Source organism: Ornithodoros turicata, unplaced genomic scaffold (genome assembly GCF_037126465.1).
Source record: "Ornithodoros turicata isolate Travis unplaced genomic scaffold, ASM3712646v1 ctg00001055.1, whole genome shotgun sequence".
Classification (NCBI taxonomy): Eukaryota; Metazoa; Arthropoda; class Arachnida; order Ixodida; family Argasidae; genus Ornithodoros; species Ornithodoros turicata.
The window spans coordinates 126,633-270,811 of record NW_026999451.1 but is presented as its reverse complement, the minus strand read 5'-3'; the positions used below and the strand labels follow the sequence as shown (position 1 = coordinate 270,811).

At 45.1% G+C, this 144,179-nt stretch overlaps 3 protein-coding genes and 3 long non-coding RNA genes across 11 annotated transcripts in view; 2 read left to right on the top strand and 4 right to left on the bottom strand.

Moving 5' to 3' along the window:
* LOC135376193 (uncharacterized) overlaps window positions 1-9,655 on the bottom strand; it is a 22,864-nt gene extending 13,209 nt beyond the window's left edge. The window contains exons 1-8 of one of the 2 annotated variants that reach the window (XM_064608791.1): window positions 8,896-9,655; window positions 8,685-8,778; window positions 7,805-7,906; window positions 5,745-5,882; window positions 5,218-5,319; window positions 2,377-2,514; window positions 1,732-1,833; window positions 806-943 (exon numbers count right to left, since the gene is read on the bottom strand). In XM_064608791.1, the coding sequence (XP_064464861.1) occupies window positions 806-943; window positions 1,732-1,833; window positions 2,377-2,514; window positions 5,218-5,319; window positions 5,745-5,882; window positions 7,805-7,901 (715 nt within the window). In that variant the 5' untranslated portion in view covers window positions 7,902-7,906; window positions 8,685-8,778; window positions 8,896-9,655. The remainder of the gene's footprint in view (window positions 1-805; window positions 944-1,731; window positions 1,834-2,376; window positions 2,515-5,217; window positions 5,320-5,744; window positions 5,883-7,804; window positions 7,907-8,684; window positions 8,779-8,895) is intronic. The other variant, XM_064608792.1, reaches the window with a different exon arrangement.
* A 13,993-nt stretch (window positions 9,656-23,648) lies between these two features.
* Window positions 23,649-24,620, bottom strand: LOC135376199 (uncharacterized). Its single transcript, XR_010417574.1, has 3 exons — window positions 24,545-24,620; window positions 23,757-23,804; window positions 23,649-23,687 (listed from the first exon to the last, which is right to left on the bottom strand). It is a non-coding gene; the product is annotated as an uncharacterized LOC135376199 (long non-coding RNA).
* A 20,015-nt stretch (window positions 24,621-44,635) lies between these two features.
* Window positions 44,636-45,938, top strand: LOC135376206 (uncharacterized). Its single transcript, XR_010417576.1, has 3 exons — window positions 44,636-44,742; window positions 45,483-45,530; window positions 45,600-45,938. It is a non-coding gene; the product is annotated as an uncharacterized LOC135376206 (long non-coding RNA).
* An 11,694-nt stretch (window positions 45,939-57,632) lies between these two features.
* On the top strand, window positions 57,633-80,243 carry LOC135376194 (uncharacterized). Of its 4 annotated transcripts, none has more exons than XM_064608794.1 (11): window positions 57,633-57,739; window positions 58,933-59,070; window positions 59,189-59,279; window positions 59,838-59,939; window positions 61,855-61,992; window positions 62,418-62,519; window positions 63,244-63,381; window positions 64,020-64,121; window positions 67,674-67,775; window positions 71,275-71,412; window positions 73,862-80,243. In XM_064608794.1, exons 4-11 carry the CDS (start codon window positions 59,843-59,845, stop codon window positions 78,508-78,510), a joined length of 5,466 nt encoding a protein of 1,821 aa, XP_064464864.1. In that variant the 5' UTR covers window positions 57,633-57,739; window positions 58,933-59,070; window positions 59,189-59,279; window positions 59,838-59,842; the 3' UTR covers window positions 78,511-80,243. The 4 variants fall into 4 exon arrangements, with proteins under 4 accessions (XP_064464864.1, XP_064464863.1, XP_064464865.1 ...); XM_064608793.1 differs by having other exon boundaries at window positions 59,186-59,279; XM_064608795.1 differs by having other exon boundaries at window positions 57,669-57,744; window positions 59,186-59,279.
* LOC135376197 (uncharacterized) lies at window positions 71,154-78,628 on the bottom strand. The gene is made up of 3 exons (XR_010417573.1): window positions 78,552-78,628; window positions 78,176-78,435; window positions 71,154-71,477 (listed from the first exon to the last, which is right to left on the bottom strand). It is a non-coding gene; the product is annotated as an uncharacterized LOC135376197 (long non-coding RNA).
* Window positions 80,244-113,793: 33,550 nt separating the features above from the next.
* On the bottom strand, window positions 113,794-138,496 carry LOC135376195 (uncharacterized). 2 transcript variants are annotated; one of them, XM_064608797.1, is made up of 10 exons: window positions 138,390-138,496; window positions 137,203-137,338; window positions 136,992-137,085; window positions 136,114-136,215; window positions 133,360-133,497; window positions 130,358-130,459; window positions 129,898-130,035; window positions 127,791-127,895; window positions 121,619-121,756; window positions 113,794-119,701 (listed from the first exon to the last, which is right to left on the bottom strand). In XM_064608797.1, exons 4-10 carry the CDS (start codon window positions 136,208-136,210, stop codon window positions 114,996-114,998), a joined length of 5,424 nt encoding a protein of 1,807 aa, XP_064464867.1. In that variant the 5' UTR covers window positions 136,211-136,215; window positions 136,992-137,085; window positions 137,203-137,338; window positions 138,390-138,496; the 3' UTR covers window positions 113,794-114,995. The 2 variants fall into 2 exon arrangements, with proteins under 2 accessions (XP_064464867.1, XP_064464868.1); XM_064608798.1 differs by lacking the exons at window positions 133,360-133,497; window positions 136,114-136,215; window positions 136,992-137,085; window positions 137,203-137,338; window positions 138,390-138,496 and adding an exon at window positions 131,804-133,353.
* Window positions 138,497-144,179: the final 5,683 nt, after the last annotated feature.

The window sequence follows — 144,179 nt, the reverse complement described above, 5'->3', positions numbered from 1 at the left end:
CAGGTTACATTACACCCTTTCATACAATTACACCCTTGATTTCTTGAGGGTGTTCCGTTACATCTTAAAAGGTGTGCTCCTTGCACATGTTCTTTCACACCCTTTAAGATGTAAAATTATTTAGAGTGTATGCACCCGTTTTGCCGTTCATCCGGGCGCTATCCCCTGCTCATAATAACTCCAAAGCAATACGCGCATAAGTTCCGAGGTATCTTATTGCTTCTCCCGAGTTTCTTGAGGCTGTATTGCACCTCGCGAGCGACCATACCGCTGGCACAGATGAGACACACGCATCTAGAAACTGTCATGACCTACCCTTGGTGCGTCGCTGGCAAGGGAGATGTCCTGTGAATGATACACTACACAAGTGACGACCGGAAGTGAATGCCGCGTGGCGTCCTTCCCCCATTTCAATTCCCAAATTTCCTGTCCCAAGTTCAGAATCCCTGTTGAGGCACATGCATTTAATAACCTGAACCTGTACGTGCTCCGAAGGGGCCGTAACATCTTTTGTGGATCGTGGAATTGTTCGTGAGAACGACTGGAATAATTAGAGGCATAACAGGCGGAGATTGAAGTAAGGGAAACGTAATGGCAAAATACAACTGATTTACAGTGCCAAGTAACACCTTGCAACTATGTATATACTCAGCCTATGACCTGGGAATCAAAAAACACCGCACGTATACAACCGAATTCCCCTTGGCCAATACGGACCGTCGTGTATGAATGCTACCATGGAGTGCGAGGAGCATGTACACGAAAAGTGAGTCGTTTTACCAGAACCCCAGATTTCTCCAATTACCTGAATGGCCTGACCACTGTTTGAGTGCGTTCTTCAATCTTTTCACGTGAAGGGGCTTTCTGGCCATGCCTACGTGCTCGGCGAGTGTCTGGAACTCTTCGTCGGTTGAGTCACACAGCCTCTGCACATTGTCTGCGCCTGAGAACGAATCCAATACCGAGGTTAAACATTTGTAACGTGTCCTCAGACACATTAGACACATCCCTAACGCAGAAGACCCTACCAGACCTGGGATACGAATTTTTGCCTTTGTCTCGCATTGAATAGTTTCATGATGACCTATACTATAGGCCTCGTTATCCTCTGCAATCACAAAGACCCCTTTTTCACTCCTCTTCGTCCTTTCTCTCCAGGGGATGCAGCAAGCATCTAAACCCATTCTAAAATAAGTATTCTTAAATTACTGCTTAGAATGGCAAGAGAAACCATGCAAGGGAGCACGAAACGAGAGGACTAAGCATTTCTTTTTGTGTTCCCTTCCATTGGCGATTTTAGAATTTCAACACAACCAGCCCATCAATCTAACATCTTCAGTCTTAGCGCAGCATGCCAAAATTATCAATCGGTCGAACAAGATTTATTTGTAGTAATAATTGTAACTGGGTATAGAAAGCTTGCCGTTTTGATGGCTAGTTGCATTCACACGGCTATGGTAAAAATATATGAAAAACATCCTGAGGCCCCATTTTGGCTGGCGCGCTCACACGGACCTACGAGTTGAAATTTAGCGCTCCTTCAGTGCAGGAAGAAGACCTAGCATTGGGGACAGCGTTAGATGACGGCTTAACTCTATCTTAACACTCCCCTCTATCTCCTATTTCGCCTTTCACCACCACCGGCCCACAGATACACACGCCTTTGCAAATGCAACAACCTGCCTGGATCCCGCTTGTATTCGATACACACAGACACACTTTTTAACTCACCCAGTTCGATGAACTTGTCGTGGTATGAGAGAAGATCCGCTCGTCGAAGTAATTCGTCAAGTTCCTCTTCTGATTCGTCGGCCGCAGTGGATGTTACCTTGACTGTAAAGCAATGTCGACTGTTGCACACTGATTCAATGGTTCGACAGGTTCACGACTGGTTCGCCATAATCGACCGACATTCACACAAAGTCATAGTTGAAATCTTCTTCATTGTAAGATAACGTGAAACTCCTATCACTATCTTCATTTAACGATACTCAGAGATAAGACTACAGAGTGATTGATGTGGCGACAGCGCGTGTGAGAATCGAGTCAGTTGTGGGTACGTTGTCGGTACCTCTATCTCTCAATTCTACAGTTCTATGCAACCATGCATGCGGAATTCCGGTACCCCCAAATGACCTATGTCACCATCTGCTTCAAGTTGAAATGTTCTTCCATGCAATTAGATCTTAGATCGATTAGGTATATTGCGGAGGTGGCAGAAAAAAGGTCGTCAACTGCTTGGCTTCTAATGCTGGATTTCTGAACCAACGAAGAAAGCCTTCGCGGCATTCAAGGTGCCATTATACACCGGTACTGGACGCTAATACGGGTTACACGAAGATGGAGTCCTTTCTCCCCGTTTGGTTCTTCATTTACCTGACTTTCCTGCCCACTGGCCCAGTGCTTTCTTCAGTCTCTTGACGTGAAATGGCTTTCTGGCCATATGAACGAGGTCAATCACTTCCTGGAAATTGTCCCCCATGGCGTCACAAAGCTGCTGAACATTGTCCCCGCCTAAAGACAATTCCAAAACGGAGGTTAAGGTTCCAAGACACGTGACTTCGTGCATTATAGAAGTAACACTAAAACAAACTGAAAGGGCGGCTACGGGTGGATAGTAGACGTTGAAAGGTGAGTGAACCCTAGAAATATCCGAAAGAGTAGCGCCGACTGCGATACATGGCGATGACCGCGCTATAAAATGGGACCCGCGTACAACGTTTTCTCGACAGAAAGACACCGAGTTCCGCGGTGGTGACGTCAGCCTGTCAGAAAACCGCTCAGCCCACCTGCACACGGTGATTTCTCGACGGTTCCTTGGCCAGCGTCGGCGATGCTTGGCCTTCGGTGCCGCTTACGGCGTTCTTTGTCGCGAGAGTAGAAGTACAGGCCCCGCAAAAGTTTACGGAAAACGCCACCGGTATATTTCCACCTCGGTGCGACACCCTAGCGGCAAGCGGAAGTGGGATTGTTCACTCGTTCAGAGGGGGAGAGGAGTGAGACGGCAGCGACACCAATTCAAACCATGTTTCGAGCAGGGGCGGATCTAGGATTTTCCCAAAGGGAGGGGGGTCCCTATGGGCAAGTGCCACGTGCATGCTGACCCAAGCAGCACAATGTACTGAAAGTCGAGTGCAATAGGGGTGGCCGGTATGTGTTTCATCAATGTTCTTTCGTTTCACAAGCCTGTTCAAGGCCTTCCACCTACCCGTCCACCCCTATTGCACCCGACTTTCAGTACATTGTGCTGCTTGGGGATATGGGCCCATTAACACTATGTTCAAGTCTGGAATTCAGGGCAGGTCTGAACGCGTGCCCCCCCCCCCCCAAAGATCTCCACCTGCTTTGGGCACATTAAAGCCATAACGAAACTCTCGCAGTGTGTCGCTACCAGGGAACTCACTCACATCTCTGAAAGAATAAACGGGCCAGTTTCCGCTCGCTGGTTAGCTGTCGCGCACAGGAGAAAATACACCTGCTGCGTGTTCCGTAAATATTTGTCGGGGCCTGTACATAGAAGATCAACAACTGAAACGTGGCAGTCTCCGAAAAAGAAAGAAAGACACCTGTTTTCATCTCAACTCCAAGGGAACGAAATATCCACAAGAACAGGAAGACAAACAGGGCTCAAAATCCGCTACGAATACTTTATCTGGCATCAATGGGGTCAGGTTCAGGTAAGGAGACTGTAAATATACAGAATGTTTGCTATAGAGTGCCTATGAACTATATAAAATAACCTAGACACTGTACAAGGATGCAGCTTATTGCATTGGTCTTTGCGGCACTTTTTTCACGAGGAAGACACCAGCTTTTTTTTTTCAGTTTTTTTTCACCAGTCAAATTTCAACAGCATTAAATTGAGTTTTTAAAGTTGATCTCGCAAATCTGCCGAGTCAACCTCACGTTTTTCCAATGCAAATGGAAAGCGTATGTTCGATTTACCCCGAAACATAGCTGAGGCATCCAGCACCACAGCGGGAACACATTAAAAAAATGCAAAAAGCACCGTTTTGGGACTCGGCAAGAAGAGATATGCGTGGAACGACAGGAAGCGTCAGGGGAAGCTGAAGGCGTGACGCACCAAATTTTGTGTGGCGAGTGACTGTGAAGGGGGCGGAGCAACGACGGCCCACATAGCGCTGAACTACTAGCGCCCAGCGACTTGGGAGTCCCAAAACAGCGCCTTTTTGCATGTCTTTTTTCTTTCTTTTTTTCATGTGTTCCCGCTGTGGTGCTGGACGCCTTCAGTGATGTTTCGTGGTAAATCGAACATGCGCATTCCATTTCCGTTGGAAAAACGTGGGGTTAACTCGGTAAATTAGCGAGATCAATTTTAAAAATTCAATTTATCGCAGTTGAAATACGACAAAATCAGTCTTCCCTGGCGAAAAAAGTGCCGCAAAGACGAATGCAGCGAGCGACATTCTCGTAATTTTTTTAAAAATATAATTTAGGGACACGTTGCAGCAAACATCCTGTATAACGAATTTCATGTATAGACATGTATAGACAGTAGTATGCAAAAGCAGTCCTCCCAATTTGTGGAACCGTACGGCTTTCAAAACTAGAGGGAAGTAACTGTTGCGACCATCGTGGTGTTCTGTAAGTAGGACGACCTTTCTGGTTCCTTCCATAAATGAAAATCTTCCTTTCTCAATTAAACATCTTAACTGCGTTGCTTATTTCGTCGGTACTCCAATTTGGTGGCTCTCTCCTGTAGCGCTAGCGCTTTGCGCACTGTGTTTGCATTACACCAATTCAAACGCTGACTTCCATATGAGAGCAATTTCTTTTTGAATTTTAGCGCCGATTTAGAGAAGCAATCGAGCGACATTTGACGTCGCTCGAAATCCTGCTTCGTCTGTCAAGCTGTCCACCAGGAGTCGCTATTCAGAATGCAAGTCGACCTTTACAGTGAGAACCTGACAATTGTGTTCTGTGTCGCCATTATTACACTGGACGCAACGCTAACAGTGACGGCATGTCGCGCGGCGTCTCCTACGAACCAGGTGGGAGTCAGAATACGTATTGCGTGCTAAGCGGATTTCCTTTTTCTTAAATTTATCCCGTATCTTTCTCTTCTCCAAACAGGCTTAATTGGTCGCGGGTACGCTCTGAATCATGCGGCCACCGTCCCTTGTCCGCACATGTACACGCACGACTAGCTTCCGTTAGTATTCCGCGTACGCATCGACACAGCCTATTCTGACTCACCTATCTCCATGAACTTGTCGTGGTAGGAGAGAAGATCTGCTCCTCGAAGTAGGTTGTGAAGCTCTCCTTCTGATCCATCCGCTGGAGTGGACGTTGCTGCAACTGTCGTTTTTATTCTTAGATTGAGACGCACTTTTTCATTGTCGGAAACGACTGAAGGGCTAATGTGGCGGTAACGTAACTGTCGTTTGAGTAAGCTCTTTAGAGAGGAATGCAGCCGCTTGCAATTCTACCTAACTATCCTACACTTCTGCGAAGTTATGCATATACGGAGAGCCAGGCGTTCCCACAATGGCCTACGCGATCGTTGCTTCCATATAGGAGATTCGTGCACGCAATTAGAATCATTAGAAAGACTTACGGTGATTGCAGAAAATAGCTCGTTAACTGATCTGCTTGTGAGGCCGGACTGAGGCCTAGTTCAACGAAACGCCATCTTTCTATACGGACATTATGTACTGCGCACGCGTGCCAACACACGGTACATGAAGAGACAGCCTTTTCTTCAAATTTAGTTTTCTATTTACCTGTGTCTGGTTTCCACTCTGCCAGTGCTTTCTTGAACCTCTTGACGTGAGGTGGCTTTCTGGCCATATCTACCATGTTGATCAACTCCTGGAAATCGTGTCCGCTGGAGTCACGAAGCTGCTGCACATTGTCCCCACCTAAGGGCAAATCCGTAAGTGAGGTTAGGGTGGACAGATGCCTTATCAAGACACGTGACCCCATGCGTTGTAGAGGTACCAGTGTCATTGTTTGCAGCCTTCATCTTCGATATCAAAGATTTATTTATCTGGACCGGTGTTTTCTTTTTTTCTTTTCTTTTTTTTTGTGGACGGAACAGTTGTCTTGTGTTTTGCCAATGCACTGACATGTGGATCCGTACTCCAAAGTGCATAGTATTGAGGTAATTGTGTATATATATTCCAACAGATTTTCCTCTGATTCCTAGTTTTTAGATCATGAGGCAACCATCGTTGTACTTGAGAATATGCAAAGAGTACTGGAAAGTAGCTGCTCTTAGTAATATAAAGTACTTGTTCTCAGGACTTGAGGCTTCTGTTGTAGGGTGTTTCACTTAACATGAAAAAAAAAAAATCGTACGAAAAATATATTTCCCCAAATGTTAAAAGGATCAACGCTATTTATATCTGGGGATATTTTTTTCGGTACTTCCGAGAGTATGCGAGTTTTTAAATCCCGTTTATTTAAAGGTACTGTAAAGCAGTAGACAAGCATGATATGCCGGTGATATGTCTAGAGATTTTGTTGCTTCTAAATACCATATGCATAACCACACGACCGACAACGCGCTATAAATAGTTTTAATTTGCCATGAAAGATGCGGCATAGTGGAGCGGTGCGACGCCTGGTGTCAAACAACCCCCTGTACAGCGGGACACACTGAAAATTGGTATTACACAATATGACATCGGAACTTTGTTATTTTAGTAACCATATTATTAGTTTTCCTGTTTACCTATGCATTGTGAAACCCCTGTTAACAGTTTAACCTGTTAACCCCTGTTTTTGCGAAGTAACCCAGTGCTGGTCGCTCTTCGATGGGGGCTCTCCCTACTTCTCTGCTGCGCCTGCGCGCTCCTTTTGTTCGTGGCCTCTTTCGAACGAACAAACTCTCTCTGTGAACCTCTGTGAACAAACAAGTCCCTTCTTGAACTTCTGACACATTTTTTCAACGGCTCAGCATTTCATTTCAATTCGCTTATCCGTTTATCCTCAGATGTGGATCGTTGTGTGGATTGCAGGGGCGGATTTTATGGTGGATTGTTATGCCGGGCCCAGTGTTATACGCATGTAATGTGGTTGCCGCCGTATGTGTCAGAAGTACGGATTCATTTCGAATACCGAGTACAGTGTTGCCCGTAATATTTAATTGTAATTTTCTAATTAATTGTACTGTCGATTGGAATGAAACGTGCACAGTTTTTTGTCCTATTGGCTTGGACTATCGAATAGCCACACTAAATGACATTTGATCGGTGCTGCTTTACAGTACCTTTAATATATAAGCTGTTTTCGGGAGGGGAAGGTCACCAAAGGAAGCTACAAAGCGGTGCAGAAAATTACACCATCGATCTTACGTACGCGCTTCCCGACCCAACAACCCATTTAAGCGGGTCTTCGGTTCCAAGGTGAAAGTTGTCTTTGCAACATATTTCTGCAAATGAATTACGTCAATATAAACACATCCCTCAGTGTAGACAACCTTGGCACGCGATAGTTTGTACTGGGACCTTTGCCTCTTCGCGGCCGTAGTAAGAAAATAGGCATTCTAGTAACATCGGGGTTTGCCTCGAAAGGGAACTCTGTTCAAGGAGTACTTTATCATTCGTCCTATACTGAGAGTTACTCAACTTAACTTAACTAAACCCCATCGCACGGGACAGCGTATTTGGCTACAGTCTCAGAGGAGGACGTGACCGACTCCTGCTCGCATGGTACAGGGTTTCGAACCCATGACCTCGGCAGCGGTCACTCCCGACCTGTTGGCTCTGCATGGTTGACGACGAAAGTGTCACGTCCCTGATTGACATGCCCGGTGATATGAAGTTCCGTTTTGGCTCACCTATCTCGATGAATTTGTCGTAGTAGGAGAGAAGGACTGCTCGTTCAAGGAGTTTGTGAAGCTCCAGCTCTGATTTATTTGTCGTAACGGTCGTCATCGTCTCTGCAAAGTAGGAGAATTTTTCAGAGTGTGGTTCACACACGGGAAACATAGCGATTCAAAAGATCGCATATCTGAGGTAAGATGAGCATTGCAAATGATGAAGCCGTCTGGAGTTAATCTATAGAAGAAAACGAGTCTTTGTACTGCCTATACTGCGTTATTTACGCACTAGTGTGTTACACTATATATTTACGTTTGTTATGTATCTCTTTTTCCATCAAGTTGTAAAAAATAATAACAATATGAAAGTAAAAGTAATTGCGCGTGGAAAATTCGCACTGAGAATACCGCAACTAAACCAGCCGTGACATCACTGAAGACACCTTCGAAGACGTGTTTGCATCTATTTCCGGTAAGGTCACGTGCTTGCGAAAACCAATCACCGTGGCCGAAGCTCTCACTTCCGAGATAGCAGGGATTGAAACAGTTTGCTGAAGATGACGCGAATAAACATATTCGAACATCTCTCAGAATATTATGTCAAACAACCAGTCACATAACCGAAGTAACTTGAAATAAACGATTTGCGAGTAACATATCCAACGAGTAAAATATTTTCCGCTTGGATTCGTAAAAAATAAAGAAAACTACTACATGAATGAGATCATCTGATGAGGCCCATTTACTTCACATCTGGAGTCTAGAAAGTCCCTTTAAGGAATCTGTTCTACGTTCAAAATGTTTATCTAGCCTGAAATTATACGGAACACATTCCAGCAAATGCGTTTGTTTGCGAATCGATCGTTTCTGGTAAGTGGGATACTCTGACGGGACTTACCTTATTGGGCGTTACAACCGTGTGCAAGAATGTGACCTTCCTGGGAGCCCTCGCTGTGATGGCACGTGTTGACGGGTGGTTGAACGAGTACTTGCTACGGTAAAAAAAGAAAACGTAAATCAATGCGGGCTATAGTCCCCGTCAACTATGTTGTCTTGCTGAATGCAATACCACACAATGGAGCGTATAATAGTATTCGAGTCTTACAAACCTTTTTCTTCAGTACTTCTTTCAAGCACCAGGTAGATCACGTGTCAGTCTTTGTACCCTGCGCTCATCGTGCCCTGGCTCCGCCGAACACTTCAGTTACGATCGTCGTCGATGTTCCCACGCCGGACCCATGGCCCACCTGCAATGTGCCATGTGACTTACGAGACATTCTCATGGTGATCTTGCATGGTGTGGTCACAAGTGTGGTGTAAACTGTGTTGTCTCACATTCCATACAGGGCTTGCTGCATGCTTTCTAACAACGATTGGCGTTCATAAATCCATGCTCGTCACTGCGTTGTGTTGAACATCGCCTCCACAACGTATTCATAAAGTGTCCGTAGTCTGACTTTTAAATGGCATGTCAGTAATGTCATTCAGGGTTAGTTTCACCTACAGCAGGGCCCTACCGGTTTAACATAACAAAAAAAAAATTATTTTCTGTCGAATAGAGGACCATCAAGGGGAGCTATAGGTTTCAAAACTGCACAAATATAAAAATGTGTATTATAATATGTATCAATTAAGCTAGAAGGGGAAAAAATTATATATTACAACGTCTATGTGCCCTATGTGAGCTAGTCACATCACGGTGACTAGGAAAGAGATAATTATCTCTTTCCTAGGCTCGAGAGGGTACTTCACGTGATGCCTTCATGGGTTCTTATCGTCTTATCAGTTGTTTTTCTGCCTGCGGACCACCCAAGGTGACCTTTCCTAGCGAGGACATCATTAAACTTACACTTTATATAACAAACTATGAGCAAAAGTCGCCAGCAATTGTTCAGAAAGACGCCACCAGACACGGGAAGGGATGGCGCAGGGAGATTGTTCCCCACTGCGGATGCAACAAATCGTGTTGAGACGACAAGGTGACAATGATGGGCGAAGTACGCAGTTATTTAGGGATGGTAGCATTAATGACGAGCGTTCCAATTAACCGCAGCACAACCACCGAGAAAGGAAAAAAAAAGCAGACGGGAATTCTGAGCGACCATCGATGAGAGTGACGCTTTATATTAATCGAAGGAGAAACAAGGGCACGCTTCGGTGATGCTTAGGCAATTTAACGAACCACCTTTCCGGATGCAGCGTACGTTATTTACTGTGACGATACAGAGGGAATAGAGTTACACCACTAAGTGCAAGAAGCACGTAAATCATAAATCGTCGCTTAACTGGTAGGGTAGTATAGTATAGAAGTACGACATAGTTTACTATATATGATAACATTTAAGCAAATGTTGTATGGCATGTAGTGAACTCACATTCATACTTTGTGCATTGGTTGCAAGAGCAGAGATGACGTCATCGCGTATGGTTGCTTCGGAGCAAGTACCCTACACTCGTAGAAATGAACTTCACCACATAGCACGCTCCTAGCCAACCATAATCCCAAATGACAACGTTCTCGACCCTGATTTGTCTAAAACCACAGGAGAGGCCGGCACAAACTAGGCTCCTCCTCCCGTTTTCAACAAATCTATGACGAGGACGTTGTCATTCGCGGTGATGGTTGGCTAGGAGCGTGCTATGTGGTGAAGTTCATTTCTAAGAGTGCAGTAAACGAAGAAAGTCACTTAAAAGGTTAGCCAGCTGTAGGACCCGAACTTACATCTTCTGAATTACCGGTCCAGGGCTCTACCAACTGAGCTACGCTAACACGCCTCCCCAGCGAGTTTCGGGCGTGAAGGCGCGCGGCACCCAAGGGGAGGCGGGGCCGGGAGAGGGGACGGAGTCAAGGGAGGGGGGCGTGGTCACGCTGGATGATCGGGATTGTGAAGCGCCTCAAAGAGAGCCCGGATCTGCAGTGCTAGAGAGCGCTCCGTGATAGCCGGCACAGTTAAACCGCCCCGATCACGCGTGAGATACAGCTGTGACCTCCTGACCCATTCAACTCAACCAGCCCTAACGTGTTGCGAGTTATGGCGACCCGAATGACTGTAGGTGGCAGACATACACTCTTAAAAATGAACTTCACCGCATAGCACGCTCCTATCCAACCATCATCTCAAATGATATCGTTATCTGCCCTGATTTGTTGAAAACAGGGGGCGGACGCCTTTTTTGTGACAATTATGAACAGCATAAGTGTTACAGAAAAGGCGTGCGCTCCCCGTTTTCAACAAATCAGGGCAGATAACGATATCATTTGAGATTATGGTTGGCTAGGAGCGTGCTATGCAGTGAAGTCCATTTTTAAGAGTGTACGGCGGCGAGGAACTCGTATTGCCAACTGCAGGATGGGACAAGCTTACACTCTTAAAAATGAACTTCACCTCATAGCGCGCTCCTGGCCAACCATTATCTCGAATGATATCGTTCTCTACCCTGATTTGTTGAAAACGGGAGGGTACGCCTTTTTGTGACACTTATGCTGTTCATAATTGTCACAAAAAAGGCGTACGCCTCCCGAGACTATCCTTGACTTTGCTGACCAAGAGCGAGGGAGGCTCCGCCCCCAAATGGCGCGCCAATAGGAGGACTCGGGAGGCGGAGCGCTGCGGCCTCTGCTCTTGCCTAATAGATGGCGCATCGGTAGCGCTCGGATCGGGGTATGTGAGCCGCTGTCGTCTGCTTCTTCCGGTAGAGCTACGCCCTTGAAGCCTCTGCTCTCGCGTAAGAGATGGCGCTACATTGGCGCTCGATAAGGGCACGTGTGGTCGTCCCAACTTTGAGCCTACACTTTGAAACTGGCCGGTAACCTAAATTCCGATGACGCGGCGATTGCAAACCATAGTGCGTAGATTTGACGATTATGCTTCATGGATGTATTATTTTGGCCAGTTCGACGTTTATGAAAACGGAAAGAAATGTTCCTGCTTTCTCGCACTGAAATAAATCATTTAAAATAATTGTACTGTGTGTTCTTTTTTTTTCTTTTTTTTTTGTAATAGTTACGCAAGTCTACTGCGTAGTTTTGACGATTATGCTTCATGGATGTGTCATTACATTACCAAATTTTTGGCCAGTTCGACGCTTCGCTCCGCTCTTATGCGTGAATAATGTCTCAACTCGTGAAAAAGGAAATAAATGTTGCTCTACACCTCGCACTTAAATAAATCATTTAAAATAATTGTACTGTGTGTTTCTTTTTTCTTTCTGTTTTTCTTCTGTTTTTTTTAAGTAGTTACGCAAGTATACTGCGTAGTTTTGACGATGATGCTTCATGGATGTGTCATTACATTACCAAATTTTTGGCCAGTTCGACGCTTCGCTCCGCTCTTATGCGTGAACATTGTCTCAACTCGTGAAAAAGGAAAGAAATGTTGCTGCTTTTGTTCTACACCTCGCACTTGAATAAATCATTTAAAATAATTGTACTGTGTGTTTCTTTTTTCTTTCTTTTTGTAAGTAGTTACGAAGTATGTAAAAAGGAAAGAAATGTATCTGCTTTTGTTCTACACCTCGCACTGAAATAAATCATTTAAAATAATTGTACGGTTTGTGTGTCTTTTTCTTTCTTTTTTTAAGTAGTTACGAAGTATGTAAAAAGGAAAGAAATGTTGCTGCTTGTTCTACTCCTCAAACTGAACTAAATCCTTTGAAATAATTATACTCTGTGTTTCTTCTCCTTTTTGTAAGTAGTTACGGAAGAAAATAATTGTGCTGTGTGTGTGTGTTTCCTTTTTGTAAGGGTTCCGGGACATTTGATCGAACGTCGTTTGGTCGAAAGCCGTTTGATCGAACGCGGGACATTTGGTCGAAAGGCATTTGATCAAACACCGTTTGATCGATTCTTTTATTCGTTCGCTTGGAGCGTTGATGTTTCACTCTGCGTAATCTGCTCGCCCATAAACACATTCGTCATCTTAATCCACTTTTTCGCATCCAGAAAGCGATCTGATGGTGTGCTTTTTTTTTTTTTTTTGTATTTATTTGCATTAAGTGCTGAAACTGCGTTTGCACGAGCTTTGAAAGTAAAGTTAGACGTTTAACTCCACTCTCCTCCTCGTGGCTGATACTGCCTGAGCGCATTGCTAAAAGTACGCCCAAACATTTCATTTTCCAAAATGCTCCGCAACCCGGGACAATTTATTCCTACGCCCACGCTAACGTTAGACATGTTGTTCGCTGCATTTTTCTAACCTATCTGCCGGAAATATGCAGAAGGTATCAGGGCCTTGGAGGATTGCTTCTTAATCTTGTCACGTTGTCTGTGTGTTCTCAGAACACACAGACAATCATACAGACTTTCCCCAAATTGGAGTTCTAATTTCTCTTCTCGCTTCCAAGACTTAAGCAACGGGGGTGGCGATGCCCTCATTCGCACATTGTGCTGTTTTCTAGACCTGCGGAAATCCCTGAACACACGGGATGAGCGACCTGTAGCCTCTAACCATGACACCCTTCACCGCTGGAGGCTACAATGTGGAACTCGAGAGAAGCCCACAAATATACAGGATGAGATATGTGTACTTAAGCGTATTTTAAATATAAATACGCAAAAAACGGTATTTAAAGTAACAACATTAAGACATGGATGAGCCCAAGCTGCTAGTCAATAAACGGACGTTTAACTACCTACTCTTTGTGGTTTCTTTCTTTTCGCTTCAATCATTATCTCCGAAGGGCAAGAGCAGCATTTTCATTACAACCGGGCGATGGACATTACGGTGCACGGACATTTCGGTGCATGTCGGTGCGCAACATGTCGGTGCAACATGACGGTGCGCGGACAACAGGGAAGAAAAAGAAAAAAAAGGCGTTGGTAACTTGGCGTACTTCCGTAACTACTTACAAAAAAGAAAGAAGAAAAAGAAACAGACACAGTACAATTATTTCAAATTATTTATTTCTGTACGAGGAGTAGAACAAGCAGCAACATTTCTTTACTTTTTACATACTTCCGTAACAACTTACGCAGGTTTAGCAGGTAATGCAAATAAATAGCAAAAAAGAAAGAGAGGCACACACAGTACAATTATTTTAAATGATTGATTTCAGTGCGAGGAGTAGAACAAAAGCAGCAACATTTCTTTCCTTTTTCATGAGCTGAGACAATGTTCACGCATAAGAGCGGAGCGAAGCGTCGAACTGGCCAAAAATTTGGTAATGTAATGACACATCCATGAGGCATAATCGTCAAAACTACGCAGTACACTTGCGTAACTATTACACACACAAAAAAAAAAGAAAAAGGAACACACAGTACAATTATTTTAAATGATTGATTTCAGTGCGAGGAGTAGAACAAAAGCAGCAACATTTCTTTCCTTTTTCATGAGCTGAGACAATGTTCACGCATAAGAGCGGAGCGAAGCGTCGAACTGGCCAAAAATTTGGTAATGTAATGACACATCCATGAGGCATAATCGTCAAAACTACGCAGTACACTTGCGTAACTATTACACACACAAAAAAAAAGAAAAAGGAACACACAGTACAATTATTTTAAATGATTGATTTCAGTGCGAGGAGTAGAACAAAAGCAGCAACATTTCTTTCCTTTTTCATGAGCTGAGACAATGTTCACGCATAAGAGCGGAGCGAAGCGTCGAACTGGCCAAAAATTTGGTAATGTAATGACACATCCATGAGGCATAATCGTCAAAACTACGCAGTACACTTGCGTAACTATTACACACACAAAAAAAAAGAAAAAGGAACACACAGTACAATTATTTTAAATGATTGATTTCAGTGCGAGGAGTAGAACAAAAGCAGCAACATTTCTTTCCTTTTTCATGAGCTGAGACAATGTTCACGCATAAGAGCGGAGCGAAGCGTCGAACTGGCCAAAAATTTGGTAATGTAATGACACATCCATGAGGCATAATCGTCAAAACTACGCAGTACACTTGCGTAACTATTACACACACAAAAAAAAAGAAAAAGGAACACACAGTACAATTATTTTAAATGATTGATTTCAGTGCGAGGAGTAGAACAAAAGCAGCAACATTTCTTTCCTTTTTCATGAGCTGAGACAATGTTCACGCATAAGAGCGGAGCGAAGCGTCGAACTGGCCAAAAATTTGGTAATGTAATGACACATCCATGAGGCATAATCGTCAAAACTACGCAGTACACTTGCGTAACTATTACACACACACAAAAAAAAAGAAAAAGGAACACACAGTACAATTATTTTAAATGATTGATTTCAGTGCGAGGAGTAGAACAAAAGCAGCAACATTTCTTTCCTTTTTCATGAGCTGAGACAATGTTCACGCATAAGAGCGGAGCGAAGCGTCGAACTGGCCAAAAATTTGGTAATGTAATGACACATCCATGAGGCATAATCGTCAAAACTACGCAGTACACTTGCGTAACTATTACACACACACAAAAAAAAAGAAAAAGGAACACACAGTACAATTATTTTAAATGATTGATTTCAGTGCGAGGAGTAGAACAAAAGCAGCAACATTTCTTTCCTTTTTCATGAGCTGAGACAATGTTCACGCATAAGAGCGGAGCGAAGCGTCGAACTGGCCAAAAATTTGGTAATGTAATGACACATCCATGAGGCATAATCGTCAAAACTACGCAGTACACTTGCGTAACTATTACACACACAAAAAAAAAAGAAAAAGGAACACACAGTACAATTATTTTAAATGATTGATTTCAGTGCGAGGAGTAGAACAAAAGCAGCAACATTTCTTTCCTTTTTCATGAGCTGAGACAATGTTCACGCATAAGAGCGGAGCGAAGCGTCGAACTGGCCAAAAATTTGGTAATGTAATGACACATCCATGAGGCGTAATCGTCAAAACTACGCAGTACACTTGCGTAACTATTACACACAAAAAAAAAAGAAAAAGGAACACACAGTACAATTATTTTAAATGATTGATTTCAGTGCGAGGAGTAGAACAAAAGCAGCAACATTTCTTTCCTTTTTCATGAGCTGAGACAATGTTCACGCATAAGAGCGGAGCGAAGCGTCGAACTGGCCAAAAATTTGGTAATGTAATGACACATCCATGAGGCATAATCGTCAAAACTACGCAGTACACTTGCGTAACTATTACACACACAAAAAAAAAGAAAAAGGAACACACAGTACAATTATTTTAAATGATTGATTTCAGTGCGAGGAGTAGAACAAAAGCAGCAACATTTCTTTCCTTTTTCATGAGCTGAGACAATGTTCACGCATAAGAGCGGAGCGAAGCGTCGAACTGGCCAAAAATTTGGTAATGTAATGACACATCCATGAGGCATAATCGTCAAAACTACGCAGTACACTTGCGTAACTATTACACACACAAAAAAAAAAAGAAAAAGGAACACACAGTACAATTATTTTAAATGATTGATTTCAGTGCGAGGAGTAGAACAAAAGCAGCAACATTTCTTTCCTTTTTCATGAGCTGAGACAATGTTCACGCATAAGAGCGGAGCGAAGCGTCGAACTGGCCAAAAATTTGGTAATGTAATGACACATCCATGAGGCATAATCGTCAAAACTACGCAGTACACTTGCGTAACTATTACACACACAAAAAAAAAAAGAAAAAGGAACACACAGTACAATTATTTTAAATGATTGATTTCAGTGCGAGGAGTAGAACAAAAGCAGCAACATTTCTTTCCTTTTTCATGAGCTGAGACAATGTTCACGCATAAGAGCGGAGCGAAGCGTCGAACTGGCCAAAAATTTGGTAATGTAATGACACATCCATGAGGCATAATCGTCAAAACTACGCAGTACACTTGCGTAACTATTACACACACAAAAAAAAAAGAAAAAGGAACACACAGTACAATTATTTTAAATGATTGATTTCAGTGCGAGGAGTAGAACAAAAGCAGCAACATTTCTTTCCTTTTTCATGAGCTGAGACAATGTTCACGCATAAGAGCGGAGCGAAGCGTCGAACTGGCCAAAAATTTGGTAATGTAATGACACATCCATGAGGCATAATCGTCAAAACTACGCAGTACACTTGCGTAACTATTACACACACAAAAAAAAAAAGAAAAAGGAACACACAGTACAATTATTTTAAATGATTGATTTCAGTGCGAGGAGTAGAACAAAAGCAGCAACATTTCTTTCCTTTTTCATGAGCTGAGACAATGTTCACGCATAAGAGCGGAGCGAAGCGTCGAACTGGCCAAAAATTTGGTAATGTAATGACACATCCATGAGGCATAATCGTCAAAACTACGCAGTACACTTGCGTAACTATTACACACACAAAAAAAAAAAGAAAAAGGAACACACAGTACAATTATTTTAAATGATTGATTTCAGTGCGAGGAGTAGAACAAAAGCAGCAACATTTCTTTCCTTTTTCATGAGCTGAGACAATGTTCACGCATAAGAGCGGAGCGAAGCGTCGAACTGGCCAAAAATTTGGTAATGTAATGACACATCCATGAGGCATAATCGTCAAAACTACGCAGTACACTTGCGTAACTATTACACACACAAAAAAAAAAAGAAAAAGGAACACACAGTACAATTATTTTAAATGATTGATTTCAGTGCGAGGAGTAGAACAAAAGCAGCAACATTTCTTTCCTTTTTCATGAGCTGAGACAATGTTCACGCATAAGAGCGGAGCGAAGCGTCGAACTGGCCAAAAATTTGGTAATGTAATGACACATCCATGAGGCATAATCGTCAAAACTACGCAGTACACTTGCGTAACTATTACACACACAAAAAAAAAAAGAAAAAGGAACACACAGTACAATTATTTTAAATGATTGATTTCAGTGCGAGGAGTAGAACAAAAGCAGCAACATTTCTTTCCTTTTTCATGAGCTGAGACAATGTTCACGCATAAGAGCGGAGCGAAGCGTCGAACTGGCCAAAAATTTGGTAATGTAATGACACATCCATGAGGCGTAATCGTCAAAACTACGCAGTACACTTGCGTAACTATTACACACACAAAAAAAAAGAAAAAGGAACACACAGTACAATTATTTTAAATGATTGATTTCAGTGCGAGGAGTAGAACAAAAGCAGCAACATTTCTTTCCTTTTTCATGAGCTGAGACAATGTTCACGCATAAGAGCGGAGCGAAGCGTCGAACTGGCCAAAAATTTGGTAATGTAATGACACATCCATGAGGCGTAATCGTCAAAACTACGCAGTACACTTGCGTAACTATTACACACACAAAAAAAAAGAAAAAGGAACACACAGTACAATTATTTTAAATGATTGATTTCAGTGCGAGGAGTAGAACAAAAGCAGCAACATTTCTTTCCTTTTTCATGAGCTGAGACAATGTTCACGCATAAGAGCGGAGCGAAGCGTCGAACTGGCCAAAAATTTGGTAATGTAATGACACATCCATGAGGCATAATCGTCAAAACTACGCAGTACACTTGCGTAACTATTACACACACAAAAAAAAAAGAAAAAGGAACACACAGTACAATTATTTTAAATGATTGATTTCAGTGCGAGGAGTAGAACAAAAGCAGCAACATTTCTTTCCTTTTTCATGAGCTGAGACAATGTTCACGCATAAGAGCGGAGCGAAGCGTCGAACTGGCCAAAAATTTGGTAATGTAATGACACATCCATGAGGCATAATCGTCAAAACTACGCAGTACACTTGCGTAACTATTACACACACAAAAAAAAAAAGAAAAAGGAACACACAGTACAATTATTTTAAATGATTGATTTCAGTGCGAGGAGTAGAACAAAAGCAGCAACATTGCTTTCCTTTTTCATGAGCTGAGACAATGTTCACGCATAAGAGCGGAGCGAAGCGTCGAACTGGCCAAAAATTTGGTAATGTAATGACACATCCATGAGGCATAATCGTCAAAACTACGCAGTACACTTGCGTAACTATTACACACACACAAAAAAAAGAAAAAGAAACACACAGTACAATTATTTTAAATGATTTATTTCAGTGCGAGGAGTAGAACAAAAGCAGCAACATTTATTTCCTTTTTCACGAGTTGAGACAATATTCACGCATTGCGCGTCATCGGAATTTAGGTTATTGGCCAGTCTCAAGGTTGAGGCTCAAAGTTGGGACGACCACACGTGCCCTTATCGAGCGCCAATGTAGCGCCATCTCTTACGCGAGAGCAGAGGCTTCAAGGGCGTAGCTCTACCGGAAGAAGCAGACGACAGCGGCTCACATACCCCGATCCGAGCGCTACCGATGCGCCATCTATTAGGCAAGAGCAGAGGCCGCAGCGCTCCGCCTCCCGAGTCCTCCTATTGGCGCGCCATTTGGGGGCGGAGCCTCCCTCGCTCTTGGTCAGCAAAGTCAAGGATAGTCGCGGATGCGTTTATATTAAAAATGTTCGTCACGGGTGCTCCCCTAGCTGAAGGCGATGACGACGACGCATGAAGTTAACTGGTGCCGGTGGCACAATTCTGTGAAATATTCTGCCTAGGATCATACCTAGGAAGGAACGCGACCATGTGAGGGCGACAACGGCAAGCCCTTTTACCACCACCACCACCATCTAGGAACGCGTGCCTTACGGTAGCAGTTTGAATCAGTGGTGTCGGCGTGACCACCACTCCTAGGAACCACAAGACACTGTAGTACCAGGCCACTACCAGGTAAGCGGGAAATTGATGGGAAAATCAATTAACTTAAAGGGACCATGATGATTCCCGTGAATAGCGAGCACTCTGCAGGACAACTTTCTCATGATCCTTCACTATCGAATAGACACATCGACCTCTAACTGTATTTAGTACAACTGGGATAGAGTTATCGGGCAAAAATAGCAGGGCGTGACTGCTGGATAATTGGCTTTGAAAAGGGCTTACGTCACAGCTATCCAATTCTCTGAGCCAACTGTGAACGACGAGGATGACCGCGGGACCATGTGGGTGCATGGTTTTGGTTTGGACAACAACGACGTGGTATATCTGCCGTCGAAATCACTCGAAATACGGCGAAAGGCAAATATCAGAAACGGAGGAAGAGATTATGCGACACACGCAGCGTCTATGAATCGTTCGGTACTATGGAGCGATCACTGTGAGGCAGTTGTGTGTTGTATGAGAGACTAAATGTGGTTGTGATGTTTGTTACATGAGACAGCGCTGGCTTAATTAATGAATAAATGTTCTCGTGACTGACGCTTCAGGTACAGTTGAGAAACGTTCGTTACGGCAGTTACAACTAGTCCCGCCTTGCGAGGAGAAGGGGTTTCTTGAGAAACGGTGCAATGATACAGCCGCCGATGGGGCTGTCCGACGTTCTATCGCTGGTGTCCTCAGTCTCGGGGAACGCTTTTTATGCGATGGAGTAACTGGACACCACAACTACTCCCCTCTTACTTGACGTTATTGGATTATCCTCAGATCTGTGCAGTGATTGGCCTTGCGTGTGTCGCGTAGTGAAGCTGTATCCGGATTGTCCTCAATAATCACTCATCAGTTGTATAATTCGTATTTTCTAATATTTTCAGCTCAACGTAATACATTTACTCGAAATAAATGGAAACCTGTTTAACTGCATCGCCTCTGTTAGGGATGCACTCGCAGATGACGACGCAGGAAGGAGTTGACACTATGTGTCGCAGGTAGTAGTCATCCATTTTGTCCCACGCCTTCGTCGAATGAGACTCGAAGGAGTCTGCAGTCAGGAGTACAACATGTCCGTGCTTATTATACTCCGCAGATAGAGTGATTGAGATGAGGACTTTTGGGGATCACTCCTCTGCCGAGATGAAATCACTGAGACTTCCTCTGCTCCAGCCGCGCACTATCGTTGCTTTGTAGCGCCGAGTGTCGTTGAAACACGTATGGTTCGTTACGGAAAATGGAAATTGATCCGAGGGACCAGATGCTTCTTCAGGATGTTGTTCATGTCATTGTCCTGGTGGATCTTCACTCCTGGACCCACGAGCTCTCCAGCACATCTGACGCTTCTATTCCATCATCGCCGATCAGGACTCGAGTTCCAGTTGAGTTTCAGGCGTCTACATCTCTTTAACGCTGGGGCAGTATTCATGGAGGAAGGAAAGGCAAGGAGCGGCTCTTCCTTCCAGACTGGCGTAGCCGCCCTCTAGCGGTCGCTCGGGTCAAAACCGCCATTACGTCCTGTCCACCACGTGATCCTCTCTAAAGTTTCGGTTTTGCGAGACTTTGCACTGCTCTCGCGCTGCTCACCGTGTGATTTCGCTTTTCGAAAGCCATTTATTGTGGAAATGTGAGCACCTTCGTAGAAACGACGTATGGTAATGTGTTTCTGTCCCCACTGCGGCTCTCGCCGAACAGAAAGCAGCTCTGTCGCACGGGAACACGTTTTACTCGTAAGTACACGATCAGTTATTTTAGTCTCCTGTGTGTGTTCGAGTCATGTTGAATCGTTTGTTTGGGACCTGGCACTGTGCCGCAGATTCATTTCATATCCTCTGTTGCATATCTTTGTGGCAAAAGTTTACGGAACACGATGAAAGATGAAAGTCACTGAAAAGGTTAGCCAGCTGTAGGACTCGAACCCACATCTTCTCGATTGCCGGTCTAGGGCTCTACCAATTGAGCTAAGCTAACACGCCTTCTCAGCGACTTCCAAAGGTGCATCATCTGAAGGGACAAACCAGCCACTCTCTCTCACTCATCCTCCTTTCACTCTTACATTTTTGCTCACTCATACACACATTCATACGACGGGATCGACGCAGGCGGCAATTGTTAAACATGAAATAAGCGATGTTCTGAGGCTGGAACAACATAGGGACAAATACATACGAAGCCTTGGGCTTTGTATGTGTTTGTCCCTTCTATGTTGTTCCAGCCTCAGAACATCAGTTATTTCATTTACGGAACACGGCGCCTGCCCATTTCTTCATAGGAGCGTCCCCATGTGGGCTATGACGAAGAGATCGAATAAGAAACGGGTGGCCGGCTATTCCTTCCTTCTCTCAGTATGTGTGCCCGCTCCTGCTTGCTGCTAGGTTTTCGCTCCATTGGAGAATTTCTGCACACCGGTGTTGCGTAAACTTTTGTCCCAAGCTGTAGGAATCTGATTAATGGTGTGCTGGGTCGTTAGTTACACGTGTGGTAGTGGGTCAGTTCGTTTAGAGCCTTTCAGAGCCTTTTGTGTATTTCAGACGTCGTGGAGATGGTCAGTTCACGTAGAATATGCACCCGTCTAGACTGGCCAAGGGTAAGTTAGGAGAGCCTTCTATATTTTTCATGCGTTGTAGAGTGGGTGACTTCACGTGGGATATGCACCCGTTGAGACTGACTACGGTCAGGTAAGGACTACGTATTATGAATTTTCACTCTTTGGGGAGTCGGTCAGTTCATGTATGCATATGAACACGTAGAGACTGACCAAGGTTAGGTCAGGTGAAGGCTCTCCTGACCTAACCTTTGTCACCTTTCACGGATGCATATTCTGATGAGCCGACCCACACGCCAACGTGTGAAATAGATAAAAGGCACTCCTTACATAACATTGTCAGTCTCGACCGGTGCGCCGCGTCGCCAAGTGAAAACTGGCCCTTAGTACGCTCAGGATCATCGCTGTTGAGAATACAGTAGAATCTCGATGATACGAATCTCACGGGGTCGCGGAAAAAATTCGTATCATCCGAAATTCGTATCAAACGAATTAAACCAAAATAAAGATTGAGGCAAGAAAATAGACAGTGACTGTTCATTTTCCGTTACTGTCAATGAAAGAGGTCGGTTGTAACGCTTTTGTGTCTCCATTTTTGGGCAATGCTGCGCAAACACGCGAGATGATTCAAAAGACGTAGCACGTGCTTTTCACCCACGAGTCGCACGACAGTGATCTAAAGCGAGCTTCTCCTAAAGCAAGCGGGCGTTAGGTGAAGCCGACTCTCGCAATGATGACCCGTAATGTTGCCACAAGTTGTCCTGATATGTTCCCTCCACGTGTTCTGGGGTTCTGGTCGCTGTTTTTCGCCAGAGCGATGTCACACAGCTTCGCGGTTTATTGTTGCGAGGGGGGTAAAAAGGTCAAAACAGAGATAAGGTGATAAGGTTTCGGGCCGTTCAATCGCTTTGATCTTATCTCCACCACCACCACCAAAAGGAAAGTCATTGCTTGCATTGCCCTACATGATGTAAGGGAGTTCGTGGTGAGGATCGCCCTCCCTTTTCGAAACACGCGGCAGCATGACTCGCGCACTCTCGCGTCACGGCGGAACGACCTCTGTCGCATCTTCGGCTCATTCGTATCATCCGTAAAGGGAAGATAACGCGTTAGTATCATCCAAACTCTAATACATGGGAAGAATAGGCATTCTGGCCGAGACCGGAAAAGAATTCGTATCATCCCGAAATTCGTATCATCCGTGATCGTATCATCGAGATTCTACTTATTATATTGCCCACTTTCCAGTAGACTTGTTCTTTTTCGAGATTTGCGCACGCCTTTGCGTGACAATGTGGATGTATACGTTAACTCCTAGAAATAAGGCTCCACTCTTCACCGATAAATGTATCGTTCGCCAAAATGGTTGATGGCGAGAGTGTTACGCAGTAAAGTTGGGTTTTCAAACTGCACGTGATGTTATGGCTGCACGGCGTGCAGTTGTGCAGGTGCGCGGGATACGATGTAAATGCAGTCGTACAGAAAATCGAGAGCGAAATAAAAGAACGCAACGTCTGCTGCTTAGTACAACTTATTGCCCTCAAAAGTTCCCGCCACCCATGATCATGTTGGTAAAAGAGAATATCAGGGTCTCTTATTTCATATACGTGCAATTGATCATTTCGTAGTTAAGGGTTGCCGGTCAGCCATGTTGTTCATCTTTCGATAATGGCGCATTCCTCACACGAGCTTTTCTTTGTGCATTCACCCTTAGGGCAAACAACACCCACAATACAACCGCAGAGGTCGACGTCAAGTTGACGACCTGCAATGGGAAACGTCCTCACAATGATGGCTATACGGTAACATCGTTAATAATTCCAAAGGTCCTTACGTTCAAGCTCGTGTCCTTCAGGTGCAGCTTCACTGGCGACAAATACACCTTAAAAAGAAAGGGGAATTTTGAGTTTCTCGCTCTCTCAAGTTCCCTCCGAACTTGGATCGCACCAGGTGAGCTGTTGCGTCACGCGCTTTCGACAGCTTGTTACGCGTCCTGAGCACATGCTCACGTGACTATCTCATCTTTCTAAAAGTGTTACCGAATAACGAAGAAAGCCTTCCTGCAGAAAACTTTCTGCTGTCTTAGGGCGAAGGACATGTGCAAGGAAAAAGGAAAGTATAAGGGGTGTGTATATCGCCGTTTTTCAGTCGGTTTACCATAAGCTCCAATCTAACTAAAGCTCAATTATCCTGGAGCGATCCATTAGGGGTAAAAGACGGGGACAAAAACCCTAGTTCGGAGCCCGCCAATGTTTCCAACACCGTGTGTTCTTCTCAGTGGTTTACCCAGAATTCTAAGCGTGGAGGGATGTTTGAAAAAATGGGGGTGCGTCATTATTATAGTCACGTTATCATAACATATTATCACTGTGATGTATCTAAACCAGAATCCTAAGGGCACCCCTGTAGGGGATACACAGGTCGAAAATGTAGGGGCTGTCACACAACATTTGGGGGGTGTTAGGGGGGTGTAGAGGGTCTGGATAAATTACTGGTTCTTGTAGTATCCTAGGACATCTCCTCCGGCGATAGTAGAATAATTGTCGGTTGAAAACTACCGCAGCTCTCAAAATGGAGCTTTTGGTTTGATCAAACTTTCACAACATCCCATATTAGTGTTACCAAAGAGGAGGACGAAGACAACAGCGAAACGTAGAGGCGTCATTGTGTCCACGAAGAGATAGTTGAAACTTTCCTGGAGAAAGAGAATAAAAGAGCTTGTTTGTTTGAAGTCCTCAGAAACAGTTTCGGTAGAAATCTCGCTTCCTCCGTGTGAAAGTGAAAAATGATAAAAGAAATGATAAACACGTTTGTGTTTATCCTTCTAGACATGTGTTCCAGCCTCAGAACATGAACTGTCTCGTGTGAAAAATGACAAGAGAGAAACTGATGTTCTGAGGCTGGAACAACATAGAAGGGACAGATACAAGATACAGATACAGATACTTTCATCGTGAAAAATGAGTTGCGAGTTTCGCATTTCAGGTTAGGCTTCTAAAACTTTGACGTTGACGCTGAAAATACGCTTTTCGGCTGTTGTGCTTTTCTGACGATAAATGGATACTATTACAGGAGTCTTTTTTTCCAACGCCCTCGTTTTTCAGAGTGACCTTTGAGTCGAGATATTTTGAGGGAGGAACAGACCGACGTCTTATCATATCACAAACGTGGTATAGTTAGAACTGTGCCAAAGGAGCCGTGGTTATGGAGTGATTAGATGTATTCAATTGCATTACACCACATAATAATCAACGCAAAGCAATGCAAACAGAAAACCATGCTAGTCCAGTACAGGAAGTAATAAAGAGCGGTTATTATCTCTCAAAGTGCTTACCTGTATAGAGATGATATTTCAGATGTGTGTAGACTATAGGAACTGCCTGGCTTTTATAGGACACTCCATACAGGCGTACGTGATTTCTTTTTTCTTCATAAATCTCTGTTTGTGAACCGTTCCAGTAAGTTTTTAATGAGATTTCTGAAAAGTCCTCGACGAGAATTGACTTTCCAGTAAGCACCTTCTACATGGCATTTCCTTTGTAACCACGCGTTCACAACCACATGTGCACGTGGGATATAAAAACTAAAACAAAATTCGACATCAACCGTAAATAAGATGACAAGGTTATGGCCATGAACGAGACAGGGATTCAGATTGTACAGAGCGTGGAAACTGTTGTGTGGTGCATGGATTCGCAGAATACGTAGTTAACACGTACAAGGGGATGCATTTATTAGAACACACACACACACACACACAAAAAGGAAGGATGACACACAGCCACGTGAACACAACATGTTACATTAGACAGAAAAAGAAAGAAAGAAAACGCGTGTTCCTTACCACGTATTCCAAGGAGAAGAAGAAGAAGTAGAAAGAAACAAGGATGGCAAAGTGTGAAATACGAAGCGACGCCGTGCACAACTATATGCGACAACCTCATAACTGAGGTTTCTCGTTTCCTGTTGTTGTACTTTCCGATGCATTCCCCATTCAAATCAGGGAGAAGAAAGAAAGAAGGGTTTGAAAAGGGGGTAACTTCTATAGTTGCAACCTAGGTCAAAATAGCATCTGATAAAGGGTGTAAAAAGTGGTGGTAAATGAAATCATCATTTATCCAAATCACTACAGAAACGCGTACGCCCCCGTGGCTGACCGAATCAGAAGCGGGAAAACCTGCTACGCGTGGAAGTTCTGTTTTGATAGTCATGTAGCAGACAGAACTTCGCAACCTTTTAGTCACAACATATAGTGACAACTATTACCTTCTAAAAGGTGTAACTGCTCCAGCCATTTTCCTAAAAGTGTAGGGAGAAAAGTTAAAGGTCTCCCTTGTGGTGCAACGAGAGATAACATGTCAACTTGGAAGAAAATGCTGGGATAATTTTAAATTCGGAGTTTATGGTTTTCAGGTTCGGGTCAAATGTAGGAGCATAACTGCAATGAGTTATGTAATGCTAGAGGAGAGGACAACGCGCTGTGGTGTTTGGCCTAAGAACAACTATTTTGGCGACACAATGCGTTTTGGTCAGATTATTTCCCTGAAATCAGACAACTTTCTCAAGGGACTGCACCGCTCGTACGGTGTATCGGCGCAGACAAAAGCTCACTGGACAAACGCTTACGCTCGTAACTTTCAAGGCGAACATAAGGTCACCGTTTTACTTTCTTCTTGTTTTCCAGCTGCTTTATTTATTACATTGGCCACTAATAAAAATATTTAAGACAGGTCAATCAAAGCCTCCTAGGTATTTGGGTAATTGCATTTTAAATTGACCAAGGTCCGCCGATGACATTTTTTGATTTCAGTGAAAAAAATATATGTTGTAAATGACCTTGAGTGAAGACGAAAGCAGTTTCCCGGAGCTTCCTACGACCAAGCAGTGCACAGACGGAGAGGGAAGTAAGGTGGCGCCGTCTTCGCGAAGTAATTTTTTCTCGCGACTTTCCAGCCTTACTGATGCCACTTCATTCGCATCACAGCCCTCATAGCTAGCACAGGTAAAGTCTGGGAACTCTAGTATACCTGTCCGGAGTGAAAACGGTGTCACTTTAAAGGCACGCTGAAGAAAAAATGTCGAAATCAGCAGATATGACAAAAATTTCACGTTACCCGCACGCAGTGCTTCCCAAATTTATATTTCATTAAAAAATTCACACCATGTGCAGCATTGGCAAAACTGTTTCAAAAGTTGTTGCTATACTCGGCTACATAACGTCAGTCAGTACTCAACTGTCAGTCACTGCAACGGCATATAAAAAGGGTTGCACGTAAATAAGAATGCCGACGTGGACATGTCCACAAATAAGTGTCATCGGCGGGAGATCGAAGGCCCTGTGAAATGGGAAACGCGCGATGGCGTGCCACTCGAGAGTGGAGTCGGAGTGTAAGGCCGCAACGGCGAGACCTTGGCACAGAGAAAAATTCGCTGCGTTCACCCTACTAAAATAGTGCAACATATTTTTGCAGCTGGATTTAGGGGATACGTTGGCCTTTCAGTAACCGCAAAATTATCGGAATAAGTATTGCAGGGGCTGAGGTATGCCATAGCAAACATCGGCAATTTTCTGCTCTCACCTAAATTTACTGACATTTCTTTCGGCAACAAAACGCGTTAGAATAGTTTTCTATATATTGAACGATGAAGGAAAGATTACAATTGAAAGCACACTTCATTTATGAATATGTGACTTGCCGTCGAGAGGCAATGAGCGCTAGAAAACGTGCAATTTTTGTCATATCTGCTGACTTTGGCATTTTTTCTTCAGCGTCCCTTTAAAGTGACACCGTTTTCACTCCGTACAGGTATACTAGAGTTCCCAGACTTTACGTGTGCTAGCTATGAGGGCTGTCATGCGAATGAAGTGGCATCAAGAAGGCTGGAAAGTCGCCAGAAAAAATTACGTCGCGAAGAAGGCGCCACCTTACTACCCTCTCCGTCTGTGCACTGCTTGATCGTAGGAAGCTCCGGGGACCTGCTTTCGTCTTCACTCAAGGTCATTTACAACATATATTTTTTTCACTGAAATGAAAAAATGTCATTGGCGGACCTTGGTTAATTTAAAATGGAATTACCCAAATATGTAAGAGGCTTTGATTGCCATGTCTGGTTGCAATACAGCTCTTCCGAAATGGGTTGAAAATCGTACATTTTTTTCTTAGAGTGTAGTCTCTAACTTGTTTTTATTAACAATGCTTTCGTTGATTTTTCGTGGTCGTGATTGTGTACATGTCCACAGCCGCAGGTTTCGTCCATTAAAAAAAAAACACAACTTATGGACGTATTTTTGAACGAGGCGGACATACGACAGCTGATTCTAAAACTAAATAGTCAAGAATTTCGCGCACGCCGCACAGCTGTGAGAATGCTACTGCGTGCCCAGTGCTACCAAGTACTGCGTGCCCAATGACTGTTTGTTGTGTGTCCATTGTAGGGTCGTTTACGTGGGGAAGCAGACGCTAGCAGACGTAGTGCTTTATTTAAAAAAGCATCCAGAATTAGTGCCTGCTTGCAGATATACTTGGTTGAACATCGATTTAAGAGCAGCAAAATGTCGGCAACATGTAGACGATGCAGCTCAACACCGTTGTCGTCAAAGAATTGAAGACCCGTTTGTAGTCCCAATTGAGCCATAGCAGATGTGGCCGCAGACTTGGCGTTGCTAAAGTCGTCGACACCCAGAGCCTGACAACTGCACCGCATCTGTTCTCACAAGCTGCTGAGAGCGACTGCACTACTAAAAGCAGACATGTACAAGATACTCAAAAATGTATTTAAGATAAGATAATAAATACTGACGTTAGAATGTAATTAAGATAAAGTATAAATACATGAAAATTAATGTAATTAAGATAGAGTACCAAATACTCCAAAAAGTATTTGAAATACAATTAAGACACTATTTATCCTTGATCGCAAAAAGTCACCGGCCACCATGTCAAATGCGGCAAGTCGCCGCCATGTGACATGAATCACCTAAACCCCGCGCACTACGCTAACCGCCGCAGTGTGATAGAAGTCATCTAAACACAACTCCCAAAAAGATGACAAAGAGATACCACATAACTCCACTAACTATATGTGACCCAGAACAAAGCAAACTTCTAGCATGTCCCTGCTCGCGGAGTTCAGAATTCGGCATCCCCATGTCAGGGCACACATAATAGAACCCTGACTGGCCAAGGATTAGTACACACGGGGCAAGATCTCCAAATGGGACTTCCAAGAAGAGCCAATGTCCGGGTCAAGTCCAAGCGACTCAAGAAATTTCCACTGAACAAGCAAGATAATGGAAAGACAAGACACAGAAAGTCTGAGAGGGGGATCCAAAATATGTAATTAGAGTATTGAGTAGAAAATACCATAAAATGTATTTTAAATAGAGTACAAATACACAAAACAAAAAGTATTGAATAGAGTACCAAAATACCGCAAATTGTATTTAAAATACAGTATTTGAAATACAATACTCCAAATACGTACAAGTCTGACTAAAAGCACAACTCCTTGCACGAGGGTCAATCACCCGTGGACGTCATGTCGGAACAGTCATGCCGTCATATGACATTTTCCGGGCCATTCGTGTCCACAAATAACCGCCTTTGCTCTTATAGTTCTCATGGACAGCTGTGAAAGAGATGGCATAACTCCCTTTGTACAACGAAACGTTCTACTTTCGACAGCTCTCCCGTAGAATGATGAGACGTTTGCCCTCCATATCGATACCGTACATAATAACGAGACAAAAATACGTGGACTACATATGGTTTCTACCTTGCTGGAACCATTCATTGTCCGGAAAGCGAGTTTACATATAAACGAGACCCAATTGCATTGGAAAAGTTTGATCTTCACAAAAGCCGTCCATAATTCGAGTTGTCCATATTAACCAACCACGATTGTATTCGGGTGCTGGGTCATAAAACAGTTTGCCATTTATTTTAGATGTCCCGTCATTACTGTTCACTCATCTCAACAAGAAAGGCTATATGCCAAACCACTGACCGATTTTCAGTTATGAGGGCAAACGCTTCGATAAATCCCTATTCAATTCTACACATGCGCCCCGCGAATTAATTTTCGCCGTGTTTGTGTTAAGCCAGATTTTTCGCATAATTAAATTTGTACTTTGGCAACCCAGTGCACCGGAGGAGCCACTAAATATTCCAGCGAACAGCTTCATTCGCGACACACGCGCAACAGGTACGTTATTATTCACTTCATTCCCCGCGTTCATTTTCTCTTTAACACCACGTAGCTGCTGTAAACATCCTGCTGCATATGGTACACGTGCTTCAGCAACTTTCTGGGAAATAATTTGTCAATCCTTTCGACTTCGTCGTAACCGTGCAACAGACGACACGTGGCAACGGCACACCAACTGAGCCACTGCTTAATGAGTGTCGTCTGCTAGGAAGCGGCTGTGTTTTCAAAATGTCAGCGCTGACACACAAGCTTTGTAGCGCCACCTGGCCTAGCGCAATAGGCCTTAGCACGTGTGTGCTGGGGTCCTCTCTGGAGCTTAGATACCGGGAAATGAATGTCACGTACGCGGTGCTTTCTGGCAAAGGCAATTCTCGTCGATGATTTTTCAGAAATCTCATTTAAAACTTCCCGAAGGCTTGAGGAACAGGATTTTACGAAGGACGAAAGAAGCACGTGCGCTTGGAGTGTCTTATAAAAGCCAGGACAGATCCTTACAAACGATCCTTACAAACAATTGAAATGTTTTTTCTTTTCTACTATAAAGTTACTTTCCGACCTTTCCTATAACTTGGTCTTCGTAGATATTATCCAACCGACACTTCCCAGTTGGCACCTGTCCACCATGAACTGGAACCAGGTAGTGCCCAGTGGCCACCAGCCCAGCTTAAACCCAAGTTCTTCAAGTTTACTTTCCTGTTGCCACCAGTTTGGTACCAGTTGGTTCAATGCAGTTGATCATCAGTTGGTGCAAACTGAGATGCAATTTGAGGTGTACCATAATGGGACGTAAAACATCCTGCAGCCACAGTGTCCCACAACGGGAGATAAGTCCTGTCCTCGGTACGCATTGAGACGCTGCTAGAGTCGATAAATAAGCTACGCTTTAGTGTATCGACACTGAGTTCCAAGAGGGAGCGTCCGCCATCTTGTTTCGGCGCCATGCTACCCACGCGCACTGCATACTTTTGCGCCCGATGCCATCAATCGTGCGCGGGTGACATGTTCCTTTCGTTTGCAAGGAGCAGTTAAGCTCACATTGATATCCTCGGGACGCTCTGGTTCACAAATCACAATACATGGATTATCGCGCAACAATCATACACGCTTCTCTATCCCACAGGGAGCATTATGTTAGCCGTCTTTGTTCCTCAACTGGGGATGGTACCGGGGTACCGGTGCGGTGGGAAAACAAGATGGCGCTCCTGCTCTCCCTTGAAGACATCAGTGTCGATACTCTGAAGCGAAGCTTATTTTGCGACTCTACACTCTTAAAAATGAACTTCACCGCATAGCACGCTCCTAGCCAACCATTATCTCGAATGATATCGTTATCTGCCCTGATTTGTTGAAAACAGGGGGCGTACGCCTTTTCTGTGACAATTATGAACAGCATAAGTGTCACAGAAATGGCGTACGCCCCCCGTTTTCAACAAATCAGGGCAGATAACGATATCATTCGAGATAATGGTTGGCTAGGAGCGTGCTATGTGGTGAAGTTCATTTTTAAGAGTGTAGACGCTCCCACCATATCTGGGAAGCGTGACGTAATTGCACGCCCACATCCCCCCCGGTGTTTTTAATCTCGCCCGTCACAGGTACTCCCGATCGCTCCCAGGTGCACATGGGGTCACGTGGTCTTTAGGGCGGGACAAGCGCCCGTGGTATAGCCACCTATCGGCACGACCCTGCACTCTTAAAAATGAACTTCACCGCATAGCACTCTCCTAGCTAACCATCATCGTGAGTGACAGCGTTCCCTCCCCTGATTTTTTTTTAAAAACGGGAGGCGTACGCCTTTTTATGACACTTATGCAGAAATGTTAATTGTCACAAAAAGGCGTACGCCTCGCGTTTTCCACGAATCAAGAGTGACAGAGGTATCACTCTGTGCAATGGTTGGCCTTCAGCGTGCTATGTGGTGAAGTTTATTTTTAAGAGTGTGTTGCAGCCGCCCTTCAGCACGCCGTTCGTTCTAGCTCACAATACCAGCTGATTGTACCCATTGAATGTTAAAGTGTGACTGCCAGATGTTGACTCTTTCGAACAACGTGTATCCTCTGCGGCAAGTTATTAGAGGTAACCACGTAGTGAGCAGGGCGTTCCACCTCCGTCACGTGCAGTGCTGCACTGTTAAAACAGATGGTGGGTGGTGGTGGGTGGTGAAAGGGCTTGCCGTTGTCGGCCTCACGTAGGTGGGCAACGTCACGACTGACGCCCTGGGGGAATGTGCGTCCTGGGCCGACTTCTAAGGGAACTGTGCCGACATATGTCTGAAAGCGTCTGAGGAAAACCCAGGAAAAACCCCAGACAGCACAGCCGGCACCGGGATTCGAACCCGGGTACCTCCCGGGTTCTGTTAAAACAGAACTTCACCGCATAGCACGCTCCTAGCCAACCAGCATTCCGAATGATATCATTCTGTGCATTGATTTGTTCAAAACAGGCAGGAGGCGCCTATCTGGGACAGATTAACTTGTCCCAGATAGGCGCCTCCCCCATGTTTTGAACAAATCAGGACACAGAATGATATCATTCGGAATGCTGGTTGGCTAGGAGCGTGCTATGCGGTGGGGTTCTGTTTTAACAGTGTGCTTGGTACAAGAACCAATACGGGCTCGTCCTATTTTTCGGCGTTTTCGGCCAATATACAGCCAATGCTCAGCCAATATGGGCCAAATATTTTTTGCTGCCAGGGCAGTGACATCCAGGAGGGATGTTAGGAGAAGAAATAAACGCCTCAGCGAAGAAACCTTCTTGCAAAAGTGTATTACCTCTGCGTTCCTGGAATAACGTATTGCTATTTAAATAATAATACTAATTGTGTCCCCTCGAAAGAAGACAGAAACTAGTTCTGAGTTGCTCGGCATCCTCATAATCCTGGTAACAACATGCATCTTCGTCTTTCTAATACCCATTGCAGCTGACACGGTGAAGAGCATCACGCAACCATGAAGATCCTTCTCCTGTTGCTCCTCGTTGTTGCATGTGAGTGTCCATGGCAACGTGTCTTAAACATATAGAAAGCATAGATTGTTGTTGCTTTAATAATGCCTATTTTGCAGTGTCTGTAGCGGATGCCAGATACGACGGGTTGAACGACCATACAGGAGCTAATCCGGGTAACACCATTGTACTCTCACAGAACGCATCCATCCTGGATGAGTAATACTGATATGCTATACATAACTTTTAATGAATATACCCCGGTGGTTGGTAAGAGGATTTCATTCCGGAACATCGTCCAGTTGTCTCCGGCATTATAGCTGAGAGTTACCATCATCACCAGTCAATATCACAGTTTGTGAATTGTTTTCTTTGGCCAATTACCAGGAGGTAATGTCTTAAAGAAAAATGAATGAAATCTAAAGAATAAAATAAAGAAAACATCGCCTGAGCCTGCAACTGCACCGCATCTGTTCTCACAAGCTGCTGAGAGCGACTGCACTACTAAAAGCACAACTCCTTGCACGAGGGTCAATCACCCGTGGACGTCATGTCGGAACAGTCATGCCGTCATATGACATTTTCCGGGCCATTCGTGTCCACAAATAACCGTCTTTGTTCTTATAGCTCTCATGGACAGCTGTGAAAGAGATGGCATAACTCCCTTTGTACAACGAAACGTTCTACTTTAGACAGCTCTCCCGTAGAATGATGAGACGTTTGCCCTCCATATCGATACCGTACATAATAACGAGACAAAAATACGTGGACTACATATGGTTTCTACCTTGCTGGAACCATTCATTGTCCGAAAAGCGAGTTTACATATAAACGAGACCCAAATGCATTGAAAAAGTTTGATCCTCACAAAAGTCGTCCATAATTCGAGTTGTCCATATTAACCAACCACGATTGTATTCGGGTGCTGGGTCATAAAACAGTTTGCCATTGATTTTAGATGTCCCGTCATTACTGTTCACTTATCTCAACAAGAAAGGCTATATGCCAAACCACTGACCGATTTTCAGTTATGAGGGCACACGCTTCGATAAATCCCTATTCAATTCTACACATGCGCCCTGCGAATTAATTTTCGCCGTGTTTGTGTTAAGCCAGATTTTTCGCATAATTAAATTTGTACTTTGGCAACCCAGTGCACCGGAGGAGCCACTAAATATTCCAGCGAACAGCTTGCGCCAGACGAGCATCAGGTACGTTATTATTCACTTCATTCCCCGCGTTCATTTTCCCTTTAACACCACTAGCTGCTGTAAACATCCTGCTGCATATCGTACACGTGCTTCAGCAACTTTCTGGGAAATAAGTTATCAATCCTTTCGACTTCGTCGTAACCGTACAACAGACGACACGTGGCAACGGCACACCAACTGGGCCACTGCTTAATGAGTGTCGTCTGCTAGGAAGCGGCTGTGTTTTCAAAAATGTCGGCGCTGACACACAAGCTTTGTAGCGCCACCTGGCCTAGCGCAACAGGCCTTAGCACGTGTGTGCTGGGGTCCTCTCTGGAGCTTAAATACCGGGAAATGAATGCCACGTACGCGGTGCTTTCTGGCAAAGGCAATTCTCGTTGACGATTTTTCAGAAATCTCATTTAAAGCTTCCCGAAGGCTTCAGGAACAGGATTTTACGAAGGACAAAAGAAGCACGTGCGCTTGGAGTGTCCTATAAAAGCCAGGACAGATCCTTACAAACAACTGGAATGTTTTTCTTTTCTACTATAAAGTTACTTTCCGACCTTTCCTATAACTTGGTCTTCGTAGATATTATCCAACCGACACTTCGCCATAGCCACCTATCGGCACGACCCTGCACTCTTAAAAATGAACTTCACCACATAGCACTCTCCTAGCCAACCATCATTGTGAGTGACAGGTGACAGCGTTCTCTCCCCTGATTTTTTTTAAAAACGGGTGGCCTACGCCTTTTTATGACACTTATGCAGAAATGTTAATTGTCACAAAAAGGCGTACGTCTCGCGTTTTCCACAAATCAAGAGTGGCATACTTATCACTCTGTGCAATGGTTGGCCTTCAGCGTGCTATGTGGTGAAGTTTATTCTTAAGAGTGTGTTGCAGCCGCCCTTCAGCACGCCGTGAAAAAACGGCCCCGGGGGTGTAGGACCTGCACCCCACGACGTCCTACACCCCCGGGGCCGTTTTTTCACTGATTACTCGAAAAATTACTCAAAAAAGTAACTGATTACAAGTAACGCAATTACTAGTAATGCGTTACGCACAAGTCTGGCTGTCACTCACGATGATGGCTGGCTAGGAGAGTGCTATGTGGTGAAGTTCATTTTTAAGAGTGCAGGGTCGTGCCGATAGGTGGCTATGGCGAAGTGTCGGTTGGATAATATCTACGAAGACCAAGTTATAGGAAAGGTCGGAAAGTAACTTTATAGTAGAAAAGAAAAACATTCCAGTTGTTTGTAAGGATCTGTCCTGGTTTTTATAGGACACTCCAAGCGCACGTGCTTCTTTTGTCCTTCGTAAAATCCTGTTCCTGAAGCCTTCGGGAAGCTTTAAATGACAGTTGTGAAAAATCATCGACGAGAATTGCCTTTGCCAGAAAGCACCGCGTACGTGGCATTCATTTCCCGGTATTTAAGCTCCAGAGAGGACCCCAGCACACACGTGCTAAGGCCTGTTGCGCTAGGCCAGGTGGCGCTACAAAGCTTGTGTGTCAGCGCTAACATTTTGAAAACACAGCCGCTTCCTAGCAGACGACACTCATTAAGCAGTGGCCCAGTTGGTGTGCCGTTGCCACGTGTCGTCTGTTGCACGGTTACGACGAAGTCGAAAGGATTGACAAATTATTTCCCAGAAAGTTGCTGAAGCACGTGTACGATATGCAGCAGGATGTTTACAGCAGCTACGTGGTGTTAAAGGGAAAATGAACGCGGGGAATGAAGTGAATAATAACGTACCTGTTGCGCGTGTGTCGCGAATGAAGCTGTTCGCTGGAATATTTAGTGGCTCCTCCGGTGCACTGGGTTGCCAAAGTACAAATTTAACTATGAGAAAAATCTGGCTTAACACAAACACGGCGAAAATTAATTCGCGGGGCGCATATATAGAACTGAATAGGGATTTATCGAAGCGTTTGCCCTCATAACTGAAAATCGGTCAGTGGTTTGGCATGTAGCCTTTCTTGTTGAGATGAGCGAACAGTAATAACGGGACATCTAAAATAAATGGCAAACTGTTTTATGACCCAGCACCCGAATACAATCGTGGTTGGTTAATATGGACAACTCGAATTATGGACGACTTTTGTGAGGATCAAACTTTTCCAATGCAATTGGGTCTCGTTTATATGTAAACTCGCTTTTCGGACAATGAATGGTTCCAGCAAGGTAGAAACCATATGTAGTCCACGTATTTTTGTCTCGTTATTATGTACGGTATCGATATGGAGGGCAAACGTCTCATCATTCTACGGGAGAGCTGTCGAAAGTAGAACGTTTCGTTGTACAAAGGGAGTTATGCCATCTCTTTCACAGCTGTCCATGAGAGCTATAAGAGCAAAGGCGGTTATTTGTGGACACGAATGGCCCGGAAAATGTCATATGACGGCATGACTGTTCCGACATGACGTCCACGGGTGATTGACCCTCGTGCAAGGAGTTGTGCGTGCTTTTAGTAGTTCAGTCGCTCTCAGCAGCTTGTGAGAACAGATGCGGTGCAGTTGTCAGGTTCAGGCGATGTTTCCTTTATTTTATTCTTTAGATTTCATTCATTTTTCTTTAAGAAATTACCTCCTGGTAATTGGCCAAAGAAAACAATTCACAAACTGTGATATTGACTGGTGATGATGGTAACTCTCAGCTGCAAGGCCGGAGACAACTGGACGATGTTCCGGAATGAAATCCTCTGACCAACCACCGGGGTATATTCATTAAAAGTTATCTATAGCATATGAGTATTACTCATCCAGGATGGATGCGTTCTGTGAGAGTACAATGGTGTTACCCGGATTAGCTCCTGTATGGTCGTTCAACCCGTCGTGTCTGGCATCCGCTACAGACACTGCAAAATAGGCATTACTAAAGCAACAACAATCTATGCTTTCTATATGTTTAAGACACGTTGCCATGGACACTCACATGCAACAACAAGGAGCAACAGGAGAAGGATCTTCATGGTTGCGTGATGCTCTTCACCGTGTCAACTGCAATGGGTATTAGAAAGATGAAGATGCATGTTGTTACCAGGATTATGAGGATGCCGAGCAACTCAGAACTAGTTTCTGTCTTCTTTCGAGGGGACACAATTAGTATTATTATTTAAATAGCAATACGTTATTCCAGGAACGCAGAGGTAATACACTTTTGGAAGAAGGTTTCTTCGCTGAGGCGTTTATTTCTTCTCCTAACATCCCTCCTGGATGTCACTGCCCTGGCAGCAAAAAATATTTGGCCCATATTGGCTGAGTATTGGCTGTATATTGGCCGAAAATGCCGAAAAATAGGACGAGCCCGTATTGGTTCTTGTACCAAGCACACTGTTAAAACAGAACCCCACCGCATAGCACGCTCCTAGCCAACCATCATTCCGAATGATATCATTCTGTGTCCTGATTTGTTCAAAACATGGGGGAGGCGCCTATCTGGGACAAGTTAATCTGTCCCAGATAGGCGCCTCCTGCCTGTTTTGAATAAATCAATGCACAGAATGATATCACTCGGAATGATGGTTGACTAGGAGCGTGCTATGCGGTGAAGTTCTGTTTTAACAGTGCAGCACTGCACGTGACGCAGGTGGAACGCCCTGCTCACTACGTGGTTATCTCTAATAACTTGCCGCAGAGGATACACGCTGTTCGAAAGAGTCAACATCTGGCAGTCACACTTTAGCATTCAATGGGTACAGTCAGCTGGTATTCTGAGCTAGAACGAACGGCGTGCTGAAGGGCGGCTGCAACGCACTCTTAAAAATAAACTTCACCACATAGCACGCTGAAGGCCAACCATTGCACAGAGTGATACCTCTGTCACTCTTGATTTGTGCAAAACGCGAGGCGTACGTCTTTTTGTGACAATTAACATTTCTGCATAAGTGTCATAAAAAGGCGTACGCCTCCCGTTTTTAAAAAAAATCAGGGGAGAGAACGCTGTCACTCACGATGATGGTTGGCTAGGAGGGTGCTATGTGGTGAAGTTCATTTTTAAGAGTGCAGGGTCGTGCCGATAGGTGGCTATACCACGGGCGCTTGTCCCGCCCTAAAGACCACGTGACCCCATGTGCACCTGGGAGCGATCGGGAGTACCTGTGACGGGCGAGATTAAAAACACCGGGGGGTGGGGATGTGGGCGTGCAATTACGTCACGCTTCCCAGATATGGTGGGAGCGTCTACACTCTTAAAAATGAACTTCACCACATAGCACGCTCCTAGCCAACCATTATCTCGAATGATATCGTTATCTGCCCTGATTTGTTGAAAACGGGGGGCGTACGCCATTTCTGTGACACTTATGCTGTTCATAATTGTCACAGAAAAGGCGTACGCCCCCTGTTTTCAACAAATCAGGGCAGATAACGATATCATTCGAGATAATGGTTGGCTAGGAGCATGCTATGCGGTGAAGTTCATTTTTAAGAGTGTAGAGTCGCAAAATAAGCTTCGCTTCAGAGTATCGACACTGATGTCTTCAAGGGAGAGCAGGAGCGCCATCTTGTTTTCCCACCGCACCGGTACCATCCCCAGTTGAGGAACAAAGACGGCTAACATAATGCTCCCTGTGGGATAGAGAAGCGTGTATGATTGTTGCGCGATAATCCATATATTGTGATTTGTGAACCAGAGCGTCCCGAGGATATCAAGGTGAGCTTAACTGCTCCTTGCAAACGAAAGGAACATGTCACCCGCACACTATAGATGGCATCGGGCGCAAAAGTATGCAGTGCGCGTGGGTAGCATGGCGCCGAAACAAGATGGCGCACGCTCCCTCTTGGAACTCAGTGTCGATACACTAAAGCGTAGCTTATTTATTGACTCTAGCAGCGTCTCAATGCGTACCGAGGACAGGACTTATCTCCCGTTGTGGGACACTGTGGCTGCAGGATGTTTTACGTCCCATTATGGTACACCTCAAATTGCATCTCAGTCTGCACCAACTGATGATCAACTGCATGGAACCAACTGGTACCAAACTGGTGGCAACAGGAAAGTAAACTTCCAGAACTTGGGTTTAAGCTGGGCTGGTAGCCACTGGGCATTACCTGGTACCAGTTCATGGTGGACAGGTGCCAACTGGGAAGTGTCGGTTGCATAATATCTACGAAGACCAAGTTATAGGAAAGGTCGGAAAGTAACTTTATAGTAGAAAAGAAAAAAACATTTCAATTGTTTGTAAGGATCTGTCCTGGCTTTTATAGGACTCTCCAAGCGCACGTGCTTCTTTTGTCCTTCGTAAAATCCTGTTCCTGAAGCCTTCGGGAAGCTTTAAATGAGATTTGTGAAAAATCATCGACGAGAATTGCCTTTGCCAGAAAGCACCGCGTACGTGGCATTCATTTCCCGGTATTTAAGCTCCAGAGAGGACCCCAGCACACACGTGCTAAGGCCTGTTGCGCTAGGCCAGGTGGCGCTACAAAGCTTGTGTGTCAGCGCTGACATTTTGAAAACACAGCCGCTTCCTAGCAGACGACACTCATTAAGCAGTGGCCCAGTTGGTGTGCCGTTGCCACGTGTCGTCTGTTGTACGGTTACGACGAAGTCGAAAGGGTTGACAAATTATTTCCCAGAAAGTTGCTGAAGCACGTGTACGATATGCAGCAGGATGTTTACAGCAGCTACGTGGTGTTAAAGGGAAAATGAACGCGGGGAATGAAGTGAATAATAACGTACCTGTTGCGCGTGCGTCGCGAATGAAGCTGTTCTCTGGAATATTTAGTGGCTCCTCCGGTGCACTGGGTTGCCAAAGTACAAATTTAATTATGCGAAAAATCTGGCTTAACACAAACACGGCGAAAATTAATTCCCAGGGCGCATGTGTAGAATTGAATAGGGATTTATCGAAGCGTTTGCCCTCATAACTGAAAATCGGTCAGTGGTTTGGCATATAGCCTTTCTTGTTGAGATGAGTGAACAGTAATAACGGGACATCTAAAATAAATGGCAAACTGTTTTATGACCCAGCACCCGAATACAATCGTGGTTGGTTAATATGGACAACTCGAATTATGGACGACTTTTGTGAGGATCAAACTTTTCCCAATGCAATTGGGTCTCGTTTATATGTAAACTCGCTTTTCGGACAATGAATGGTTCCAGCAAGGTAGAAACCATATGTAGTCCACGTATTTTTGTCTCGTTATTATGTACGGTATCGATATGGAGGGCAAACGTCTCATCATTCTACGGGAGAGCTGTAGAAAGTAGAACGTTTCGTTGTACAAAGGGAGTTATGCCATCTCTTTCACAGCTGTCCATGAGAATTATAAGAGCAAAGGCGGTTATTTGTGGACACGAATGGCCCGGAAAATGTCATATGACGGCATGACTGTTCCGACATGACGTCCACGGGTGATTGACCCTCGTGCAAGGAGTTGTGCTTTTAGTAGTGCAGTCGCTCTCAGCAGCTTGTGAGAACAGATGCGGTGCAGTTGTCAGGCTCTGGGTGTCGACGACTTTAGCAACGCCAAGTCTGCGGCCACATCTGCTATGGCTCAATTGGGACTACAAACGGGTCTTCAATTCTTTGACGACAATGGTGTTGAGCTGCATCGTCTACATGTTGCCGACATTTTGCTGCTCTTAAATCGATGTGCAACCAAGTATATCTGCAAGCAGGCACTAATTCTGGATGCGTTTTTTTTTAAATAAAGCACTATTTTTGTTATTTCCTCGGTATTCGATAATATGGACGATTCACTTTATGGATGATTTTGGTGGGGACGAAAGTGTCCATATTAACGAGGCACGACTGTAGTTGCTCATCAGTGAGACGTCTGCTTCCCCACGTAAACGACCCTACAATGGACACACAACAAACAGTCATTGGCCACGCAGTACTTGGTAGCACTGGGAACGCAGTAGCATTCTCACAGCTGTGCAGCGTGCGCGAAATTCTTGACTATTTAGTTTTAGAATCAGCTGTCGTATGTCCGCCTCGTTCAAAAAGACGTCCATAAGTTGTGTTTTTTTGTTTTTTTTAATGGACGAAACCTGCGGTTGTGGACATGTACACAATCACGACCACGAAAAATCAACGAAAGCATTGCTAATAAAAACAAGTTAGAGACTACACTCTAAGAAAAAAATGTACGATTTTCAACCCATTTCGGAACAGCTGTATTGCAACCAGACATGTCAATCAAAGCCTCTTACATATTTGGGTAATTCCATTTTAAATTAACCAAGGTCCGCCGATGACATTTTTTCATTTCAGTGAAAAAAATATATGTTGTAAATGACCTTGAGTGAAGACGAAAGCAGGTTCCCGGAGCTTCCTACGATCAAGCAGTGCACAGACGGAGAGGGGAGTAAGGTGGCGCCGTCTTCGCGACGTAATTTTTTCTGGCGACTTTCCAGCCTTAGTGATGCCACTTCATTCGCATCACAGCCCTCATAACTAGCACACGTAAAGTCTGGGCACTCTAGTATACATCTACGGAGTGAAAACGGTGTCACTTTAAAGGGACGCTGAAGAAAAAATGCCAAAGTCAGCAGATATGACGAAAATTGCACGTTTTCTAGCGCTCATTGCCTCTCGACGGCAAGTCACATATTCATAAATGAAGTGTGCTTTCAATTGCAATCTTTCCTCCATCGTTCAATATAGAGAAAACTATTCTAACGCGTTTTGTTGCCGAAAGAAATGTCCGTAAATTTAGGTGAGAGCAGAAAATTGCCGATGTTTTGTATGGCATACCTCAGCCCCTGTAATACTTATTCCGATAATTTTGCGGTTACTGAAAGGCCAACGTATCCCCTAAATCCAGCTGCAAAAATATGTTGCACTATTTTAGTAGGGTGAACGCAGCGAATTTTTCTCTGTGCCCAGGTCTCGCCGTTGCGGCCTTACACTCCGACTCCACTTACGAGTGGCACGCCATCGCGCGTTTCCCATTTCACAGGGCCTTCGATCTCCCGCCGATGACACTTATTTGTGGACATGTCCACGTCGGCATTCTTATTTACGTGCAACCCTTTTTATATGCCGTTGCAGTGACTGTGAGTTGAGTACTGACTGACGTTATGTAGCCGAGTATAGCAACAACTTTTGAAACAGTTTTGCCAATGCTGCACATGGTGTGAATTTTTTAATGAAATTTAAATTTGGGAAGCACTGCGTGCGGGTAACGTGAAATTTTTGTCATATCTGCTGATTTCGACATTTTTTCTTCAGCGTGCCTTTAAAGTGAAACCGTTTTCACTCCGGACAGGTATACTAGAGTTCCCAGACTTTACCTGTGCTAGCTATGAGGGCTGTGATGCAAATGAAGTGGCATGAGTAAGGCATGAAAGTCGCGAGAAAAAATTTACTTCGCGAAGACGGCGCCACCTTACCCCCTCTCCATCTGTGGACTGGTTGATCGTAGGAAGCTCCGGGAAACTGCTTTCGTCTTCACTTAAGGTCATTTACAACATATATTTTTTTCACTGAAATCAAAAAATGTCATCGGCGGACCTTGGTCAATTTAAAATGCAATTACCCAAATACCTAGGAGGCTTTGATTGACCTGTCTTAAATATTTTTATTAGTGGCCAATGTAATAAATAAAGCAGCTGGAAAACAAGAAGAAAGTAAAACGGTGACCTTATGTTCGCCTTGAAAGTTACGAGCGTAAGCGTTTGTCCAGTGAGCTTTTGTCTGCGCCCAGGGAGGTACACCGTACGAGCGCTGCAGTCCCTTGAGAAAGTTGCCTGATTTCAGGGAAAGAATCTGACCAAAACGCATTGTGTCGCCAAAATAGTTGTTCTTAGGCCAAACACCACAAAACGTTGTCCTCCCCTCTAGCATTACATGATAACTCATTGCAGTTATGCTCCCACATTTGACCCGAACCTGAAAACCATAAACTTCGAATTTAGAATTAGCGCAGCATTTTCTTCCACGTTTATACGTTATCTCTCGTTGTGCCACAAGGGATACCGTTAATTTTTCTCCCTACACTGTTAGAAAATGGCTGGAGCAGTTACACCTGTTAGAAGGTAATGGTTGTCACTATATGTTGTGACTAAAAGGTTGCGAAGTTCTGGCTGCTACCTCACTCTCAAAACAGAACTTCCACGCGTGGCACGTTTTCCCGCTTCTGATTCCGTCAGCCACGGGGGCGTACGCCTTTCTGTTGTAATTTGGATAAATGATGAATTCATTTACCACCACTTTTTACACCCTTTATTAGACGCCATGTTGACGTCGGTGCCACCTATAGAAGTTACCCTTTTTTCAAACCCTTCTTTCTTTCTTCTCCTTGATTTGAATGGCGAATGCATCGGAAAGTACAACAACAGGAAACGAGAAACCTCAGTTATGAGGTTATCGCATAGTTTTGCATGGCGTCGCTTCGTATTTTACACTTTGCCATCCTTGTTTCTTTCTACTTTTTCTTCTCCTCCTTGGAATACGTAGTAAGCAACACGCGTCTTTTTTTTCTAACATGTTGCGTTCACGTGGCTGTGTGTCATCCCTCCTTTTTTTTTTGTTCGTGTACGTGTTAATTGCGTATTCTGCGAATCCATGCACCACACAACAGTTTCCACGCTCTGTATAATCTGAATCCCTCTCTCGGTCATGGCCATAATCTTAATTACGGTTGGCGTCGAATTCTGTTTATATCCCACGTGCACATGTGGCTGTGAACGCGTGCTTGCAAAGGAAATGCCATGTACAAGGTACTTACTGGAAAGTCAATTCTCGTCGAAGACTTTTCAGAAATCTCATTAAAAACCTACTGGAACGGTCCACGTACAGAGATTTATGAAGTATAATGGAATCACGTAGCCTGTATGGAGTGTCCTATATAAAAGCCAGGCAGTTTCTGTAGTCTACACACATCTGCAGTATCCTCTCTATACAGGTAAGCACTTCTTTGAGAGATAACCGCTCTTTATTACTTCCTGTACTACATAGCATGGTTTGCTGTTTGCATTGCTTTGCGTTGATTATTATGTGGTGTAATGCAATTGAATACATCTAATCACTTCATAACCACGACTCCTTTGGCACAGTTCTAACCATACCACGTTTGTGATATGATAAGACGTCGGTCTGTTCCTCCCTCAAAATATCTCGACTCAAAGATGACTCTGAAAAACGAGGGCGTTGGAAAAAAGACTCCTGTAATAGTGTCCATTTATCATCAGAAAAGCACAACAGGCGAAAAGCGTATTTTCAACGTCAACGTCAAAGTTTTAGAACCCTAACTTCAGATGCGAAACTCGCAAGTCATGTTCTGAGGCTGGAACACATATATCGAAGGACAAACACATACGTGTTTAATATTTCTTTCATCATTTTTCACTTTCGTTGAAACTACACATGGCTGTATCGGAGGAAGTGAGGTTTCTAGCAAAACTATTTCTGAGGACTTCAAACAAACAAGTTCTTTTATTCTCTTTCTCCAGGAAAGTTTCAACGATCTCTTCGTGGACACAATGACGCCTCTACGTTTTACTGTTGTCTTCGTCCTCCTCTTTGGTAATACTAATATGGGATCTAATATAGGATACTGTGAAAGTTTGATCAAACCAAAAGCTTCATTATGAGAGCTGCGATTGTTTTCAACTGACAATTATTCTACTATAGCCGGAGGAGATGTCCTAGGATAGCACAAGAACCAGTAATTTATCAAGACCTCCTGCAACCCCCTAACACCGCCCAAATGTTCAGTGACACCCCCTAACTTTTTGACCTGTGTATCCCCTACAGGGGGTGCCCTTACGATTTCTGGTTTAGATACATGTCAGTGATGATATGTTATGATAACGTGACTATGATAATGACGCACCCCCACCCACTTTTTCCAACACCCATCCACGCTTGGAATTCTGGGTGAACCACTGAAAAGAACACACGGTGTTGGAAACACTGGCGGGTTCCGAACTACGGTTTTTGTCCCCGTCTTTTACCCCTAGCAGATTGCTCCAGGATAATTCAGCTTGAGTTAGGTTGAGACTTATTGCGAACCCACTGAAAAACGGTGATATACACCCCCCCTATCCTTTCCTTTTTCCTTGAACATGTCCTTCGCCCTAAGACAACAGAAAGTTTTCTACACGAAGGCTTTCCTCGTTATTCGGTAACTCGTTTAGAGAGATGAGGTAGTCACGTGAAGAGGTGCTCAGGACGCGTAACAAGCTGACGAAAGCGCGTGACGCAACAGCTCACCTGGGGAACTTGAGAGTGCGAGAAACTCAAAATTTCCCTTTCTTTTTAAGGTGTATTTGTCGCCAGTGAAGCTGCACCTGAAGGACACGAGCTTGAACGTAAGTTCCTTTGGAATTACTAACTATGTTACCGTATATCCATCATTGTGAGGACTTTTCCCTTTGCAGGTCGTCAAGTTGCAGTCGACCTCTGCGCTTGTCTTCCGATTGTTTCCGATTCCGATTGCCCTAGCAGAAGTTGCACAAAGGCGAGCGGATGTATGAAATGCGCCGATGCGTCGCTATGCCTTTGTATTGATGTCGCTTGCACTGGGAACAGTTGCACATCGGCAAGCAAGTGTAAGACATGCTCCGTCCAAGGATGAACAACGTGGCTGACCGGCAACCCTTAACAACGAAACGATCAATTGCACGTATATGAAATAAGAGACCCTGGTCTTTTCTTTTACTAACATGGTCATAGGTGGCGGGAACTTTTGAGGGCAATAAATTGTACTAAGCAGCAGACATTGCGTTCGTTTATTTCTCTTTCGATTTCCTGTACAACTGCATTTACATGGGATCCCGTGCGCCTGCACAACTGCACGCCGTGCAGCGATAACAACACGTGCAGTCTGAAAGCCCAACTTTACTGCGTAACACTCTCGCCATCGACCATTTTTCCGAACGCTACACTTATCGGTTCACAGAAGAGTGGAGCCTTTTTCTAGGAATTATCGTATACATCCAGATTGTCCCGGAAAAACACGCGCAAATCTCGAAAAAGAACAAATCTACTGGTAAGAGGACAATATCATATTCTGAACAACGATGATCCTGAGCGTAGCAAGGGCCAGTTCTCACTTGGCGACGCGGCGCAACCGTCGAGACTGACAATGTTATCTAAGGAGTGCCTATTTCACAAATTGGGGTGTGAGCCGGTTCATGTTGAATATGCGCCCGTCGAGACTGACCAAGGTCAGGCCAGGATTACCTATTAGGTATTACACACGTTGGGGAGTGTTTGAGTTTATGTGGAATATGCACCCGTATATCTGACGTATATACCCGTATATATATATGACGTAAGGAGTGCCTTTTATCTATTTCACAAGTTGGCGTGTGGGCCGGCTGATGTAGAATATGCACCCGTGAAGGCTGACAAAAGTTAGGTCAGGAGAGCCTTCACCGGACCTAACCTTGGTCAGCCTCGACGGGTGCATATTCTGCATGAAGTCACCAAATCCCCATCGTGTGAAATACATAAAAGGCTCTCCTGACAAAACCTTCGCCACTCTCCACGGGTGCACAGTCTACATGAACTGACCCACTGCCACACGTCCAAATAACGTAAGAGTCTCCCATGACCTAAACCTTGGTCAATCTCGAGGGGTGCATATTCTACATGAACTGACCCACTCCGCAACGTGTCAAATATGTAAGAGGCTTCGATTGACCCGTCTTAAATATTTTTATTGGTGGCCAATAAAGCAGCAATAAATAAATAGTGCAGTGCAATAAATAAAGCAGCTGGAAAACAAGAAGCGGGTAAAACGGTGACCTTATGTTCGCCTTCAAAGTTACGAGCGTAAGCGTTTGTCCGGTGAGCTTTTGTCTGCGCCCATGGAGATACACCGTATGAGCGGTGCAGTCTCTTGACACAGTTGCTTGATTTCAGGGAAAGAATCTGCCTAAAACGCATTCTGTCGCCAAAATAGTTGTTCTTAGGCCAAACACCACAGCGCGTTGTCCTCTCCTCTAGCATTACATGATAACTCATTGTAGTTATGCTCCCACATTTGACCCGAACCTGAAAACCATAAACTCCCAATTTAAAATTATCCCAGCATTTTGTTCCACGTTGATATGTTATCTCTCGTTGCACCACAAGGGAGACCGTTAATTTTTCTCCCTACACCCTTAGAAAAATGGGTGGAGCAGGTACACCTGTTAGAAGGTAATAGTTGTCACTATATGTTGTGACTAAAAGCACGGTCCATTGATACTCTCTCTGGTCACGAAACTCCGCCGGAGAACAATAGGTCAGGTTTGCCTAGGGAGAACCGCCGCCGCGCGGAGGCGCGGGCGTCGCTACTTGGGGAGAAAACGCCAGCTGATACGGGTAAATGCCTCTTCTTTTGCCTGCGTTTTGACCAGTGTAGACGCTTCTTCCTGAAATCCACGTGCATCCTTAGACTGTGAATAGATTTCGGCTAATCTATGCATGCCGCAGACGTGTTGTACCCCAGCGTGTCGCTCGGGATATGGTGAAAAGGTATCGTTTTTTTGCGTTGCCGACTGATGCCATCAAGCGAGACAAGTGGAAGCGTTCGATACCTCAGAAAGACGTTTGAGCTTTGAGTCAAAGTGGACACGTGTGTGCGAGAAGCACTTTGACGCATCCGACATTGTCAGAGCGGACGAATTCCTCATGACACCGCAAGCAAAGAGAAGGTCACCATGCCTCGCGACAGGTCAAAGCTGCGTCCTGAGGTGTGGCACGAATTTTTGACCGGTGTCCGCAATACTTGAGCACCCCAAAGCCTAAAAATCGCGCAACGACGAGGCTGCCAGCGAAGTTCTAGCTGCTAACTCACTCTCAAAACAGAACTTGAACGCATAGCAGGTTTTCCCGCTTCTGATTCGGTGAGCCACGGGGGCGTACACCTTTCTCTAGCAATCTGGATAAGCGATAATTTCATTTACCACCCATTTTTACACCCTTTATGAGATGCTATTTTGACCTAGGTTGCAGCCATAGAAGTTACCCCTTTCTTCTCCCTAATTTGAATGGGGAATGTACCGGAAAGTACAACAACAGGAAACGAGAAACCGCAGTTATGAGGTTATCGCGTAGTTTTGCACGGCGTCGCTTCGTATTTCACACTTTGCCAGCCTTGTTTCTTTCTACTTCTTCTTCTCCTCCTTGGAATACGTAGTAAGGACCGCGCTTTTTTGTTCTTTTTTTTTTCTGTCTAATATAACATGCTGTGTTTCATCCTCCCCGTTCTTTTTTTTTTTCATTCTTCTAATAAATATATCTCCCCGTACGTGTTAATCAACTTTAAAAAGAAGCATCTAGTAGGACATTCACTGCTTGTACAAAAAAAAAAAAAACTAAGGTAAGCTGAAGTACGAAGTATTGCACAAATTGAGGAAGCAATAAGAGGACCGATGAGCATCACCACCGCTAGCTCCCAAATGCGGCGCTGGGAAGCTTGACGGAAAGACAAAAGGCGCAGCGGTGGAGATCGCCTTGCGGCGAGTCCAAGAGTCCACGACCCAGGTTGCAGACGTTGCAAAATATAAGGAGGAGTAATGCTGAGCTGGTTAATCCGTACCCGTTTACCGAGCTCCCCACATTTCATGCGAGTAGTCTCCAGACGTCACGAGGAAACTGTAGGAAACGGTGAGTGTACTACATCTCGCCGCGTGGGGCTCGAAGGAATTGTTAGGACGAGTGCCGCAGTTTCCCAACTTGTTGCCGGTCAGTTGTTTGTACTGTGACCAGGGCCGCCGGCGATTGGGCCAGTGGTATCGCTAGGGCACGCGTCACCCTCTGCCCCACCCTTGTCCCATTAACGGATACCTTTCCGTACCAGGCGATCACCATAAATACACGTATTACACCACACTCAGAAAGCCTCGTAGAAGGCTCCTTATTTTGTTTTTGGCGTCATCGTGCCGCAGAGAACGGGAGGAAGCGGCAGTACTGGTACTGCGCGTCACCCCTTCCGTCGCTTCACCCAGTGCGGACCGCACCCCCTGCACCCCCCTAGTGACGCCACTGGATGGAGCCCCAGGGCCAGTTTAGGGGATTGGTGGAAAAAGATAAAGCACCTGCTTTGACACAAGAGGCAACAAACTTTACTCGTAACGTTCCGACGCGGGCATCCTCATCGGAACAAAATTGCACAGGTCCGAGCTCAGCTTTATGCCTTCGTCATGTTCCTGTAGCATTCCGGTAGGGGCCCATTGTGGCTGTTGCGACCACTGTTATCAGAATAAATATTCCAAGATTTCAGAAATCCCCCCCCCTATGTTCACAACCTGCTAGATGTTATAATGACCGTGTCATAATCGGCCATCCCCATGAGGATCCCGTCCGCACGATCCGCTAGGGGCGCTACTAACCGGACCGCGAGATCTGCATCACGATTGGACGATGGAAATTTGAATTTTGAACGCGTAGAAGCGGACGTAGGACTACCGTAGCAGACTGGGAGGTACTCGGGTTCGAATCCCGGTGCCGGCTGTGCTGTCTGGGGTTTTTCCTGGGTTTTCCTCAGACGCTTTCAGACATATGTCGGCACAGTTCCCTTAGAAGTCGGCCCAGGACGCACATTTCCCCAGGGCGTGAGTCGTGACGTTACCCACATACGTGAGGCCGACAACGGCAAGCCCTATCACCACCACCACCACCGTAGCAGACGACAGCGACAGCACCTATGAAAACGCGTAGAATGATGACGATAATCAACCCCAGAATGAAACATCTTCTGTGGAATATCCACCGCTTGTACAGAAATACTAAGGTAATCTGAAGTACGAAGTATTGCAGAAATTGAGGAAGCAATAAGTAGACAGTAAGTAATAAGATCGATGAGTAACACTACCGCTAGCTTCCAAATGCTGCGCTGGGAACAGGTGCTTACGACGTGGTACATGGTCGCTGTAATAAACCTCTACCCGAGAAACTTCATCATGACGTTGGTAGACAAACCGAAACCAAAACAGATCGCAAGGGCAGAGCTGGGTTCCACGACTGGTCAATTGCACTCTGCCTCCTATTGAAAGAAAAGTAGGACCGAAGGTCGCGTCCCTTTCAGAGATCATCGTAATCCCCTCAAGACCGCGGCTTTCGGGCACGACCGTTCGCCACTAGCTTTGAACGTAGTTGAACATATTGACGTATAATGTAAAAAACCCCGAGACTAGGGAACACGAAGGGGGGGAGGAGGAGTGTCGTTGGGAGGAACCCGAGAGGTCTGCCTGCATGTTTCTCGGGAAGGGAAAGGTGGTGGAGAGGAAAGGGTGAAGTGGAAGACCGCTCGGGGGGAGGATAGCTGCGTCCATGGGCCGACTTCAGGGGAACTGTGCCAGCATACGCCTATTACACATCTGAGGGAAACCCAGGAAAAACCCCAGACGGCACAGCCGGCCCGCGGATTCGAACCGCGGACACGAGACTTCGTGTTTGTGTCTGTCCCTTCGTGTTCCCTAGTCTCGGGGTTTTTTACATTATGCATCATCTTCACCACCTCGCTTGCTTCCTAGCCATTTTTTCATTGTCATATTGACGTAGTTGAACATTTTTTTTTTGTAAAGGCGGCTTTTTAAAATGTACACGTCGCAAAATTAAGGGTATTCACCTTCAGAGAGTTTTTGCCGTTGCGTGAGAACACTTTTACGAATTTTTCGCCATAGGAAATGTTGAGGATATGAAATGAATCTGCGGCACAGTGCCAGGTCCCAAACAAACTATTCAATGTGACTCGAACACACACAGTCGACTAAAATAACTGATCGTGTACTTACGAACAAAACGTGTTCCCGTGACAGAGCTGCTTTCTGTTCGGCGAGAGCCGCAGCGGGGACAGAAACACATTACCATACGTCGTTTCTACGAAGGTGCTCACATTTCCACAATAAATGGCTTTCGGAAAGCGAAATCACACGGTGAGCAGCGCGAGAAACAAAGTCTCGCAGAAACGAAACTTTAGAGAGGATCACGTGGTGGACAGGACGTAATGACGATTTTGACCCGAGCGACCGCTAGAGGGCGGCTATGCCAGTCTGGAAGGAAGAGCCGCTCCTTGCATTTCCTTCTTCGATGGATACTGCCCCAGCGTTAAAGAGATGTAGACGCCTGAAACTCGATCAACTCGAACTCGAGTCCTGATCGGCGATGATGGAATAGAAGCGTCAGATGTGCTGGAGAGCTCGTCGGTCCAGGAGTAAAGATCCACCAGGACAATCACATGAACAACATCCTAAAGAAGCATTTGGTCCCTCGGATCAATTTCCATTTTCGGTAACGAACCATACGTGTTTCAACGAAACTCGCCGCTAGCTCACAAAGCAACGATGGTGCACGGCTGGAGCAGAGGAAGTCTCAGTGATTTGATCTCGGCACAGGAGTGATCCCCATACAGTCCTCATCTCAATCACACTTATCTGCGGAGTATAATAAGCACGGACATGTTGCTCTCCTGCCTGCAGACTCCTTCGAGTCTCATTCGACGAAGGCGTTGGACAAAATGGATGACTACTACCTGCGACACATACTGTCAACTCCTTCCTGCGTCGTCATCTGCGAGTGCATCCCTAACAGAGGCAATACAGTTCAACGGGTTTACATTTATTTCGAGTACATGTATTACTTTGAGCTGAAAATATGAGAAAATACGAATTATACAACTGAGAACTCATTATTGAGGACACTCCGGATAGAGTTTCACCACGCGACACACGCAAGGCCAATCACTGCACAGATCTGAGGATAATCCAATAACGTCAAGTAACAGGGGAGTAGTTGTGGTGTCCAGTTACTCCATCGCATAAAAAAGCGTTCCCCCGAGACTGAGGACACCAGCGATAGAACGTCGGACAGCCCCATCGGCGGCTGTATCATTGCACCGTTTCTCAAGAAACCCCTTCTCCTCGCAAGGCGGGACTAGTTGTAACTGCCGTAACGAACGTTTCTCAACTGTACCTGAAGCGTCAGTCACGAGAACATTTATTCATTAATTAAGCCAGCGCTGTCTCATGTAACAAACATCACAACCACATTTAGTCTCTCATACAACACACAACTGCCTCACAGTGATCGCTCCATAGTACCGAACGATTCATAGACGCTGTGTGTGTCGCATAGTCTCTTCCTCCGTTTCTGATATTTGCCTTTCGCCGTATTTCGAGTGATTTCGACGGCAGATATACCACGTCGTTGTTGTCCAAACCAAAACCATGCACCCGCATGGTCCCGCGGTCATCGTCGTCGTTCACAGTTGGCTCAGAGAATTGGATAGCTATGACGTAAGCCCTTTTCAAAGCCAATTATCCAGCAGTCACGCCCTGCTATTTTTGCCCGATAACTCCGCCCCAGTTGTACTAAATACAGTTAGAGGTCGATGTATCTACTCGATAGTAAAGCATCGTGAGAACGTTGTCCTGCAGAGTATTCGCTATTCACGGAAATCATCATGGTCCCTTTAAGTTCATTGATTTTCCCATCACTTTCCCGCTTACCTGGTAGTGGCCTGGTGCTAGAGTGGCTTGTGGTTCCTAGGAGTGGTGGTCACGCCGACACCACTGATTCAAACTGCTACCGTAAGGCACGCGTTCCTAGATGGTGGTGGTGGTGGTGGTAAAAGGGCTTGCCGTTGTCGGCCTCACATGGTCGCGTTCCTTCCTAGGTATGATCCTAGGCAGAATATTTCACAGAATTGTGTCGCCGGCACCAGTTAACTTCATGCGTCGTCGTCATCGCCTTGAGCTAGGGGAGCACCCGTGACGAACATTTTTAATATAAACGCATCCGCCACACCAGTAAAGTTGAACGACTGGCGCTGAGGTTATGTAACAGTCGCCAAACTCGGATTTCGCGTTTGCGGTGATCGCCGCGGTAACAGTTACAAGCTTGAAGCTTTTTTGCGCGTGCTATTCGAAGCGTGCTATTCGAAGAAACGCATGGAAGGTACGTTGTTCATTACTAAGCGTTACTTTCTTTCGTGCCGTTATCCCGTACGCAACTCTCCGCAGTCTTGCTCTGTTGCATGGCGACGACAAGCACGAACAGCAATCCTTAACGTGACGTGATTTCACAAGCAGGAGTTGGCATTGCACTAGTTCTAGTTTTAGTCCTAGCTTGTTGAGATAGTTATATGGGAGCCAGTCCTTGTGACTGGTCTTCCGCCTCGATGCCAATACACAAGCTTGAAGCGTGATGTGGGTAATGTCGTGTTCGGCTGATATCGGCAGATAAACGATCGCCCCTGGCAACTGTGGGATATTGCGCAACACAGTGTAACACGCGCTCAACGCGTCAGTCGCGCCCAGACTCCCGTAATGGAAACTATGCTCCTATGTACTCTGATGTAATATCAATTAAACAGTTGGAAAATACAACAAATGGCGACGAGGATGGCATCTCTCGCACCGATGGGATCTCCGATATCGATGGAAGACTGATCGCATGTGTCTTACGACGTAGAATCATCGGTCTGCCAACTGTGAGTACAGGAATTTGGTACTAAAATGAGTGCACCCCTTGTCGGAAGACTTGATGCCTTCGATGAAAACGTCGAGAGCTGGACCTCGTACGTTGAACGTGTAGAGGAGTATTTTGTCCTCAACAATCTTCAAGAAGACAAGAAAGTGGCAGCGCTTATAACCAGCATGGGAGCGAAAACATATAACACTCTCCGCAAATTGACATGCCCAAAGAAGCCTTCGGAGTTAAAGTTCAACGAGATCAAAAAGTACCTCACGGACTATTTCTCTCCGACGCCGTTGGAAATGTCAGAGCGGCATCGTTTCTACAATCGTGTTCAAGGACAGTCCGAATCAGCAAGTGAGTTTTTGGCTGAGTTACGTAAACTCTCCGAACATTGCAATTTTGGCACATTCCTTGACGAAGCCCTTAGAGACAAATTTGTCTGTGGCCTGCGAAGCACCTCTGTTCAACAGCGCATGCTCACCATGAAGGATTTGACCTTGACAAAGGCGCTTCAAGAAGCGGTGTCATGTGAGCTCGCAGCCAAACGTGTGGAGGAACTACATACCAAAAGAGAAAGCATAAACGGAGCCGCGTCTAGTGTTTCGAAAGTTCGAGACGAGGAAAAGAAGTGCTTCCGCTGCAACAAGAAGGGTCATGTTCCTTCGAAATGCCGATACCTCGACGCTGTATGCCTCGGTATACAACAAGCCAACAAGAAGGGTCATATACGTCCCGCCTGCAGAAATCTTGCAGCAAAGAAGTCGTCCACTGAAGCTAAAACGAAGCAAACAAAAAAGAAGGACACCACAAATGCATCAAAGGCTGAAAATGTTGGAACCATTCGCCAGGATATTGACTCAGAGCTACTTGCGCATGTCACTGGTGGTGGATGTGAGCCCATTTGGTTAAAACCAGAAATTGAGGGCCATATAATTCCAATGGAAATGGACACAGGGTCAAAGTATACTATTGTACCCCAAGTTGTCTACTCGAAGCATTTCAGCCACATTCCACTGGAACCTCCCTCCATGAAATTTCGAACTGTGACAAGTGAATGCTTCGTACCTGATGGCGTAGCCACAGTTCAAGTAAAATTTCGAGAGAAATGTTCAAGGCTCCAACTCTATGTTGCAAGAACCCCAGGACCAGCACTGTTTGGCCGAGAGTGGATTCAAGAATTCAAGTTGCTTGAAGAAACAAATGGAATCTTCAAGACGTCGACTGCAACGAAAGCTTCTCAAGAAGAAGTCAAAAATAAGCTGAACCAGATTCTAGAAACTCACAAGGTCGTATTTGAAGACTCCATCGGGAAGTTGAATGGAATCAAGGCAACCTTAAACCTGAAGGAAAATGTTCAGCCCAAGTTCCTTCGTGCTCGTCAAGTTCCATACGCACTCAAGGAAAAAGTCTTTGCCGAATTGGACCGACTGGAATCGGAAGGTATTCTGACCAAAGTCAATGTCAGTGAATGGGCTACTCCCATAGTTCCTGTAGTAAAGCCCAATGGGACAGTCAGGATGTGTGGAGATTTCAAGAGCACCATCAATCAACACTTAGTCGTGGATCAGTATCCTTTACCACTGGTTGAGGACATTTTCGCGAAGTTATCTGGTGGTCAGAAATATACAAAAATTGACCTCCGGCAAGCATTCCTTCAAATGGAAGTGGATGAGAAGTCCAAGCATTTGCTAACTATCAATACAGAAAAGGGACTCTTCCGGTATAACAGGATGGTGTTTGGCATTGCTCCCGCACCTGCGATCTGGCAACGCACCATCGAAGAAGTTCTACAGGGTGTTCCTATGACACATGCAACGCAAGACGACATATTAGTGAGTGGTACTACTGAAGAGGATCATCTCGAAAATCTTTCGAAAGTCCTCAAGCGCCTGGAATCGTTTGGACTAAAAGCAAACCTGCAGAAGTGCTCCTTCTTCCAGGACAGCATTGTGTACTGCGGATACAAGATCAGCAGCGAAGGTTTACACAAGACCCAAGACAAGATCCGTGCTGTACTTGAAGCTCCAGCACCGCAAAACGTCAGCCAGCTGCGTTCCTTTCTTGGGCTAATCAACTACTACGGAAAATTTATTCCGGACATCGCAAACCTTTTGCGACCTTTGCACGCACTTTTGGAAAAATCTGCAAAGTGGAAATGGACAAAAGGCTGCAAAGTAGCCTTCCAAAAAGCTAAAGAAATTATTGCGTCTGACACAATCCTTGTCCACTACAATCCGCAGCTACCACTCCGTCTCGCTTGTGATGCCGGACCACATGGTCTCGGCGTAGTTCTTTCTCACGAAATGCCCGATGGGACGGAAAGGCCAAGCGCATTTTCCTCGAGAAAAGAAAAGAACTACTCACAAATTGACAAAGAGGCCCTAGCCATTGTCTGGGGAGTACAGAAGTTCTACGCTTATTTATATGGCCGACATTCCAGAGAACGTTACTTTGAACCGGGACAACATGTTTCTGTTCGTGACTACAGAGGAACTGATAAGTGGACCACTGGTCTTGTCCTCAGACGCTACGGACCATTGTCCTATGAAGTAAAGGTTGGTGACAAAATCTGGCGCCGGCACATCGACCAGCTGAAACCGGGTGCCTGCGAACGTCAAAACGCTCGAGAAGAACACCGCAGACTAACTTCAAATGACTCTGCTGTTCCAGAGCCCATGGTAGCGGATCGACCACACCAACCAGAAGCAGAAGATACACAGTGTAACACGCGCTCAACGCGTCAGTCGGGCCCAGACTCCCGTAATGGAAACTATGCTCCTATGTACTCTGATGTAATATCAATTAAACAGTTGGAAAATACAACAGGTAAGCTTACGCTTGTCCCATCCTACAGTTGGCAATACGAGTTCCTCGCCGCCGTACACTCTTAAAAATGGACTTCACCGCATAGCACGCTCCTAGCCAACCATCATCTCAAATGATATCGTTATCTGCCCTGATTTGTTGAAAACGGGGAGCGCACGCCTTTTCTGTAACACTTATGCTGTTCATAATTGTCAGAAAAAAGGCGTCCGCCCCCTGTTTTCAACAAATCAGGGCAGATAACGACATCATTTGAGATGATGGTTGGATAGGAGCGTGCTATGCGGTAAAGTTCATTTTTAAGAGTGTATGTCTGCCACCTACAGTCATTCGGGTCGCCATAACTCGCAACACGTTCCATTTCCTGTGGGCTGGTTCAGTTGAATGGGTCAGGAGGTCACAGCTGTATCTCACGCGTGATCGGGGCGGTTTAGCCGTGCCGGCTATCACGGAGCGCTCTCTAGCACTGCAGATCCGGACTCTCTTTCAGGCGCTTCACAATCCTGATCATCCAGCGTGACCACGCCCCCCTCCCTTGACTCCGCCCCCTCTCCCGGCCCCGCCTCCCCTTGGGTGCCGCGCGCCTTCACGCCCGTAAGTTCCGGTCCTACAGCTGGCTAACCTTTTCAGTGACTTTCTTCGTTTACTCCACTCTTAGAAATGAACTTCACCACATAGCACGCTCCTAGCCAACCACCACCCCGAATGACAACGTTCTCGTCCTAGATTTGTTGAAAACGGGAGGAGGAGCCTAGTTTGTGCCGGCCTCTCCTGTGGTTTTAAACAAATCAGGGTCGAGAACGTTGTCATTCGGGATTATGGTTGGCTAGGAGCGTGCTATGTGGTGAAGTTCATTTCTACGAGTGTAGGGTACTTGCTCCGAAGCAACCATACGCGATGACGTCATCTCTGCTCTTGCAACCAATGCACAAAGTATGAATGTGAGTTCACTACATGCCATACAACATTTACTTTAATGTTATCATATATAGTAAACTATGTCGTACTTCTATAATATACTACCCTACCAGTTCAGCGACGATTTATGATTTACGTGCTTCTTGCACTTAGTGGTGTAACTCTATTCCTTCAGTGCTACTCTAAACCCACATTCCCACACCAGGAGGCGACACTTACTCGCACGACAAACAGAGGCGCGGTGAAAGATAACGCCTTATCTGCCTTCCACAGAAGCAGGTTTCCCATATGCGTCGCTTCAGACTCCGCCAGGTGATCGATGGACCTCCATCTCTTCAACTGAACATCACTGCAAGTCTAAAGTGAGGTGAGGTCCCCAATACGTATATTTCTCAATATTATTTATGCTGCGTTGTAGCGATTCACTGTGTGGTTGCGATTATTTTTACTGTTCTCACTGTGTTGGCAAATTGTTTTTTATGAACTGTATAGCGTATTTTTAGAAGCGGGATTTTCTTGCGCCTGTCTTTGCTTATCCTGCTACTCCTATGCGACTCATTATCTATTAAATTGTATCGTCACAGTAAATAACGTACGCTGTGTCCGGAAAGATGGTTCGTTAAATTCCCTAAGCATCACCGAAGCGTGCCCTTGTTTCTCCTTGGACTAATATAAAGCGCCACTCTCACCGATGGTCGCTCAGAATTCCCACCTATTTGTGCCGTCTGCCTTTTTTTTCCTTTCTCGGTGGTTGTGTTGCGGTTAATTGGAACGCTCGTCATTAATGCTACCATCCCTAAATAACTGCGTACTTCGCCCATCATTGTCACCTTGTCGTCTCAACACGATTTGTTGCATCCGCAGTGGGAAACAATCTCCCTGCGCCATCCCTTCCCGTGTGTGGTGGTGTCTTTCTGAACAATTGCTGGCGACTTTTGCTCATAAGTTGTTATATAAAGTGTAAATTTAATGATGTCCTCGCTAGGAAAGGTCACCTTGGGTGGTCCGCAGGCAGAAAAACAACTGATAAGACGATAAGAACCCATGAAGGCATCACGTGAAGTACCCTCTCGAGCCTAGGAAAGAGATAATTATCTCTTTCCTAGTCACCGTGATGTGACTAGCTCACATAGGGCACATAGACGTTGTAATATATAATCTTTTCCCCTTCTAGCTTAATTGACACATATTATAATACACATTTTTATATTTGTGCAGTTTTGAAACCTATAGCTCCCCTTGATGGTCCTCTATTCGACAGAAAATAAATTTTTTTGTTATGTTAAACCGGTAGGACCCTGCTGTAGGTGAAACTAACCCTGAATGACATTACTGACATGCCATTTAAAAGTCAGACTACGGACACTTTATGAATACGTTGTGGAGGCGATCTTCAACACAACGCAGTGACGAGCATGAATTTATGAACGCCAATCGTTGTTAGAAAGCATGCAGCAAGCCCTGTATGGAATGTGAGACAACACAGTTTACACCGCACTTGTGACCACACCATGCGAGATCACCATGAGAATGTCTCGTAAGTCACATCGCACATTGCAGGTGGGCCATGGGTCCGGCGTGGGAACATCGACGACGATCGTAACTGAAGTGTTCGGCGGAGCCAGGGCACGATGAGCGCAGGGTACAAAGACTGACACGTGATCTACCTGGTGCTTGAAAAAAGTACTGAAGAAAAAGGTTTGTAAGACTCGAGTACTATTATACGCTCCATTGTGTGGTATTGCATTCAGCCAGATAACATAGTTGACGGGGACCATAGCCCGCATTGCCTTGACGTTTTCTTTTACCGTAGCAGGTATTCGATCAACCACCCGTCAACACGTGCCATCACAGCGAGGGCTCCCAGGGAGGTCACCTTCTTGCACACGGTTGTAACGCGCAATAAGGTAAGTCCCGTCAGAGCCTCCCACTTACCAGAAACGACCGACTGACAAAAAAAAAAAAAAAACGGAAAAAAGAAAAGTAAAAACGCGTATGCTGGAATCTGTTGCGTATAATTTGACGCTAGATAGACATTTTGAACATAGAACAGATTCCTTAAAGGGACTGTCTGGACTCCAGATGTGAAGTAAATAGTCCTCATCAGATGATAGTCATTCGTGTAGTAGTTTTCTTTATTTTTTACGAATCCAAGCGGAAAATATTTTACTCGTTGGATATGTTACCCGCAAATCGTTTATTTGAAGTTACTTCGGTTATGTGACTGGTTGTATTTTTTACAACTTGATGGAAAGAGAGATACATAACAAACGTAAATATATAGTGTAACACACTAGCGCGTAAATAACGCAGTATAGGCAGTACAAAGACTCGTTTCCTTCTATAGATTAACTCCAGACGGCTTCATCATTTGCAATGCTCATCTTACCTCAGATATGCGATCTTTTGAATCGCTATGTTTCCTGTGTGTGAACCACACTCTGAAAAACCTTCCTACTTTGCAGAGACGATGACGACCGTTACGACAAATAAATCAGAGCTGGAGCTTCACAAACTCCTTGAACGAGCAGTCCTTCTCTCCTACTACGACAAATTCATCGAGATAGGTGAGCCAAAACGGAACTTTGTATCACCGGGCACGTCAATCATGGACGTGACACTTTCGTCGTCAACCACGCAGAGCCAACAGGTCGGGAGTGACCGCTGCCGAGGTCATGGGTTCGAAACCCTGTACCATGCGAGCAGGAGTCGGTCACGTCCTCCTCTGAGACTGTAGCCAAATACGCTGTCCCGTGCGATGGGGTTTAGCGAAAGTTGAGTAACTCTCAGTATAGGACGAATGATAAGGTACTTCTTGAACAGAGTTCCCTTTCGAGGCAAACCCCGATGTTACTAGAATGCCTATTTTCTTTCTACGACCGCGAAGAGGCAAAGGTCCCAGTACAAACTATCGCGTGCCAACGTTGTCTACACTGAGGGATGTGTTTATATTGACGTAATTCATTTGCAGAAATATGTTGCAAAGACAACTTTCACCTTGGAACCGAAGACCCGCTTAAATGGGTTGTTGGGTCGGGAAGCGCGTACGTAAGATCGATGGTGTAATTTTCTGCACCGCTTTGTAGCTTCCTTTGGTGACCTTCCCCTCCCGAAAACAGCTTATATATTAAAGGTACTGTAAAGCAGCACCGATCAAATGTCATTTAGTGTGGCTATTCGGTAGTCCAAGCCACCAGGACAAATACTGTGCAAGTTTCATTCCAATCGACAGTACAATTAATTAGAAAATTACAATTAAAGATTACGGGCAACACTGTACTAGGTATTCGAAATGAATCCGTACTTCTGACACATACGGCGGCAACCACATTGCATGCGTATAACACTGGGCCCGGCATAACAATCCACCATAAAATCCGCCCCTGCAATCCACACAACGATCCACATCTGAGGATAAACGGATAAGCGAATTGAAATGAAATGCTGAGCCGTTGACAAAAAGTGTCAGACGTTCAAGAAGGGACTTGTTTGTTCAGAGGTTCACAGAGGTTCACAGAGAGAGTTTGTTCGTTCGAAAGAGGCCACGAACAAAAGGAGCGCGCAGGCGCAGCAGAGAAGTACGGAGAGCCCCCATCGAAGAGCGACCAGCACTGGGTTACTTCGCAAAAACAGGGGTTAACAGGTTAAACTGTTAACAGGGGTTTCAGAATGCATAGGTAGACAGGAAAACTAATAATATGGTTACTAAAATAACAAAGTTCCGATGTCATATTGTGTAATACCAATTTTCAGTGTTGCCCGCTGTACAGGGGGTTGTTTGACACCATGCGTCGCACCGCTCCACTATGCCGCATCTTTCATGGCAAATTAAAAATATTTATAGCGCGTTGTCGGTCGTGTGGTTATGCATATGGTATTTAGAAGCAACAAAATCTCTAGACATATCACCGGCATATCATGCTTGTCTACTGCTTTACAGTACCTTTCAATAAACGGGATTTAAAAACTCGCATACTCTCGGAAGTACCGAAAAAAATATCCCCAGATATACATAGCGTTGATCCCTTTAACATTTGGGGAAATATATTTTTCGTACGATTTTTTTTTATGTTAAGTGAAATACCCTACAACAGAAGCCTCAAGTCCTGAGAACAAGTGCTTTATATTACTAAGAGCAGCTACTTTCCAGTACTCTTTGCATATTCTCAAGTACAACGATGGTTGCCTCATGATCTAAAAACTAGGAATCAGAGAAAAATCTGTTGGAATATATATACACAATTACCTCAATACTATGCACTTTGGAGTACGGATCCACATGTCAGTGCATTGGCAAAACACAAGGCAACTGTTCCGTCCACAAAAAAAAGAAGAAAAGAAAACACCGGTCCAGATAAATAAATCTTTGATATCGAAGATGAAGGCTGCAAACAATGACACTGGTACCTCTACAACGCATGGAATTACTTGTCTTGATAAGGCATCTGTCCACCCTAACCTCACTTACGGATTTGCCCTTAGGCGGGGACAATGTGCAGCAGCTTCGTGACTCCAGCGGACACGATTTCCAGGAGTTGATCAACATGGTAGATATGGCCAGAAAGCCACCTCACGTCAAGAGGTTCAAGAAAGCACTGGCAGAGTGGAAACCAGACACAGGTAAATAGAAAACTAAATTTGAAGAAAAGGCTGTCTCTTCATGTACCGTGTGTTGGCACGCGTGCGCAGTACATAATGTCCGTATAGAAAGATGGCGTTTCGTTGAACTAGGCCTTAGTCCGGCCTCACAAGCAGATCAGTTAACGAGCTATTTTCTGCAATCTCCGTAAGTCTTTCTAATGATTCTAATTGCGTGCACGAATCTCCTACATGGAAGCAACGATCGCGTAGGCCTTTGTGGGAACGCCTGGCTCTCCGTATCTGCATAACTTGGCAGAAGTGGAGGATAGTTAGGTAGAATTGCAAGCGGCTGCATTCCTCTCTAAAGAGCTTCCTCAACCGACAGTTACGTTTCCGCCTCATTAGCCCTTCAGTCGTTTCCGACAATGAAAAAGTGCGTCTGAATCTAAGAATAAAAACGACAGTTGCAGCAACGTCCACTCCAGCGGATGGTGCAGAAGGGGAGCTTCACAAGCTACTTCGAGGAGCGGATCTTCTCTCCTATCACGACAAGTTCATGGAGATAGGTGAGTCAGAATAGGCCGTGTCGATGCGTACGCGGAATACTAAAGGGAAGCTAGTCGTGCGTGTACATGTGATGACAAGGGACGGTGGCCGCATGATTCAGAGCGTACCCACTACCAATTAAGCCTGTTTGGAGAAGAGAAAGATAGGGATTATATTTAAGAAAAAGCAAATCCGCTTAGCACGCAATACGTATTTTGACTCCCACCTTGTTTACAAGCATTGGGGAAGGAAAGAGAGGAGGAGCCCTACTGCTCTGAGAGGTGAAGCCGAGATTTGAGGGGCCACTCCAGGTGGCCCTGGTGGTCCTGGTAGCGACACACTACGGTGGTTTCGGTATCGCTTGAGTGTGCTCGAAACCAGGCGGGGGTCTAGGTCCAGAAGGTCCAGAGGTCCAAAACTCCAATTCTGGACTTGAACATAAGCTTCAAGGGTCGTCACCACCGCGGAACCCTCGGTGTCTCTCCGTCCAGAAAACGTTGTACGCTGGTCTGATTTTATAGCGCGATCACCGCCGTGTATCACGGTTGACGCAACTCTTCGGGATATTCCTATAGGAATATCGAAGGAATGAGCGAACCCTATAGGGTTCGCTCACCTTTCAACGCCTGCTGTACCACCTGTAGCCGCACATAATCCACATCAGTGTGTTTTAGTGTTACTTCTATAATGCACGGAGTCACGTGTCTTGGAACCTTAACCTAACCATTTTGGAATTGTCTCTAGGCGGGGACAATGTTCAGCAGCTTTTTGACTCGACGGCGGAGGATTTCCAGGAAGTGATTGACCTTGTTGATATGGCCACAAAGCCATTTCACGTCAAGAGACTGAAGAGAGCACTGGGCCAGTGGACAGGACCGTCAGGTAAATGAAGAACCAAACGGGGAGAAAGGACCCAATCTTCGTGTATCCCGTATAAGCTTTCGGTACCGTGTATAATGGCACCTTGAATGCAGGGAAGGCTTTCTTCGTTGGTTCAGAAATCCAATATTACGAGCCAAGCAGTTGACGACCTATTTTCTGTTATCTCTGCAATATACGTAATCGATCTAATTGGATGGAAGAACATTTCAAATTGAAGCAGATTATCACATAGGTCATTTGGGGGTACTGGACTTCTGCATGCACGATTGCATAGAAATATAGAATTGAGAGATAGAAATGCTGACAGCCTACGCACAACTGACCCCAAGCAGCACAATGTAGTGAAAGTCGTGCGCAATAGGGGTGGACGGTATGTGTCTTATTAATGTTCTTTAGTTTCACGAGTCTGTTCAAGGCCTTCCACCCACCCGTCCACCCCTATTGCACTCAACTTTCAGTACACTGTGCTGCTTGGGACTCTATTCTCACACGCGCTGTCGCCACATCAATCACTCTGTAGTGTTATCTCTGATCATCGTTAAATGAAGATAGTGATAGGAGTTTCACGTTATCTTACAATTAATTATGATTTTGTGTGGATGTCGATCGATGGCTTAACAGTCGACATTGCTTTACAGTCGCGGTAGCATCCAGTGCGGCCGACGAATCAGAAGGGGAAGGTCACGAATTACTTCGACGAGCGGATCTTCTCTCCTACCATGACAAGTTCATCGAACTGGGTGAGTTAAAAAGTGTGTCTATGTGCATCGAATACTAGCGGAATCCAGGCATGTTGTTGCATTTGCAAAGGCGTGTGTATCGGTGGGGCTGGTGGAGGTGAAAGGCGAAATATGGGATGGAGGGGAGTGTTAAGATAGAGAGAGTTAAGCCGTCATCTAATTCTGTCCCGAATGCTAGGTCTTCTTCCTGCGCTGAAGAAGCGCTAAATTTCAGCTCGTACACCTTTGTGAGCGCGCCACAAAAATTCCACGCTTCACTAATTGGCAGAGGGCGCGGCATGGTGGGTGGACGCCCCCAGCCAAAACGGGCCCTCGGGGTGTTTTTCATATACGTACTTTTACCATATAGCCGTGTAGATGCAACTAAACATTAAAAAGGCTAGCTCTCTATACAGTTTCAATTATTATTACGAATAAATCTCCTTTGACAGATTGATAATTTCGGCATGCTCAGCTAACACTGAAGATGTTAGAATGATGGGATGGTTGTGTTGAAGCTCTAAAATTGAAAGCTCTAAAGTTGAAGTTCCAGTGGAAGGGAACACGAAAAGAAATGTTTAGTCCTGTCGTATTTTGTGCTCTTTGCTTAGCCTTTCTTGCCATTCTAAGATGTAATTTAAGAATGCTTATTTTAGAATGGGTCTAAATGTTTTCCACATCTCTTGAAGAGAAAGAATGAAAAAAGACTGAAAATAGGGTCTTTGTGATTGCAGAGGTTAACGAGCCCTATAGTATAGGTCATCATAAAACTATTTAATGCGAGACAAAGGCAAAAATTCGTATTCCAGGTCTGGTAGGGCCTTCTACAATAGGGATGTGTCTAATGTGTCCGAGGACACTTTACGGATGTTTAACTGAATATAGTCCAATTGCCGGGAGTAGACATCTTTACTAGTTTGAACCGCACCGGCTTTCAGCAAACATAACAAAATACAGTTAACGTTTCGGGTCCCATTCGGGTCCCATCATCAGAATGACGCTGTCCTGGTCGTCACCGGGTATTTACGTAGAAGAGGAGCGTAGCATTCTGGGAGGGGGCCTGGTTGTCGATTGATAGCTTCTTTTGTTTTCTTTATGTGCCATGACTCCAGCTGTCTCCTCACCCCCCATTTGTTCTTTTTCGCCAGAATGCATGGGTTGTCAAGGTCTAACACGTGTCCTGTTTTGCGCGCGTGTTCACACAGTTCTGTTGGGTTTGTTGCTGATTTCTCGATATCTTTCTTGTGTTCCTTCATTCTTGTTCGTGTCTTCCTTCCTGTTTCTCCGATGTACACGGCAGGGCAATCTTGACAAGATACCTTGTATACAACGCCTCGTTCTTCTTCCGGTGGTGTTCTGTCCTTGGGGTGGCTTAGTACGTTCCTCAGTGTTGTCGTGGGCTTAAATGCAGTTTTAATATTCACCTGGGAGAGCACCCGTCTAATTGGTTCTGACACACCCTTCAAGTAGGGGATGGTAACGTACATGGGTCTTTCTTGACTACTTTCCGCCTGTTCCGGGCGTGTATTCATCATTCGGTGGTATGTATCACAGATAAATTGCTCGGGGTATGCCCTTCTTCGTAGATCCGCTTTGGCCTTTGTTATTTCTTCATGTCTTGTCTGATGATCTGAAGGGATCTTCATGGCACGTGAAAGCAGGGAACGAACAACCGATCGCTTGTGTTCAAGAGGGTGCCCCGAACCATAATGCAGGACCTGACCTGTGTCGCACGGTTTTCTGTAAACCGAGGTCTTCAAGTTTCCGCACGGGTCTCTTTGCACGAGGACATCCAAAAAGGCGATCTTTTTCTCTTTCTCCTCCTCGCACGTGAACTGGATGTTAGGATGAATGCTGTTCAGCTTGTCAAAGAATGTGTTGGTGAAATTCTTCTTAATAATCACAAATGTGTCGTCAACATAACGTCTGTAAAAGGTGATGAATTGTCCTGCGTCCTCTAAGGCCTTGTCTTCAACAAACTCCATGACTAAGTTGGCAATGGTCGTTGAAATTGGGCTGCCCATGGGGCATCCGTCGGTTTGTTTAAAGAACCTGTTCTTGAATTGGAAGAAGGTTTGTCCGAGGCATAACTTTAAAAGTTCTAAAATGTCTTCAACTGAAAGATCAGTGCGGTCTTCTAAGTCAACGTCAGCTCTCAGCTTCGTTCGGACTACGGACAGAGCTACGGATGTTTAACCTCGGTATTGGATTTGTTCTCAGGCAAAGACAATGTGCAGCAGCTTTGTGACTCAACCGACGAAGACTTCCAGACACTCACCGAGCACGTAGGCATGGCCAGAAAGCCCCTTCACTTGAAAAGATTGAAGAACGCACTCAAACAGTGGTCAGGCCATTCATGTAATTGGAGAAATCCCGGGTTCTGGTAAAGCGACTCACTTTTCGTGTACATGCTCCTGGCACTCCATGGTAGTATTCATACACGACGGTCCGTATTGGCCAAGGAGAATTCGGTTGTATACGTGCGGTGTTTTCTGATTCCCAAGTGATAGGCTGAGTATATACATAGTTGCAATGTGTTACTTGGCACTGTAAATCAGTCGTATTTTGCTTTACGTTTCCTTTACTTCAATCTCCGCCCGTTATGCTTCGAATTATTCCAGTCGTTCTCACGAACAATCCGCGATCCACAAAAGATGTTACGGCCCCTTCGGAGCACGTACAGGTTGAGGTTATTAAAGGCATGTGCCTCAACAGGGATTCTGAACTTGGGACGGGAAATTGGGGAATTGAAATGGAGGAAGGACGCCACGCGGCACTCACTTCCGGTCGTCACTTGTGTAGTAGGGAGTAGGTATGAGTAGGGGCCCCAGGGGATAGCGCCTGGATGAACGGCAAAACGGGTGCATGCGTGAGCGAAAGGGTGTTGATGACCGATCACGTAGGGAGGTACCAAGGGTGTTGCAGTCCTGTGTCTCAAAACCTATACGCACGACTTCCTTGTCAGGTGGGCTCCAGTTACATCAGTCATTGTGTCATTTTATGACCGAGTGTTTCTCTGGAGCTTGCAAAAGAAATACAGTGAAGGTAATAAAGTAAGTGAAACGGTGGGCCCAGATGTTTCCTCATCCATTTCACAAGTCAGAGGAAAAAAGAAATCCTCAGCCCCTCCTATGGTTTTATTATCTTGTCAATGAACAGCGCGATGGCCGTAGGTTGCTATAGGTCTGGTTCCCTTAAGGACGTGGACGTCAGCCGCGAAAGATATGCACGATGGCTCACAAACCCTATTGACTGACATGTCTCCCGCATTTCAGAGCCAGCTGCGTTTCGAGATTCGCACAAACGATGTAATACGCGTCTCTTACCCTTTGTTGTGAAACTCTGTATACAGGCCCTCATCGTACGGGAGAACCTTCGCTGAAATATGAACCGCGTAACAGGGGGTCAAGTGTTACATCCCCTTCTAATTATGTCCTTCCCCTTTCTGGTCCAGTATAGCTTACGTATTCCTTTATGCTAGCGTGTCGATTTTATCTTATCTTAGCTGAAAATTTAAAATCTCACTACTCAGACATATGTGTCTGTATCGCCTACACTGAACTTCCTTTGCAGCCGTAATGACGTCCATTCCTTCAAACGAGTCGGAGCGTGAAGTTCACGAACTGCTTCAGCGAGCGGATCTCCTCACCTACTACGACAAGTTCATCGAGAAAGGTGAGCCAGAAAGCGACTTCGTGTCACCAAATATAGCGAGCTCACAGGTACTTCGGTTGTTTTTTTAACGATCAGGATAAATATTTTTGGACATGCTCGCTGAACGATTCGCCTAACGATTTTTCCGCAGTCAGCCTCGGTAGAAAAGTGGTATATTGCGGCCACATGCCTCGGATTTGAAATGGCGCGAACGTTTATACGAGGCCTGTATGCCTTGTTACGTCTCCGAGTTATTTGAATAATGTTCGACTTTTTGGAAAGACGATTGGGCAAAACGAGCCAAAGGGAAGTCAACTGTGAGCGGCATATACGTTTAAGGTGTCAACAGGTATACGATCTACGGTGTGCCGAGAGTAAAGAACACTACAATGGTACGTAGATGGAAAAGAAGGGCGTTGAAGACACACACCCCTGACGATAGCCCTGAGACCCCTGTATCTGTCCATCTCTCGTCGTCTCCTATAGTCTCGCGGGAGAGGTAGATATCTTCGTTAAAGTAGAGGTATCTAAATATCAAATCTCTAACGATGTATAAGTGGTGTTACAAGAACACGTCATTCATCTAGCTGTCCAGTGTAAGGAACATGTTCCAAAAGCAACTCCAACCCTGCATACCTGTATAAGGTTAGGATAACCACATATACTGTTCCTGTTCATGAAATAGCTTGTAATTGAATCAATTAGGGTGCCATAGAACCGTGATATCGTCCACGCAAAGAGAGATGGTCTGACCTCTGAAGACATGCGTTCACCTGGGATTCTTTACGACCTGAGTTGGACTATCAGTTCATGGTTGTTCGTATTTAAAGTCCATAGGAGAGGAAGACGATCAAGTAACCTTGGAATCAAATTCGTGGCGTACTCGGCGCGGCTTGAACCTTGAACTCGTGTTCATTAGGAGGAAACGCTTTGTAACCACGTGGACCCCTCGGGTGGTTGAAATTTTTGTCACCAATTTTAACCGTATAGATTATAGCTGGAACTGGCAAGCTGGTGCTTGCCCTTGCAGAGCTCTAGCACTACTGTCATCAATTCAAAGCTACCGAGAAATACAAAAAAAATATGAATCGGACAAATTCCTATGCTCGATGATACAGTCTCTCGACTCGAGACCGTCTCAATTCAGTCGGATGTGGTGCGTTGGTTAGGATCGTCGCAGTACACAAAGCAGTTTTCAAGCAGTCTCCGTCCGATTACAATCCAATTTCTATCACAAGCTTGTCTCGCCAGTTGGTGGAGCGTAAGATTTTTAAAAATGTCACAACTTTTGTCGAAAACAATGGCTTTTTCTATTGTTATGGGTACCGTTTTAGAAGATGATATACCTGTCAGACGCAACTGTCCCCAATCTTATACGATCATCTCTCACTCGACCTCCAAGCGGCTGCAGTGTCCCTAGATTTTGCTAAGGCACTTGACACGGTATCACACGTATCACGGTATCACGGTCTCTTCGATGAACGAGCCTCAATATCCAACACTGCAGTTCTAACCTGGACTGAAATTTTCTTCGACAGTCGGAGACAGTGTGTCACACAGTGAACACTTCGTCGCACTTTGCCCGCGTGTTCTTCAGTATTCGCCAGGGATCAGTCACAGCGCAGCTCTTTTTCTCATAGATTGAGAAGTTACCTGTCAAAAAGAGCTCGTTACAAGTTAAGTTACCGTATGCAAAATGTAACTAAGTTAATTCTTCAGTTCTTCAGTCTGAAATGTAACTCGCAGTTAGTAAGTTACTTAAAAAAAAGAACGAGTTACTTGTCAAGTTACTTCGGAAACAAAATAGCATTACGCAGGTGCAGCGCGCGTGAGCAGTTGAGTTAGAACTTGTGTTGCCTGTGTAGGGGTGCAACACGCTTAGTTCGTTTTCGTTTATGTCCAACAATAGAGCTCTCCCTGTTTGTAAAGAAACGACATCATTGTGTTGGACAGCGCTAAAAACTTGGTAGAATTGAACTTCTCGCGAAGCTAGACGTGAACAAGGTTGCCTTCGAAAGCCACGGTCTTGGGGGGGATTACGATATGGTCCCTTAAAGGGATGCGACCCTCAGTCCTGCTTTTCTTTCAGTGGGACGTAGCGAGCAAGTGCACGTTCGTGGAACACGGGCCTCTCCTTCCGATTTGTTTCGGTTTCTAATCAGTCTGTCTACCAATGTCATGATGACGTTTCTCTGGTAGAGGTCCATTGAACGCGCATCTTCCTCCCTGTGGGCGCACAATGGTTCAGCTTCATTTCAATGGCCGTCGTTCCTACTTCCTGAATAAGACACTGCATTGATTGAATATCACATTTTATGGCAAAAAATGCCATGAAGGCTCCGGAGAGAAAGCAAGAAAATATGTGGACGTGAGTGAAAAGCGAGTTAAATGTAACTTGGAACTTAACTTACTTTGGCAAAGTTACCTGAAAAAGGAACGAGTTCCTCTGAAAGTTACCACGGCGCAAAAGTACCGAGTTAAGTTAGAAGTTACCAAAAAAAGGAACTTCGTTACAGTAACGAGCTACCTCGAACTCTGCAGTTTTTCTCGATATTTCTCAATGACCTGCCACCTGACCTAACCTCACAGGTCCGTTTGTTTCCCGACGACGGCGTCTTTTATTGCATGATTTGTTACGCGTTCGATTCACAGGATTTGCAGTCCGACTTGGGTAATATTTCAGCTTTGTGTCCGACTCGGCACCGAAGCGGCACATTGTCAGGTACAGCGGTCGCCGGGCAGACCAAGGTTGTTTGCCTTCATGAGCGGCTCTGTGAAATGAAACCACGCACGGATAAGACATCTGCCGGTCACCCCTATCGGTTCTTCTTAAATCAGTACAACAATAACAGTAGTGTCTTCGCTGTAGAAGCCCATCTGCCCCTTCCTATACCTGAGCTCTGCGAACAAAGAGGTCTCTTCCGTCGCATTTTTTATAACAGTCACTCGAGCACAGACATGCATTTCTTCGAGGCTGGACTATTCCCTCGAGGTTCATTGCAGGCAGGCAAGGTACACAAGCAGGCTTTTCTGTGCCGTGACATTGTCTGTTTCACCTAGTGCTTTGTGTTCGTTTGGCGCGTCTCTACCTGACCACCTTAAAGTGTTTTGTACTGGCGTGGTGCTGCGGTATTGTTAAGTTTGTATATGCCCACTACGTGTTCTATTTAGCATAACAGTTGTTCTATTGTTTGAGTCAGTGATTTGCGTTAATTAACCTATAGTGCCTTAATTTGTATAGTTGACTGTATTGACTATTCATATTGCCTAGGTCGCACCGTTGATTTGTCTGGTTTCAAACTTCTAGAAGTCTGTGCGTAGCCAGTGCCACATCCGTTACGCAATGCCCCTAAGCCGGCCTCTAACTAATGACCAATAAATAAATAAATCAAAACGACAATTTCTCTCGCTTGTAGAGCAGCGCTTTGCGTGGTCTACAGCGCATTTAGTAAATCGTCTTCATGAGACTTGGAACGTGTTTAACTTAAGTGTTGAACTTAAGTGTTGAACTTGACCCTAGGCTTAGACAATGTGCAGCAGCTTTCTGACTCGACGGAAGAAGAGTTCCAGGAGTTCATGGATCTTGTTGGCATGGCCGAATTCCCTTTTCACGTGATGAGGTTGAAGGACAAACTGGAACAGTGCACAGGGCATCCAGGTGAGCTACGCACCATTGAACTGAGGCACAGCACTCGGTCCTCGTGTACTCCACCCTCGGCATTCCTGCGCGGAACATAATGACTCGGAGAATGTCGACACATTTTTCTTCCTTGATTCAGAATTTACACGCTTACCAACTATTTTTTTGAATCTCCGCAATGCACCTACTGTCGTACTGACTAACGACGCAGACTGAAGGAACGAATAACCCTATGGACCCGATGATGGACACACCTATATCCTAATACGCAGTTTAGTTGTTGTTGTTTTCTCAATTTACACGCTTGGTAGTATGTTGTGTGCACAATGCAAACTAACAACGTCTATCGAGGTCTCGCGACCCGTTTAGATACGTAGATCAGCAATCCACTGCTGTCTTTACACTTATGTACCACCATAACACCTATCGTATATTTTTTCTTTCTGTTTTTTTTTTTCATTTAAATGGGCCCTGAAGAGGTTCGTGCTCTCTGTCTCATAGGATACTGGACGCAGTTGTATTCCGTATTGAATGGTTATTATTTTATTACACGCACAATGCAATGTAGGGAGTGTAAGATGTGCGCGCTATGTCGCTTAATACGAAGAAAGGATATGTCGTGATGACGAAGTGTCCCACCTGCCCGCGTGGAGACCGCCTGTGTCCGTTCTACTCGTTAGCTCCACTCACAGACAATACTTTACTGCAATTGGAGGATGCGGCTTCGAATGCGATGCGACCTTTGATTTCTTTTCGTTAGCTGGTATTTACCATATCTTACTCTGCTTATTACGCCGAAATATCGCTGTCATCCTTAATAGATGGTTATCGACGTGTCTGTAATATATACAGGGTGTCCACGCTAAGTGTGAACAGATTTTTTTAAAAATATATATAACACTTTTTCCAAGATGAAATCAATTGCAATATAGCATATGCTGAAGGGCACTCCCTAGCAGGGCATTAGCAAAGTCCAAAGGCAATGTCTTAATTAACTTTCCTTAATTAACTTTTTAATTATAAAAGCTACAAAGTTGTCCCAATGAGAACATCTGTTCCTTTCGGTCACCTGATATCGTAGCCGTTTTCAGAACAAAAATCCGTTCGATAGATCGCCCGCAAAAAATTCGTGAAGGAACGCCATTTTTTTCTTTATTTTGTTCATTGCGCTTCTTAGAAGACGCGTATTTCCTTCATCCCCAACGGGAGAGGGGGAAGGAGCACAGTGCCGCCTCATGCGTCGAAGATGAGCTTTAACTTGCGGAAACAAAACAAAAACAAATGTATCGGGTGACTCTATCGGAACTGGCCTTATCTTGGGTTGCATTTTCTGTTTCCTTTTAATCTTTTTCCAGGACGCGAGAGGCGATAGTGTGCTCTTTCTGCCTCTCACATTGGGGGTGAAAGAAAGACGAGTCTTCTAAGAAGCGCAATGAACAAAATAAAGAAAAAATGGCGTTCCTTCACGAATTTTTTGCGGGCGATCTATCGAACGGATTTTTGTTCTGAAAACGGCTACGATATCAGGTGACCGAAAGGAACAGATGTTCTCATTGGGACAACTTTGTAGCTTTTCTAATTAAAAAGTTAATTAATGAAAGTTAATTAACACATTGCCTTTGGACTTTGCTAATGCCCTGCTAGGGAGTGCCCTTCAGCATATGCTATATTGCAATTGATTTCATCTTGGAAAAAGTGTTATATGTATTTTTTAAAAATCTGTTCACACTTAGCGTGGACACCCTGTATATATATATATATATATATACGTAGACAGCATCCCCAGCTAAATGCGAACGTACTTTTTATATATGTATATTAAAGTAAAACGTAAAGAAATAAACATTAAAGCATGCAACGTCACAACCGTCTGATATACCAACCTCTTTCGCCTGCGATGGCGGCTTTCCCGTTCTCCTATACGTGTCTGCTTCATTCTCGTCGTAACAAAACCGATGCTTCGGGACGGCCGCTGTGACGACCACCGAATGGAATGGACGAAAATGGTACCCGGAGACATTGACGTGGCTTAGTTCAGTTCGGAACGCTGTTTCGTACGCAAGCACAGTTGTATAGTTTATTAAGAGCGCAATAGTCAACCCGAAAATAAGTGACACGTTAAGGACCAGCTACAAATTGTATTGATAAGTATGTATTGATTACCTTAGCATCGTGTCGTTCTATTTCTGGATATACCATCCGTGCACACTGAGATCCCAGTGTTTGTGTTATACTGGGAGCACGGCGACATTTTTCCCTCGTGGCGTGCGGCAGTATCTGGGCGACGGAGTTTGTCGCGAGAGGCGTTTTAGCGTGCAAAAAACGCTTCGTGGGAGTCAGATTTCAGACAACGTGATGATACAATAAAAGCGAGTGCCGCGATCCGGACGAAATGTCACACTTGATCAGTCTCTTTTACTTCGATGAATATGTGTTTAGGTTACTAATTTCTTTATCAAAATTACAGGAACTTATCCGGCTGGTCAATTTGATCCCCACGTGGAAAGGTTGCAACAGTGGAAAGACCTCAGGAAGGAAATGCACGAAGCCATTGCGGCCAAAGACGAGGCTCGTGTTCTAAAGTGCCTGAATGCTATGCCTGTATTGAAACTGTGGCTGGATCCTGTCACAAAAAAGTCAGCTTGTTACAAAGCAGTCGAAGAGAAAGCTTTCCGTATTCATGGTCTCTTACTCTCGCGCGAATGCTCCCTCAAAGACGACGAAGAATCATCGTGTTACCAAGGTCTCACACGCCTTGAACGAGCTGAAATTCGTCGGCAACAATATTACACCACCAAATACGAGGACTCTTACATCGACTATCTGAAAAGCAAATCGCGGAGCACCACCGAATGTGATGACTTCGGTGTACGATTGGAGAAGATGTTTAAGCAGCTCTCCAGTGATGAAGTAAACAGGATTATTCTCAAAGTTGTTTCAACAGCACCACACCTAGAAATAGTGTTCGACTCTGCGGCTGAAAACGTTCAGAGGATTACTGGATCCGGCGGGTGTTCCACACGCGGTCTGACCTATCCTGAAGAACAAATGGTTTGTGTTTGCGGCAGCACAGAGAAGCGAGAAGTTTGGGGAACTCTCATTCATGAGTTGTCCCACATGGCACTGTCCTTAGTTTACAAGAATGAGGGAAAGCCATATAACCCCGGCGACAAGGAGAAGGAACGTGATTACCAAGAAATTCTGAACGACGTTAAAGGAAGGAAAAATGATGTGCATTTCCTTATCCAGAAAGCCTTCGACAATAATGAGGAAGGAGAGCTAATTGTACGGATTCCTCACATACTGACCGAATGTGGCTGCGATGAAGGAAATAGGATTCTGGAGCTTCAAGCACCGAAACTACTAAAGTTTTTCAAGGACACTGTCATGCCAGACATGCAGAGATACATTCTGAATGGAATCCGGTCCATAGATTCAAAAGAAATCGAAAACGAGAACGCAAGACTTGGAGAAGCTTCCCGTGTTGGCCAATTCAAAGTCAATTTCGAGAAGCCGCTGGACTTGCGTGACCTGCAAGATATGCCTCTTCTTGTCCTTGCGGGTCCAGAACTGAGTCTCCTCGAAATAATGGTTCACAACACTGTGCAATCCACGGGGCAGCCATACTTGTTTTTCGAGCCAAACCAAATGGACGATACGCTAAAGCATGTGTTAGTGAACTACAAATGTCGATTTGTGCTTGTAACGGTTTATCCAAACAAAAACGTCCCAGTTATTATTGAACTTCTGAGCGAAGTATCCCGTGTGACTGGAACAAACGTCATCTTGGTTGTGGAAGACAGACACAAAGAGTACTTGACGGAACAAGTGGCAAAAGACACATTAATTGCTGGGAAACATAAAGTTCGCAGTATCGTCGAAGCAGACATTGAGAATGTCACGCGCGACTGCAAAGAAGAATTGTTTAAAAATTCTTCGTTAAGCCTTCAGGGCGAATATGTTTCAAAATTTTCGAATGTGATGCATACTGATGCTTTCTTACGCTGCTTAGACACTTCGGTTTTCCTAAACCTGTGCCAATGTAAGAAAATTGACCTGGGACCTCGTCTTCATAAACTTGAAGGTTCTGTCAAGAACTGTTATGTGGAGCGAGTGTTTACAAGGACTGTGCAAATTGACCTGAAAGCGTGCAGACTGGACGATGACAAGGAGGCTTTCGCACTTCTGAAGTGTCCGCATGAATACTTTGCAAAACTTGTACCTCATGGCTACGACGCAAAACATCAGGAAAATTTAGAGCGTTTTCAAAAATTTGTGGTCCTTCAAGAGTCACGTGACTACGACGCTCTCTTAGAGAATGTTATTTACCGAGACAAGACAGTGCATCTGTTCCGCATCAATGAATCGGGTAACGGACTGCTGTGGACTAAATCAAATGGCCCTCTCAGTCACCTTCCAATGACTGGGAGTGAAGATTATACTACAGAAGCGTTGCTGAAAGTGCCCGAGAAGGTCGTCCTCGTTTCTGGCGCACCTGGTATGGGAAAGACTGTGCTGGCATCTCGGTTGTGCACACGGTTAAAAAGTCAAGACAAGAAGCGGTGGGTGCTCTACGTCGACCTTGTTCAGAGAATGGCATCTGTTAAAACTGCGTCGCCTACTCTGGAATATCTAGCGAATCTGTGCCAAGTACAGAAAGATGGGCTGGAGTTCGCTTTGTTCCAGGAAAGCTTGGAGAATGGTAGCCCTTTCGAGGTCGTAGTCATGTTGGATGGCTTCGATGAAGTCAACGAGAAATGTCGCAAGTGTGTGCTCGACCTTATACAGTTTCTAGCTAACAAAAAGGTTTACAAGGTGTACCTACTTACTCGCACTGTGTTTAAACCCCATGTACAAGATACCTTGCACACTGTGTCATATGACCTCGTTCCTTTTTCTGATGAAAACCAGAAGGATTTCCTCACAAGATATAGGGCCCAAAGAGAAACTCGAGCGACCAGCAATGAGTCATTTCTGCAAAAATTCGAGCAACTGTACGAGACATTGAAGAAGAAAAACAAGACAATCCTAGAAACCCCTCTCCTACTTCATATGATGGCTCAGATAGAGAGCGGGGAAATTACGAAGTCTGGCGAGTACTCTTCTTTGCTCGAAATTGCTGACATTTCTGCTGGCGAAAGTATGCACACTGTACATATTTACAAGATGTTTGTCGAGTACAAGCACCTTGTGCACAGAAAAGAAAAGGTGAAGGAAGACATCCCCCGAAGTGCTGTGCGAGGGGACGACACCGCGAAATCTCGGTTCTACGCAAACCATAGTCTCCTCGCTATGAAGTGTATATTTCATCAGGATGCCTTGAACACCTTATTGAGTGAAGACGAATTAGTGCAGTTAGATCCCGAAAGAAATTTCATGAAGGGCGTTGCGGACAATTCTCACAAAGAGGGCTTTGTGAATGGAATTAACGATGGAGGAACGCCCGAGTTCGTTCATAAGACTTTCGCTGAATTTTTCGCAGCTCACTACCTTCTGGAGAAGGCAAAGATCAGACAAAAACCGAGCTTTAGGAACAAAGTCCTAGAATTGTATGGTAAAGAAGACTACGAGGGTGTAATGCTGTTGTTCGATGGACTGGCGTCGGAGTCCTATCCACTTCACTCTGCTGTAATAAACAACGACGCTTCATATTTTGAGCAACTCGTTATACAAAGAGAGGATATAAGAAATAGCATGTTGCAGGTGGATGAGCTCAAAAGGACGCCATTGCACGTAGCTGCCCTGCATGCTGATGAAGCGACATTGAAGAGGCTTCCAATGGATGATGAACTAATCCAGAATGATTTGTTTCAAATGTCACCGTTTGGATACGCGGAGCTGAATTGTCCATGGGAAGAAAAAGACCATATAATATTGTGGGTACCTTCTCGGACTGAGACTTCACCTGTGAGGGAGAGACTCAACGTATTATGTGACGGATGCAGTGAGGAAGCAGTGAAACGCTCTACCGAAAATATTCGCTCATGTGGAACCTTCGAGGAAAAGACACGTTTTCTAGAGCGAGCAATATTCACGGCTGTGATACACGACCTACGAGGCGTTTTAGACGTGTATCTGAGCTATGTGTCCCCGAAAAAGAGTACCGTAATCCTAAGCACAGACACCATGAACCAGTTACAATCACGCGAGGAACGAAGCTTGAGATATTCTGCAGAGCTTCGGCTAATTGAAGATCTCGATGATATCAGATACGGTAACAATAGAACTGTTCCTTTTTACGCAAAGTCGGAGGTTGTTTGCAGAATGCTCCTTCCTTACTGCGATATGGGAATTCTTGATGGGGATGGAAACAAAATGTTGCACATTAGTGCGAAAGAAGGAAATCTGGAGACAACACAGTTTCACCTCGCACGTTTATCCGTTAACAACAGAAATAGAGACCTTAAAACTCCTTTGCACTTGAGTGGAGATGCAGCGATTGTGAGGCTACTTCTTCCTCTTTATCACTCAGTGAATGTTCTCGATTATCGTCAACAATCTCCTATGGATACATTTGCCAAGAGAGATGATCTGGAGTCCATGAAGTTGTTACTCCTTCGCACTCGGACATATCAGATCAGACTGAACACGACACTTCATGTGGCTTCTGACTCTCATTCCCTCAAAGCTGTGACGTTTGTTCTACCCCACACAAATGTGCACATGCTTAACTCCAAAGGAGAAACGTGCTTAGACGTTGCTTGGAAAAGTTGGCTATATGAGTCGAGTTCGGAGTCCAACGTTGTGAGGTGTCTCATCCCACACTCGCTTGTAAACTCACCTGAAACGTTCGGCTCATCACCGTTGTACATCTGGGCGAGAGGTGGTAGAAGGAAAAGGATGCAAACTCTATGGCCTTATTTGCGACACAGTGACTCTAGGCATGCACAGAGGATCAGCGGAAGCTCCTCTGCTCATGTGCGGGTGAACGAGGATTTCCAAGAAGAAATTTGGTGTCTGAAACTTCTCTTCCTCCATTTAGATGTCATCGCTGGTGATCCTTATAGCCGTAAACTGCTACATGATGTGGCAAAGAGCAAGCTACGTGGGATAAAAGAAGTACACTACATTAATTACATTAAGGTGTTATTGCCACATTTAAATCTCAATGAGTAGGATTGTGTAAAATATAGCGTAGGAAATGACGACATTGTTACCTTATATCAAATATGGTCGGACATGAACAAGACCGATGATCCCCACATTGACGATGTCGACACGGAAATGATCGACGACGATGGCAATACGAAGTTGCTAATAGAAGCAGAGGAAGGTAATGTGGAAGCTGTGGAACTTCACCTCTCACATTCATCAGTGTGGTTTACAGGTGAAGGAGAGAATACTGCATTGCACTTGAGCGCGAGGAAGGGATATCCAAATGTGGTGAAGCTTCTCATTCCTTTTTATACATCAGTGGACGTGATCAATGTGCATCGAAAAACGCTGATGCGTGTCTGTGCCTCAAATGGATACCTGGGTGTTATAAAGTTATTATTACTCCGCTCTAGAATGAGTTTTCGTGACAAGTATGAAAGGGCACCTCTTCACTTGGCCTGCATAAGCGATGCCGTTGTTGATATCGTGAACTTCCTTCTTCCGCACTCATTCCCTAATATGCGCGACAGCTTGGGTTTCACGTGCTGCGCTCTTTCCGCGATAAGAAGGAATATGAATGTGCTGAGATGCCTTGTCTGAAACTTATGGTTCTCCACTCATATGTCAGTGCAGTAGATGAGTGTTTTCGTAAAACACTCGACCAATTTGGAGATCAATTCCCGCGTCTACAAGAGACTAAGAGATCAAAACTCCTGAATTGTATTTCTCTCTTGCTTCCTCATACAAATGTTTCTGCTAAGGACGATGAAGGCAAGGAACTATTACAAGCCCTCCAAAGTAGTCAGATCCTGAATTGGATAGCTTCCTTGAGAAATGGACTCGCTTGAGTGACCTTCATTCATGATGCCGACGATTGTTGGCAACGTTGTGGTTAAGTACCATGTGGCACCGAGTTGTCAGTGGACACGAACTCTGCAGACGATATTGCAGGTTTACTAGAGCTTTCAACACAGTATACTGAGTGCTTGCCTTCATCCGAGAAAGCACAAATATTAGCAAGGGTCAAAAGTAGGTGATTTTGTGATTGTGATTATAGCTAAGGCACTTTTTTTCTGCTTCTTGTTCCTTATGTTAAAAAGTGCCGTTCCGTAGTGGGTTCATAAGGTGATTTGAAAATGTGTAAAAAGTGAGTTTAATCCTAATGTGCTAGTTGTACGGTTTGCTATGATATACAACAGTACTAGAATACGACTGCATGTGATTATGTTTACATAGGGTATCTCACAGAGAGTGGAGATAACTGTAATAGACCGATTGAACCTCGCATTCTTAAAAAAAAGTTGGTCAATGTTATACATTTTAGAGTGGTAATGGATTGTCACCAATGTTTGTCGAAAGATGTGTGAAGTTGAATCCATCTAGCAGAGTGGTACGCTTCAACGCTCTAGATATACGTGTCCTAAGGTTACAGCCCTTGGTGTCAAATGTATATGAAATGAAGTGGTTTTCGCACATTGGAGAAGGCTTAATTCAAATTATTTTTAACTATAGCTCGCTTCGCTGCAGAGTGGTGTAAAGTAACTATTGTCGAGCGAATCACATGCGCGAGACACTCGTACTTTTATTACGACCGAATAAATGTACGGGTTCCAAATTGTTTTGCAGTTATGATTACAGGTTACAGGACATATTACTTTGACGCAAACCAGGTTTGCGTAAAGGATCCACGACTGACTCAAAAATGCCCGTCACAAATTGGATTTGTGTGCGTGTGATTAAATGATTACATGAGCTGTGTTTCAAGGAATGCGTCCAGTTAGATGTCATCAAGAGATGCAGAAGGGTAGAAAATCTAGTGAACTGGTAAAGAAATATCTATATTTATTTATTCAAAGAGCTCTGCAGCGTCGTAAGGCATTACAGCAGAGGAGGAGCGTTACTTCTAATATTTAGGTAATACAATAGTGATGCTATTTGTATCATTCTGAGTAGGTCAAACACACAATATTACAAAAAAAAACGCAAGAAAGAATAACAACAAAAATTAAGAATCAATGCATAACAGACCTATAACATTGACCATAAATAAAGAGTTATGGGCAGCATTAACAGCTTCTTGAGGCAGAGAATTCCACTCTGGAATGGTCCAGCAAACCAAAATCCATACCTGCGATGAACGCTGAACCACGCATTGGGGCGATGCGTTCGTTCCCAGTAGGAATGCCAATCATCGAAAAAACTCCGAAAAACGCACAACTTGGCCACCCGAGTAAAGTCCCTGCAAGCCTCCCACGGATCACCCGAGCGATCAAGCTGGGATGATACGGTGTGCGTCTTTTGAGGTATTGGAGTGAAGCATGCGTGTAGCCCAGAGACTGCGATAGCCCCTCCTGCCGCTATCCGCCCACTGCCGGGGCAGAATGGCGAAAACCACTGAAACTACTGCTTTCGAATATCAGTGAAACATTTTTATTTCCTAAGCACAAATGGCCTTGTACACAACACGTGCTACATACGAGAGTACTAAACACACTGTTGGAAAAAACTCTCAAACACAGTGGAGGTGCAAGGTTCTACCTATTCTCGCTTCACAAACACATTCACAAACTTCTCTCATCTCTCTCAGAAGAGAAAATAGTAATAGGGAGGACTGAACAGCAAACTGAGAAATATTTGTATAGAGGGTGTCCCAGCTAATATGAACCACGGTTTTAAAACAAGCGAAGCTTCTACGCGAACAGCAGCTGCTGAACCTCGTTAACAGCGTGATCTGCCTACCCGTTTTTTCTCTCAGTGCTGCTAATAAGTAACTTAGGGATAACAAAGCAAACTTTTTCACTTATTATATAGGTTCGATGTGTCAACCAGAAGGTTTAGACTGCGTTGAGAAACATCTACCCCCATGTCTCAGTCAAAGTACACCTTTTTTCTTTTTTCAAGAAAAATGCACCGCGTTACAACCTGGAAATCCACAGCAAAGGTGGACATATTTTCACATACGCGTGGACGCTATTCTATCGAAACGCACAAAGCTCGCTAAAACAGATTGCCACTTCTGATATTATTTCGTATTGGGGTAATTTCGCGATCTTTTTGCTGCGAACATCGTCTGCGTAAGGCGTGCATTGCAGCAAACACATGGAATGTGTGTTTACTCAAGACAGCCTACAACCTTCGAACTTACAGCTCGGCCCAAAAATAAATTAATAATATTAATAATAAGTATAAATATATAATAAATTAATAATGTATAATTAATGTAAATTAATGTATAAATTAATAATATTAATTAATAATAAGTACAAATTACTCGCACTTAATTTGTCTCAAGGAAAAGATACATGTGAACAAAGCATACTACTTTTCGAAGCATTCAACAGCTGTTCTTGATATACAACACTTATAGCTCTTTCTTGTTGCATTCCTCGTTCCATCATATGTAGCTGAGACAAACTGTACATCACAAAATATTTCGATTTTTCCCGCGCATAATAAAGTTTCAAGGAACAACGTTTCAAGTCAGATCACAAGGAAATATTGTGTAGAGTACTTCAATTGGATAAAATATGCTCTAGAAAATATCACAGTATGACTTCCCTCTGCGCTTTTGGCAAGCAGATCTACTCGGCTGCGAAAAAGTATCGTATTGCAACTCGCCTGCATAAATGTTCTTTCCAATAGAGATCTTTAGCAAAAAAAAAAAAAATCGTGCTAGAGTGGATGTAGTACTCAAGCACAACAATTTTATTACCTGCAATTACTTTATTACAACTTTATTAATAACAACTTTATTATTACAAGTTACTTATTACTTTAGTACTCAAGTAAGTATTACGTACCACCGCGGATATTGAACCCCACGAGAGAAAACAGGGTTACAGGAGGTAAATAATGCATCCACAAATTTATACACTGGATGAACCTTCGAGCGGGCAACATTCTAGTAGTTTGAGCATGCATGAGAACATGACAAGACAGTTTCAAGGCTGCAAGTGGATGATTTGAGTGTTATAAGCACTTTAGTATGCAGAGTAAAGTACATACGAATGATAATCTTGTCCCAGATTGAGAGCGCTGAAGTTCTTTCTTTTTTTCTTCACGACCCTGCATGGTAACTGAAGTTCTGTGCCACATCATCTGACATCATCTGACATCAGTTGACAAAGGATCAGTCTACTGGTGTCCCTTTCGTCACTGCCCCCGCATCTTAGAAGAACGTGCACCCGCAACATTATGAAAAGCCACGAGCTACTCAACTGAAGAAAACAGAACTTTACGCACAACCTTATCCCAAATACGTGTAGACAATGCGCATGGAGTATGCGTGCGATTGTGCAGAACCTACCAATTATAGCCATTGTGATGGTAAAGAGAGACATCGAATCGCAGAAGCTCTTGACGATATTAGAATGACTCCCTCAAGATGTCATTTTCTGCAGGTCCTTCCCTTGGTGACGTTGTTAACTTGGCCAATATGAGGTCAAGCCACGCGGTGTGGTGCTCCTGAATAAGCTTCATGGTATGCACCATTCTGAGCACTTGAGCTGTAAAGGCTAAGGTAAGTGACATAAATAATTTATGTCACTTACTTTAGCCTTTACAGCTCCAGCGAAAGCTCACAAAGCAATTTATGATAAATTGCTTTGTGCGCTTTCGCTGGAAGCAAAGAAGCCAAGTGGAGGTATTTACTTCCGATGTGGGGAGATCTCCCAAGACGGACCTCGAGAAGCACCTATTAACACCCTAAGACCTAGAAGAAGAAACAACGTACAAAAGATGCAATCTGCCACAAAATCAAGGGAAATGTTGAAAGCTGCATACCTGTGACCGATGTGCCAAGCATCTGTTCCGCTGCCGTGCGCAAGACGTTGGCATCTAAACAGGAGATGACATTTTTTACGTCAAAGCACATGATTGTTTCACGAGTACAGAGTGTTAGAAATGTGTTTACAGATTTGGAAATATGTGGAACATGAATGAAATGAAAAATAAGAAAAATGGAGATGTAGCTACTCACGCACAATATCTGGGAGAAAGAAAAGGAAATAAATTAATGACAGAGGGAATCGTATGCTTAGTATAGTACGCGTTCCTTTTTCTTTTCTTTTTTATGATGCTGACTACGGAATTACGATATGCAATGCACTTCTAACCTACAGGAAACTGTTCCTACCATGTGCAGGATATACACTGCAGCAGTACGAGGGAGAGGGCCGCTCACCTTGTTGATTTCTGCTTGGGATACGCACAGCTGGAACGGTTGGCTTTGCAGTTAGTTCACCATACAGCAATCAACGCATCACAATATCATTTGGGAGCATCTCTATACGCTCCGCAAGTACGTTTCTGCGCAGCAGAAGAGGGCGAGGGTGCTCCCATTCGCCAAGGCCCCTGCCCCGCCGCGCTCCCATTCGCCAAGGCCCCTGTCTCCTCCACGTGCGAACCAGAGAAAGGTAAACAGCAGGGAACCCGCCATACGTTTTGTGTGTTTTCCGCTTTGCTAAGTGATACGGTGTTAAACACCTGCTGCATTTATGACTGTACTTCGTCGCATTCGGATGTAGTGTCACTTATTTATTTCCAAAGCGCACACGGATTCGCTGACGGTGCGAGAACGCGATTAACTGTTGCTGCTGCTGTCGGGTTCAAACGGCATTCTACGACCGGGGGAGTGTTTGTGTGCGTGTGTGTTGCGCAGTGATTTACGTTGACTACAGAAAGTGTTCAAACACGGTGCACTCCCAAGGCTCTGCTTTCGTGACAGTGACGAAGAGCGCCGCGGCAAGTCACAGTTTAATGTGCTGTTTTGAGTGGTCTCATAGTAATTCTAACGTCTAATAACAGTGGAACGAACCAGGAACGAGCATGATCATTGTCTGTTCGGGTGCAACTACACCAGGCTCCAGTTGCTTCACAGTGGAGGACGGAAGTTCGTACGCGTGCTGAGGCACGGTTGTCGTCGTCCTGTCGTTCACGGTAGTTTAGACCATTGTAGCTGCCACGTGACTGAATTTTCCATATCTACGAGGACACTCGCTGTTCGCCCTAGACCGCTGTCAACTCCGTGAGACCGTAATTTGAACAAAATGGGGAAAATGTTTGCAGGGTGCTCGCACGAGCGAACTTAAACGAGAGCCGAATAGTTGAAACTTTAGCAAATATATTGCGTTAACTTTTCGTTTGTCTTTCGTCGATAAACCAAGATCATTCCCAACGAAAAGTGGGACCTCTAATACAGAAACCAGAGCTGTTTTGGCCCTCCCAGGGGCACTCCGTGCATCGAATGTGCCTTTGTTTATCTTCTTGAAGCTCGCACATGGTTTCTTCGGGCAATCGGGAGCGTCCTAGAAACGTCACCGTGACGTCATGCGCACTAAACTCGCGGGCTTGCGGAGCGTATTAGCATACCATACTGTGAAGTTTGTGCGTCTGAATGCCTTATTGGTGGGACTGAGACAGCTAGGCTGACTTAGTCACTAAATTGACTCTAGGCTGACTGCCTCATTGGCTGAAGTAGACTCTCGTCCATTTCCCTCGTCTGCCACTGCATCGTTGTATACTTGGCGGACTGTGTGACAATGTCGAAAGCAATGTGAAACGCATAAAGTGTCAAGGTCATCCAGCGGTTCTGAAATTTGGGTTGGATTGGTTTGCCGACCACGCTGAAGGCATTTTCAAAAGCGTTTTGTATGGCTGGAAATACATAATTCTGCGTACCGCGATGGGAAATTTAGGGTCCGGATGCCCAACTTCCTTCACTGCATGATGAATGCCTTAATTTTGCTGGCGTTAAAGTACAACACGTTCAATGAAAGGCCACGAAACAGTGGAATGAATCATAAGGTGAGAATAAGGTTGCCACATAGATGGAGGCGTACGGCACATCCTGGATTGGTCTGCGCTTTTCGATACTGCAGCAGAGACAGCGTGACAGCATTTCTCCTATTTTCAACAAAGAGTGATCGTGTTCTGTAACAGTGACTCACTTGACATACAAGGGCCAGGGCTTTCAGTGCGGGGAAACAGTCGTGCTGCAGAAGTCTGCGTGACAGAATTTTCTACAAAGAACACTGTACTGACTCAACACTTCCCAAATTGTGGTAATAAAGATTAATTTACCTTGAACGGGATAGACCTTACCTTACGGGATAGAAACGCACCGTGTTCCAAGAGCGTTGGACCGCTGTTACTGGTATCATAATGCCCTGACTGAGTGTACCAGCTACCCTCGTTGCCGTCACATTGTTACATTCGCCGCTGTACCTTACGGAACATATTGCTTGCAGGCTCTCACACACGGGAACACTGACATTTCGTCGAAATGTACGTGATGGCATCCACATTTTTTGGCACCTCAGCGTACAGTCTGGTTCCAGAGTGGTGTCTTTTCTCCCAGCTACACTCACAAGCAGTCAAACAAATGAACATTTGCCGCTAGTAGCCATTTTAGCTCCGCACAGTGGCAAATGATGGACTTCCGAAACTCGCTCACAATTGTAACACATCCAGCCTGAAACCCGGACGAGCTTGCTAACGTTTGAACGTTTGAACCTCGCTCCCTCTGGTCGCCTAGAAGCAGCGCAAGTCGCGTATCTTTATGAAAACCACAAAATACTGGATGTTGCTATGCGAAAACATGAAGAATGAAATTGATAAATTTTACATCGTTTTCGGTAGCGATCATATTAAGGATCACGTAGTAAAGTTACGAAATGAAGCCGCAGTTGCGTACCGCGCAAGCGCAGTTGGAGAAACGAAGGTTTCGCGGCGTCTGCACTCTCGCAGGCAGCTCTCACAGGATGAATATGGGACGATTTCCTGCCCATCGCTCAGGCTTGCCTATCATGGAATGCATATTGCTCGCTCCTGGAGATCCGGGGAACGACGCATGGATCAACTCATCCCGATGAGGCCGTGAGATGAAAACGGGATGATCTGGGAATCATGTGTGTTTGCTGGGATTCTACGTAGAACAAAAGTAAGATTGCCCAAAAACACTCGTTGAAAAACGGAGTGGTTCAATCCTTTTAGAGTGATCCGTCCTAGACGATACATACATAGGTGGCAGCAGAAAATCATTCTTATTTAGACCAATCTCTCCGCTATGAATATCGTACAGCAGTTTCAACCTATTATGTCGCCTTCTATTTTTTTGAAGTTGTCCCACCCAGTGGTTGCACCTTTCCACTTGGATTCGTACCCACGCCACCTGGATAGAGGAAGCCTATGCATTACCTCCTCTCCCTCCTTCGCTACGTAGACATATATACAGGGTGTTCAAAATTAAGCTTTCACTAGCACTTTATAGATAGGCGAACAAAAGAAAAACTCGTGCTATTTTTTCAGTTCCCTGAGTAAGAAACAGGTGCTACATAATTAGCAGCACCTTACACAAGTAGCGTAAAGTTATCATCCCGTTTCCTGTCATCGCTGTGTTTGCGTACCCTGTACAGTCAGAGTAGATGGGTAGAAATCCAGCGAACCGGTAGAGATGTAGGAAGGGAGTTGCCTCAGGAGAGAAGCCGTCGATATTTCGAACAGAGACTGTTCTTCTTCTGGGCACCGTCCTCATCATTGGCATGGTATTTAAAGGGTTAGGTGTGACGTGTTTAAAGGTTCATGGGAATTGTGGGTCAACAGCCCCGAGGGAAGAAATGGTCCGTACGGGCTTCTACGGCCGGAGTGAATGGCCGCTTTGTTAGAGTGTGGAGGGAATTATGTGAACAAAGTGATCTAGGCCCCTGACCGGTTACAGAAAAATAGGGGTTCACGAACACGTGGACGAAACGAGACAACAGGCAAGAATTGGCAAGCATAGCGAAAGATAAGGAGGTTAGTGGTTACGTGGGGAAAATTCCAAAACGAGCAAAGGTTTTCTTTTTTTTTTTCATATTTGTAATACAAAGTTGTGGCATGCAATAAAGAAAGCAGAAAGGAGTGGCAGAAAGCAGTATGTTCTGCATGGCCACTGCTTTCTGCTTTCTTTATTGCGTGCCACAACTTTGTATTACAAATGTGAAAAGAAAAAAGACTTTGCTTGTTCTGGAATTTTCCCCACATAACCACTAACCTCCTTATCTTTCGCTATGCTTGCCAATTCTTGCCTGTTGTCCCGTTACGTCCACGTGTTCGTGAACCCCCATTTTTCTGTAACCGGTCAGGGGCCTAGATCACTTTGTTCACATAATCCCCTCCACACTCTAACAAAGCGGCCATTCACTCCGGCCGTAGAAGCCCGTACGGACGATTTCTTCCCTCGGGGCTGTTGACCCACAATTCGCACGAACCTTTAAACACGTCACACCTAACCGTTTAAATACCATGCCAATGATGAGGACGGTGCCCAGAAGAAGAACAGCCTCTGTTCGAAATATCGACGGTCTCCTGAGGCAACTCCCTTCCTGTATAGTCAGAATTCGACTGCTACTGCGATTTCCCGCTCTGCGAATTCAAGGACCCACAAATGATTGCACCTCATCTGAAACCTGCAGACCTAAATATTTAGGCAAAAAGTACAAGTGCAATCACTCTTGAGAAAGATTCATACAGCTTTCCGCATTATTTCCAAGCTTTTCCGTCTAGTACGCGTGGACACACAATCAAAACTCGCAGACGACGGTGGTTCTTTTCCGTGGCCACCACCGCGGAAAGCACGTTCGTGATTGGCTACTGCCGTTCAAAACATGGTCCTGATTGGTTGACTGTTAATTATTAAGTCACGTCGACGAGACTGGGAGGTACCCGGGTTCGAATCCCGGTGCCGGCTGTGCTGTCTGGGATTTTTCCTGGGATTTCCTCAGACGCCTTCAGACATATATCGGCACAGTTCCCCTAGAAGTCGGCCCAGGACACATATTCCCCCAGGGCGTCAGTCGTGACGTTGCCCACCTACGTGAGGCCGACAATGGCAAGCCCTTTCACCATCACCACCACAGTAGTATACGATGAGCTCAACTGGCCCGCAACTCACACAGTGGCCTGGACGCTATTAATGAGCAATTATAGCTAATTGGGACCCCCCACAGCAATTAGGATCATTCAGTGAGTCATTACACTAATTGGGGAACATCTAAGACGTGTCCAGACCACTGTGTGAGTTGTGGGCTAGTTGGACTGATAAAAATAAAAAAATAGGTAGAAAATAAAATAAAAATATAGATATAGAGTGGAGAGAAGAAGTTTAGTTGAAGATCAAAAACGCCATCTTGAAGAAAGCGGTTCGGAACGGGCGCTGACCGTCGCCGGGCGACGGAGCGCAGAGGCAGGTTGCAAAGCATCGCAGCTATGCCTACCAGTTCCGGACATCCTGTGATGTCAGCTGTGACGTCATCATGGCATGTCTGGGCAAGTTAAGAGAGCTCTGGACTGCAAGGAGAAAAACATTGATTTTTTTCTGGGAGCACAGAGGCTGGGAAACAACAAAAAGAATTAATTACACAACAACGGAGCCCACCACAACAGGAGAGCAGAACATTGCGACTGCTCCATCCGACAGCCAGGCAGCGAACTGACTCGTAATGGTTTTTTCTCCTGTATAAAGTCGCGCATCTGCACCCTCTAGCGGGCACTTGCTCAACTAATTTCATGACAAAATTATTAAGAATCGCACCTGCGCTACTCCCGTTCCCAAGGCAGAGGAAGATAGAAAATGCTGGGGATTCCCGGACAACAGCAACCAGCACCCGACGTACATCAGCATGAAAATCGCAAACAAAGCGGGGAGAGAGTTGGCGACAGAATTTGTTACACAATAAATCAACCCACCACAGCAGGAGTGCAGACTGATGCGACTGCTCCATCCGACAGCCAGGCAGAAACTGAGCGATCGCGGGGACTGCGGAGCAACCGAGCGCACGTCTGCTCTCCGTGACAGCCAGCGAGCAACTGACTGTGGCGCCGCGCCGGGGCCGATACGCATGCGCGCGCTGTTAGCGCCCTCTGCGGCGACCACCTGCAAAAGTCTGAGAGAGAAGAGCATTCCTGCGCCTTCTTCTTGCGTTGCTCATTGGTCGTGACGTCATCCCATTGTCCTTGGGCTACACCGTTTTTTTTTCACATGGTTGACACAAGTGGACAACATCAATCTGCAGTGGAGCCATGGAATGACGTCATCATGCACCTGCGTGGCTCAAGGACGCGTACGCTCTAGACAGGGGACCTATTATTTATTGAATCACTGTCCTAAGATTATTTCCTTTATTCTTCTATAACGATTGCATAGGAAACTACTGCAGAAGAGCACCATGCATGAAAACTGATCCTAGGAGTTCCAAAGTCTTACTAAATGAGACTTGCAAAAGAACAAAATATCCTAACACGTAACTCCATCAATGGCTAATAAGAGGACTAGGCACTCCACAAATCAACACAGAGTACAGAACGCTGCGCAGACAGCCAGGCACGGAACTGAATCGTAATGCTTTTTCTCCTCTATAAAGTCATGCATCTGTCCCTCTTGCAGTTGATTTCTGAACTAATTTAATCACAAAATTATTAAGAATTGTTCTAGCACTATTCCCATTCAGGGCAGCACTATCGACATCGTCAAGACAAGAATGTTCCTTGTCAAAAAAGAAAAAATACAGAGCGTCAACAAAGGAAAGCATGCATGTCGGGGCATGTCAGGACATGTCAGGACAAATCGCACGACTGCTGGGCAACAGAGGAAAACAAACACAGAGACACTTGAACAGAGTGAAAAGACACTCACCATCGTCGGACACGTACATTCCCTCATTGTAAATCCGCTCGTGACAAGATCCACCTGCATCGTCTAACACCATTCGGCCGTGACGAACCACACATCAGCACCCCATCAGAGGCACATAGAACCCCACCGAAGCTGCACTCTTCCACTGACGGCCAACGCAATTGCTAAGAGCAGAATTAACGTGTCCACACCCGCCAGTGTCCAAGAGGGAACCAGAGCCATTAATAGGGAGAGTTTGGCCAGTAGTATAGAGATAGACTGTATAATATTGGAGCGGCATAAGAACCGAGCGGCACAAGAACCGTGCGCTATAACGACCTCCTTTTTCTAATCCAAGATGGCCGATTCTAAGCCAACACAATCCAGTTCTAAGCCAACACAATCCACTTGTAATCCAAGCACAAGCCAAATCCAAAGCCATCTGATTGGCCGCCATTAGCCCCGCCCACTTCACGTTGATTGGCCACCGCGCCCAACTGATCTTTGAATGGCTGACCGTAGATCCGCTCCTTTATGCTAATTAGTTGGCTTGGCTCCGCCCAGTTCACACTGAGCCGCCCGTGCTAAGCCTTGACTGATCATTGATTGGTTGACTGTAGCTCCGCCCCCCTTATGCTAATTACTCGGCTCTGCCCCCACTTCACACGCTGATTGGTGCATGCATATCGCTGAGCACAGCTCCGCCCCTTTATGCTAATTAACCGGCTCCGCTGATTGGTCCATTCTAAGCCTACTGATCACTCTCCCAGCCCCCCATCTGATTGGCCGCCGCCGCCCGCCGGACGCCCCGCTGCGGCCTCAAACTTACCCGGGCTAGCGGGTGGCCCGCCGCCGCCAGATGGTGCGCGGGTCGCTCGCCGGCGGCTTCATCTCAGATGTTCAAACTTACCTTGGGGCGTCCGCCCACTTCATGCTGATTGGTTCATTCTAAGCCTACTGATCACCCTTCCAATGTAAGCCTGCCGATTGGCCCGTTCTAAGCCCACTGACACTGGATGGTGCAACGCTTTACTGGCTCCGCCCACTTCACGCTGATTGGTCCATTCTAAGCCTACCGATGGCTGGCCCTGATTGGTCCACGCTAAGCCCACTGAACGGTGATTGGCTTACCTGTCGCTCCTAAGCAGCTTCAGATAAGACACACACGACAATTGTTGATTTCAACCTTTATTTGGTACAACAGCCTCCTGGTTCAGCTGTGGGTATAGGTTCAGCTGCATCAGAGAGATCATTGGTCTATGTGGACATCTCTCACGCTCACTCAGCTCCCTCGGTAGATTCCAACTGTTATTGGTTCATCTGACTGCATGTGGCCGCTCACCCAGCTCCTTATTGGTTCTAGTTGGTCACAGCTCCCTCATAGGCTCCAACTCCGATGGGTCCATCTAACAGCAAGTGGTCACTGCTATTGATCCATTGAACTGCAAGCCACTCATTGGTCACTCACACTCATCTCTAGACGAGATAAATTTAACTGTGGAACTTTTACCATAAGATAACTTTAGCGGGGGCTGGTAGGCTCCAACGGCTATTGGCCCGCACTAACCGCATGCCTCCACCCATTGGTTCACAACGCGCATGCTCTGACGGCGCCGAAGAAGGTTCCCTACACATTTAATAGAAATTATGCTATTGGTCCAGCTGCGTCATAGGGCACAGCTGTGGCTGGCCCTGATGCTACTTACTTCGTGGCGCAACTCTTTAATGGCTCCACCCGCTTCGCATTGATTGGTCCATTTTAAGCCTACTGACTTCTAAGCCAGTCCACGCTAAGCCTACTGATCACTCAACCAGCGCTCTGATTGGCCGCTACCAATTGGCCCTCGTTCTAAGTCCACTGACACCGGATGGCGCAACTCTTCACCAGCTCTGCCTACTTCATGCTGATTGGTCCATTCTGAGTCTACTGACTTCTAAGCCGAACCACGCTAAGCCTACTGATTGTCCCTTCACACTAAAGCCCACCGATGTCTGGCCCTGATTGGTCCACGTTAAGCCTACTGAACAGTGATTGGCTAGCCTGTCGCTCCTAAACCACAATGCAGCAGCTTCAGACAAGACACACAAACGACAATTGTTGATTTCAACCTTTATTTGGTACAACAGCCTGCTGTGGGTTGGTTCAGCTGCATCAGAGAGATCCCGGTCATCTCTTGCGCTCATTGGTCACTCAGCTCCCTCGATAGACACCATATGGCTCATCTAACTGCAAGTGCTCATTGGCCCATCTGACTACAAGCCTCTCATCGGTCACTTATGTCTAAGGCTCCCTAACGGGCTCCAACTGCTATCGGCCCATCCGCGGCTTCTCACCGGTTCACAATGAAACTTTTTCACATGCTCTGCCCTACACAGACAAGAGATGGCGCCGCTTGTCTCTGCAAAGATGGACAGCTGCCATTGCATTGGTGACTCATTTCTATCCAACTGGTTCTAGAGAGCCAGCGTGCTGAACAGCTTACATGCCGCCGCCTGTTCACACAGCCACAGTTGGGAAAATTTTTTTTTCAGGGTACACATCTCAAAACACGCTCTACACGAGTAAAGTTGGCTTCCCCCGGTTGCATGCGTGCGTTAGGTCAAGCCCACGCCATGAGAACAAGCTTAGGATCGTTTAGGATGTGTGTGCTTTGCAGTTCAACCTAAAAATTGTTTCAATCAAGCAGAATGGCAAATGATGCAATGGAGCGCGTTCATTCTTGAGAACGAATTTTGTGACAGAACATAAACAAAACAAAGCATTTCAATGTGCAAAAAACTCATCGTGATGCTAATCAGGGAAGCCAGCACGCGTTCGAAATAAGCAAGAAGAAGCACATGATCGAGAAAACAACGATAGTTGATGCTGTGCAGATAAGCTGGTTTGAGGGAAAAACAGCTTGTATGATCAATAAACCCTTGGGCCTGTTTTTATTTTAGACAGCGCGCATTCAACACGCGAAATTAAATAAATCGGGCAGAATGACAATAGCATAGTGGCGCTATGTGGTGAAGCTCAAGACGCACTGACACTCCAACGCTTATTAAACAATGACGCGCGTACTGAAGCTAAAAAAGAAAAAGGCAGACTCAACCCAAGCTGAGTATGAAGAAACACAATTGCTCCCTTCAGAATACTCTGTTCAAACATAGCCAGTGTACACGACACAGCTCGCAGTCCTGGAAGCACTCTTAGAAATATAAGGATGGTCGCACTATGAACGAGTTCATCTCGGAAAAAATGCGCGCTCACCTTCGCAGACGGCATGCCGCAATATCTGAAACGCGCGGACAGCTCACGCGACTTTAGCCAGCCCGTGTTTACGCAAGTTTTAGACTTCAACATAAGAAATTAACTAAATCAAGCACAGTGATGCTATGTCGTGACTGACGCTCCAACGCTTATTAAACAATGCTATGCAGTGAAGCTTCGCACGTACTCAATGTTAAAAACGGACACTCAACCCAAAACTGAGTATGAAGAAACACAATTTCAGATTGCTCTCTCCCCGAACATCCCGTGCACCTCCGCGTTCCTTCTCTATACTGGAAGCAGCAATATTAAGATCGTCGCACTATGAGCAAGTCCGGCTCATCAAAAAAAGAAAGGGCTTACCTCATCACACCGGTATTACGCACGTAGACTCTTGTCGCATGGCGCGGTGCAGCAGGGTAGGGAAACACGGCCGCGTGGACAGCTCACACGATTTCAGCCTGTCCGCGCACACCTCACAACATGCGCCGACACACCCAACATGTCGACCACTTACCGTGCCAGCCGCACGGAAAACTTGATAGCCGAAACACAGGCGCGTAACACACCCCTCTGGTTGGGACCATCTCTTTTATATCAGTGCTCGCTCGTTTCCGCAAGGTTGCAAGCCCGAGAAATTGGGTCACCTTGAAGATGAGCCATCTGTTTTATATCAAAGACGCACTTCATGGCCGAACTCCGCGGCGGACCCTAGCGGAAAAAAATGTTGCGTCAAGGTGATGTAAATAGGCCTTCTCCGAGAAACTGGGTCACCTCGTAAATCATGTTTTCCGAGGCCGCACGTATTAAAACCGGTGATCACACCACCGCTATGCGAAGGAAAAAAAATATCCCTATGAGCCCACCTGCTCATTGCCGAAACAAGCTTTCTCCAACCGAGAACAAAGGGTTCGCTTATGCAGTTTCCAAGAAGTTCCAAATGTCCTTCGCAGCTAACGGGCGCGCATCACGGGCGTGATTGTGTAAACAAAATCGCACCACCCTCCAAGGGCGCATTTGAGTTCCGTCCATCGGTCGGCTCTGGGTTAAGCGCACAACGAGGAAGATGAGGAAAGTTTTCAGTTCATTCGGCAGTATTTCCTGTTTTTAGAGGGGAAAATTCTGTGTTGTGTGATGGAGAAGCTATATAGATAGGTGATAAGGAGAAGGATTATATAGCACGTACTCATCGACTAAGCGAGTATAGTTTGTGGAGAGCGCCACGCTATTTTAAAGTCATTTTATATCATATCCCAAACGTTCTGCGCGATCAAACGCAAAGAAGAAAACCGTTTCACGCATCACGGTGCGTGCGCGTACTCAAACAAGTTGGCTTAGTCAAGAGCGTTGGTTCTGCATGGTGTTTCCAGCGCATCAGGCGACAACGTAAACTGTTCTGCGCGATCAAACAAGTCCCGCTCCCACGCGCGTACCATATCATAACTTGTTTCAGCGTGCTCAAACAAGTTCTGGCTTTTGTGGTCGTATGATGGTGCAGATTTGTAAGAAACACTGAAGAGATTCAAGGGCACACACTATGGAAATCGACGGCCGAATTAGAAAAGGTATTGCGATTTTATCCTCGCTGTCTAATCAAAAGCACTATTTTCAGCATGGCGAACGGTCCTCGATGTTTTGACGGCGTTTTTCGGTTGGATTCCGGAAGATGCAGTACCGCGGGGTCTCTATGAAGCTTTCATCGGGAATCGATTCACCACCATCGATAGGGTAGACGATGCTGTGGACGAGATCCTACGAGTATACCACGAAATTGAGCTAGAAAAAGGAGATGCGAACCTATTCATGATATCACGCGATCTCGGTGAAGTCCTAAAGAGATACGGCTACAGAGACATCGCGGGCATAGATATTCTTCAAGCTCTTCATCTGCTGCACGTCTTAGTTTACCTCTGGAATGAATGCTGTCGTGTCATGTACGAACCGGATGGCTGTCCCCTAAAGATCGAGTGAAACTGCTGTGTAATCCTCACGTAAAGTAAAGCTCTTTCGTCCGCACAAAAGATTTTTGAATGCATGAACAGACGGTTTCGAACGCCCAGTTAGAAAAGGTATTGCGATTTTATCCTCGCTGTCTAATCAAAAGCACTATTTTCAGCAGTGCGAACGGTCCTCGATGTTTTGACGGCGTTTTTCGACTGGATTCCGGAAGATGCAGTACCGCGGGGTCTCTATAAAGCTTTCATCGGGAAACGATTCATCGATTTCATCGGGAAACGACAGAAGAAGAAAAGGCGTCTTTGACGAGCAACCGATTGGAGTGCGGAACAAATAAATAAATATTTTTGTCAACACAGTTGTCCGTTTGTATGACTGGATAGGAAAAGCACGATATTTCTTGCATTTTTCTAAAGATATAGATTAAAAAGTTGTGCATATACTCACACATACTATACAAGATATATGATTGTGGATTAATTGCTAAAATTTATCGATCCACATTCAGGAGAAGTGGTGACTACCACACATCAGTAAGAGTTTAATCACAATTTGAACAAGTGTTGCGATTTATGATCAGTGTTGTAGAATGTGTAATTTCACAATACGCAAGCTTTAATTCGCTCACTTTGACGAGCACTCTTTCACGATGACAGAGAATTTAATCGAATGGATTGATATTTTCTATATACACTATAACATAATGCGAATTCTTTATGTCGTGGATATTAAAAGTTACGAATATTTTCCGAATGAAATTTACTTAAAACTCGAAGAAAGGGTCACCCGCGTCGACGAACCCGTTTCCGCAAAAAGCAACACGCTCGCGTGCGGTACCGCGTTAACGCGTCGGGCGCAGAATCGCGTTCGGTTTCGGGTACGGCATTGGGGAAACGCGGCCCGGCGTGTTGCCGAAACGTCTTCGTCGACGCGGGTGACCCTTTCTTCGAGTTTTAAGTAAATTTCATTTGGAAAATATTCGTAACTTTTAATATCCACGACATAAAGAATTCGCATTATGTTATAGTGTATATAGAAAATATCAATCCATTCGATTAAATTCTCTGTCATCGTGAAAGAGTGCTCGTCAAAGTGAGCGAATTAAAGCTTGCGTATTGTGAAATTACACATTCTACAACACTGATCATAAATCGCAACACTTGTTCAAATTGTGATTAAACTCTTACTGATGTGTGGTAGTCACCACTTCTCCTGAATGTGGATCGATAAATTTTAGCAATTAATCCACAATCATATATCTTGTATAGTATGTGTGAGTATATGCACAACTTTTTAATCTGTATCTTTAGAAAAATGCAAGAAATATCGTGCTTTTCCTATCCAGTCATACAAACGGACAACTGTGTTGACAAAAATATTTAGTTATTTGTTCCGCACTCCAATCGGTTGCTCGTCAAAGACGCCTTTTCTTCTTCTGTTTCACTCGACCTTTAGGGGACAGCCATCCGGTTCGTACATGACACGACAGCATTCATTCCAGAGGTAAACTAAGACGTGCAGCAGATGGAGAGCTTGAAGAATATCTATGCCCGCGATGTCTCTGTAGCCGTATCTCTTTAGGACTTCACCGAGATCGCGTGATATCATGAATAGGTTCGCATCTCCTTTTTCTAGCTCAATTTCGTGGTATACTCGTAGGATCTCGTCCACAGCATCGTCTACCCTATCGATGGTGGTGAATCGTTTCCCGATGAAAGCTTTATAGAGACCCCGCGGTACTGCATCTTCCAGAATCCAGTCGAAAAACGCCGTCAAAACATCGAGGACCGTTCGCCCTGCTGAAAATAGTGCTTTTGATTAGACAGCGAGGATAAAATCGCAATACCTTTTCTAATTCGGCCGTCGATTTCCATACTGTGTGCCCTTGAATCTCTTCAGTGTTTCTTACAAATCTGCACCATCATACGACCACAAAAGCCAGAACTTGTTTGAGCACGCTGAAACAAGTTATGATATGGTACGCGCGTGGGAGCGGGACTTGTTTGATCGCGCAGAACAGTTTACGTTGTCGCCTGATGCGCTGGAAACACCATGCAGAACCCGCCTGGGAACCTTGTTTGAGTACGCGCACGCACCGTGATGCGTGAAACGGTTTTCTTCTTTGCGTTTGATCGCGCAGAACGTTTGGGATATGATATAAAATGGCTTTAAAATAGCGTGGCGCTCTCCACAAACTATACTCGCTTAGTCGATGAGTACGTGCTATATAATCCTTCTCCTTATCACCTATCTATATAGCTTCTCCATCACACAACACAGAATTTTCCCCTCTAAAAACAGGAAATACTGCCGAATGAACTGAAAATGAGAACTTTCCTCGTTGTGCGCTTAACCCAGAGCCGACCGATGGACGGAACTCAAATGCGCCCTTGGAGGGTGGTGCGATTTTGTTTACACAATCACGCCCGTGATGCGCGCCCGTTAGCTGCGAAGGACATTTGGAACTTCTTGGAAACTGCATAAGCGAACCCTTTGTTCTTGGTTGGAGAAAGCTTGTTTCGGCAATGAGCAGGTGGGCTCATAGGGATATTTTTTTTCCTTCGCATAGCGGTGGTGTGATCACCGGTTTTAATACGTGCGGCCTCGGAAAACATGATTTACGAGGTGACCCAGTTTCTCGGAGAAGGCCTATTTACATCACCTTGACGCAACATTTTTTTCCGCAAGGGTCCGCCGCGGAGTTCGGCCATGAAGTGCCTCTTTGATATAAAACAGATGGCTCATCTTCAAGGTGACCCAATTTCTCGGGCTTGCAACCTTGCGGAAACGAGCGAGCACTGATATAAAAGAGATGGTCCCAACCAGAGGGGTGTGTTACGCGCCTGTGTTTCGGCTATCAAGTTTTCCGTGCGGCTGGCACGGTAAGTGGTCGACATGTTGGGTGTGTCGGCGCATGTTGTGAGGTGTGCGCGGACAGGCTGAAATCGTGTGAGCTGTCCACGCGGCCGTGTTTCCCTACCCTGCTGCACCGCGCCATGCGACAAGAGTCTACGTGCGTAATACCGGTGTGATGAGGTAAGCCCTTTCTTTTTTTGATGAGCCGGACTTGTTCATAGTGCGACGATCTTAATATTGCTGCTTCCAGTATAGAGAAGGAACGCGGAGGTGCACGGGATGTTCGGGGAGAGAGCAATCTGAAATTGTGTTTCTTCATACTCAGTTTTGGGTTGAGTGTCCGTTTTTAACATTGAGTACGTGCGAAGCTTCACTGCATAGCATTGTTTAATAAGCGTTGGAGCGTCAGTCACGGCATAGCATCACTGTGCTTGATTTAGTTAATTTCTTATGTTGAAGTCTAAAACTTGCGTAAACACGGGCTGGCTAAAGTCGCGTGAGCTGTCCGCGCGTTTCAGATATTGCGGCATGCCGTCTGCGAAGGTGAGCGCGCATTTTTTCTGAGATGAACTCGTTCATAGTGCGACCATCCTTATATTTCTAAGAGTGCTTCCAGGACTGCGAGCTGTGTCGTGTACACTGGCTATGTTTGAACAGAGTATTCTGAAGGGAGCAATTGTGTTTCTTCATACTCAGCTTGGGTTGAGTCTGCCTTTTTCTTTTTTAGCTTCAGTACGCGCGTCATTGTTTAATAAGCGTTGGAGTGTCAGTGCGTCTTGAGCTTCACCATATAGCGCCACTATGCTATTGTCATTCTGCCCGATTTATTTAATTTCGCGTGTTGAGTGCGCGCTGTCTAAAATAAAAACAGGCCCAAGGGTTTATTGATCATACAAGCTGTTTTTCCCTCAAACCAGCTTATCTGCACAGCATCAACTATCGTTGTTTTCTCGATCATGTGCTTCTTCTTGCTTATTTCGAACGCGTGCTGGCTTCCCTGATTAGCATCACGATGAGTTTTTTGCACATTGAAATGCTTTGTTTTGTTTATGTTCTGTCACAAAATTCGTTCTCAAGAATGAACGCGCTCCATTGCATCATTTGCCATTCTGCTTGATTGAAACAATTTTTAGGTTGAACTGCAAAGCACACACATCCTAAACGATCCTAAGCTTGTTCTCATGGCGTGGGCTTGACCTAACGCACGCATGCAACCGGGGAAGCCAACTTTACTCGTGTAGAGCGTGTTTTGAGATGTGTACCCTGAAAAAAAATTTTTCCAACTGTGGCTGTGTGAACAGGCGGCGGCATGTAAGCTGTTCAGCACGCTGGCTCTCTAGAACCAGTTGGATAGAAATGAGTCACCAATGCAATGGCAGCTGTCCATCTTTGCAGAGACAAGCGGCGCCATCTCTTGTCTGTGTAGGGCAGAGCATGTGAAAAAGTTTCATTGTGAACCGGTGAGAAGCCGCGGATGGGCCGATAGCAGTTGGAGCCCGTTAGGGAGCCTTAGACATAAGTGACCGATGAGAGGCTTGTAGTCAGATGGGCCAATGAGCACTTGCAGTTAGATGAGCCATATGGTGTCTATCGAGGGAGCTGAGTGACCAATGAGCGCAAGAGATGACCGGGATCTCTCTGATGCAGCTGAACCAACCCACAGCAGGCTGTTGTACCAAATAAAGGTTGAAATCAACAATTGTCGTTTGTGTGTCTTGTCTGAAGCTGCTGCATTGTGGTTTAGGAGCGACAGGCTAGCCAATCACTGTTCAGTAGGCTTAACGTGGACCAATCAGGGCCAGACATCGGTGGGCTTTAGTGTGAAGGGACAATCAGTAGGCTTAGCGTGGTTCGGCTTAGAAGTCAGTAGACTCAGAATGGACCAATCAGCATGAAGTAGGCAGAGCTGGTGAAGAGTTGCGCCATCCGGTGTCAGTGGACTTAAACGAGGGCCAATTGGTAGCGGCCAATCAGAGCGCTGGTTGAGTGATCAGTAGGCTTAGCGTGGACTGGCTTAGAAGTCAGTAGGCTTAAAATGGACCAATCAATGCGAAGCGGGTGGAGCCATTAAAGAGTTGCGCCACGAAGTAAGTAGCATCAGGGCCAGCCACAGCTGTGCCCTATGACGCAGCTGGACCAATAGCATAATTTCTATTAAATGTGTAGGGAACCTTCTTCGGCGCCGTCAGAGCATGCGCGTTGTGAACCAATGGGTGGAGGCATGCGGTTAGTGCGGGCCAATAGCCGTTGGAGCCTACCAGCCCCCGCTAAAGTTATCTTATGGTAAAAGTTCCACAGTTAAATTTATCTCGTCTAGAGATGAGTGTGAGTGACCAATGAGTGGCTTGCAGTTCAATGGATCAATAGCAGTGACCACTTGCTGTTAGATGGACCCATCGGAGTTGGAGCCTATGAGGGAGCTGTGACCAACTAGAACCAATAAGGAGCTGGGTGAGCGGCCACATGCAGTCAGATGAACCAATAACAGTTGGAATCTACCGAGGGAGCTGAGTGAGCGTGAGAGATGTCCACATAGACCAATGATCTCTGTGATGCAGCTGAACCTATACCCACAGCTGAACCAGGAGGCTGTTGTACCAAATAAAGGTTGAAATCAACAATTGTCGTGTGTGTCTTATCTGAAGCTGCTTAGGAGCGACAGGTAAGCCAATCACCGTTCAGTGGGCTTAGCGTGGACCAATCAGGGCCAGCCATCGGTAGGCTTAGAATGGACCAATCAGCGTGAAGTGGGCGGAGCCAGTAAAGGGTTGCACCATCCAGTGTCAGTGGGCTTAGAACGGGCCAATCGGCAGGCTTACATTGGAAGGGTGATCAGTAGGCTTAGAATGAACCAATCAGCATGAAGTGGGCGGACGCCCCAAGGTAAGTTTGAACATCTGAGATGAAGCCGCCGGCGAGCGACCCGCGCACCATCTGGCGGCGGCGGGCCACCCGCTAGCCCGGGTAAGTTTGAGGCCGCAGCGGGGCGTCCGGCGGGCGGCGGCGGCCAATCAGATGGGGGGCTGGGAGAGTGATCAGTAGGCTTAGAATGGACCAATCAGCGGAGCCGGTTAATTAGCATAAAGGGGCGGAGCTGTGCTCAGCGATATGCATGCACCAATCAGCGTGTGAAGTGGGGGCAGAGCCGAGTAATTAGCATAAGGGGGGCGGAGCTACAGTCAACTAATCAATGATCAGTCAAGGCTTAGCACGGGCGGCTCAGTGTGAACTGGGCGGAGCCAAGCCAACTAATTAGCATAAAGGAGCGGATCTACGGTCAGCCATTCAAAGATCAGTTGGGCGCGGTGGCCAATCAACGTGAAGTGGGCGGGGCTAATGGCGGCCAATCAGATGGCTTTGGATTTGGCTTGTGCTTGGATTACAAGTGGATTGTGTTGGCTTAGAATCGGCCATCTTGAATTAGAAAAAGGATGTCGTTATAGCGCACGGTTCTTGTGCCGCTCGGTTCTTATGCCGCTCCAGTATTATACAGTCTATCTCTATACTACTTTGGCCATTCTTTGATCTCTTGCCGCCTCATGGGAGGAGCTTATTTTGACGTCAGAGTCGCCGTTGCGCCGCCCAAAAAGCCTGAATCCGAGCGGAATCCGCTTATCAGCCATTTAGTCCGCGCCATATTGATGCTGTCCGCCAGCTGGTCGACACCTTTGTGGCCGTGTTGAATGTAATCTACAGGAATAACCGGCAACCGGCTTATGACCCACTGACGCCAGTGATAAGAGGGGCTTTGTTGCCGAACTGAAAGAGTTCAAGGACGAAAGGCTTTCGAAGCAAGAAGTACACACGTGTCTTCTCTCCTTGGATTGTAAACAACGATAAGCATCAATATGGCGTCGGCGACCGGTTGACGACTGGATAACAATGGGGCATGACGAGGGAGGTCGTTCAGCCGTGACGTCGCATGGCGCGCTTTAAGTTAGTCTCCTCGCAATGGCCAAACTCTATCCAAACTGAATCCTTGCGCCCCCTGCAGGCCGTCCTCATTGGTCGTGACGTCACCCTATTGTCTCAGGGCTACACTGTTTTTTTCCACTAATGCTCCTCTGGACAAGGTCCACCTGACACAATAGTGTCGCGGTATGACGTCATCATGCAGCTGCGTGGCTCAAGGATGCGTACGCTCTAGACAAGGAGTCATTTATTGAATCACTATCCCAAGATTGTTTCCTTTATTCTTCTACAATGATTGCATAGGGAACTATTGCAGAAAAGCACCATACATGAGAGGAGATTGTAGGAATTAAGCATTTCATTCCCAAAGTCTTACTGTACAGGAAAAAACAAAATAATGGTTCAGCAAGACATGTCCATCCCATCCGAGAGCCAGCCAAGATATAACAAAAAAAATAAAAAATTCCATTCCGAGCGGCTTTCTCCTGCTCTACCTGGATGCTGGCTTTTTCCCCTCACCTACATTCTGAGTAAAAGCAGTGAAAGAAGAAAAGAACCACGAAAAATTACACACATTTGAGCCCCAATAGCTGTAACTGCAAGAAACCGTAGCGCATTCCGTAGCGTATTCAGAGAAGGCTTTGGGTGTGCAAAGTCAGCCCAAGGCGTGTTGATTGGTGCGCACTGCTCTGTTGCGTAAGCAAGCTTGCAGCCAGCGATGCTGGAATGATTACGTATTTTATTTTATTTTATTTTGAGTCATTATCGGCTCACAACCGGCCTCGGTGGCTCAGTCGGTAGCGTGTTCGCCTTCTGATCCCGAGATCGCGGGTTCGAACCCGGCCGAGGACGCCAGCAACTTGGTGGCAGGGCACAGTTGCTTAGACACGCCGTCTTCCGCGGGACGTTAAATACGTGGTGCCGTGTGATGAGCATTCATCGCACGTTAAAGAACCCTCAGGTAGGCAAAAGCAATCCACAGACCGACTGCTGTGGTGTCACTCATGATCTCAGTTGTCTCGCGACGTAAAACACCCAATTAATAATTAATTAATTATCGGCCCACCTATTTAGTGAAGACCTATGAACACGTGTTAAGTGGTTTGGTTTAAATGTGATGAGAGCTATGCTCTATAGTATTCTTGCAAAATATATGGATGCAAGGAAATAAAAGGAAAACGAAGTGAATTCACTCCTGTATAATGATCGCTGCGCAGAAGCACGCCACCGTTTTCTTTGTAAATGTATAGCGAACATGCATTCCTGCGATGCTGTGTTTCTTTCTTGCTTTGCGACGGTCGACTGGTGATATCCTATTACATCCGGAACGAAGACCTATTGTTTTGCGTTCGCATATGTGCGTTCCCCCCGTTTTGACACTGGTTGGATAATTATTGACGTGAGGAGTAATGAATTTATGTGGCTGTGAATAGACTTTGTGTTTGTGAGTGTGAAAATGTGAGTGTGTGTCTGTGTGTGTGTGCGCGCGCGCGCGCGCTGGGACCCCACTTGACAAGTAAGTGTTTGCCTTTTCGTGTGACACAAGTGATACATTTATGTACTATTGCGTGAAATAGTGGTTTAAAAAATAAGGGTAATAGTAGCGTTTGCATTGCTGTCTGTAGGATAGGACGAGCGTTTTTAATTGAATTGCCTCGCGAACCTGGTGAAGTCTTTGTTTTGGGTAGAGTATTTTATGAGTGCCGGTCCTGTTGCATTGCATTTGATATGCTTTCCTGAAGCAGTGTGCTTTGTTCTTGTAGTGTGGTTCATGCCTTTATCAGTAGAAATGAATAGGAGTGTTTGTTTATTAGTATGTGTCTGTCATGTTCGTAGCGCTCTTCAAGCTTTGTTTTCTTTGCAAAAATTCAGACTTTATGGTATTAAGCTGTCCGAGAAGAAGTGACGGATATAGTTTAGTAACGATACTGCGGCTCCTACGAAGACAAAATCATGAAAAACACGGAAAACCGATATGCGTCCGGTCACTACATGCAATTTTACTATTTTACAGGCCACAAATTGTTACCGATTTGCAAAATTTGTTAGTTTTGATACGAAATTACCTCTTTCGACAACGGATAATTACCGCGATCTATCTCCAACCCCATTCCCACTACTTCAGCGCCACCATCCCAATGGAACCAAAATATGACACAAACACAAAAGTATAAAACTCAATTCTTTGACTTTTCAACCTTTTCCTTGTGACTAAAACGTAAATTTATTATAATAACGCAGAACATTAGGAAGAAACCGTGATGAAACACCAATCTCGCGATGTCGCCGAACACCGCAAGCACGTGAATCAGACGACACTTCGCAAGTGCTTGATTGCAAAACCACAAACACGAACTTGTTCAAGTTGGGCCACATCCTTAAGGACACACAAACGACGGTATCCTGGATACACTCGCAGTGCTTGGTGCCCAATCATGACGTAGAGCCCTCTCGATACATGAGATACATATTCCCCTGATGTAACCTAACTTCAGTCATGACGGATGCACAGTCTACATGGGCCCTCTCGACACATGGAATACGTATTCGCCAGACCTAACCTAACCTCAATCACGACGGAAGCACAGTCTACATGGGCCCTCTCGACACATGGAATACGTATTCGCCAGACCTAACCTATCCTCAGTCACGACGGATGCACAGTCTACATGGTCCCTCTCGACACATGGACTACGTATTCGCCAGACCAAACCTAACCTCAGTCACGACGGAAGCACAGTCTACATGAGCCCTCTCGACACATGGAATACGTATTCGCCAGACCTAACCTAACCTCAGTCACGACGGATGCACAGTATATATGGGTCCTCTCGACACATGGAATACGTATTCGCCAGACCTAACCTAACCTCAGTCACGACTGAAGCACAGTCTACATGGGCCCTCTCGACACATGGAATACGTATTCGCCAGACCTAACCTAACCTCAGTCACGACGGATGCACAGTCTACATGGTCCCTCTCGACACATGGACTACGTATTCGCCAGACCAAACCTAACCTCAGTCACGACGGAAGCACAGTCTACATGGGCCCTCTCGACACATGGAATACGTATTCGCCAGACCTAACCTAACCTCAGTCACGACGGAAGCACAGTCTACATGGGCCCTCTCGACACATGGAATACGTATTCGCCAGACCTAACCTAACCTCAGTCATGACAGATGCTAAGTATATATATGGGCTCTCTCCACACATGGAATACGTATTCAGCTGACCTAGTCACAACGGATATTGTAGTCCTAACGTATTTCATATATATATATGTATGTGTAATTTAACGTGACATTTGTGATGCGTGAACATTCAACGTAGAATAACGTACAGAATGTGACCTTTGTCGTCAAGACTCCCCATGTAAAACATCACTTTTCCTCTTATTCATTTGTGCCTCTGCTAACGATTTCCAGTGTTTTTGTGCACATTTCAATATTAAATGCTGTATTCCAGACATCTATGCTCAAAATACGCCTATTTCTCATAGTAAAGTTCTTGCTTGGCAAGCAGTTTTCTGTTTTACATCGCAGTTGGCCCTAGCAGCTTTAACTCTTCTAATAACCCCGTTCTGCCTTTCAAAAGCAGATATTCATTTCGTAGCCTGCTTTTAATGTCCGTATGGTCCGTATTCACGCGTGTCGTCCGGCTACAATGACATAAAGCCGATATTATTTCGTAACATGCACTGGACGTCCGTATTCACAAGTGTCGTCTGGCAACAATGACCTTACCGTACTCCTGCTAAATCTACACCCATCCGTGCGCTGTGGGCTCGTTACTAAACTACAGCCAAAGTGACTTTCCCTGCTCGCTTAAGATACATTGTGTGTCCTTTTTCTGTGCTTTCTTCACGCAGGGGCAATGCAATTGAGTATTTAGCATTATGCAATAATTATCTGATAGCAGAAATGGGTGTCTTTGTCATAGTTTATTAGCGTGTGTCTCGTTATTTTATTTTTTTCTCTTATAGCTATGCGAGCAAAAGTGCGTGTAATTTTTCGCTGCTCTCTTCTTATTTTCTCTACTTTTACGCAGAAGAAAGCCTCCTGGTAAAAGCTGAATAGTGTTCTTTCAGTGGAAGTGGGGTTGTTTGTTTGATTTTGTTGGGTGTTCGACATGTTGACGACGTAAGCAGTGCTTAATCTTGAAGGTTCTTGAGCAGAAATGCTGGTATCTGAGCACGGAGTAGAAATTCCTATATTTCTCTGTACCCTAAGAAAATTTATACGTCGTTTTCCAAGCAGACCGCGTTTAGTTTACGCGAAATAGAAAAATGTAGTTGTGTATGCTCTATAATTTTCTGTTGCAGGCTTAGGCCTTTTCCCCGATGAGCAGTATTTTGTATGCGATGTCGCATGTCTGGACTTGTTCAGTAGTGTTGCAATTTTCACTCTTCACTAATATGTTGTTGCTGTGATGTTGTGCTAGCCGCGTAGCGATAAGCGGTGATTCTCCGATTATTCCTGAGCGGTTCGACTTAAGCCTCTTCCCTGCTCACTTAAGGAAATTTGTGTATCCCTGTCCTGTGCTTTCTTTACGCAAGGGCAATGCGACTGTGTATGTGGCATTATGCAAGAATTATCTGGTGGCAGAAATGGATGTCTTTTTTTTCAGTTGATTAGCGTGCGCTACGGTTTCTTGCAATTACAGTTATTGGGGCACAAATGCGTGTAATTTTTCGTGGTTCTTTTCTTCTTTCACTGCTTTTACTCAGAATGTAGGTGAGGGGAAAAAGGCAGCATCCAGATAGAGCAGCAGGTGAGCAGCAGGAGAAAGCCGCTCGGAATGGAATTATTTTTTTTTTGTTATATGTTGTTGAGTGTCAGTATTCACTTTGCTTGATATGTTGATGGAGTAAGCTGTATGCAGTTACAAGTATTTGTGCAGAAATGCTGGTATGTGAGCGTGGAGGAGAAATTCCAATAAAGCACCTCTCCTTGCGAATTCCTGAGCTGAAGTCTGTGTGTGCGTGCTTTTTTCCTGGTTTGCGACGTCGTCATGGCATGTTGGGGCTTGTTTAGCAGTGTAGCAACTTTACCCGCCGCTATTATCTTGTTATCTTGTGTTAGCCGCGTAGCGATGTCCGGTGACTCTGCTATTATTCCTGAGGTCTTAAGACTTTTCCCTTCTCGCTTAAAGGAATTTGTGTGCCCTTGTCCTGTGCTTTCTTTGCGACAATGCGGCCGTGTATGTAGCATTGGGACAATGCGGCTGTGTATGTAGCACTAAGCAAGAATTATCTGATACCAGACATTAGTGTCTTTTTCTTAGTTTACTAGCACATGCTCCAGTTTTCGAAGTCAAGCACAAGTGCGCGCAATTTTTGCTGCTCTTTCCTCAAATCACAGGTTTTGTGCAGAAGAAAGTCGCATGGTGCAGCTGAAAAGTGAGTTTCTCTGCTTGTTTGTTAGATGTTGTTAGGAGCTCGGTATGTTGAAGAAGTAAGGTGTTATGGGTAACCGTGCAGAAATGCTTGCGTCTGAACGCAGGATAGGAATTCCTGAAGCACGGCTCCCTCAGTGTAAATTAATCATTTTGGATGTGAGTCTGCTTCACTTCATGACAAGGCTGAAATGGGAAGAGAGAAAATATTGGAGCGGTTCATTAATAGCGATCCAAGTAATAGGGCAATTATAGTTTCCATAGAAAGTAGAATTTTAATAGGCTCCTAAAATGATAGTTTTGTAGTAGTTTTTCTAAACTGCAATGCAAGATAGAAAATCATTAATATGGTGGGAATGCCATCATGTTCTCTCTGCTGTCTGCTCCAGACAGGATGTGATGACGTCACGCACACTGTAGCAATGCATTGACCGTTACTGGAAAAAAGTGTATCAATGGAAAAATGGTGTGTATTGTCCTGGACGGATTTATGATGAGCACTGTTTTTGAATAAGAGTAGTGCGTGTGCTTCGAACTAGTTTGATGCTGGTTTTCTTCTTTGTTCAAGTGTTTCTTTTCGCTTTTTCCCCCCTTGTCTGACAAAGACGCGCTGACCATGCCCAGACCTGTTCTGACATACTTTCCTTCTACATGTAGTTTTTTTTTTTTTTTTGACAAGGAACATTCTTGACGATGTCGATAGTGCTACCTTGAACGGGAGTAGAGCTAGAACGATTCTTAATAATTTTTGCGATTCATTTAGTTCAGAGAGTAACCGCGAGGGGGACAGGTGTTTGACTTTATTCAGGAGGAACAAAGTGTCATTATTTAGTTAGCTGCCTGGCTCTCGGATGGGATGGACATGTCTTGCTGAACCATTATTTTGTTGTTTCCTGTACAGTAAGACTTTGGGAATGAAATGCTTAATTGCTACAATCTCCTCTCATGTATGGTGTTTTTCTGCAACAGTTCCCTATGCAATCATTATAGTAGAATAAATGAAATAATCTTGGGATAGTGATTCAATAAATAACAGGTCCCCTGTCTAGGGCGTACGCGTCCTTCAGCCACGCAGCTGCATGATGACATCATACCGCGACTCTATTCTTTCAGGTGGACCTTGTCCAGAGGAGCATTAGTGGAAAAAAACAGTGTAGCCCTGAGACAATAGGGTGACGTCACGACCAATGAGAACGGCCTGCAGGGGGCGCGAGGATTCACTTCTCTCTTGGACACTGTCCGACGAGGGTGAGTGTCTTTTCACTCTGTTCAGGTCTCTCTGTGTTTGTTTTCCTCTGTTGCCCAGCAGTCGTGCGATTTGTTCTGACGTGTTCTGACATGCCCCGACATGCATGCTTTCCTTTGTTGATGCTTTGTATTTTTTCTTTTTTGACAAGGAACATTCTTGTCGTGACGATGTCGATAGTGCTGCCCTGAATGGGAATAGTGCTAGGACAATTCTTAAAAATTTTGCGATTAAATTAGTTCAGAAATCAACTGCAAGCGGGACAGATTTTATAGAGGACAGACTTTATAGAGGAGAAAAAGCATTACGATTCAGTTCCGTGCCTGGCTGTCAGATGGAGTAGACGCATCGTTCTGCGCTCCTTGTTACCCGTACTCTGTGTTGATTTGTGGAGTGCCTAGTCCTCTTATTAGCCATTGATGGAGTTACGTGTTAGGATATTTTGTTCTTTTGCAAGTCTCATTTAGTGAGACTTTGGAATTCCTATGATCAGTTTTCATGCATGGTGCTCTTCTGCAATAGTTTCCTATGCAATCGTTATAGAAGAATAAAAGAAATAATCTTGGGATAGAGATTCAATAAATAATAGGTCCCCTGTCTAGAGTGTACGCGTCCTTGAGCCACGCAGATGCATGATGACGTCACGCCATGGCTTCATTGCAGATTGACCTTGTCCAGTTGTGTCGACCATGTGAAAAAAAAAACGGTGTAGCCATCACGACCAATGAGCAACGCAAGAAGAGGGCGCACGAATGCTCTTCTCTCTTAGACTCTCGCAGGTGGTCGCCGCGGAGGGCGCTAAGAGCGCGCGCATGCGTAGCGGCTGCGACGCGGCGCCACAGTCAGTTGCTCGCTGGCTGTCACGAAGAGCAGACGTGCGCTCGGTTTCTCCGCAGTCCCCGCGATCGCTCAGTTTCTGCCTGGCTGTCGGATGGAGCAGTCGCATCGGTCTGCGCTCCTGTTGTGGTGGGTTGATTTGTTGTGTAACAAATTCTTTCGCCAACTCTCTCCCCGCTTTGTTTGCGATTTTCATGCCGATGTACGTCGGGTGCTGGTTGCTGTTGTCCGGGAATCCCCACCATTTTCTATCTTCCTCTGCCTTGGGAACGGGAGTAGCGCTGGTGCGATTCTTAATAATTTTGTCATGAAATTAGTTGGGCAAGTACCCGCTAGAGGGTGCAGATGCGCGACTTTATACAGGAGAAAAAACCATTACGAGTCAGTTCGCTGCCTGGCTGTCGGATGGAGCAGTCGCATCGTTCTGCTCTCCTGTTGTGGTGGGCTCCTTTGTTGTGCAATTAATTCTTTTTGTTGTTTCCCAGCCTCTGTGCTCCCAGGAAAAAAACAATGTTTTTCTCCTTGCAGTCCAGAGCTCTCTTAACTTGCCCAGACATGCCATGATGACATCACAGCTGACATCACAGGATGTCCGGAACTGGTGGGCATAGCTGCGATGCTTTGCAACCTGCCTCTGCGCTCCGTCGCCCGGCGATGGCCAGCGCCCGTTCCGAACCACTTTCTTCAAGATGGCGTCTTTGATCTTCAACTAAACTTCTTCTCTCCACTCTATATCTATATTTTTATTTTATTTTTTACCTTTTTTATTTTTATCAGCTCAACTAGCCCACAACTCACACAGTGGTCTGGACACGTCTTAGATGTTCCCCAATTAGTGTAATGACTCACTGAATGATCCTAATTGCTGTGGGGGGTCCCAATTAGCTATAATTGCTCATTAATAGCGTCCAGGCCACTGTGTGAGTTGCGGGCCAGTTGAGCTGATCGTACACTACTGTGATGGTGAAAGTGCTTGCCATTGTCGGCCTCACGTAGGTGGGCAACGTCACGACTGACCCCCTGGGGGAATATGTGTCCTGGGCCGACTTCTTTCTTTCTTTCTTTCTTTCTTTACCCTCAGGTCAGAGAATTACAGAGGGGAGTGGCAAAATAAAGGAACATACGACGAATTTACATACAAAGTAATTCGTCCAGCAGCTTGCGGAAGCTGTTAGGGTCCCAGACGATGACGGTGGAGGCGGGAAGATGGTTCCAGTCGTTCGCTGTTCTGGGAACAAATGAACTGGCGAAGTGATTTGTGCGACTAAATGGAACAAGTAGTTTCTCTGAGTGGTCGAGGTAGTTGGAAATATGATGGGGTGGTGAGAGCAGGAGATACCTGGGCAGAATGTTGTGGTAGTAAAACTTGTGAAGCAATGTGAGGCGAGCTATTTTGCGACGAAAGAAGGGGAAGGGAGGCTTGTTTCTTGAGTAGCGTTACGCTAGAGTGTCGGGAGCAGTCAGAAAATATAAAGCGAACTGCTCGATTTTGTAAGCCTTCTAATTTGTTAATGAGAGAATCCTGGTGCGGGTCCCAAATAGATGATGCGTATTCCAATTTTGGGCGGACTAATGTAACATAAAGCTGCCGTTTTAAGTCGCAGGGTGCCTTTGAATAATTGCGTATGATGAAGCCAAGTGTTTGGCTGGCTTTGGAGAGCACAGAATTAATGTGGATGTCCCATCTAAGATCACTCGAAATGTGAACACCTAAATATTTGTAACTATATACGCTATCCAGCTTAACGTTGCCAAAGAGGTAGGAATTAACGAGGTGTTTAGTGTGACTGATTGCCACGTGCTTGCATTTGTTAACGTTCAAGGACATGAGCCAAGTTTCACACCAAGAAGATAAGCTGTCAAGATCATTTTGTAATGCAGATACGTCGCTGGAGGAGTTAATAATACGGTATATTACGCAATCGTCGGCAAAGAGTCTTATATGCGATGATATAGAGGAAGGTAAATCGTTAATGTATATTAGGAATAGGAGAGGCCCGAGGACGGAACCCTGGGGAACTCCTGAAGTGACAAGCGTAGAAGGAGAAAATGAATTGTTGGCGTACACAAACTGAATTCTGTTATGAAGGAAGTCCCCGATCCAAGCTACAATTTTAGGATCAATTTTCAGGGCTGACAACTTCAGAAGAAGGAGATGATGAGGAACAGTGTCAAAAGCTTTGCGAAAATCTATGAATATGGCATCAGTAAGTAACTTAGAATGCATGGCGGAGAATAGATCGCTCATAAAACATGCCAGCTGAGTTTCACATGATAGCCCTTGCCGGAAACCATGTTGTAAGTTAGAGAAGAAGGAGTTAGCTTCGAGGAAACGGATAAGGTTGGAATAAATGATATGCTCGAGAAGTTTGCAGGGGATGGAAGTTAACGAAATCGGGTGTGTAATTACCCGGATCTTGCTTGCTACCAGACTTGTAGACAGGAACCACTTTCGCCGTCCTCCAGTCGTCCGGAATCCTACAGCACTCAATAGATTGCGAAAATATTTGGTACAATAAAATGCCAATGGTCTCCTTGGTACTCTTGAGAAACTTAGACGTGATGTTGTCGGGTCCACAGCTGGAAGATAGCCTTAGATTGTCAATGAGTGAAAATACCCCAACAGGGTCAATCATAACAGGCTCCATAGGAAAAGCTGTAGTGAATGAATCATTTATGGATGGTAATAGAGCCTGAGGATCTCTTACAGTGTACGACTTGGAGAACTCATTGTTAAGAACACACGCGCACAAATCAGGGGATATAGCAGTATCATTGACCGTGAGGTTTACAGTATGACTATTATGAGGCCGAACGGAATTCCAAAACAGCTTAGGGTTAGTACGAAGAAGTAATGGCAATGTTGTTTCGAAGTACCTAGTTTTTGTAGACCGTACAGACTGTTTAAACTCATGCGCGCTGTGGTGATATCTAGCCCACAGATCGGAATCGTTACTGCTACGTGCCCTGCGGAACAGCCGCTTTTTCTTGTTTCTAAGCCTCTTGAGTTCATTGTTAAACCACGGGGACCGACTACACGCTGGAACAGTAAAGGGGAACTGTGCCGATATATGTCTGTGGCGTCTGATGAAATCCCAGGAATAATCCCAGATAGCACAGCCGGCACCGGGATTCGAACCCGGGTACCTCCCAGTCTCGTCGACGTGACTTAATAATTAACAGTCAACCAATCAGGACCATGTTTTGAACGGCAGTAGCCGAACGTGTCACGAACGTGTTTTCCGCGGTGGTGGCCACGGAAAAGAACCACCGTCGTCTGCGAGTTTTGATTGTGTGTCCACGCGTACTACCACTGCAGCCACTGGGTGAACCACTGGGTGGGACAACTTAAAAAAATAGAAGGCGACATAATCGCTGCTGAACGATATTCATAGCGGAGAGACTGGACTGAATAAGAATGATTTTCTTCTGCCACCTGTGTATGTATCGTCCAGGATGGAACACTCTAAAAAGATTGAACCACTCAGTTTTTCAACGAGTGTTTTGGGCAATCTTACCTTTGTTCTACCATTCCAGAGTGGAATTCTCTGCCCCAAGAAGCTGTTAATGCCGCCCATAACTCTTTATTTATGGTCAATGTTAGGTCTCTTATGCATTGATTCTTAGTTTTTGTTATTCTTTCTTGCGTTTTTTTCTTTAATACTGCGTGTTTGACCTGCTGAGAATGATGCAAATAGCTTCACTATTGTATTACGTAAATATTAGAAGTAACGCTCCTCCTCTGCTGTAATGCCTTACGACGCTGCAGAGCTCTCTGAATAAATAAATAAATAAATAAATAAATAGATATATATTTCTTTACCAGTTACTGAATTTTCTACCTTTCTGCATCTCTTGATGACATCTAACTGGAAACGTTACTTCAAAGACAACTCATGTAATCATTTAATCACACGCACACAAATCCAATTTGTGACGGGCATTTTTGAGTCAGTCGTGGATCCTTTACACAAACCGTGATTGCGTCGAAGTAATATGTCCCGTTACCTGTAACTACACTATAATCTGCAATCATAACTGGAGAAACATTTTGGAAGCCGTACAATTATTCGGTCGTAATAAAAGTACGAGTGTCTCGCGCGTGTGTTTCGATCGACAATAGTTACTTTACATAATTCTGGAGCGAAGTGAGCGAGAGCTCCAAAATAATTTGAATTAAGACTTCTCCAATGTGCGAAAAAAACACTTTATTTCATACACACTTGACACTTGCGCATATACATTTGACACCAAGGGCGGTAAACTTACGACCCATATATCTCCAGTGTTGAACCGTACCACACTGCTAGATGGATTCAACTTCACACACCTTTCGACAAACAGTGGTGACAATCCATTACCACTCTAAAAGGTATAACATTGACCAACTTTTTTTTAAGAATGCGAGGTTCAATCGGTCTATTAAACTTATTAAAACTTGTTATTACACTATTAAAAAGCTCTATTAAACCTGCTATATCGTCTGCAGAGCTCGTGTCCACTGACTACTCGGTGCCAGATGGTACTTAACCACAACGTTGCCAACAATCGTCAGCATCATGAATGAAGGTCACTCAAGCGAGTCCATTTCTCAAGGAAGCTATCCAATTCAGGATCTGACTACTTTGGAGGGCTTGTAATAGTTCCTTGCCTCCATCGCCCTTAGCAGAAACACTTGTATGAGGAAGCAAGAGAGAAATATAATTCAGGAGTTTTGATCTCTTAGTCTCTTGTAGACGCGGGAATTGATCTCCAAATTGGTAGAGTGTTTCACGAAAACACTCATCTACTGCACTGACATATGAGTGGAGAACCATAAGTTTCAGACAAGGCATCTCAGAACATTCATATTCCTTCTTATCGCGGAAAGAGCGCAGCACGTGAAACCCAAGCTGTCGCGCATATTAGGGAATGAGTGCGGAAGAAGGAAGTTCACGATATCAACAACGGCATCGCTTATGCAGGCCAAGTGAAGAGGTGCCCTTTCATACTTGTCACGAAAACTCATTCTAGAGCGGAGTAATAATAACTTTACAACATCTAGGTATCCATTTGAGGCACAGACACGCATCAGCGTTTTTCGATGCACATTGATCACGTCCACTGATGTATAAAAAGGAATGAGAAGCTTCACCACATTTGGATATCCCTTCCTCGCGCTCAAGTGCAATGCAGTATTCTCTCCTTCACTTGTAAACCACACTGATGAATGTGAGAGGCGAAGTTCCACAGCTTCCACATTACCTTCCTCTGCTTCTATTGGCAACTTCGTATTGCCATCGTCGTCGATCATTTCCGTGTCGACATCGTCAATGTGGGGATCATCGGTGTTGTTCATGTCCAACCATCTTTGTAACAATGTCATCATTTCCTACGCTATATTTTACATAATCCTACTCATTGAGATTTACATGTGGCGGTAACAGCTTCTCGTAATTAGTGTAATTCACTTCTTTTATCCCACGTAGCTTGCTCTCGGCCACATCATGTAGCAGTTTACGACTACGAGGATCACCAGCGATAACATCTAAATGGAGGAAGAGAAGTTTCAGACACCAAATTTCTTTTTGGAAATCCTCGTTCAGAGACACATGCACATCCCTTCTGCTGATCCTCTGTGCATGCATAGGGTCACTGTGTCGCAAATAAGGCCATAGAGTTTGCATCACTTTCCTTCCACCGCCTTCCGCCCAGACGTACAACGGTGATGAGCCGAACGTTTCAGGTGAGTTCACGAGCGAGTGTGGGATGAGACACCTCACAACGTTGGACTCCGAAATCGACTCATATATCCAACTTTTCCAAGCAACGTCTAAGCACGTCTCTCCTTTGGAGTTAAGCACGTGCACATTTGTGTGAGGTAGAAGAGACGTCACAGCTTTAAGGGAAAGAGAATCAGAAGCCACATGAAGTCTTGTGTTCATTCTGATCTGACGTGCGTCATATGTCGGAGTGCGAAGGAGTAACAACTTCATGGCCTCCAAATCATCTCTCTTGGCAAATGTATCCATAGGAGCTTGTTGATGATAATCGAGAACATTCACTGAGGGATAAAGAGGAAGAAGTAGCCTCACAATCGCTGTATCTCCACTCAAGTGCAAAGGAGTTTTAAGGTCTCTATTTCTATTGTTAACGGATAAACGTGCGAGGTGAAACTGTGTTGTCTCCAGATTTCCTTCTTTCGCACTAATGTGCAACATTGTGTTTCCATCCGCATCAAGAATTCCCATATCGCAGTAAGGAAGGAGCATTCTGCAAACAACCTCCGACTTTGCGTAAAAAGGAACAGTTCTATTGTCACCGTATCTGATATTATCGAGATCTTCAATTACCCGAAGCTCTGCAGAATATCTCAAGCTTCGTTCTTCGCGTGATTCTAATTGGTTCATGATGTCTCTGTCAAGTTCTCGTGTACTCTCTCTCGGGGACACATAGCTCAGATACACGTCTAGGACGCCTGGTAGGTCGTGTCTCACAGCCGTGAGTATTGCTAGCTCTAGAAAACTTCTTTTTTGCTCTAAGGTTTCACACCTGCGCAGATTTTGGGTAGAACGTCTCACTGCTTCCTCACTGCATTGAGCACAGAATACGTTGAGTCTCTCTCTCACCAGTGAAGTCTCAGTCCAATAATTATTCCAAATAGTCACAGCCGGCAAATATTTCATGACAGACCCTTCCCACAGAAGTTCCATCCACTCTGCGTCCCATGGGGAAAAGAGTTCTACGTACTCGAATGGTGACATTTTAAATAAATCATCCCTGATTAGTTCATCATCCATTGGAAGCCTCTTCAATGCCGTTTCATCAGAATGCAGGGCAGCTACGTGCAATGGCGTCCTTTTGAGCTCATCGACTTCGAACATATCCTCTCTTTGTATAACGAGTTGCTCAAAATATGAAGCGTCGTTGTTTATTACAGCAGAGTGAAGTGGATAGGACGCCGACGCCAGTCCATCGAACAACAGCATTACACCCTCGTAGTCTTCTTTACCATACAATTCTAGGACTTTGTTCCTAAAGCTCGGTTTTTGTCTGATCTTTGCCTTCTCCAGAAGGTAGTGAGCTGCGAAAAATTCAGCGAAAGTCTTATGAACGAACTCGGGCGTTCCTCCATCGTTAATTCCATTCACAAAACCTTCTTTGAGAGAATTGTCCGCAACGCGTTTGATGGAACTTCCTTCGGGATCTAACTGCACGAATTCGTCTTCACTCAATAAGGTGTTCAAGCCATCCTGAGGAAATATACACTTCATAGCGAGGAGGCCATGGTTTGCGTAGAACGGAGATTTCGCGGTGTCGTTGTCCCCTCGCACAGCACTTCGGGGGATGTCTTCCTTCACTGTTTCTTTTCTGTGCACAAGGTGCTTGTACTCGACAAACATCTTGTAAATGTGTACAGTGTATATACTTCCGCCAGCGGAAATGTCAGCAATATTGAGCAGCGAAGAGCAATCGTTCAACTTCGTAATTTCCCCGCTCTCCATCTGAGCCATCATACGAAGTAGGAGAGGGGTTTCTAGGATTGTCTTGTTTTTCTTCTTCAGTGTCCCGTACAGTTGCTGGAAGTTTTGCAGAAATGCGTCATTCCTGGTGGCTGGAGTTTCTCTTTGGGTCCTATATTTTGTGAGGAAATCATTCTGGTTTTCATCAGAAAAAGGAACGAGGTCATATGACACAATGTGCAAGGTATCTTGTACATGGGGCTTAAACACAGTGTGAGTAAAAAGGTACACCTTGTAAACTTTTTTGTTAGCTAGAAACTGTACAAGGTCGAGCACACACTTGCGACATTTCTCACTGACTTCATCGAAGCCATCCAACATGACTACGACCTGGAAAGGACTACCATTCTTCAAGCTTTCCTCGAACAAAGCGAACTCCGGACAACATCTTTGTACTTGGCACAGATCCGCTAGATATTCCAGAGTAGGCGACGCAGTTTTAACAGATGCCATTCTCTGAAGAAGGTCGACGTAGAGCACCCACCGCTTCTTGTCTTGAGTTTTTAACTGTGTACACAACCGAGATGCCAGCACAGTCTTTCCCATACCAGGTGCGCCAGTGACGAGGACGACCTTCTCGGGCACGTTCAGCAAAGTCTCTGTAGTATAATTGTCACTTCCCGTCATTCGAAGGTGACTGAGACGGCCATTTGATTTAGACCACAACAGTCCCTCACCGGATTTATTGATTCGGAACAGATGCACTACCTTCCCCCTGTAATTATTATTTCGTATGAGAGCTTCGTAGTCACGTGGCTCCTGAAGGACCACAAATTTTTCAAAACGCTCTAAATTATCCTGATGTTTTGCCTCATAACCTTGAGGTACAAGTTTTGCAGCACAATCATCCGAACACCCCAAAAGTGCGAAAGCCTCATTCTCGTCATTCATTCTGCACTTTTTCAGGTCAATTTTCACAGCTCTTGTAAACACTCGCTCCACATAACAGTTCTTAACACATTCTTCGAGTTCACGAAGCGGAGGTCCCACGTCAATGTTCAGTGATTCACATAGCTTTAGGAAAACTGAAGTGTCTACACAACGTGAGAAGGTGTCCATATTCATTGCTTCAGGAAAGGCAGAAGCATATCTGCCCTGAAGTTCTACGCGAGATTTTTCAAAAACTTCTGTTTTGCAGCTATTCGCGACATGCTCCAAACTCGCCTCATGGACGTTAGACACTAAAGGTTTCTTGTTAAAAAGTGCTTCTTCCACTTGCTTCAACAGGTCATCCTTGGCACTGTCTTCCACAAGCAAGATGACTTTCGCTCCAGTCACATGGGACACTTCACTCAAAAATCTGAGACCCAGTCGAAAGTCTGTGTTAGGACGGACCGTCACGAGCACAAATGCACATTTGTAGTCCACTAACACATCTGTCCAGTCCGTCTGGGATGTTTCGAAAAACAAGTATGGCTGGCCCGAAGATTTCACGGCGTTGTGAACCATTATTTCCAGAAGTCTTACTTCTGGACCCGTAAGTACGTGAAGGGACCCTCTGTTCCACACACTGTTCTCTAATGGTTTCTCGAATTTGACTTTAAGTTTGCCAATGTTGAAAGATCTTTGGAGTCTAGCGTTTTCTTCTTTGATCTTTTCTGCGTCTGCTGAAGGGATTCCACTGTGAATGTATTCCCGCATGTCCCGGATGACATGGTCCTTGAAAAAATTTAGTAGCTCGGGTACTTCCCGTTCCAGAACCCTTTGACCTTCGTCGCAACCATATTGAACCAGTACGTGAGGGATCCGTACAATTAACTCTTCTTCTCCATTTCTGTCCTTTAAAGCTTGTTGGATGAGTAGGTTCATATCTTGTTGCATCGGTTTTATGTTATTCAGGATGTTCTTGTATTGCTGTTTCCTCTCCGTATCGTCGCTGTAATATGGCTTGCCGTCGTTCCTGTAGACTAGAAAAAGTGCCATATGACATAACTTGTGGATAAGCGTTCCCGAGACCACGGCTTCTTCAGCACGGCCCCCGATGAAAACTCTTTGTTCTTCGTAGAAAGTAAAGCCGATGTCGCCTCTGTTGCAGCTTCCCGTGATCCCTTGAACGTTTTCACTGTTGTAGTCGAACCTTATTTCCAGGTGTGGCGCTCTTGCAGCCACTTTGAGAATAATCCTGTTTAATTCATTACTGGAGAGTTGCTTAAACATCTTCTCCAATCGTACACCGAAGTCATCACATCTGGTGACGCTTTTTGATTTGCTTTTCAAATAGTCGATGTAAGAGCCGTCGCATTCTGTGGTGTAATATTGTTGCCGTCGTATTTCAGCTCGTTCAAGGGGTGTGAGATGTTGGTAACACGATGATTCTTTGCGGTTCTTGAGTCCACATTCCCGCGAGATTAAAAGGCCATGAATACGAAAGGCTTTCTTTTTAACTGCTTTGTAACGAGCTGACTTATCTTTCACAGGGTCCAACCACAGTTTCAATCCAGGTGCAGCATCCAGGCACTTTAGAACACGAGCTTCGTCTTCCGCCGCAATGGCTTCGTGCATTTCCTTCCTGAGGTCTTCCCACTGTGGCGACCTTTCCATGTTGAAATCAAATCCAGATGTCGAAGCCATGCCTCTGGAGATGAAGCGAGAAATTCCTGTAATTTTAACGAGGAATTTAGGAACGTAAGCAACACTAATTGGAATGCAAGAAACAGGTTAAGCGCGGTAATGTATCTGGACCGCGACTCTCGTGTTTCCGTGTTTGCGCCGCGAAGCAACTGAGGCTACAGGGACTCTTGTTTTTTTGTGTTTTTTTTTTACTCTGGGATCAAGTGGTATAATAAAAACAGCAACGATGTGTCGTCGCTGCCATACTTTAGGTTGTTGTCTCGTGTCTTGGAGTTTTCAGTGTTTATCGATACCTCTGCTTATTTCCTTATTTGACTCCGGAGACAACGACGGTCATTTCACGGGAACAGGTTTGTTTCATCGGACACATAACAGGAGACAGTGAGGTGGAAGTGTGCGGCTTCCTTAGAGCCACCGACAGTATCATATCCTTGCAAGAAGACAGAGGTAGACAGAAAGTAGACACAGAAGAAGTAGACAAATGCGAGTACACAAGACTAGATCCAAACAAGCAACGAAGCATTAGTACACTTATTGCGAGGAAAACACAGAACCAGAATAACGAGAAAAAATACACATGGACATCTCGTGGATAGGGAATGCCGTGTATGTAACGTGAATTTCTTAATGAAAAAAATAGGAGCGTGGGAACAGCACGCGGAAGCCAATATGGACGATCAAAGATTGAAACGCATTGTGAAGCAACAATAATATTGTGATAAAAGATCGGTACAAATGATTAATGAATTCAGAGCAATGCTAGAACAGAATACCAGTGTAGCAACAGAAGGTTTCGAGTATGTGCGCGGTCCGCGCCCTCTGTTGGTCTTTCTCTGTCTCCGCGTCTCTGTGTCGCTGCATCGCTGAGCACTGCCTCCGAAAACTCGCATCCAAGCACTTCGTAGTTCATACGGATATCAGGCTTACGTGCTTGTCTTCTAAGAAACACAAATCGTGCACCTTCAATGATAAGGCGTGCACTGCACGCGCGAATACGGCCACGAACTTGGCTTGGGTGTTTCCTTGCCTTTTCGGAACACGGCGTTCTAGTCGCCTAAGGGGTGTCGCGTCTGAGTAGGCAGCGGAATTGGCATCCTTTGCGTGGCAAGCAATATTTGAAATTTGATTGCTGAAAAAGCAGGAGGATTTGCAGCAGAGACTTTAGGCATCTGAAGCGTCCAAGTTACGAGCTCTGAGGAAAGCACAAAGGTTCTACATGCGTGCCATTTACTTTACAGCTCCTTTCTAGAAAACACAAAGACCGATGTAATGACCCCAAGGTGAGTCTGCCATGCAGTGCCGCCACGTCGCTTCTTTCTCATCTTGCTCATCACCTGCCTTACTAGAAATTTATGCACGCTGGCCCAATGGGCTGCCCATCAGCGAATATGTGACCGTTGGCTGTGATCAGGGATAGAATCCTTCGCAGCAATTAGGGAGATTAGAAGTGAAACGAAGAAAGAAAACAACGCACGAGAGATGCTAGTTGGAAGCCTAGCAGGGGATCTGCCAATCAACTAACAAGCTCTGGAGGAAAATATATTTGGCATTGTGTAATGCATAGACCCACTTCAGTTTGTAATCAAGAGGGCGCGTCCGCTCACGCGCATCGAGTAGACGTACCTGGTAGAGAAAACTGAGTAGGAAACCGCACGGTGTGTGCTACGTATTTCGCGAAGGACATGCAATTCCGCGAAGGACATGCAATGACTACACCATTTTGCGGCATGCCCTTGATACTGACCGAAAACACACAATTACTCAATCATCGCGCGGTTTTCATCCACCAAGCACAATAGTAGCGCCGCCGCATCGCCATGACGCCAAGCACTGAAGTGAGTCTACAGAGAATAAGAACATGGAGTGTGGAAGTTTGTGTAACATCATGTGCAACAAAATGGATCCCTTCCCCTTCCCCCCAAATTTGGTGGCCTTTCGGTTACCTGTGGGCCCCGTCCATTCTTCGAGTACCTTCTTGAGTTTCTTTACATGAAACGGCTTCCCGGCCATGCCTATCAGGTTGGTGACCTCGTAGAACTCTTCGTCAGTGAAGTCGCGAAGCTGCTGCACATTGTCCATGCCTAAGAGAAATTCCAGCACTGGGATTAAAATCGTCTGAGGCTTTATGAACACAGTTTATACGAATGCGTTGCAGAAGGTTGTTATACCCACCTTCGTACATATGTTACAGAAAAAAATCCAGTAATCTAAAATCTCGTGGCATACATAGGGTACAATTTGAGAAGAAAGATGCGCTAACAGTTCCTTACTCTCTCCTGGTAATATCGCTAAGTTGGCTCAGCTATAGAGTCTTATGCCACCAGTGACCAACAGCACATATTTACGTAAGGTCATTTTACGAAGTTCAGTAAAAATTTGCAGTCCTAGGGAATGAACGTCGGGGTTGGGGGACCAAAATGGGGAGGAATAGGAGTCTAAGGGACTATAAGGAGCCGCAATTAGTCTCAGTTCTATTCCTTTTTTTTCCTAGTAGTCATTTATTGATATCCAGTCGTAAACGATAATATGTTTCTGTCTGGGCTTGATGCCGCCGCACATGATCTTGCAGCGCGGAAAATAAATGTGACATTAGTCGGCGACGTAAATAATGTAAAAGCGGTAATCTGGTGTCGAAACCTTACCTAGAGATTATTTTATGCTAAGACTTCGAGCAGGTGATCACAGAATAAACCCTACACAATCATTCTCATAAAGGGTCACCGATCGAGCACATAGTAACAAATATCAAGCAGTGGCATCGTCTCAGGCAGGCATGCGGTGCTGCTGACCATGAGATGGTGTTCATGTGCGGCAGGAATGTCACTGCAACAAAAGCAAACTCTTCACAGAAACCTTCGCTAATTCGCAGGGCATTTTCAATGCGGGTTGATTCCGATCCGCATCTAATTGCCCAAGAGCGTTCGGTGCACGATGCTGCTACACTGTTCAACTCAATGCGTATTGAGAGGTTGGCTTGTTGACAGGCGGTGTTAACAGCCCCGAGACAGTACGCTGGGATGAACAAATGTGTTCCTAAAAAGTCGAGAGTAACCGCATCTGCTTCCACACAGTGGTGTTTACTAAGCCTTTAAAGGGGCCGTAAACAGGTACACAAGGGGCCCATTTCTTCGTGTTATATTATTGAAACTTAGGCAGTGAAAACTCCTTGCAATTACTAACGCTCAAAAACAAAAGGCGCTTGCATACGAATGAAATATTCACTGCACTCTTTCGCATTGTAGCTCCGCCCCACGCTCTAACTTTACGTCATTTTGACGTAGCGCTTTGCTCACCAATTATGATCGAGTGTTCCACGTATGATTTTATTTCAAATGCGAAATTGGACTAGATGAACGTGAATCCTCTTCTATTCAAAATCTAAACAGTTACAGCCTCTAAGTGAAAAAGAAATGCGTTTAATTTATGTATCATACGCGCACTACGTTTTCTGGGCAGTAGCACGCAGCACACCACGAGCGCGAATGAATATCCGGGACTACAGTTCCGGAATCTTAGGTAGGTGCGCGATGGGACATCTTCGTCATCTTCGAATGGTTCCGTCAACTGGCCTGCCGTACTTTGGCTTGAGCCACGCGGCATCGCGTCACCAGCTCGCGTGGAACAGTGGTTAGTGTGTTGGCCATGTCATGTCGTGACTGGGAGGAACCCGGGTTCGAATCGCGTCATGTGATAGCAGCCCAACTGTTGACGTTTGCGACAGCAAGAGATGTTGAATATGCCATGACGTTGAATTTCGGAACCACGGAGCGCAAAATGTAGTTCCACACAAACAAACTGAGCGCTCTGACTCACAGCTGATAATGAAGTATGTTTATTGGCTGGTAATTTGAAACGTCATGTGCGCAGCTCGGCCCCCCGATTGGACGGCAAAACGCTACGTAGCCAGGTGACGTATGCGTGGTGGAGAGAGGCTCGCTGGTTACTCATCTTTGAAAGCAGTTATATGGGTCACCGAGCTGGCACGGGCCAGACCAAATGTATATTTGGGTATTATGATCTGCGTTCTTCCATAGGGTATCATTATTTCTGAAATGTTTGGTGGCCTGTTTACGGCCCCTTTAAGGGCCGCGATGTCGAGCGTGGTCGAGATTAAACAAATTGGCAAACGTAGTCGCCCGTCACACCAAAGACTAAAACCGTAACCGTGAAATCCCACGGGCTCGTATACGAGCATTTGCGAATTAATGTAATGTTCCCGTTGAAACGTTACATTATTCTTTTTCTCACGTTAGGACTATTTATGAATTACGTGACATCAAATGATTAACATTTCGTCGTAAGATATTGCATGGTGTCTTAGCTTTTTCCACGAATAAGCCTCAATTCAGTAAAAGTGTGTACAAGTTCACTCTTTCAGACGTTGTCGCTGTGGTCACATTCTTCTTCTTTGGCCACACTACCTACGTTAGTCAGCTGGACTCTCGCCCACCCTCCCCTCTCCACAGAAAACTGGCCACATCCGCAGCCCACCAATGCTCTGCCCTCCAAGCTCTCTGCACCTTTCTGGACACCATAGGACTTCGATCCTTACCCTGTATTCACACGAGTCAGTTTTCTGCCGGCTGATGCTCAGCCGGCAGGGAACGTCATCGCTCTCCTGTGCCACGTGACCGGCGCTCTTCGCCACGTCACCACTTTCTGATCTCCGAAGTGGCAGTCGGAGGCAGCCGGATTAACTTGTCCTCCTGGCACAGATTCTGACGACCGACGGCGTCTGCTACCGACAGAAGGAGAAGGTGACGCAACGGATACTTATCGCGCTTGCTTTTTATTTGTTCTTTATGTGTCCCATACAACGGCATTCACTGTACTATGGCCAATTCTGAATTGGAACGCCAACGATGCTTGGCTTTACCGCGAAAGTGGTGCAACGACACACCGGCGCAGCAGCTTTGGAACAATTATGCAATGCATAAATAGTTGTCTACAATGTAGTGTTGCATAGGAAGCTTTTTCTCTATACGTCAGATGAAACAGACACGGAATACAAAGCATGAATTTTATAAACGTGGATATTTCTTTCGCTGGACAGACGTTGACTGCACATAATCGTTCGCTTACACCTTTCCAATACATGTATAAAAACATAATAATTGGAAGCTACTCGTCCTACCGAAAGGAAAATAAAAATTGATTTGATTTAATTTATTTTAAATAATTATTGACTACCTGTAGCTCGACATCACAGCTTCATCGCCAGTCCATCACTTGTCGGCACGCTGTAGCGCCTATATTGATGCTCAGCATCGAGATACGCTTCATTAGTGGAAAATAAAACCAAATGTGACAACGTCTATTATCAAAATACTCCGACAGGCGTTTGGATCGTCCACGCGGAGATTTGGGTTAATGCTGTTTTACATTCCATAGCGCTTCTTCGGAACTTATTCTTTTGCCCATATCTGGTCCCGTTTCTCACGTGAATGCACTGTGAACCATCCACAAGGAGCCCAAGCGCAAGAAGTTTTTTCTTTCATTGGTCCATCCTACGCTAGACACGAAATGCAAGCGCGAATACAGAAGGGATCGGAAAACTGACAGCCGCCGGGAAAATGACTCGTGTGAATGCTAGATAACGAGCGGGCGTCTTCAGATGCGTAGTGACCTCGTTTATCTCGGATATCCTCTCACTCTTTCCCGACTTGCTGCCGGCAGAAAACTGACTCGTGTGAATACAGGAACTTGTCCTCCTGGCGCAGATTCTGACGACCGACGGCGTCTGCTACCGACAGAAGGAGAAGGTGACGCAACGGATACTTATCGCGCTTGCTTTTTATTTCATCAGGATTGCTCTGGATGTGTCCCATACATAGGGTTCTTCGTTTCCGCGTTTTAAGGTTTTTCGAATTCGGGTGCAATTTACACACGAGAATTCGAGGAGAAATCGGGCGCTACGATCTCTGTTTGATATATCATCGGGGAATTTTCGAGTGAAACGAAAGCCATATGAAACAAACCACTGCAGTGACACTTGTAGAGAAACACTAATCTTTATATTTCCGCTCTGGAACTGGGGCAGTTAATCACAGCGGTATTCAAACACTTGCCCGATCTCCGCAAAAGCTCGCCTTTGACCCCTGCAGGAGGGGATTATAAAAGGACGACAAATGGGTTGTCACAAATAGCTCTCTTTGCTGATATTATGATACACGTTTCCGACGATTTACCTAGAACGACAAGTTGAAGGACTGCAAGGATGGAGGAGGAGGAGTGTCGTTGGGAGGAACCCGACAGGTCTGCCTGCCTGATTAGGCGGCATGTTTCTCGGGAAGGGAAAGGTGGTGGAGAGGAGGAGAGGAAAGGGTGAAGTGGAAGACCGAGCAGAATCCGCTCGGGGGGAGGATAGCTGCGTCCATGGGCCGACTTCAGGGGAACTGTGCCGGCATACGCCTATTACACATCTGAGGGAAACCCAGGAAAAACCCCAGACGGCACAGCCGGCCCGCGGATTCGAACCGCGGACCTCCCAGTCTCCAAGCGCACGCGTTACCGCTGCGCCACCGGAGCTGGTACTGCAAGGATTACGGGTAGATATCGGGTTTTACCCGAATTCTGGAAAACTTGTTTGGAGGGAACTATCGTGAAAATCGGGCCGAAAACGGAGAACCCTACATACAACGACGTTCACTGTACTATGGCCAATTCTGAATTGGAACGCAAACGATGCTTGGTTTTACCGCGAAAGTGGTGCAACGACACACCGGCACAGCAGCGTCGGAACAATTATGCAATATATAGATAGATACCTACAATGTAGTGTTGCATAGGAAGCTTTTTCTCTACATGAGGCGAAACAGACACGGAATACAAAGCATGAATTTTATAAACGCGGATATTTCTTTCGCTGGAGAAACGTTGACTGCACATAATCGTTCGCTTGCACCTTTCCAGCACATGTATAAAAACATAATAATTGGAAGCAACTCGTCCTGCCGAAAGGAAAATAGAAAAATATTTAATTTAATTTGATTTAATTAATTATTGACTCGACATCACAGCGTCATTGCCAGTCGATCACTTGTCAGCATGCTATCGCGCTTATATTGGTGCTCAGCATCGAGATATACTTCATTTGTGGACAATAAAATCGAATGTGACAACATCTATCCTCAAAATACTCAGACAGGCGTTTGGGTCATCCACACGGAGATTAGGGTTAATACTGTTTTACATTCCAAAGCGCGTCTTCGGAATCTACTCTTTGGCCCATGTCTCTGTGCCGTTTCTCACGTGAATGCACTCTGCATCTTCCACAAGGAGCGCAAGTGCATAAATGTTTTTCCTTCATTGGTCAATCCTACGCTAGACACAGACGAAATGCAAGCGCGAATACAGAAGGGATCGGAAAACTGGCAGCCGCCGGGAAAATGACTCGTGTGAATGCTAGAGAATGAGCGAGCGTCTTCAGACGCACCAGCTCCGGTGGCGCGTGCGCTTGGAGACTGGGAGGTCCGCGGTTCGAATCCGCGGGCCGGCTGTGCCGTCTGGGGTTTTTCCTGGGTTTCCCTCAGATGTGGGGTTCCCTTTCCCTTCCCGAGAAACATGCCGCCTAATCAGGCAGGCAGACCTCTCGGGTTCCTCCCAACGACACTCCTCCTCCTCCGTCTTCAGACGCGCAGTGACCTCTTTTACCTTGGATATCCTCTCACTCCTTCCCGACTTGCTGCCGGCAGAAAACAGACTCGTGTTAATACAGGGTTATACCATTCAAGGACCGTGGTTATACTCAAGGGGCTCATTATTCCATTCACCACATCTCCCCCAGCAATGAGGTAGAGTGTCTGACGTGGCGATGGAACTCCCCATTCATCATCTTAAAATTAAGTTTCTGATGTTGTTGGGAGTATTCATTACTTGAAAAACGCCAAGACTCATATTTGGGAATATAGACACAGTGAATGGTTACATCATTACCGCGAATTGGCCTTCTAACTGACTCATGCGGTTGTTCCATGGCATGAGGCGACAGAGTGTGCTGTGACTCGAACGGAAAGACAGGGTTTTCAGTACGCACTTAGCATAGCCTGCACCAACAACCAACAGCCGCCCTGTGTGTTGTGTGCTGTGCAAGCTGTGCTAATCATTTGTACTCACCTATTTCCTCAAATTTCTCGCAGTAGGAGAGGAGACCCGCTGGTTCAAGGAGGTGGTGAATCTCCGACAGTCTCGGTTTTGTTGCCGGAACGGGCGCCATTGCGACTGAAAAAATAAGAGATTGGTTGGCACGCTGAAAAAAATGATCATTGAAATTGTATCTGCGTTATATGTGTTACGTACATTGTGTATGCATTGGAACGACATATCAAAAGAAAATCTATCGCATCAGAGCATGCAAACAGCAATAACAGAGACGCCAGCATATTCCATTCCATTCATACACCATTCATATAGTTGGTGAAGTGTATGAATATGAAGGGTGTAGCACGAGCAGTGTATTGCAGGGGCGATCGGAGATGAGTGTTAGCTAGACTTTAGATGCGTGTTAGACTTAAAATCTCCACCAGGGAAGGATTCCTCGCACTTGGAGAACATTTGCTTCTAGTCGCTGGCGTCTTTGTTATTGCCGTGCAGCTTATGAGCTTAGTTCATAAGGCAGAAGGGCTGAACGAACGCTGAGAAACACTCGAGCAGAAGAGACGTGCATGGGCACATGTTTGTATGTAGCAAACGTTGTATGAACACACAGAGCAGTACTGAATGCTCGCAAAATGACATCGTATTGGCTACGAACTTGACGTTTTATTATTATTATTATTATGAGTTGCGTTCACTGGAATTTTAAGAAAAACGTTTCGGTGAGGGTAGCTCTTAAGCCTCGGGTATTTGCATCTGCGTAACCTTCGTCTATATTAAAGGGACAACTCAAGTTGAAAAATATATTCGCGATATGAAACACCCTGTCTTCATTGGAATAATGCAACAGGCTAAACCCACCACTTGCACAGTTTGTAATTAAAGCCCGAATAAAGGTGCCACTTTGGAGCTTCCTCTGAATCGGCGCGAAACATGGAGGGTACGTCACCCCAACGTCTATAATTACCAGAGGAAACATATTGCCAGAAATCCCCCTTGTCCAATGAAAGCGGGGGAAGGGAATCTCAGACTTGCCTGTGATGCGTAGGCAGGGATGGGCAGTAATACTAATACTTTGTATTATAATACTATTACTGTAATACTTTTCAGTATTTTTATTACGTATTATAATACTCCTTTTTGAAATGTATTTGTATCTGTATTATAATACACAAAACGAAGCGTTTCATGTATTATAGTACTTTTGAAGGCGTAATACTTACCCAGAGGTCGTAAGTTCGACCTGCAAAGTGTCACTGGTGCACCGGTGTGCACTGGTGTCACTGGTCACTGATGACCTCCTACGGAGTGCCCTTCAGCATACGCTAAATTGATTGATTCCATCTCGGAAAAAGTGAGGTTGAAGAGGTTGATCTATCAGACGGCTGCGAAGTTAAATACTTTTATATTTCTTACTCTATGTTTTACTTTGATATACATATATATGAAATATGTTCGCATTTAGCTGGGGCACCCTGTGTATACCTTTCTACAGACATGTCGATAGCCATCTATTAAGGATGATAGAGATATTTCGGCGTAATAAAGAGAGTAAGATTTTGGTAACTTCCAGCTAACGAAAAGACATCAAAGGTCGCGTTCGAAGCCGCATTCTCCAATTGCAGTGAAAGATTGTCTGTGGATGAAGCTACCGAGTAGCACGTGCACAGGTGGTCTCCTAGCGGCAGGTGGGACACTTCGTCATTACGACATATCGTTTCGTCATTTTGAGCGACATAGCGCGCACATCTTACACTCCCTACATTGCATTGTGCGTGTATTAAAATAATAACCATTCAAAACAGAATATACCTGCGTCCAGTAGTCTATGAGACACAAGACACGAACCTCTTTAGGGCCCATTTAAATGAAATAAATAAATAAACAGAAAAAAATACGATGGCTATTATGTGGTACATAAGTACAAAGATAGCTGTGGATTGTTGATCTATGTATCTAAACGGGTTCCAAAACCTCGATAGACGTTAGCTCGCATTGTGCACACGACTTACTACACAACGTGCAAACTGCGAAAAAACTGAACTCCGTATTAGGGTATAGGTGTGTGTTCATCACTCGGTACACGAGGACCGAGTGCTGTGCCTCAGTTCAATGGTGCGTAGCTCACCTGGGTGCCCTGTCCACTGTTCTACTTCGTTCTGGAACCTCATCACGTGAAAAGGGAATACGGCCATGCCAACACGATCCATAAACTCCTGGAACTCTTCTTCAGTCGAGTCAAAAAGCCGCTGCACATTGTCTACGCCTAGGATCAAGTTCAACACTTAAGTTAAACACATTCCAAGTCCCATGAAGACGATTTAGTAAGTACATTGTAGGCCACGCAAAGCGCTGCTCTACAAGTGAGCGAAGTTGTCCTTTCGATTTATGTATTTATTTTTATTATTATTCGCGCCATTTCAAATCCGAGGCACTTGGCCGCAGTATACCACTGATCCACCCAGGCTGACTTCAGAAAAATCGCTCAGCGAGCATGGCGAAAAATATTGATCTTAATCGTTAACAAAACAACCGAAGTACCTGTGAGCTCGCTATATTTGCTAACACGAAATCACATTCTGCCTCACCTTTCTCGATGAACTTGTCGTAGTAGGCGAGGAGATCCGCTCGCTGAAGCAGGTCGTGAAGTTCACGCTCCGACTCGTTTGAAGGAATGGACGTCATTACGGCTGCAAAGGAAGTTCAGTGTAGGCAATACAGACCGGGCAGTGATATTTTAAATTTTCATTTAAGATAAGATAAAATCGACTTGCCAGCATAAAGGAATCTGCACCAAGAAAAGGAATAATATGGGTAGAAGGGGATGTAACACTTGGCCCCCTTTTACGCGGTACATATTTAAGCGAAGGTTCTCCGATACGATGAGGACCTGTATACGGAGTTTCACAACAAAGGGTAAGACACGCGTATTACATCGTTTGTGCGAATCCCGAAACGCAGCTGGCTCAGATTAAATGCTGGAAACACGTCAGTCAATAGGGTTTGTGAGCCATCGTTCATATCTCTCGCGGCTGACGTCCACGTCCTTAAGGGAGCCAGACCTATAGCAACCTACGGCCATTGCGCTGTTCATTGACAAGGTAATAAAACCATAGGAGGGGCTGAGGATTTTTTTTTCCTCCTCTGACGTGAGAAACGGACGAGGAAACATCTGAGGCCACCGTTTTACTGATATTGCTACGTCATATATTTTTTGCAAGCTGCAGAGAAACACTCCGTCACAAAAGGACACAATGACTAATGTAGCTGGAGGTATGAGACGTAGGACTGAATCTTCTTTGACACCTCACTACGCTATCGAGTCTCAACACCTTTTCGCTCACGTATGAACCCGTTTTACCGCCCATCAAGGCGCTATCCCCTGCTCATAATAACTCCAAAGCAATACGCGCATAAGTTCAGAGGTATCTTATTGCTTCTCCCGAGTTTCTTGAGGCTGTATTGCTCCTCGCGAGCGACCCTACCGCTGGCACCGATGAGACACGTATATCTCGAAACTGCCATGACCCAGACTTAGTGCGTCCCTGGCGAGGGAGATGTCCTGCGAATGATACACTACACAAGTGACGACCGGAAGTGACGACCGGAAGTGAGTGCCGCGTGACGTCCTTCCCCCATTTCAATTCCCAAATCTCCCCTCCCAAGTTCAGAATCCCTGTTGAGGCACATGCCTTTAATAACCTGAACCTGTACGTGCTCCGAAGGGTCCGTAACATCTTTTGTGGATCGCGGATTGTTCGTGAGAACGACTGGAATAATTAGAGGCATAACAGCGGAGATTGAAGTAAAGCAAACGTAAAGCGAAATACAACTGATTTACAGTGCCACGTAAGACCTTGCTACTATGCATATACTCAGCATATGACTTGGGAATAAAAAAAAACACCGCACGTACACAACCGAATTCCCCTTGGCCAATACGGACCGTCGTGTATGAATACTACCGTGGAGTGCCAGGAGCATGTACACGAAAAATGAGTCGTTATACCAGAACCCCGGTTTTCTCCAATTACCTGCATGGCCTGACCACTGTTTGAGTGCGTTCTTCAATCTTTTCATGTGAAGGGGATTTCTGGCCATGCCTACGCGCTCGGTGAGTGTCTGGAACTCTTCGTTCGTTGAGTCACAAAGTCGGTGCACATTGTCTTCGCCTCAGAACGAATCCAATACCGAGGTTAAATATTTGTAACATGTCCCCAGACACATTAGACACATCCCTGACGCAGAAGACTCTACCACACCTGTGATACGAATTTTTGCCTTTGTCTCGCATTAAGTAGTTTTATGGTGACCTATACTACAGGGATCGTTAACCTCTGCAATCCCAAAGACGCTATTTTCAGTCTTTTTTCGTTCTTTCTCTCCATGGGATTTAGACCCATTCTGAATTAAGTATTCTTAAATTACTTCTTAGAATGGCAACAAAAACCACACAAGGGAGTACGAAACGGCGGGACTAAGCATTTCTTTTCGTGTTCCCTTCCATTGGCGGTTTTAGAATTTCAATACAACCAGCCCATCATTCTAACATCTTCTGTCTTAGCTCAGCATGCCGAAATTATCAATCGGTCGAACGAGATTTATTTAATTGTAACTGTTTAGAAAGCTTGCCGTTTCGGTGGCTAGTTGTATTCCCACGGGTATGGTAAAAATATATGAAAAACAGCCGGAGTCCCCATTTTTGCTGGGGGCGTTCATCCGCCATGCCCCGCCCTCTGCCAATTAGCGAATCGTGGAAGCGTAGCGTTCTTGTGCGCAGGAAGAAGGACTAGCATTGGGGATAGCGCTAGATGACGGCTTAACTCTATCTTAACACTCTCCTATATCTCATATTTCGCCTTTCACCACCACCGGCCTCGCATATACACACGGCTTTGCAAATGCAACAACCTGCCTGGATTCCACTAGTATTCGATACGCACATACACACTTTTTAACTCATCCAGTTCGATGAACTTGTCACGGTAGGAAAGAAGATCCGCTCGTCGAAGTAATTCGTCAAGTTCCCCTTCTGATTTGTCGGCCGCAGTGGATGTTACGTTGACTCTAAAGCAATGTCGACTGTTGCACACTGATTCACTGGTTCGACAGGTTCACGACTGGTCGCAATAATCGATCGACATCCGCACAAAATCATAATTCATTGTAAGATAACGTGAAACGCCTATCACTATCTTCATTTAAAGATGCTCAGAGATAAAACTACAGAGTGATTAATGCGGCGACAGCGCGTATGAGAATCGAGTCAGTTGTGGGTAGGTTGTCGGCAACCTCTATCTCTCAATTCTACATTTCTATGCAATCATGCACGTGGAAGTCCGGTACCCCCAAATGACCTATGTGATCATCTGCTTCAATTTGAAATGTTCTTCCATGCAATTAGATCGATTACGTATATTGCGGAGATAACAGAAAATAGGTCGTCAACTGCTTGGCTCGTAATATTGGATTTGTGAACCAGCGAAGAAAGCCTTCCCGGCATTCAATGTGCCATTATACACCGGTACCGAAAGCTTATACGGGATACAAGAAGATGGAGTCCTTTCTCCCCGTTTGGTTCTTCATTTACCTGACTGTCCTGTCCACTGGCCCAGTGCTTTCTTCAGTCTCTTTACGTGATATGGCTTTCTGGCCATATCAACAAGGTCAATCACTTCCTGGAAATCCTCCGCCGTCGAGTCAAAAAGCTGCTGAACGTTGTCCCCGCCTAGAGACAATTCCAAAAGGGTTAGGGTAGGGTTCCAAGACACCTGACTCCGTGCATTATAGAAGTAACACTAAAACACACTGATGGAGATTATGTGCGGCTACAGGTACAGCAGACGTTGAAAGGTGAGCGAACCCTACACTCTAAGAAAAAAAGGAGTACTTTTACTCCTTTTGGGGACTAAATGCATTGCCACAAAAAGTAGTCCCTTTTGGGAGTAAATGAATGTCACAGAGTGGAGACTGTATTTCACGCCCTGTTGTAAGAGTCCCAGGTACATAATTCGTGTGCATGCATGAAAATGCTTTGAAGCAAGCCGCCAAACCTTGACATATCGAGTTATATAGAATCTTGCGCCATATACATAGGGCACAATTTGCGAAGGAAAATGCGCTTACTGTTTCTTACTCTGTGTGCCTGGAAAATTGTTACGTTGGCTGAGTTATACAGCCTCATATGCCATCCAATTGAACAAGGGCACATATCTACATAGACTCTTGCATTCAGGAGAACATTCGCGAACTTCAGTGACAATTTGCAGTCCCGGGGAGTAAATGTCGGGACTAAATGTCGGATTATATGGACTAAAATGGGGAGTAATTGCAGTCCAGGGGAGAAGCTGCAATTACTCCCCGTTTTACTCCTTTTTTTCTTAGAGTGTAGGAATATCCCGAAGAGTTACGTCGACCACGATACATGGCGGTGACCGCGCTACAAAATGAGACCCGCGTACAACGTTTTCTCGACGGAAAGACACCGAGTTCCGCGGTGGTGACGTCAGCCTGTCAGAAAACCGCTGAGCCCACTTGCACACCGTGATTTCTCGACGGTTCCTTGGCCAGCGTCGGCGATGCTTGGCCTTCGGTGCCGCTTACGGCGTTCTTTGTCGCGAGAGTAGAAGTACAGGCCCCGCAAAAGTTTACGGAAAACGCCAGCGGTATATTTCCACCTCGGTGCGACACCCTAGCGGCAAGCGGAAGTGGGATTGTTCACTCGTTCAGAGGGGGAGAGGAGTGCGACGGCAGCGACACCAATTCAAACCATGTTTCGAGCAGGGGCGGATCCCCAGGATTTTCCCCAGGGAGGGGGGGGGGTGCCTATGGACAAGAGCCACGTGCATGCTGGTATGGGCCCATTGAACCCAATGTTCAAGTCTGGAATTGAGGGGAGGTCTGGATCGCTTGCACCCCCCCTAGATCCCCACATGGTTTCATGCACATTTAAGCGATAACGAAACTACCGCCGTGTGTCGCTATCAAGGCACTCACTCACACCTCTGAACGAGTCAACGGTCCCGTTTCCGCTCGCTGGTAGTATGTCGCGCAGAGGAGAAGAATACACCTGTTGCGTGTTCCATAAACTTTTGTCGGGGGCCTGTACATAGAAGATCAACAATGGAAACGTGGCAGTCATCGAAAAAACAAAAAAAAAACATCATTTAGGAGTATCGGCATCACACCTGTTGTCATTTCACCTCGATGGGAACGGAATACCCACAAGAACAGACATAGAAACAGGGCTCAAAATCTGCTACGAATACTTTATCTGGCATCAATGGGGTCAGGCTCAGGCAAGGAGACTAGAAATATAGAACGCGTTTCATGTATAGACAGTTTCAAAGAACGATGCGAAAGTTGTTCTCCCATTTTTTTTTTTTTTTTTTTTGAGCCGTACGGCTTTCAAAACTAGAGGGAAGCAACCGTTGCGACAATCGAGGTGTTCTGTAAATAGGACAACCTTTTTGGTTCCTTCCACAAATGGAAATCTTCCTCTCTCAAATGAACGTCTTAACTGTGTTGCTTATTTGGTCGGTAGTGGTCCACTGCTTTCATTGCCTGTCTACGCCTGCGCGAGCACACATGCTGTGCCAGCGACCGTACCCTGCTGGCAGCGATTGGTGAAGACATCGCGTCACTTTCGCGACTTGCCTTAAAGGGGCACTAAGACGCAAAAACAAGTTCGCCTCAAGTTACGTTACACGCTGCGTTAATTTCGTACTTGTGATCGTCCTTCAGAATATTGATTTCGTTACGCAGCTCCAATCTATATTATAAAGTACATTTTCTTGCCTCGGCTCTAAGAAGGGTGCATCAGCGTAGAACATTCAGCGCCAGTGGAACATTCGCGAGAAATGTTGTGAGCTGCAATTCAGTGAATTGGCAGTGAAAAATGATGCCGCGCATGCACGGAACACAGATCCGTTCAAATCAAGACGGTTTGCGTACGCAGACCGTACGTCAAAATGCTTAGTGTAGACAACCTTGGCACACGATATTTTGGACTGGATCCTTTGCCTCTTCGTGGTCGTAGGAAGGAGATATGCATTCCAATAACTTCGGGCTTTCCCTCGAAAGGGAAATCTGGTCAAGGAGTACCTTATAATTTGTCCTATATGGAGAGTTACTTAACCTTCGCTAAACCCCATCGCACGGGACAGCGTATTTGGCTACAGTCTCAGAGGAGGACGTGACCGACTCCTGCTTTCATGGTACAGGGTTTCGAACCCATGACTTCGGCAGCGGTCACTCCCGACCCGTTGGCGCTGCGTGGTTGACGACGAAAGTGTCACGTCCTTGATTGACATGCCCGGTGATATGAAGTTCCGTTTTGGCTCACCTATCTCGATGAATTTGTAGTAGTAGGACAGGAGGTCTGCTCGTTCAAGGAGTTTGTGGAGCTCCAGCTCCGATTTATTTGTCGTAACGGTCGTCATCGTCTCTGTAAAGTAGGAGGGTTTTTAGAGTGTGGTTCACACACTGGAAACATAGCGATTGAAAAGGTCACCTATATCTGAGGTAAAGTGAGCTTTGCAAATGATGAAGCCGTCTGCAGTTAATCTTTAGAAGTAAACATGTCTTTATACTGTCTATACTGTGTTATTTACACACGAGCGTGTTACACTATATATTTTAGTTATCTCTCTTTCCATCAAGTTGTAAAAAATAATAACAAAATGAAATTAAAAGTAATTGCGCGCGGAGAATTCACACTGAGAAAACGGCAACTAAGCCAGCCATGACATCACTGAAGACACCTTCGACGACGTGGTTCCACCTACTTCCGGTAAGGTCACGTGTTTGCGAAAACCAATCAGCGTGGCCGAAGCTCTCACTTCCCAGATGGCAGGGATCGAAAAAGTTGCTTGCAGAAGATGACGCGAATATTCCAACATCTATTCACACTCAGAATATTATGTCGAACAACCAGTCACATAACCGAAGAAACTCGAAATAAACAATTTGCGAGTAACATATCTCACGAGTAAAATATTTTCCGCTTGGATTCGTAAAAAATAAAGAAAACTACTACACGAATGACGATCATCTGATGAGGCCGATTTACTTCACATGTGGAGTCCAGAAAGTCCCTTTAAGAAATCTGTTCTACGTTCAAAATGTTTATCTAGCCTGAAATTACACGGAACAGATTCCAGCAAACGCGTTTGTTTGTCAGTCGGTCGTTTCTGGTAAGTGGGAGGCTCTGAAGGGACTTACCTTATTGGGCGTTACAACCGTGTGCAAGAAGGTGACCTCCCTGGGAGCCCTCGCTGTGATGGCACGTGTTGACGGGTGGTTGATCGAATACCTGCTATATACAAAAAGAAATCGTCAAGGCAATCAATGCGGGCTATAGTCCCCGTCAACTATGTTATCTGGCTGAATGCAATACCACACAATGGAGCGTATAGTAGTATTCGAGTCTTACAAACCTTTTTCTTCAGTACTTCTTTCAAGCACCAGGTAGATCAAGTGTCAGTACCCTGCGCTCATCGTGCCCTGGCTCCGCCGAACACTTCAGTTACGATCCTCGTCGATGTTTCCACGCCGGACCCATGGCCCACCTGCAATGTCCGATGTGACTTACAAGACATCCCCATGACGATATTCCAAGGTTACGGACGGGACATGACGTCACAAGTGTGGTGGAGACTGTGTTGTCTCAGATTCCATACAGGGCTTGCTGCATGGGTGCTAACAACAATTGGCTTTCATAAATCCATGCTCGTCGCTGCGTTGTATTGAAGATCGCATCCACAACGTATTCATAAACTGTCCGCAGTCTTGACTTTTAAATGGCATGTCAGTAATGTCCTTGAGGGTTAATTTCACCTACAGCAGGGCCCTACAGGTTTAACATAACGAAAACTTTTCTGCCGAATAGAGGACCATCAATGGGAGCAATAGGTTTCAAGACTGCACAAATATAAAAATTAGGCTAGAACGGAAAAATATTATATATTACAACGTCTATGTGCCCTATGTGAGCAACACTTACACACACTCACTGCATGGTGACTAAGAATGAGATAAGGTTCGAGACTTCACGTGATGCCTTCATGGGTTCTTATCGTCTTATCAGTTGTTTTTGTACCTGTGGACCACGCAAGGTGACCTTTTGTGATGAGGACATCATTAACCTTGCACTTTATTTAACGAACTATGAGAAAAAGCCGACAGCAATTGTTCAGAAAGACACCACCAGACACGAGAAGGGATGGCAAGTGAGATTGTTCCCCACTGCGGATGCAACAAATCGTGTTGAGACGATAAGGGGATAATGCACGAGCGAACTACGCAGATATTTAGGGATAGTAACATTAATGACGCACATTCGAATTAACCGTAACACACCCGCCAAAAAAGGGGAAAAAAAGGCAGACGGCACAAATAGGTGGGAATTCTGAGCGACCATCGGTGAGAGTGGCGCTTTATATTAATCCGAGGAGAATCAAGGACACGCTTCGGTGATCCTTGGGAAATTTAAGTAGCCAGACGCAGGGTACGTACAATTTACAAACACTGTGAGAACAGCAAAAAAAATCGGGACTACACAGTGGAACGCTACAACGCAGCATAAATAATAGTGAAAGATATACGCATTGGGGATCTCACCTTACTCTTGAGTTTCACTGGTGTTCACGTGAAGAGACGGAGATCCATCGGTCACCGGGCGGAGTCTGAAGCGACGCTTATGGGAAACCTGCTTATGTGGAAGGCAGATAAGGCGTTATCTTTCACCGCGCCTTTGTTTGTCGTGCGAGTAAGTGTCACCTCCTGGTGTGGGAACGTGGGTCTAGAGTAAGACTGAAGGAATAGAGTTACACCACTACACTGCAAGCAGTATTTAAATGATAAATCGTGGCTTGAGTAGTAAAATAGTATGGTATAGTAGCATAGCATGGTTTGGTACATGATGCCTTTTAAGCAAATGTAGTATAGAATGTGGTGAACTCACATTCATAGTCTATGCTTTGATTGATAGAGCAGAGATGACGTCATCGGGCATGATTGCTTTGGAGCGAGTATCTTAGTAAATGAAAGTGGTATAATGCGGAGGAAATTTAATAGAGGAGAGGATATTGTTGGCACTTTCTCCCAGAGTGAGGGCGAGATTCAACACAATCCCTTTTAAACTCTTTTTTTTTTTAATCTGTGCATTAAATTACGCTCCACTTCAAACCCCGGGAAGTTCAAACACGCCGTTAGGAACCATTTTCTACATATGACATGAACCGTGTTCTCTTTGACAGTTTGTTTCTCGGCTACAAATGCTTTGTTCCTGTTTGTTTGTTTGTTTTCTCACATGTATGAACTTTCTTTTATCATTTGATTTGTTGCATTTGAGATTTTGTGCATTTCATACTGTGTCACCTTGTTTATTTTCTTTTTTGGCTACAAACAGCTTATTTTATAGGTATTAACTTTGTTATTTCCGCAATAACACGTATTTTCATTTTCGTCTGCTGCTTAACCTCCACCTCCATCCTTTTTTTTTTTCTGAAAAATCCTCACACGACTCATGTAACATTGTTATATGCCCATGTTTCTTCCTGGGCTGTTCGACAGGGCTTGCCCTCTCAGCCCAATTTTCTATGTACTTGTACCGTACCATTTCTAAGCAATAAAAAGAAAAAGACAGTGCGTAATCTCTTTGGTACAATCCCTTCTATCTTCCCAGACTTTATGCACCTCTGTTCTATCTTTTCTGAACTATAGAAGGCAAACAGCTTTGCAGGTCCTCTGGGGTTATAGGGAAGATTGGAGTGAGCCGATGTGCTCGATTTGGCCGATAAAATCTCGAGACCATGCTCGCATAAGGCATAAGTCCGAAATAGACAGTAATGCGAAGGAGATTATAAATTTTAAAGTTAACGCTTCCCACACGTAGGTTATTCCTCTGTAGAATACTCCAAAGGAGAACGCCCGAAATGGTGACGCCAGATTTGCCTGGTCTCGGTATGATTTAAGACGGAACTGTTCCTGAAACGATGATGAAGTGATGGTATTCGACATAAATATGTTTGTAGAATGGGTATTATAATTGAACTGCGTTAAAACCTTCCGGGTATTTGCTGCTCCCTGCCGATGTCTACTTTAAGAGTGGAATTATACCAAAACCAGCTCCCGTGGCATAGTGGTTAGGATGATCACTTTGTTACGTCGAGACTGGGACGTGACACGGGTTCGAATCTTGTCACCGGCTCTGATGTTTTCCCTCTGTTTTACGAAGACTTAACAGACGAATGTCCCCACACTACCCCCTGAAGTTGGCCCAGGATGCACATTAACCCACCTGTCCCCAACCCCTTCCTGCTGTCCTCTCTCCATTTGTTCACGTCTGTACGTCACTCATAGCCACAGTTGCCTCGCGGCGCTCACACGGAATTCAAATAAACACATATAAAAAAGATTATAACAATTGCGCTAAATATTCTGGCAACAAAAGACGTTTATAAGGTCATGTTCATCAACTGTAAAAGATCTCAAAAACTGTTCGTAATGTTCTAAATGCCCCCTCCCATGTCTGTAATATTCTTGAGCTTGAATTCCACCGCTCATAACAACCGCTTTAAAAACAACCGCTCGTAGACACAACCTTCACGTGGACATTGCGTTTATATTCATGAATGACCGTTACAATTGTAATATCTTATACATAACAAAACTGTACAAATATAAAAACGTGTATCATAATATGCATTAATCAAGCTAGAAGGGAAAAATATTATATATTACAAACTTTTATGCCCTATGTGAGCAACACTTACTCACAGTCACTGCACGGTGACTAAGAAAGAGATAAGGTTCGATAAGGTACTTCACGTGATGCCTTCATGGGTTCTCATCGTCTTATCAGTTGTTTTTGTACCTGCGGACCATCTAAGGTGACCTTTCCTAGCCAGGACATAATTAAACTTACACTTTATTTAACGAACTATGAGAAAAAGCCGACAGCCATTGTTCAGAAAGACACCACCAGACACGACAAGGGATGGCGCAGGGAGATTGTTCCCCACTGCGGATGCTACACATCGCGTGAGACGATAACAGGGCAATGATGGGCAAACTACGCAGATATTTAGGGATAGTAACATTAATAAGGAACATTCGAAATAACCGTAACACGCCGACCGAAAAAGGAAAAAAATGTCAGACGGCACAAATAGGTGGGAATTCTGAGCGACCATCGGTGAGAGTGGCGATTTATATTAATCCGAGGAGAAGCAAGGGCACGCTCCGCGGTGATCCCTGGGGGTTTTAAGTAATCACCTTCCGGACGCAGCGTACGTTATTTACTGTGACGATACAGATTAATACATTATGAGTCGCAGAGGAGTTGCAGGATCAGGGAAGATAAACGCAAGAAAATTCCGCTTCTAAAAATACGCTATACAGTTGATAAAAAATAATTTACGAACCCTGTGAGAACAGTAAAAAAAAATCGCAACTACACAGTGAAACGCTACCACGCAGCATAAATAATAGTGAAAGATATACGCATCAGGGACCTCACCTCACTCTGGATTTCTTTTAAGTATAGTAGTGTAGAAAGTGGTGAACTCACATTCATAGTCTATGCTTTATTTGAGAGAGCAGAGATGACGTCATCACATATAGTTGCTTTGGAGCGAGTATCTTAGTAAATGAAGCTGGTATAATGCGGGTGAAATGTAATAGAGGACTGGATATTGTTGCTACTTTCCTCCACAGTGAGGGCCAGATTCCCTTTTAAGCCTTTTTCTTTAAATTGCTGGATTGAAGACATTACGGAATCTCTTTGGTACAATCCCTGTTGTCTTTCCAGACCTTATGCAACTCTGTTCTACCCTTCCTGGACTATAGAAGGCAAACAGCTTTGCAGCTCCTCTGGCGTTATAGGGAAGATTCGAGTGAGTCGATGTGCTCGATTTGGCCGATAAAATCTCGAGACGAAGTTCGCATAAGGCACGAGTCCGATGATTGATTGATTGATTTTAAAAGAAAAAAATGGAGAAACGAGTCCGAAATAGACGGTAATGCGAAGGAGATTATAAATTTTAAAGTTAACGCTACCCACACGAAGGTTATTCGTTTGTAGAATGCTCCAATGAAGAAGGTTCGAAATGGTGACGCCAGATTTGCCTTGTCTCTGTATTACTGACGACGGAAATGTTCCTGAAATGATGATTAAGTGATGATATTCGAGGTAAATGTGTTTGTAGATTGGGTATTATAATGAAACTGCTTTAAAACCTTCCGGGTATTTGCTTCTCCCTACAATATGTCTTCTGTACTCCATCATTCGAGACAACTTGGAGAATATGACTTCAGAACAGATGTCTTCCTTCAACTGCACTATGTCACGGTGGAAGAGTTTGTCAAATAATGTTGCCTGTGAATCGAATAGCGCTTTGTTTTCTGATTATGTTGTCGTACAACTAGAGTTTGTTTACATGCATCCATTTATATCTGTATGCACGCATGTCATGCGCGCGTGTAAGATGTGTTTCCTTTTGTTTCGTAAATTCATTCCTCGCTGCTCTAAAGTCTTCGACGATGCAGATATATTAATAAACTAAACAGACATTCTAGCCAGTCCTACTGTGCTCTCTCTAGTTAAAACCAGGAAAACTGTGCAATCCTCCTCTCTAGTTGTCGCCGTCTGTTCCCCGTAATGGCAGCTGTTGTAATATATAGTTGTATAATAGAAAAAATAACACGGCGGCTTCCAAAGACTTTGATGCAATGATGGTGCTTATCTATTCTCAGAGCCTGTTGCAAACGGAGTGTTTCATGGCCTCTTCGCTAGATAAGGTCTCCTCTTGGGTCCCGCCGGCACGAAAACAACTGATAAGGCGATAAGAATGCACGAAGCCATGAAGAGCAATTCCACTCGAGAGCGGTCTAATCGATGAATGTTTTATAAAAGACACCAACATTCAAAGTTCGCACAACGACGTGAAACAACGACGGCAATAACAACAAGTAAATTAGAGTGAATGATAATATTGGGCCAAACTTAAGACTCAAAAAGCAAACTAATGGTGAGAAAGGATAAATAGGTAACTATAAACTATTTAGGACTACGCATTCATATTAGAGATGGGATGAATCCAGATGGTTCCCAATTCGAATCCAAAACCAAGGAAAGTTCTCTGAATCATACGAAACTCGAATCTTTCCAATCATTTCTTTAAAAAAAGGTTTAAGAAACCAGGAAAAAACAATATATAGCAAATTGTTTCGAATCAGCCTATGATACCTTGTTTAATGAAAAACAAATTAAATGATTTTTGAATTTCAGGAGAAAATATAGCCATATTGTTCTTCTTAAACTTAATTGCCCGTATTCACCATTCCAACTTAGCCACTGGATTAGTGACGTCTGGTTTAAGTTGATCACGTGAGAACTTCGTCCGCCAATCACGAGCAATCCTCCTCTCCAGTTGTTGCGGCCTGTTCGCCGTACAGGGCAACAGTTGTCTTTGGAGTTGTCAAGAAATAATACTAAGAAACGGCGGCTTCCAAAGTGTTCAATGCAGTGAGGGTGCTTATCTATTCTCAGAACCTGTTGCAAACGCTATATTTGACGGCCTCTTGGCTAGATAAGGCCTCTTCTTGTGCGCCGTCGGCACGAAAACGACTGATAAAGCGATAGGAACGCACGGAGCCTTCACTTGGAATTACACACTATGGATCGATATCGTGTGCCCTCAGTATATGATTACATATGCATTCCGATATATTTGCCACAAAATTCCACCATTTTCTAATTCGCTATTTCACTATCCTCACCTATTTTCGCTGTCACGCAATTAAGAGTCAGAGGTTGCGAACCTACTCAGAAGTGGAACTGTTAGAATTGAAGTTAATGGAACAGAAATGTAACTAATTCATCGGCGATGTTGAAGCCCGTATAGTTATTTCGGCGTGTCGGTGCATTATACATACTACATATCGATAATGCGTAATAGAGACAGTGAACGTTAAGGTCGAGACAGGCACTCTGTTCCAGTAGGCTGATCTGAATAGATGCAACGAACACTTAAAGTGACTTCGACTACAGTCTTGTCTATAGCCGGACCCGTCAGGGTGTCATACTCCCTAGCAGGACGACGCTTTCATAAGACCACCAGCGCCACGGCTCGGCACCAGCGGGCGTAAGTAACCTGCACGAGAGGCACTTCGCTTGGCTCCATGTCCCCAGGATAGAGAACAAGAGCCGAAACTGTTGCTAGGAAACCATAGTAACATTGCCACGTATCGTCTTTGGGGCGACACACGCAACAACAACAACAGGCACCGAGGCGTCGAACGACGGGCTGGGACTCGCGACACGTCGCGCTGCATTGCAAGCGGTCCTCCTGGAAGCATCTGCTCCTTCGCTCACATCAATCAAGGACCGGCCGACGAGGCTTCCCA

Excerpts from the sequence above, each read along its gene's own strand:
- LOC135376194 (XM_064608794.1), top strand. The coding sequence starts at position 59,843 with ATGACGACCGTTACGACAAATAAATCAGAGCTGGAGCTTCACAAACTC. Across the intron at positions 62,520-63,243 it reads CGACAAGTTCATGGAGATAG|GCGGGGACAATGTTCAGCAG; the intron begins GTGAGTCAGAAT and ends AATTGTCTCTAG. Across the intron at positions 71,413-73,861 it reads ACAGTGCACAGGGCATCCAG|GAACTTATCCGGCTGGTCAA; the intron begins GTGAGCTACGCA and ends TCAAAATTACAG.
- LOC135376195 (XM_064608797.1), bottom strand. The coding sequence starts at position 136,210 with ATGACGACCGTTACGACAAATAAATCGGAGCTGGAGCTCCACAAACTC. Across the intron at positions 127,896-129,897 it reads ACAGTGGACAGGGCACCCAG|TCGCAATGGCGCCCGTTCCG; the intron begins GTGAGCTACGCA and ends TTATTTTTTCAG. Across the intron at positions 119,702-121,618 it reads AGAATGGACGGGGCCCACAG|GAATTTCTCGCTTCATCTCC; the intron begins GTAACCGAAAGG and ends TTAAAATTACAG.